Source organism: Schistocerca serialis, chromosome 6, assembly GCF_023864345.2.
Source record: "Schistocerca serialis cubense isolate TAMUIC-IGC-003099 chromosome 6, iqSchSeri2.2, whole genome shotgun sequence".
In the NCBI taxonomy this organism is placed as follows: domain Eukaryota; kingdom Metazoa; phylum Arthropoda; class Insecta; order Orthoptera; family Acrididae; genus Schistocerca; species Schistocerca serialis.
The window spans coordinates 720,314,421-720,458,599 of NC_064643.1; positions in this window are offsets into that span (position 1 = coordinate 720,314,421).

Here is a 144,179-nt window from a genome sequence, read left to right on the forward strand (position 1 = left end):
GAGAGCTCCTCGAGGATGATTTTCACATCTAATGTTGGTGGTGTGTCCTTTATGATGCGCAGGCTGTTCAATAACATAAAATAGAGTGTGTTTTCCGACCTCCAGAGCGAGTCAAGGCGATGCTGAGTTCTGTTAAAGACTACCTACGTCTAAGGAGACCAGGGATATATACAATACAGTGCCATTGTGGAAAATCATGCACTGGCCAGACGTGTCGTACCGTTAAAGATAGATGCGGCGAACATGGATGCCACACCAGATTAAGTCAGCCATAAAACTCTGCTATTGATGAACACTGTCTTGACACGGGACATAGCTTGAACTGCAGACAGGCATAGACTCTTTCGTCTGCCTCCACGCACTGGGACTCCACCATTAAAGAAGTAGTCCAAATACGTATAATTAACGATCTGATTAACAGAGACACGGGATTTCAACTTATCAAGGCGTGGGAAGAAGCATTGTCGGTACTAAGGCACTGTCGGTCGCGGACGAAGAAATTTATCGAGTCAGTACAGACAGGGGAACAAAGTCAGGACACTTAGACTGGGCGCCAGCACTCTGCCCGCGGACGCGTTGGTCAGCGACTTGCGGCCGCGCTTTTCCCGCGTCGCACATGCGAAGACGGTGCCGTGTTTCTACGTTAGGGGGCTCTGGATATCGACGTCCTCCATTATTCGTCTACGACGACTTTAGAGACCCATTCCTTGGCACCTGTGCTGTTCTAGTGAGCCAGCGTATATATTGGCGAGCCACTGGAGCAACACTTCAGTTAGAGCCTGAAGATAACGAGCAGCTGTCTTGACAAAATATTGTACAGCTTTCACATTATCCGACGCGAAGCCCATGAATCACGGAAGCAGTTATTACGTCGGAAAAGTCTCAACCAGCATAAGAGCTATGTGGTTAGTAGAACTTTTTGCCACTGTGTGGTGGATAATGAATTGCAGGTGTAGATGTAAGTGCAGGTGAAACATATTTCTTTTTCCGTCTGATGACAGAGTGCAATGCTGGTGCACGCTCAAGTATTTTGCGGTCCATTGTTCACTGTACGTTGTTGAACATGTTCCTCCACAGCGGTCAAACCCTACGTGTTCCAGTTTTGACACACTGACATCGTCAAGTAGGACAGCAGTGGGTAGGGGATCATACAGACTGGATCGGCAGTTTTGCCATAGGGGACATTGATTCGGGCTTCCAGCGGCTCTGTGGTAGTAATCGAAGGCACCATGGAGGCTACGGCCAGTGTAACATTTGGCTGACCACCTACATCGTCGAAGGCGTAGTTTCTTCCCCCGCTGTATTAGCATCTTCCAGCAGGGTAACTGTCCTTAGCCCAGCGCCAGAATCACAGATAAGTTAACTTACGGTGTGATGTCTTGGCAATAAAATTCGCCCGGTATGAACAGTATGCAATGTATAAGAAATGTTGTGGGTGCCAGCTCCACGCCCACAATCACCGGCCTGTTATTTACGGTAGTGGTGTGAACTGTGCGCAGACATTTGGTGCCACATACCGCCGGAAACCTAACCATTGCTTGTAGCATTCAGCCACGCAGAATGCTGCTGTGTTGGAAGTAGGTGTTCACAGTGCTTCGACTCATCAGGGACAATATAAACTGCTGTGTGCACAGTCGTACACGGCACACAGCTGTAACCAAAGAGGGCTACTCACCAGAGTAGCAGCACATAGCCTCGAGTAATCGTCACAGGTAGCGCACGTAAAAGGAACTTAGTTATGATTCCACCACAAGGCATTAAAATAGCTATGTCTGACGTCACAGAGACCACTGAAGGCATGGATTATTTTCCCAACCTGGCAAGGAGAACACAGATGACGCTTCACTCACCGATGGTGGGTAAAATCGTCCTCATATTTTTACTTGACCACTTGTCACAGTTGTGACAGTTACCTGGAGCTGCCATAGTTTTAGTCCGGCAGCTAACAACGAGTGATTATCAGACTGTCAGTTCCGAGTTCAAACTGCTGAATTGATGAAAGTTCCAGTGAAACATAGTATGGAGACAGCTTGCACCCTGAGGAAGAACAATGGCCGTTAAAAAAAAATCGAGTGTGAAGTGCGCAGTGGATCTTTTTAGGGCTCCGTGCCTCTATCTGCAAAAACGGAACCCTTGTCAGATGGCTTTGTTGTCCGTCTCTCTCTCTCTCTCTCTCTCTCTCTCTCTCTCTCTCTCTCTGTGTGTGTGTGTGTGTGTGTGTGTGTGTGTGTGTGTGTGTGTGTGTCAAACTGTTCAGAACCCTTTTGCTCAGGAACGGGTGGACATATCAAGTTTAAATTTACGTCACATAGATACATCAAAAATTTTTGCATCACCGCGGTTCAAGTGTGCCGGAACCAGTGCAGAAAATTGGTATAGAGGTCAACATAAACATCATTTCCGCCCTTTTTATTGCTCGTGAAAACCAAACATTGCATGTTGTACCACCATACAGCGAGATCTTCAGAGGAAATGGTCCAACCGGCCGGTGTGGCCAAGCGGTTCTAGGCGCTTCAGTCGGGATTGCTGTACACACCGGTACCCAGTAGCACGCCCTCCTGCACTGATGCATGCCTGTATTTGTCCTAGTATACTATCCACAAGTTCATTAAGGCACTGTCGATCCAGATTGTCCCACTCCTCAATGGCGATTCGGCGTAGATCCCTCAGAGTGGTTGGTGGGTCGCGTCGCCCGTAAACAGCCCTTTTCAATCTGTCCCAGGCATGTTCGATAGGGTTCATGTCTGGAGAACATGCTAGTCACTCTAGTTCAGCCATGTCGTTATCCTGAAGGAAGTCATTCACAAGATCTACACGTCAGGGGAGAGAATTGTCGTCCATGAGGACGAATACCTCGCCATTCTGCTGCCAGAATGATTGCACTATCGGTCGGAGTATGGCATTCCAGTATCATACAGCCGTTACAGCGCCTTCCATGACCACCAATGGCAAACGTCAGCCCCACATAATGCCACCCCAAAACACCATGGAAGCTCCACCTTGCTGCACTCGCTGGACAGTGTGTCTAAGGCTTGCAGCCTGACCCGGTTGCCTCCAAACACTTCTCCGGCGATTGTCTTGTTGAAGGCATATGCAACATTCATCGGTGAATAGAAGGTGAAGCCAATCCTGAGCAGACCGTATGGCATGTTGTTGGGTCCATCCCTACCGCGCTGCATGGTATATTCTGTCTGTAAACTCAAGAGCGAGCAGCGCTTTTGGTGGGGGAAGTGGCCTTTCCCGGAAGAACCCTGCCACTGGCCTACAGGGCAACCCAAAATCAATTGCCCGTTACCTATCTAGAGGTGTAGTTCGGCGTGCCACGATATACGTCGTTTCTGTTCGTGGGATCTTAGTTCCCAATCTCAGTTAGTTGACTTTGAGTACTCACTGATATACTTCAGTATCCGGAAGTGATGGATAATCGCCCTGCATTGCAAGAAAATGTACAGAATACAAAGGAGATATTTGCGCAGAACGAGCGTTCGATCGTCTCTAACGTTATTACAGCTTGTGTTAAGGAGGCAACATAAAAAGAGCTGTTGGCTAATATTACCAGTCCCAATGAAAGGGCTGCAGTTTAAGCAAACGTCAGCTTCGCCAAAATAGGACGCATAAGGAAGGAACGCGAAAACAACGCACTTGGTTTACTGGAATCGCCGCAAAGAAGAACTAATAATTTAGGTAGGAAACCCATCGTTATAGACAGTTTCACAAAATCGGTCATTCGACATACGATGGAGGACTTTTACATAAACCAAAAAATAATGCCCACATTACGGAAATTACTCACTGACGTGAAACAAAAAATACATTTTCGTTGCAGAAAGATTTTTACACAAGACATTGAGTGAAATGGGATGTACCTGGAAATACTTTTCAGACATGTTTATGAAGACAATGACAAAAAAAGCAGTGCGAATCGAAGTAATACAACACACGTAATTATAAATATCTGGTTACTTTTTAAACACTCTTCGTCCTGCAAGAATTGTTAAGCTTTAATGCAGTCTTTCAAGGAAAACTTCTACCTTTTAGTAGAAACACAAAGTAAGAGCAAGCCTTACATTCTTCAGACTGATTGCACTATATCTGGTTCGTCTTATGAATAGAGGAACATACATTCATATGGATAGGCATTCGGTTGTATGTTTGTAGTAGAATCCTGATTTCCGTTCTTATGTTAATATTATTTACTCTATAACGTTTTGTTTCGAAGAAGCTATCGTCTTTTGTTTTCCTTATACTCTTAATCCCCCCCATGAACCATGGACCTTGCCGTTGGTGGGGAGGCTTGCGTGCCTCAGCGATACAGATAGCCGTACCGTAGGTGCAACCACAACGGAGGGGTATCTGTTGAGAGGCCAGACAAACGTGTGGTTCCTGAAGAGGGGCAGCAGCCTTTTCAGTAGTTGCAAGGGCAACAGTCTGGATGATTGACTGATCTGGCCTTGTAACAATAACCAAAACGGCCTTGCTGTGCTGGTACTGCGAACGGCTGAAAGCAAGGGGAAACTACAGCCGTAATTTTTCCCGAGGGCATGCAGCTTTACTGTATGATTACATGATGATGGCGTCCTCTTGGGTAAAATATTCCGGAGGTAAAATAGTCCCCCATTCGGATCTCCGGGCGGGGACTACTCAAGAGGATGTCGTTATCAGGAGAAAGAAAACTGGCGTTCTACGGATCGGAGCGTGGAATGTCAGATCCCTTAATCGGGCAGGTAGGTTAGAAAATTTAAAAAGGGAAATGGATAGGTTGAAGTTAGATATAGTGGGAATTAGTGAAGTTCGGTGGCAGGAGGAACAAGACTTCTGGTCAGGTGACTACAGGGTTATAAACACAAAATCAAATAGGGGTAATGCAGGAGTAGGTTTAATAATGAATAGGAAAATAGGAATGCGGGTAAGCTACTACAAACAGCAGAGTGAACGCATTATTGTGGCCAAGATAGATACGAAGCCCACGCCTACTACAGTAGTACAAGTTTATATGCCAACTAGCTCTGCGGATGACGAAGAAATAGAAGAAATGTATGAGGAAATAAAAGAAATTATTCAGATTGTGAAGGGAGACGAAAATTTAATAGTCATGGGTGACTGGAATTCGAGTGTAGGAAAAGGGAGAGAAGGAAACATAGTAGGTGAATATGGATTGGGGGACAGAAATGAAAGAGGAATGGTCGAATTTTGCACAGAGCACAACATGATCATAACTAACACTTGGTTTAAGAATCATGAAAGAAGGTTGTATACATGGAAGAACCCTGGAGATACTAAAAGGTATCAGATAGATTATATAATGGTAAGACAGAGATTTAGGAACCAGGTTTTAAATTGTAAGACATTTCCAGGGGCAGATGTGGACTCTGACCACAATCTATTGGTTATGACCTGTCGATTAAAACTGAAGAAACTGCAAAAAGGTGGGAATTTAAGGAGATGGGACCTGGGTAAACTAAAAGAACCAGAGGTTGTACAGAGATTCAGGGAGAGCATAAGGGAACAATTGACAGGAATGGGGGAAATAAATACAGTAGAAGAAGAATGGGTAGCTTTGAGGGATGAAATAGTGAAGGCAGCAGAGGATCAAGTAGGTAAAAAGACGAGGGCTAGTAGAAATCCTTGGGTAACAGAAGAAATATTGAATTTAATTGATGAAAGGAGAAAATATAAAAATGCAGTAAGTGAAACAGGCAAAAAGGAATACAAACGTCTCAAAAACGAGATCGACAGGAAGTGCAAAATGGCTAAGCAGGGATGGCTACAGGACAAATGTAAGGATGTAGAGGCCTATCTCACTAGGGGTAAGATAGATACCGCCTACAGGAAAATTAAAGAGACCTTTGGAGATAAGAGAACGTCTTGTATGAATATCAAGAGCTCAGATGGAAACCCAGTTCTAAGCAAAGAAGGGAAAGCAGAAAGGTGGAAGGAGTATATAGAGGGTCTATACAAGGGCGATGTACTTGAGGACAATATTATGGAAAAGGAAGAGGATGTAGATGAAGATGAAATGGGAGATATGATACTGCGTGAAGAGTTTGACAGAGCACTGAAAGACCTGAGTCGAAACAAGGCCCCCGGAGTAGACAATATTCCATTGGAACTACTGACGGCAGTGGGGAGCCAGTCCTGACAAAACTCTACCATCTGGTGAGCAAGATGTATGAAACAGGCGAAATACCCTCAGACTTCAAGAAGAATATAATAATTCCAATCCCAAAGAAAGCAGGTGTTGACAGATGTGAAAATTACCGAACTATCAGCTTAATAAGTCACAGCTGCAAAATACTAACACGAATTCTTTACAGACGAATGGAAAAACTAGTAGAAGCCAACCTCGGGGAAGATCAGTTTGGATTCCGTAAAAACACTGGAACACGTGAGGCAATACTGACCTTACGACTTATCTTAGAAGAAAGATTAAGGAAAGGCAAACCTACGTTTCTAGCATTTGTAGACTTACAGAAAGCTTTTGACAATGTTGACTGGAATACTCTCTTTCAAATTCTAAAGGTGGCAGGGGTAAAATACAGGGAGCGAAAGGCTATTTACAATTTGTACAGAAACCAGATGGCAGTCATAAGAGTCGAGGGACGTGAAAGGGAAGCAGTGGTTGGGAAGGGGGTAAGACAGGGTTGTAGCCTCTCCCCGATGTTGTTCAATATGTATATTGAGCAAGCAGTAAAGGAAACAAAAGAAAAATTCGGAGTAGGTATTAAAATTCATGGAGAAGAAATAAAAACTTTGAGGTTCGCCGATGACATTGTAATTCTGTCAGAGACAGCAAAGGACTTGGAAGAGCAGTTGAATGGAATGGACAGTGTCTTGAAAGGAGGATATAAGATGAACATCAACAAAAGCAAAACAAGGATAATGGAATGTAGTCTAATTAAGTCGGGTGATGCTGAGGGAATTAGATTAGGAAATGAGGCACTTAAAGTAGTAAAGGAGTTTTGCTATTTGGGGAGCAAAATAACTGATGATGGTCGAAGTAGAGAGGATATAAAATGTAGACTGGCAATAGCAAGGAAAGCGTTCCTGAAGAAGAAGAATTTGTTAACATCGAGCATAGATTTAAGTCTCAGAAAGTCGTTTCTGAAAGTATTTGTATGGAGTGTAGCCATGTATGGAAGTGAAACATGGACGATAAATAGTTTGGACAGGAAGAGAAAAGAAACTTTCGAAATGTGGTGCTACAGAAGAATGCTTAAGATTAGATGGGTAGATCACGTAACTAATGAGGAGGTATTGAATAGAATAGGGGAGAGGAGGAGTTTGTGGCACAACGTGACAAGAAGAAGGGATCGGTTGGTAGGACATGTTCTGAGGCATCAAGAGATCACAAATTTAGCATTGGAGGGCAGCGTGTAGGGTAAAAATCGTATAGGGAGACCAAGAGATGAATTCATTAAGCAGATACAGAAGGATGTAGGTTGCGGTAAGTACTGGGAGGTGCAGAAGCTTGCACAAGGAAAGAGTAGCATGGAGAGCTGCATCAAACCAGTCTCAGGACTGAAGACCACAACAACAACAACATACTCTTAATGCACTTGTCTAAAAATAAACGCAGACAGGACGTATCTGTACACGGCGTCGTCACAGATTTAAAGCGCGCGCCGCGGCAGGGACTGTACTACGTTGTGGAACAGCCTGTAGAAGCGCCCCGTGACGTAGCAGGGTAGGCAGAGTGGGGACTCGCGCGCTCGCTCTTCAGTTTCCCGACAGACTATATCGTGGTTGCAAAGATGGACCTCACCATGGACGTCGGGAGTGAAGTGGCGCACCATGTAGCCTATTGCTCTCAGTTTGATCAGTTTGAGTCGTAACACGACGTCCCGTGGCTGCATGAAAAGCATTATTCAAGATGGTGGCGTTGTTTTCAGGGTTCCTCCGAGCCATAATCCGTAGGTAACGGTCATCCACTGTAGTAGCAGCCCTTGGATGGTCTGAGCGCGGCATTTCATAGACAGTTCCTGGCTCTCTGTATCTGCTCATGTCCGACCAACATCGCTTGCGTTAACTCAGAGGCGCCTGGACACTTCCCTTGCTGAGAGTTCTTCCTGGCACAAAGTAACAATGCGGATGCGCTCGAACCCCGGTATTGACCGCCTAGGCGTGGTTGAACTACAGACAACACAAGCCGTGTACCTCCTTCCTCCTGGAATGACTGAATCTGATCGGCTGTCGGACTCACTGCTCGTGTATGGTTGTTTACGTCTTTGGGCGGGTTTAGTGAGATCTCTGAACGGTCAAAGGGTCTGTGTCTGTGATACAGTACCCACAGTCAACGTCTATCTTCAGGAGTTCTGGGAACCGGTGTTACGTAAAACTATTTTTGATGTGTGTATTAAGGTTTACGATCACTTCGCAGTGTAAAAACTTTAAGCTTCTAAGCCAATGCAATCAAAAGATACGGCCTTTTTATATCACAAATTTTGGTATTTGAAAATTCGCTCATGAAATCCTGTAGAGCACTCCCCGTTGGCCTACAATTATGAAAATTTGGCAAGAAAGAAGATTCAACAGTGCAACTAAAGGAAAATATAAGAAAATTATCAATTTGTAATTGTATCGCAGTAAAATAATATTTTTTTAATATTTTTATCGATATCTATGTCTGTCCGTCTGTTGAAAACCCATTTTCTCTTCTTGAGGTTGGCGTATCAAGTTCAAATTTATGTCACGTACTAAGCAATCAAAAGATTCGGACACTGATATCATATATTTTGATTCTGACAAACTTATTCATAAAAACCTATATCGTACTTCCTGCTGACGTAGAATGATGAATTTTGTTGAGAAGAGTGAGCGGAAAGGTTTTTCAGTACAAGTAAACAAATCTGAAAATTGTTTAATTACATCACATAAAAATATATTTTTGGCATTAGGACATACATTGCGTTCATCATCCGTCAAAAGTACAATAGAGGAACAGTACTTCATGCAAACACTAAATGTAAGTGGTAGTCATGTTTTAGTAAGTAATAAAAAATATTTTATTAAATCTTCTATATCTACATGTATAAAGTCCGCTGCTCCCTTCTTTTCGTGTGTCGGCGTTAGTATGAGGAACTACTGAGGAGAGTTTGATTCGGCCTTACCAGACTGACGAAAAGAGGCAAAAATCGTTGAGATTCTCGTTTCCTAGGATGTGTGAACTATATATAAATACATGTGTACGTCCTAATCTCTTTCTGCCGATCCCCTCTCTATCCCTCTCCACCCCTCCCCTTGCCACCCCTCCTCACCCTTTGCCTATACCTTCTTCGTCACCCGGTCTCTGTCCATCTGTCCACTTTTTATTCATCTCTTGTCCCACACTCTCTCTATCCATCTTTTATTCCCTCATCTCTCTGTCCATATCTTCTTTCTTCTTTTTTATATCCATTTCCTCCCTCCTTTTCTGTCCATCTCCTCCTCTCCCATCTCTCTGGCCTTATTCATTGTTATTGCGACCGGAATCTAGAATGGGAATTGTGGTGTCCCCGCCAGACACCACACTTTCTAGGTGGTAGCGTTTAAGTCGGCCGCGGTCCGTTAGTATACGCCGGACCCGCGTGTCGCCACTATCAGTGATTGCAGACCGAGCGCCGCCACACGGCAGGTCTAGTCTAGAGACTCCCTAGCACTCGCCCCAGTTGTTCAGCCGACTTTGCTAGCGATGGTTCACTGGCTACATACGCTCTCATTTGCAGAGACGACAGTTTAGCATAGCCTTCAGCTACGTCATTTGCTACGACCTAGCAAGGCGCCATATTCAGTTACTATAATTCTGAACAGATAATATTGTGAATCACGTACCATCAAGAGCGACGTTCATCATTAATGGATTAAAGTTAAGTATCAAACTAATTACGTCCGCTTGCTGAATTCTAATTCCTTGTCATACTGACCTCACGTCAGTATAGTCCTTTCCTCCTCACGCCAGCCTGCGTGAGCTAAAACGCGTGAACACGGTGTTGGCTCTTCTGCCAACGCAACAGGAATAGAAGTCAAAATGAATGGGTAAATGGAACTATTTGTACACGGGGTATGAGAGACGTTTCCAGCTGCTGGATCTGCGGGGATAGCAACTTTAATGACAGTATTTGGTATGGTTTCACACTACGAACAGGGAGGATTATAAAGTTAACCATAAACACAACTTTCCTGTTTTATGTTAAAAATGACTGCGAAAAGGAAAGCAAAACCGCACATTGTCATAGCACAGCTTAGCATGTTCTTTCTCGCAACCGGTTTAACAGAAAGTGTTTATTGCACAACTTTTTTTGTTGAATTGGCTAGCTGAGGACCACATAAAACATTTTATTTATTCTTTCGTTTTCCCTTTGTTTCTTTCCAATAATTTTTTTATTCTTTCCTTATGTTTTTCTCTTCTTTCTTCTGTCCATATTGCACCTGTCTGTTTTTCGTTTTCTCCTGGAAGTCCTTGAAGCCTTTTACATTTGCTCTAAACCTTTTTCTTTCTCCTATTCCTTCGTCCATTATTTCCATTTCCCTCGGGTCTGCTGTAACTTCTTTTATCCACCTTATTGATGTTTTGGAGTTTCTGTCAAAGATGTCACCCAGCCTTTTTAGGTGTACATAGAATGCAAATTTCCTCTTCCTCACCGTGTCTGATACTCTATTTTTTTACTACTTCTTAATTTCCATTTCCCATTCTCATAATTTGGTCTGAAGATTTTCCTGATTACTTTCCTTTCATTCTTTTCTATTTCACCTGATTGTTTAGCTGTATTTAACGAAAGGCATTCTCATGCATAAAAGCCTTCTAGTTTAATGGCGGTATCGTAGTGCCGAAGTTTATCATTTATGGAAATAGATTTCTTGTTATACAATTCCATTTTTTTAAGTTTAAAAGTCACCTCTAAAGCATTTGGTTGTATTATTTCAGGTTGTATTATTTCACTTAGATATTCGAATTTTGCAACCTTTTTTTTTTATTCTGCCATAATCAGTTTGCATTGCTTCGGTGCCTCCTTCACATATGCCATATACTCTGTTTTTTCAAGAGATGTATGTATATATGCTTTTGAAGCTACACTCCTGGAAATTGAAATAAGAACACCGTGAATTCATTGTCCCAGGAAGGGGAAGCTTTATTGACACATTCCTGGGGTCAGATACATCACATGATCACACTGACAGAACCACAGGCACATAGACACAGGCAACAGAGCATGCACAATGTCGGCACTAGTACAGTGTATATCCACCTTTCGCAGCAATGCAGGCTGCTATTCTCCCATGGAGACGATCGTAGAGATGCTGGATGTAGTCCTGTGGAACGGCTTGCCATGCCATTTCCACCTGGCGCCTCAGTTGGACCAGCGTTCGTGCTGGACGTGCAGACCGCGTGAGACGACGCTTCATCCAGTCCCAAACATGCTCAATGGGGGACAGATCCGGAGATCTTGCTGGCCAGGGTAGTTGAATTACACCTTCTAGAGCACGTTGGGTGGCACGGGATACATGCGGACGTGCATTGTGCTGTTGGAACAGCAAGTTCCCTTGCCGGTCTAGGAATGGTAGAACGATGGGTTCGATGACGGTTTGGATGTACCGTGCACTATTCAGTGTCCCCTCGACGATCACCAGTGGTGTACGGCCAGTGTAGGAGATCGCTCCCCACACCATGATGCCGGGTGTTGGCCCTGTGTGCCTCGGTCGTATGCAGTCCTGATTGTGGCGCTCACCTGCACGGCGCCAAACACGCATACGACCATCATTGGCACCAAGGCAGAAGCGACTCTCATCGCTGAAGACGACACGTCTCCATTCGTCCCTCCATTCACGCCTGTCGCGACACCACTGGAGGCGGGCTGTGCACGATATTGGGGCGTGAGCGGAAGACGGCCTAACGGTGTGCGGGACCGTAGCCCAGCTTCATGGAGACGGTTGCGAATGGTCCTCGCCGATACCCCAGGAGCAACAGTGTCCCTAATTTGCTGGGAAGTGGCGGTGCGGTCCCCTACGGCACTGCGTAGGATCCTACGGTCTTGGCGTGCATCCGTGCGTCGCTGCGGTCCGGTCCCAGGTCGACGGGCACGTGCACCTTCCGCCGACCACTGGCGACAACATCGATGTACTGTGGAGACCTCACGCCCCACGTGTTGAGCAATTCGGCGGTACGTCCACCCAGCCTCCCGCATGCCCACTATACGCCCTCGCTCAAAGTCCGTCAACTGCACATACGGTTCACGTCCACGCTGTCGCGGCATGCTACCAGTGTTAAAGACTGCGATGGAGCTCCGTATGCCACGGCAAACTGGCTGACACTGACGGCGGCGGTGCACAAATGCTGCGCAGCTAGCGCCATTCGACGGCCAACACCGCGGTTCCTGGTGTGTCCGCTGTGCCGTGCGTGTGATCATTGCTTGTACAGCCCTCTCGCAGTGTCCGGAGCAAGTATGGTGGGTCTGACACACCGGTGTCAATGTGTTCTTTTTTCCATTTCCAGGAGTGTATTTCGTGTAGGAGGTTAAACCGCACTGTTGCATCTACTATAGACACAGCAAAAATTATAAGATCTGCAAAAGGCAGACAGTCAAAACTCAGATTATTTCCTTTTCTCCCAGTTGTGATTCTTCTAATTCCTTCTTCTTCTGTTCTTTTCCTCCATTCCCTGATTGCCTTTGTAGCACACAGCCGCGCGGAGCGGCCGCGCGTTTAGAGGCGCCACGTCACGGTCTGCGTGGCCCCTCCCGCCGGAGGTTCGAGTCCTCCCTCGGGCAAGGGTGTGTGTGTTGTTCGTAACATAAGTTAGTTTAAGTTAGGGACCGATTACCTTAGCAGTTTGGTCCCTTAGGAATTCACACGCATTTCAATATTTTTTGTCGCACGCAAATGAACAGCAGTCTATTGTCTGTCGTTATGACAATAATTTGATGGTGTTTGTTATGCGTTCATGCCTACGCTTGATGTTGAAAGGTATTTTTTGTCTTTCTGTCTGGAGAGAAAACGAATAGTGCCGATGGTTTACCGACTCCCGAGCACGCGGCGTACAGTTACCCACGGGAAAAACACGGCAGTTCAAGGTTTATTCTACAAACTTGCAACGACTAGTCTTACGATTTATTAAACGTCATTGCGAATGCACGGCGAACCGGAAACTGGACAAGCTTAAATTGAAACGGTAAGTCGGTCCGAATCAGTGATATTCTTGGAATCAGAAGATCCTCACCTTTGAATTTTCCGCCGACTGTCGTTGCTTCAATCACGTTGTCCATCAGCTTCTTAAAAACGAGTCGTGTTCCACTGCATAGTTTCGTTTGGTTCAGACTGCGAAACGTGATAATCACTGAACCGACCTTGCGTGCAAATCGTGCGGTGGTATTCCTGGCAAGTCCAGTGAACTCAGTAATTCAATTGGATAATTGACCATTTCATCGGCATCGGTAATGGAATCGATTAAATTAGATGAATACAAGTGGCCAGCGATGTGACTTTGAATTTATATGTTCAAATCGCATACGTTCTTATTTTTCGCTGCCGAAATGGCTCGTTCACGTAGCCAATTCTAATGTGGAAAAAAGCTGTCTTTACTCGCCCGAATCCACAGACATTAGACACGTTCTTTGTGTGCTGGGCAGATACTCGAATTTCGATCTTTCGCTCTTTCACGATCGGTCCGGTAAGAGGCAGTCATAAAGTATTAATTATCACCTTGACATAAGTTTCCTTCTTCATATTTCACCAATGCAGATGAGCTTCTAACTAAAACTTCTTGACTATCCCTCCTTCTATGAACTGATTCAAGACCGCATCCTGTCTCTGCTTTCTTACCATATCATTCTAGTTGTTCGTATGGCATAGATGTTAGGAGGCTCTATTCCTGGTCTGAAGTACATTCTTGACATATATTCTCATCACGATATACAGGGTGACTATTTTCCATTATGTACACACTCTATGGATTGGTCGATGAAAGGATACCTAACAAAACAAGTTTAATCATGTCCGGAAATGCATGCTTTCCACGCTAGAGACCACTTATTCAATCATACTTAGTTACAGAGACTGCAGTCTAATAGGCGGTATACCATGCAGCCACAATTACAGTATGTGTCGAAAATGGTTTTCATGTGCCTCAACGCATGCGGGTACGCGGCTTAGCATGTTCTGTCTCCCATACGTTCACATCGGCTAGTCTGAATCCGAACAGTGTCAGAGGCAGCATGAGTAGGCTTCTCCATTGTCTCCACATCTGGAATAAGCTCTGCATACGCGATACTTTTGAGATGGTCCCATAACCAGATATCGCATGGGTTGAGATCCCATCATGAATGAGCAGGCCATCCAACTGGACTCCCTTTTCCGATCCATCGACCAGGGAAGACACGACTGAGAAGTGTCCGGACGCTAACGGCTAAGTGGGCTGGAGCACCATCATGTAGCAGTCACATAACCCTTCGAATCATCAATACTACTCCATCTAGCAGTTGAGGCAATGTCACCCGCAAAAAAAGCCGATTGTTCGGGTTCGTTAGGCGACGTGGAAGGGAGACTGGTCCCAAAATACGGTCGCCAATTATCCCGACCCACATATTGCGGCTGCACCGATGCTCACGATTCTCGTCGCCATACCATGAGGATTCTACATACTATCCCACAGATGACTGTAACGGAAGTTGAGCTTACCACTTCACGCATTCTGTGAATAGGATGGATGACACAAATCTCGGAATCTTGTTTGCCTGGTGAAGAAACCAGTGACGAAACTGGTTCCGACGTGGAAATCTGAGTCTCTAGTAAGCCCGACACCCGCTATAAGTGATAAGGATAGCAACATTCCTCATGAAGAATGTTCCACACAGTCGTCTGGCCTACCCCTTACTGAATGGCCAGCTGCCTGGTACTGACACAGCGGTCGCCTTCCGCCGTGTAACTCACATTTTTCTCCAAGTCTGGTGTCCGAACATTTTGGGTACATCCTTTATGATTTCATGCTTCCTGAAACGACCCTTTCTCAGATAAAACACCATGTCAGCAAGCTCTCGATTAGAACTCGGAACCATTGTGCACAACCCTGTATCACATCCACTGCTAGGTAAGTCAGCAAGGGAAGTGAATCGGAAACAACATTACCATTTACTATGATAGGAGAGAGTGCTACGCCATGACGCATGAGGAACAGTACCACCCTCAAAGAGGAAAACAAGCAAACTGTAACTGTGGCTACATGGTTGAGCACGTATTAGACTGCAGTCTCTATAACAAGGTGTGACTGAATAAATGGTCACTAGGATGGAATACATGCATTTCCGGACATAATTTCGTTGCACCCTTGTTTGTTCCATACCCTCTCATCCATCAATCCCTAGAGTTTGTAGACGATGGAAAAAATCACCCTGTATATCCCACTAAAAAGCTGAATCGCGTAATTAAACTATAGACTTGGCTTCGGTAACTGCAAAAAGTAGTCCCCGGTTGTAAGACATCTTGGTCTTCTGAGCTTCATTGCTTAGATATTCCGCCCTCACAATCATATTCCGCACTCTTCATTCGAACCCAAACTCGATAAGATAAAGTCATTGCTGAAGATAAAGTCAATGTTATATGAATTCATGTAAACGATATGCAAATAACTAGTAAATCGGCAACGTGCACCATGGTTGAAATACTCGAGGCTGGCGTAGACACATACATTCCAGACAGGACGGTCACAGGAGCCTTTAGTTCAAGAGAGGCAGACCGCACGCCAGGGGGCCGGTCCCTTCAGAGGACGACCCAGCCTATCTATGTCGGCCGGTGACCGTCTGTAGAGCAGACAGCGTTGGCCTGAGTGAAAAGAAGGAACGACTCCATGTTCGGCTTAAAAGCAAATTCCGCTACATTTTCTGGGAGTGGCCAGCCTACGCATTCTTTACATATAGCATGCAGTTTCAGAGATTTTCACAGGGAGACAGCAAACGCCAAACGCTGATACTATAGGTTTCTGGATTGGTCGCCTTAAACGAAACGCCGTTCTCCCGTTTTAGAAGAGCAACGCTGATTGGCAGACGATATTTCTAATGTCTTGAGCTGAAGGAGTAATGGAAGATACTAAAAGATATTCCCCTTCAGGTCTGGCGTGGAGAGGGGCTGTTCCATTGTCGCTCTTGGAGCGAGAACACGTAACGAGAGCGTGCGCGCTGATACGTGTACTCAAAGAGCGAGGAACAAGTGTCTACTCAGTACTTCACTGGGAGAGCACCTCTGTCGAGAACGAATCAAAGTGCAACTCTATATTGAGTCCTTGCGATTAAGTGTTGTTCACTGTGTTGGCCGACACACTTATTGTGCGGTGTGAATGGACAGAGTTATAGTTGAACACCTGCGAGCGAATTTTTGAGAGACATCACTGTGGACTGGTTATCTGACCGGTGTACCACGCCAATAGTTAGACTAGGGGCGAATAGGAGTCCTTGACTTAATCAAGGCGTAGGGAGAGTTTGATTGGCGAAGGTCAATCGCCCGCATCTCGTGGTCGTGCGGTAGCGTTCTCGCTTCCCACGCCCGGGTTCGATTCCCGGCGGGGTCAGGGATTTTCTCTGCCTCGTGATGGCTGGGTGTTGTGTGCTGTCCTTAGGTTAGTTAGGTTTAAGTAGTTCTAAGTTCTAGGGGGCTAATGACCATAGATGTTAAGTCCCATAGCGCTCAGAGCCATTTGAACCATTTGAAGGTCAACCCAGATAGAACGAAAGTTACCTTATTTGTCAGCAGCGAGTGGCGCAGACAGAAGTCATCGCAGCTTACGGTATTGTGCGCTACAGCTCTTGCGAGCCCCATACATCCTCCACAACAGTACACTTCACTGCATTTCACACGCGACAGGCCGGCCGCTGTGGCCGAGCGGTTCTAGGCGCTTCAGTCCGGAACCACGCGGCTGCTATGGTCGCAGGTTCGAATCCTGCCTCGGGCATGGATGTGTGTGATGTCCTTAGGTTAGTTAGGTTTAAGTAGTTCTAAGTTTAGGGGACTGATGACCTCAGCTGTTAAGTCCCATAGCGCTTAGAGCCATTTGAACACGCAACAGCCTCGACCGTACCTAGCAAGATTCTAAAGGATAATTATTCAGGTGAGTAGGTGCGGCTCTCAGCCATTCTGCCAAGTCAATAACAATCTTAAACTTTGTACAGAAATTTCATTAGCGAGTCCTATCCTTGAGAGGTAACTTCACATTCCGAAAAGAACCAGGAAATAACCTGTTAAGTTCATAACTAAAAGTGCCATTGTGATTTCTCAGAATTTTAGCAAAATAAATAATAATTTTCGTTAGTTTCATGTTTTTCTTACACTAACTAGCACTACTCCAGTACCCAAGTATCCCACTAGTTACGTAAGAAATTTCGTGAATTTTTGTGTCATTCCCTTACAGCGGACGACTCGAGAAGATACTTATTGCTGAAAGTTTTTCAGGCATTTCTTTTCAGAACGTTAGGAGCGTCTGTGTGACTTCTGTAGTACTGTGGGGGTGGAAATTCCATCTTGCAGGAGCCACATGGTGAAGGGTACATCCCAGATCAATCCGTTGCGCAGAATGACAGAATAGCAATCCCACGCTCACACGGTGTACAGTTTTGTGTGAAATTGGCAGCTTTAATGCAGCCCTGTGCTTGTAACACAGCCCCGCACGCCGGGACGCCTTCTGTATTCAGGAGGCACAGCCGTGCCTGCGGGCCGCGCATCGGTCAAACACGACCTGACGCTCTACTTTTATCTCAGTGCCCTACGTTTCCCACCGGGCGCCTGCTGCCGTAATCTGGCGACTCAGCACACTGCGATCTGCAGTGCCCACACACAGACTCAGGCTCCAAAGCAACGAACAGGGCGAGCAGCAATACCTGAGCGATGTTCCGACTCCCCACCTGTCAGACTTGCTTACTTTAGGGTTGATACGCAACAGACACATTGAGTTGAATACGCTCTTTGAAATCCTGAAGATAGCAGGTTTAAAATAAGGAACATGAAATGTCATCCACAACTTCCACAGAACCCAAATAACAATTGTGAGTCAAAGGATATGAAAAAGATGCTAGAGTGTAAGACATGGTTGTAGCTTACACCACACGTTATGCCATCTGCTCACAGAGCAGGCAGTGAAGAAAAGGTAGGAGGGATTTTGAAAAGGCATAGAAGTTCAGAGAAAAGAAATGAAAGCGTTTAGGTTCGTCGATGACACTGTAAATTTATCAGCAACTGCAAATGGCTTGGAAGACCTAAAAATGGCTCTGAGCACTATGGGACTTAACTGCTGAGGTCATCAGTCCCCTAGAACTTAGAACTACTTAAACCTAACTAACCTAAGGACATCACACACATCCATGCGCGAGGCAGGATTCGAACCTGCGAGCGTAGCGGTCGCGCAGTTCCAGACTGCAGCGCCTAGAAGCCCTCGGCCACTCCGGCCGGCTTGGAAGATCACTTTGATGATGTTTTGACAAGGGGTGTAAGATGAATATCAGCAAAGTACAAAAGTGATAGTGTACTTCATTTCCCTTCTATCGAATTCCGGTCAACTACCGCAATTAAAGTTTCTCCTCCCTAAACTATCTGACTAATTTCCTTTATCTAATCATACATTCTTTCCATCTCATATGCGAAGCTAGTTGGTATCTGCACTGGCATTACTGTGGAGGGTGTTAGCTTCATATGTATCTCAGTTGCAACAAGGCCTATTTTTGCGTTATCGCTATTTCATTTTGTATTGATAATATTGTACTGTCCTGACCAGAGGTCTTGTTTTTCTTGCCGCAACACTTTAAATGGTTCAAATGGCTCTGAGCATTATGGGACTTAACACCTGAGGTCATCAGTCAGCTAGAATTTAGAACTACTTCACTAACCTAAGGACATAACACACATCCATGCCCGAGGCAGGATTCGAACCTGCGACCGTAGCGGTCATGCGGTTCCAGACCGAAGCGCCTAGAACCGACCGACGACTGGGGCCGGCACAGCACTTTACTAATACCCAATATCTAACTACAGCTTCCCTACTTCTTTTTTTTCAAATTCTCTAATCCTCTTACCTGATAGAGGTATCTGACGTTCCACGCACCGAACCGTAGAATGTCACTTTTGTTTCTCCTGATGACGACGTCCTTCTGAGTAATCACATCTCAGAGATCCGGCTGAGGACTATTCCAGCTGCGTAATATTTTACATAGCAATACCGTCATTAAGCCATGACGTAGAGCTGCATCTCCTCGAGAAGAAACTAACAGCTAGTACTTTCCCCCTTACTTTCAGCCGTTCCCAGCACCAGCACAGCATGGTTATGTTGGCTAATGTTAGAAGACTAGATAAGTCATTTACCCAGACTGTTGCTGCCCCTCTTCAGAAATCATAGGCTGGTCTGACCTCTCCACTGACGTCCTTCTATTGTGGTCGCACCTGTGGTACGGCCTCTTGTATGGTTGAGGCAAGCAAGCCATCCTGCCGAGGCTTTGTGCCTGGTCATAGAGAAATATTGAAATAATAAACGTTAAGTTAAAAGAAATAATATAATTGCGTAAACTAGTAGTTGCACTCAGCATACATCGGGCAGGTCATCGACTTTACTCCTTAACACATATGGACAATTAGACGCACTCACACTGGGCCAGCGTATTTTTAGTACTACAGAATGGTCCTAGTGAGAACTAAAAATACCCTCCTGGAAATTGAAATAAGAACACCGTGAATTCATTGTCCCAGGAAGGGGAAACTTTATTGACACATTCCTGGGGTCAGATAATCACATGATCACACTGACAGAACCACAGGCACATAGACACAGGCAACAGAGCATGCACAATGTCGGCACTAGTACAGTGTATATCCACCTTTCGCAGCAATGCAGGCTGCTATTCTCCCATGGAGACGATCGTAGAGATGCTGGATGTACTCCTGTGGAACGGCTTGCCATACCATTTCCACCTGGCGCCTCAGTTGGACCAGCGTTCGTGCTGGACGTGCAGACCGCGTGAGACGACGCTTCATCCAGACCCAAACATGCTCAATGGGGGACAGATCCGGAGATCTGGCTGGCCAGGGTAGTTGACTTACACCTTCTAGAGCACGTTGGGTGGCACGGGGATACATGCGGACGTGCATTGTCCTGTTGGAACAGCAAGTTCCCTTGCCGGTCTAGGAATGGTAGAACGATGGGTTCGATGACGGTTTGGATGTACCGTGCACTATTCAGTGTCCCCTCGACGATCACCAGTGGTGTACGGCCAGTGTAGGAGATCGCTCCCCACACCATGATGCCGGGTGTTGGCCCTGTGTGCCTCGGTCGTATGCAGTCCTGATTGTGGCGCTCACCTGCACGGCGCCAAACACGCGTACGACCATCATTGGCACCAAGGCAGAAGCGACTCTCATCGCTGAAGACGACACGTCTCCATTCGTCCCTCCATTCACGCCTGTCGCGACACCACTGGAGGCGGGCTGCACGATGTTGGGGTGTGAGCGGAAGACGGCCTAACGGTGTGCGGGACCGTAGCGCAGCTTCATGGAGACGGTTGCGAATGGTCCTCGCCGATACCCCAGGAGCAACAGTGTCCCTAATTTGCTGGGAAGTGGCGGTGCGGTCCCCTACGGCACTGCGTAGTATCCTACGGTCTTGGCGTGCATCCGTGCGTCGCTGCGGTCCGGTCCCAGGTCGACGGGCACGTGCACCTTCCGCCGACCACTGGCGACAACATCGATGTAGTGTGGAGACCTCACGCCCCACGTGTTGAGCAATTCGGCGGTACGTCCATCCGGCCTCCCGCATGCCCACTATACGCCCTCGCTCAAAGTCCGTCAGCTGCACATACGGTTCACGTCCACGCTGTCGCGGCATGCTACCAGTGTTAAAGACTGCGATGGAGCTCCGTATGCCACGGCAAACTGGCTGACACTGACGGCGGCGGTGCACAAATGCTGCGCAGCTAGCGCCATTCGACGGCCAACACCGCAGTTCCTGGTGTGTCCGCTGTGCCGTGCGTGTGATCATTGCTTGTACAGCCCTCTCGCAGTGTCCGGAGCAATTATGGTGGGTCTGACACACCGGTGTCAATGTGTTCTTTTTTCCATTTCCAGGAGTGTAGTACTTGTGCTACGCTTATGAGGTTTTTAGTGCGGTTATAAGGCAGTTGCTGGAAATAGAAATCTCTCCCAAGAATGCTTAGTTCATAATATAGCGCACTGGTCCTGGATCAGTGAAACTGGGCTGAATGTATCAAATCTTATATCTGTTAAACAGTTTCCGGAGCATTGCGCAGAGATGATCAAAAACATGGTGACCACTGCCCATCGTGAGACTGAATGCTCCCTGGTGGTGGTGCGGGCACGAGACCCAGTATAGAAAGTGTTTAAGCGTAGGGGGGAGGGGGGGGGGGGCAGGCGGGCATGGGGATTAGCCCAGCGATGACACGAACTGTACATGGGAAAATTCATTGACATAAGCGACTTCGACAGAGGACATATTGTTATGGTGCCGTGTCTGAGTAAGCGAATCTCTGAAACAGCGATGTTCGTCGGCTGTTCGCGCGCTGCTCTCACGAGTAGACACGGAAAAGACTTAAGCCCGTGAGACCACTGGTGGGCGACAAGAGGTTAGTTGTTCACGCCTCATCATAGACCGAGGAGGTCAGAGACTTTCTCGCTCTGTGAAGCAGGATAGATGACGGTCTGAGGCGGAACTGACAACGGAGTACAGTGCTGGGTGTGGGACAAGTGTTTCCGAGCGCACCGTTCACCCAGCATTGTTGAACATAGGCCCCGCCGCGGACGATCCCAACCTGTTCACGTGTTGGCCCAAACACAGCGTGAATTACGATTGCACTGGCCACAAGACTGTAGAGACAGAACCGTGGATCGATGCAAACGTGTCGCCTGTCGGTCGAATCGTTTCTTCTTATTACATCAGGTCGATGGTTGTGGCCGGACATGACGTCATTCAGACGAACGGTGCTCGAAAACGCAGCGTGGCTCGAGTGGAAGGTGATGGTGGTAGCGTTACGCTCCGGGGGATTTTCACCAGAACTTACGACACGTGTGGACTACGTGAACATTATTGCTGACCATCTGCTACCCCACATGACTTCCCCGACGATATTTGTCCCTATCAAAAGACCAAAAGAGTGTTACAGTGATTTAAGGCTCATGACTGTAAACTCTTATTAACGTCTTGCTCACCAAATTCGTGAAATCTGAATGAGGTGGGGCGTGTCTGGGACTCTATCGGGAGCCACCTTCCCGCTGCCCGAAACACCGGCCAGTAATGTACGGGAGTTGCGTGAACTGTGAGTAGATTTCTGTTGCGACATACCTCCGGAAGCCTAACATACCAAATCCAAGTCAAACAAAATCTCGACTGCATTGCGTTTCAAAGGTGGACCAAACCGCTACCAGCAGATACTCGTAACGTTATGTGCGATTGGTTAAATGAAATGTTTTTCGTCTTCTACGGTATACTTATGTTCTACGTATCACTTCTATACAGTACTATGGTTCAGGCACAAGCTTGTCTCTTCCTGATCTCCGAATCGTTATTTGATAGAGGGAGAAATCTTATGTGGTTAAATCTGTCATCACCTACGCCAACCTGCATTAGGTATCTCCCTTGCTTCGTCGCATTTGAAACATTCTATCCGGCCAGTGTGGCCGAGCGGTTCTAGGCGCTTCAGTCTGGAACCGCGCGACCGCTACGGTCGCAGGTTCGAATCCTGCCTCGGGCATGGATGTGTGTGATGTCCTTAGGTTAGTTAGGTTTAAGTAGTTCTACGTTCTAGGGGACTGATGACCTTAGATGTTAAGTCCCATAGTGCTCAGAGCCATCTGAACCATTCTTTCTCAGTTTCGTGTTAGCTTTGTTTATCATTGTGCTGCGCTGTACTGTCTGTGCTCCGCATTCGTTTCAACCTGCGTTCTGAGTTCAACCGTGGTCTGTCGTTAGTGAGCTTGATCATTCGTATCAGATACCCTGATGTTTCTACTGTTCTGAACTTTTTCACACTTCCTTCATTGACAGTTAGACACACGAATTACAGAAACATTCGCGTGAAGCTTCAACGTTGTATTATATCTTTTATAGTGCGATTAATTCACGACCTTCATGATATAGTGGAGCTATTTTTAGTAAGGGCAAGGACATAATTGCTTCCGTGGCACTTTTTATGAAAGGAAATTGATGTGATACCTTCTCTTTCTCTCTTTCGATACCGGATTACACTCAGAATTTTTATGAGTCGTGTATCACGTGTTCCATCTCTGGCAGCCGAGTTGCGCCATAGTGTAAACTATAGGTCCCTCTGTATTTGGCTGTGTAAAGCATCTCAAAGGTCTGAGGGAGATAAGCGCATACCACCTCCAGCAGAATAACGCCTTTTAAAGCAAGCTTCAGGTTGATGACAGTTTTACCTCCAGTTAAGTCTTACAGACGTAGCATTTTAGACGGATAGCAGCACAGGTTTGATGCTTGTTCACTAGCACCGTATCCACCGTATGCACTTTTATGGAATTCCGACGACCCCATATTAGTTAACCTTCTACTTGTTTTGTTTATCAACATGCCACGAACACGAAGGACTACTGAATTATTGACTCCTAGTATCACGTATGACTTAAACCATGTAATACACGCATAATAAAATTTTTGCATCACCTCGGTTCCCAGAACTCTGGAAGATGGATGTTGACTGTAGATATTGTATCACAGTCACAGTCATTTTGACCGTTCAGAGATCTCATTAAACCCGCCCAAACATGTGAACAACCATACACGAGCATCCCCTGTTAGATGGAAGGGGTCCAACAGCCGATCAGTACCAGCTATTCCACCAGGAAGGAGGTACACAGCTCGTATTGTGTGTAGTTAAACCATGCCTAGACGGTTAATACCGCGGTTAGATCGCTTCCACATTGTTACTTTGTGCCAGGAAGGGCTTTCAACAAGGGAAGTGTGCAGGTGTCTCGGAGTGAACCCAAGCGACGCTGGTCGGACATGGAGGAGACACAGACAGACAAAACTGTCGATGACATGCCTCGCTCAGACCACCCAAGGGCTACTCTTTCAGTGGATGACCCACAGATTATGGCTCGGAGGAAGCCTGACAACAACGCCATCACGGTGAATAATGGTTTTCGTGCAGCCATAGGACGTCGCGTTACGATTCAAACTGTGCACAATAGGCTGCATGATGCGCAACTTCACTCCCGACGTCAAAGGCGCGGTCCATCTTTGCAACCACGACACCATTCAGAGCGGTACAGATGGGCCCAACAACATGCCGAATGGACCGCTGAGGATTGGCATCACGTTCTCTTCATCGATGAGTGTTGCATCTGCCTTCAACCAGAAAATCGTTGGAGACGTGTTTGGAGGCAACCCGGTCAATCTGAAAGCCTTAGACACACTGTCCAGCGAGTGCAGCAAGGTGGAGCTTCCCTGCTGTTTTGGGGCGGCATTATGTAGGGTCGACGTGCGCTGCTGGTGGTCATGGAAGGCGCTTTAACGGCTGTACGATACGTGAATGCCATCCCATATCGGCAGCATATTGGCGAGGCATTCGTCTTCATGTACGACAATTCGCGCCCCCATCGTGCACATCTTGTGAATGAACCTTCAGGGTAAAGACGTCGCTCAAAAAGAGTGGCTAGCATGTTCTCCAGACATGAACCCTATCGAACATAAAAATATGGCAATTCAGTCTTTGATCGCTATTTTTTATTTTAAATAACCGGTTTCAGGCTAGCTATCCATCTTCAGATCTCATATTGCAGTTACAGAGTAACCTGTCAGTACACAAGTACTGCTTCACTGTCATAACACGGAACCAGTAGTTCTGTACTGACAGGTTACTCTGTAACTGCAATATATGATCTGAAGATGGATAGCTAGCCTGAAACCGATTCGCCGTTGAGGAGTGGGACAAGCAAGACCAACAGTGCCTTGACGAACGTGGATAGTATGCCACTACGAATACAGGCATGCATCAATGCAAGAGAACGTGCTACTGGGTATTAGAGGTACCGCTGTGTACAGCAGTCTGGACCACCAGCTCTGAAGGTATCACTATATGGTGGTACAACATGCAATGTGTGGTTTTCATGAGCAATGAAAAGGGCGAAAATGATGTTTATGTTGATCTCCATTCCAATTTTCTGTACAGGTTCCGTAACGCTCGGAACCGAGGTGATTCAAACCATTTTTTGATGTGTGTATTTCTCCAGTTCTGAATTCTTTTACACTTCCTTCACTGGCTGTTAGACACAGGATTACAAAATCATTGCTGAGTAGGTTCAACGCTGTATAACATCCTTTATACACTGAAGAGCCAAAGAAACTACTAAACCTGCCTGATATCGTGTAGAACCCCCACGAGCACGCGGAAGTGCCGCAGCATGACGTGGCATGGACTGGACTAATGTCTGAAGTAGGACTGGAGGGAACTGACACCATGAATCCTGCACGGCTGTTCATAAATCTGTAAGAGTACTTGGGGGTGTAGATCTCTGCTGACCAGCACGTTCCAGGGAATTCCCAGATATGCTCAATAATATTCATGTCTGGAGTGTTTAGTGGAAAGCGGAAGTATTTAAACTCAGAATATGTTTCTGGAGCCATTTTGTAGCAATTCTGGACGTTTGGTGTGTCGCATTATCCTGATGAAATTTCCCTAGTCCGTCGGAATGCACAATGCACATGAATTGATGCAGGTGATCAGATGGGGTGCTTACGTACGTGTCCACCTCTCAGAATCGTTTCTAGATGTATCAGGAGTTCCAAATCACTCTAACTGCACATGCCCTGCACCATAACAGCGGCTCCACCAGCTTGAACATCCCCTGCTGACTTGCAGGGCCCATGCATTCATTAGGTTGTCTCCATACCCGTACACGTCCATCCACTCGATACAATTTGAAACGAGTCTCGTCCGACCAGGCAACATGTTTCCAGTCTTCAATATTGCAATGTCGTTGATAATGATGACGATGATGATGATGTTTAGTTTGTGGGGCACTCAACTGCGTACTTATCAGCGCCTTTACATAGTCCCAACTTTTTCACAGTCCAATTTTTTTCACAGTCGCCGGCCGGAGTGGCCGAGCGGTTCCAGGCGCTACAGTCGGGAATCGCGCGACCGCTACGGTCGCAGATTCGAATCCTGCCTCGGGCATGGATGTGTGTGATGTCCTTAGTTTAGTTAGGTTTAATTAGTTCTAAGTTCTAGGGGACTGATGACCTCAGAAGTTCAGTCCCACAGTGCTCAGATCCATTTGAACCGTTTTTCACAGTCCAATCTAGCCACTGTCACGAAAGATGAGGATGATGATGAAATGATAAGGACAACACAAGCACCCAGTCCCCGGGCAGAGAAAATCCTCACACCCGCCCGGAATCGAACTTGGGGACCCGTAATGTAGAGGTAGCAACGCTAGCTACTAGCCCACGAGCTGCGGGCCAATGTCGGTGTTGATGGGCCCAGGCGAAACGTAAATCTCTCTGTCGTGTAGTCATCAAGCGTACACGAGTGGGGCTTCGGCTCTGAATGCCCATATGGATTATGTTCGTTGAATGGTTTGCAGGCTGACACTTGTTGATGGCCCAGCATTGAAATCTACAGCAATTTGCGGAAGGTCTGTACTTCTGTCACGTTGAACGATTCTCTTCAGTCGTCGTTAGTTCCGTTCTTACATGATATTTTTCCGCCAGTAACGATGTTGCAGATTTGGTATTTTCCAGAATGAGATTTTCACTCTCCAGCGGAGGGTGCGCTGATATGAAACTTTCTGGCAGATTAAAACTGTGTGCTCGACCGAGACTCGAACTCGGGACCTTTGCCTTTCGCGGGCAAGTGCTCTACCATCTGAGCTACCGAAGCACGACTCACGCCCCGTACTCACAGCTTTACTTCTCCCAGTATCTCGTCTCCTACCTTCCAAACTTGACAGAAGCTCTCTTCTAAATCGACTCCTGTTTCTTCTTCTATCACATCAGACAAATCTTCACCCTCATAGAGGCTTTCAGTGTATCCTTTCCACCTATCTGCTCTTTCCTCTGCATTTAACAGTGGAATTCCCGTTGCACTCTTAATGTTATCACCGTTGCTTTTAATGTCACCAAAGGTTGTTTTGACTTTCCTGTATGCTGAGTCTGTCCTTCCGACAATCATATCTTTTTCGATGTCTTCTCATTTTTCCTGCAGTCATTTCTTCTTAGCTTCCCTGCACTTCCTATTTATTTCATTCCTCAGCGACTTGTACTTCTGTATTCCTGATTTCCCCGGAACATGTTTGTACTTCCTCCTCTCGTCAATCAACTGAAGTATTTCTTCTGTTACCCATGGTTTCTTCGCACCTACCTTCTATGTACCTATGTTTTCCTTCCCAACTTCTGTGATGGCCCTTTTTAGAGATGTCCATTCCTCATCAACTGTATTGCCTACTGCGCTATTCCTTATTGCTGTATTTATAGCGTTAGAGAACTTGAAACGTATCTCGTCATTCCTTAGTTCTTCCGTATCCCACTTCTTTGCGTATTCATTCTTCCTGACTAATGTCTTGAACTTCAGCCTACTCTCCATCACTACTATATTGTGATCTGAGTCTATATCTGCTTCTGGGTACGCCTTACAGTCCAGTATCTGATTTCGGAATCGCTGTCTGACCATGATGTAATCTAGTTGAAATCTTCCCGTATCTCCCGGCCTTTTCCAAGTATACCTCCTCCTCTTGTGATTCTTGAACAGGGTATTCGCTATTACTAGCTGAAACTTGTTACAGAACTCAATTAGTCTTTCTCCTCTTTCATTCCTTGTCCCAAACCCATATTCTCCTGTAACCTTTTCTTCTACTCCTTCCCCTACAACTGCATTCCAGTCGCCCATGACTATTAGATTTTCGTCCCCCTTTACATACTGCATTACCCTTTCAATGTCCTCATACACTTTCTCTATCTGTTCATCTTCAACTTGCGACGTCGGCATGTATACCTGAACTATCGTTGTCGGTGTTGGTCTGCTGTCGATTCTGATTAGAACAAACCGGTCACTGAACTGTTCACAGTAACACACCCTCTGCCCTACCTTCCTATTCATAACGAATCCTACACCTGTTATACCATTTTCTGCTGCTGTTTTTATTACCCGATACTCATCTGACCAGAAATCCTTGTCTTCCTTACACTTCACTTCACTGACCCCTACTATATCTAGATTGAGCCTTTGCGTTTCCCTTTTCAGATTTTCTAGTTTCCCTACCACGTTCAAGCTTCTGACATTCCACGCCCTGACTCGTAGGACGTTATCCTTTCGTTGATTATTCAATCTTTTTCTCATGGTAACCTCCCCCTTGGCAGTCCCCTCCCGGAGATCCGAGTGGGGGACTATTCCGTAATTTTTTGCCAATGGAGAGATCATCATGACACTTCTTCAATTACAGGCCACATGTCCTGTGGATACACGTTACGTGTCTTTAATGCAGTGGTTTCCATTGCCTTCTGCATCCTCATGTCGTTGATCATTGCTGATTCTTCCGCCTTTAGGGGCAATTTCACGGTACACTCGCGAAATGGTAGTACGGTAAATTCGCCACTTCGTCGCTACCTCGGAGATGCTGTGTCCCATCGCTCGTGCGCCGCCTATAACAGCCGTTCAAACTCACTTAAATGTTGATAAGCTGCACTGTAGCAGCAGTAACCGATCTAACAACAGCACCTGACACTTGTTGTCTTATATAGGCATTGCCGACCACGAAACCGCATGGTGCCTGTTTACATAGCTGTGTATTTGAATACGCTTACCTATATCAGTTTCTTTGGCGTTTCGTTGTAGTGCAGGTAATTATCGATCTGAGAGGTACAGTGGTCCTGTTTTTTGTAACGGCAAAGACATAATTGCTTCCTTGGCAGTTTTTATGAGAAGATATTGATGCTATATCTTCTCTCTCTCTCTCTCCCTCTCTCTCTCTCTCTCTCTCTCTCTCTCTCTCTCTCTCCATCTGTCTCTGTCTGTCTCCTTTTCGATCCCCCATTATACACTCCTGGAAATGGAAAAAAGAACACATTGACACCGGTGTGTCAGACCCACCATACTTGCTCCGGACACTGCGAGAGGGCTGTACAAGCAATGATCACACGCACGGCACAGCGGACACATCAGGAACCGCGGCGTTGGCCGTCGAATGGCGCTAGCTGCGCAGCATTTGTGCACCGCCGCCGTCAGTGTCAGCCAGTTTGCCGTGGCATACGGAGCTCCATCGCAGTCTTTAACACTGGTAGCATGCCGCGACAGCGTGGACGTGAACCGTATGTGCAGTTGACGGACTTTGAGCGAGGGCGTATAGTGGGCATGCGGGAGGCCGGGTGGACGTACCGCCAAATTGCTCAACACGTGGGGCGTGAGGTCTCCACAGTACATCGATGTTGTCGCCAGTGGTCGGCGGAAGGTGCACGTGCCCGTCGACCTGGGACCGGACCACAGCGACGCACGGATGCACGCCAAGACCGTAGGATCCTACGCAGTGCCGTAGGGGACCGCACCGCCACTTCCCAGCAAATTAGGGACACTGTTGCTCCTGGGGTATCGGCGAGGACCATTCGCAACCGTCTCCATGAAGCTGGGCTACGGTCCCGCACACCGTTAGGCCGTCTTCCGCTCACGCCCCAACATCGTGCAGCCCGCCTCCAGTGGTCTCGCGACAGGCGTGAATGGAGGGACGAATGGAGACGTGTCGTCTTCAGCGATGAGAGTCGCTTCTGCCTTGGTGCCAATGATGGTCGTATGCGTGTTTGGCGCCGTGCAGGTGAGCGCCACAATCAGGACTGCATACGACCGAGGCACACAGGGCCAACACCCGGCATCATGGTGTGGGGAGCGATCTCCTACACTGGCCGTACACCACTGGTGATCGTCGAGGGGTCACTGAATAGTGCACGGTACATCGAAACCGTCATCGAACCCATCGTTCTACCATTCCTAGACCGGCAAGGGAACTTGCTGTTCCAACAGGACAATGCACGTCCGCAATATCCCGTGCCACCCAACGTGCTCTAGAAGGTGTACGTCAACTACTCTGGCCAGCAAGATCTCCGGATCTGTCCCGCATTGAGCATGTTTGGGACTGGATGAAGTGTCGTCTCACGCGGTCTGCACGTCCAGCACGAACGCTGGTCCAACTGAGGCGCCAGGTGGAAATGGCATGGCAAGCCGTTCCACAGGACTACATCCAGCATCTCTACGATCGTCTCCATGGGAGAATAGCAGCCTGCATTGCTGCGAAAGGTGGATATACACTGTACTAGTGCCGACATTGTGCATGCTCTGTTGCCTGTGTCTATGTGCCTGTGGTTCTGTCAGTGTGGTCATGTGATGTATCTGACCCCAGGAATGTGTCAATAAAGTTTCCCCTTCCTGGGACAATGAATTCACGGTGTTCTTATTTCAATTTCCAGGAGTGTATATAGTATTTTTGTGTGTAGTTTATAATTTCTTCCATCTCTGGCAGCCGAGTTGCACCGTAGTACGTAGTCAACTTTAAAGTGTAGGTCCTTCTATATTTTGCTGGGTAAGTCTGGTCAAAGGTCTGAGGAAGAGAAGTGCTACCACCCTCAAGAGAATAATACCTTTTAAATGAAACTCTGCGTTGATGACAGTTTTACTTTTAGTTAAATTTTGCAGACGCAGCATTTTAAACTGGTAGCAGGGTAGTGTTGGTGGTTGTCCGCTAGTGCCGCTCCCGTGCATCAGGGAAAAACACCTTTCTAGAATACCGACAATGATTACGGTTTTGATCCATATCAGTTAATCATATACTTGTTTTATTTATCAGTGATGCTATGAATACGAATGTTTACTAACACTGTCGACTGTTACTATCATGTACAAGTTAAATCACGTGATTTTATGTCAAACTATGACTATAATAATGGGTAAAATTTCGTCACTAACTGAATCTCTCTTCCTATAATGCTTTTAGACCCCTTCCATTTTTCGCATTGACCTTAAATGTACTAAAATCTCTACAACTTTACTGCAGTTATTTTTGCGAGCGATGTGCATAGTTAGTTCGTAATTGTGTAACTATAAATTAAACCGTGCACTAAACCAACTTTGATTATTTTCCTACATTTTTCGAAAGTTTGGGTGGAGGTGAGATACTGTTCCATTCCGTTTAATCCCTGGCTTACTCATTACCTTATTGATAAACAATTATTAACCTGTGATGAGTGTCACAGTAAATAGTAAATACAATAAATTCTGTTTAAGTAAAAATTTAAAATGCTGCGAGTAATTGACATAATTTTTTTTTACCGCAAAACCCTACCTGCCTTTATTTGAACTTTGCAACTGGATATTTTTTTCTTTTTTTCTCTCTTTTTCTTTTTAGTGTTAATGAAACCAATGTGTTGGTTGGGTACTACACTGTGACATAGCCAACACTTATATATCCAGTCACGTATTCGGAGGCCCTGTAAACAGTGATTTTCCAACTTACAGTTCGTTATTATACGTGCAGATGCAAGTGGGGTTTCCTGAGCTAGAGCTTTATTGAAAAAATATTTTGTAGAAGCAACGAGATAGCAGCAGCTGTCAACTGCTCGTTTTTATCCGTACAGTCGGAAGATAAATACATGGGTCGGTAACATTCTTTTCCGTTGAAACATTTATAAGTGTTCTGTAAACAAACCGATGCTGAGAATCGTCTAAAATTTTGCAGATACATAATGTTAACTTTTCCGCACTTCGGAAGCAAAGATCCCAGTCAGAGACTCCCTTTGTTAAAATCAATTGCTAATGAGCGAGTTATGCTAAACGGATCATTTAGACACTTCCAAAATGAAAAGAAAGGACGTCGACATTGTGCTAACTACAACAGGCCCATCATGTCCATTAAGGAGCTCATTTATCAATGTACTACAGACTATTAGATGTCCTGTCACACGTACCAGAAGTGACACAAAGTGGAATATTAATGCAGGCTACTGCTGTCACGTTAACCAGACTGTCCATTACGGAATAATAACAGGGCCGTCATAATTTTATACTGCCGTCGATGCGTAACATATTTTGACGTAGAAGCTGTCAGTACCACTGCCAGACTGGGCGATGCAATTAACGGCAGATGTTAGTCTGCCTTTTGCCACAGTGACCGCTGCAGCGGTTGTCGATTCCCTTGTTAAGTGGTAGACCCCGTGCGTGGCTGTTAAACGAGCTCGCAAAAAAAGTCTTATTGTGAAAAAAAAATAGATAAACTGTTACAACGTAAATTTTGCTATTTTGTGTCACTATTTTCATCCTTGTTTTGCTCATTTTAATCTGTGAACTGACTGTGTAATTGGTTTCAATAATGTGGGATCACAAATACAATTATTAACGGTAGCTACTGCTACTACATGTAATGGGATTTTTCTTGTTTACAGATAATTATTACGCGCTGCAATTGGTAACGGAATGGAAACAAAATTATGCGTTAATCAGCAAATCTTTGATTCACTTTGCGGTTGCGTATCAATGAATTTATGACTTCGCTAGGTAAACATAATACTGTGTGAGTGACCTACAGTGTGCTTGGAATTTCTCGAGCCAGGCTGTAGCACACACCCTGTTCTTTTCACAGTCGAAAGCTGCAATCTAACTACGAAACGCATAGTGAACGAAGTAGGCACTTCGTCACATATATGAAAATTACACTATTGGCCATTAAAATTGCTACACCAAGAAGAAATGAAGATGATAAACGGGTGTTCATTGTACAAATATATTATTCTAGAACTGACATGTGACTACGTTTTCACGCAGTTTGGGTGCATAGATCCTGAGAAATCAGTACCCAGAACAAACACCTCTGGCCGTAATAACGGCCTTGATACGCCTGGGCATTGAGTCAAACAGGGCTTGGATGGCGTGTACAGGTATAGCTCCCCATGCAGCTTCAACACGATAACACAGTTCATCACCAGGCAGCCAGGCCAGGGCAGCAATCGAACATTTTCTGTATCCAGAAAGGCCCGTACAGGACCTGCAACATGTAGTCGTGCATTATCCTGCTGAAATGTAGGGTTTCACAGAGATCAAATGAAGGGTAGAGCCGCGGGTCGTAACACATCTGAAATGTAACGTCCACTGTTCAAAGTGCCGTCAAGAGGTGACCGAGACGTGTAACCAATGGCACCCCATACCATCACGCCGGGTGATACGCCAGTATGGTGATGACGAATAAACACTTCCAATGTGCGTTCACCGCGATGTCGCCAACCACGGATGCGACCATCATGATGCTGTAAACAGAACCTGGATTCATCCGAAAAAATGTTTACCCTTTCGTGCACCCAGGTTCGTTGTTGAGTACACCATCGTAGGCGCTGCTGTCTGTGATGCAGCGTCTAGGGTAACCGCAGCCATGGTCTCCGAGCTGATAGTACATTCTGCTGCAAACGTCGTCGAACTGTTCGTGCAGATGGTTGTTGTTTTGAAAACGTCCCCATTTGTTGACTCAGGGATCGAGACGTTGCTGCACGATCCGTTACAGCCATGCGGTAAGATGCCTGTCATCCCGACTGCTAGTGATACGAGGCCGTTGGGATCCAGCACGACGTTCCGTATTACCCTCCTGGACCCACCGATTCCTTATTCTGCTAACAGTCATTCGATCTCGACCAACGCGAGCAGCAATGTCGCGATACGATAAACAGCAATCGCGATAGGCTACAATCCGACCTTTATCAAAGTCGGAAACGTGATGGTACGCATTTCTCCTCCTTACACGAGGCATCACATCAACGTTAGGGCAGGCAACGCCGGTCAACTGCCGTTTGTGTGTGAGAAATCGGTTGGAAACTTCCCTCATGTCAGCACGTTGTAGGTGTCGCCACCGGCGCCAACCTTGTGTGAATGCTCTGAAAGGTTAATCATTTGCATATCACAGAATTTCTTCCAGTCAGTTAAATTTCGCGTCTGTAGCGCGTCATCTTCATGGTGTAGCAATTTCAATGGCCAGTACCGTATATATTTCGTCATTTGAAGTATATTTTCGCCCGTCTGTTATCTAAGCGGGTTCACCTGTTTACTGCTGAATCTGTCATTTGGAGAAAATGTGTCACGACTGAATCCCAGATTGTTAGAAAGCGATAACGCACTATCAACACGAAACAACAGCGCCGTTATTGCAGACAGGTCCACAGTGATTAGTAGGGTGTTGGTTTTTTGCTCAAACTGACGGTAAGGTCACTGTTTTCCGCACAGGAAGTCTGAAATTGTCTCCTGTGACAATGGCTGATTCTGGAGCTTGTCTGAATGAAACACCTCATACCGACAGATTACGTTGCCTGCTAGGTGGGAGTGGAAGGGGTACTGACACCAGCTGCCTTTCTTCGGGTATTTGGCCGAGTTGGTATGAAACGCCAGAACCACTAAAATGTCAACTTTTTGACCTTCTTCGCAGCGGTCCTCCTCAGAGTGAGTGACTTCTGCATTCTGGTGTTGGTTTTCTCCCATTTGTCATGGAGCTGCTGGCTGGCGAACTTGGGTTCACCAGTATAAAAAAGCAGCCGGAAGAGAACTGTAGTGCACGATCAATGTTCCACGGGACTGGAAGAAGGCCCAGGTCATAGAAATCTATAAAAAGGGTAGAAAATAGGATGCGCATAATTACCGGCAAATTTCACTGACATCGATTTGTTGTAGAATCATGGACCATATTTTGTGTTCAGACATAATGACCTTTCTAGACTCTGAGAAGCTCATCTGCAGAAACCAGCACGGTTTTAGGAAACAGCGGTCATGCTAGACACAGCTGGCCCTCTTTGTGCATGATATACAGGAGGTTCTACATACCGGCTGATGCCATATTTCTCGACTTTCGAAAGGCGTTCGACTCAATTGCGTACCGTCGCTAGCTACATAAAGTGCGCGCTTAGGGTCTATCCGATGACATATGCGTTTGGATAGAAAGTTTTCTAACAGACAGGGAGCAGTATGTCGCCCTGAACGGGGTAACTTCAGGTGTGCCCCAGGGCACCGTAATAGGTCCTCTGCTTTTTACAATTTACGTAAACGATTTGGTTTGTGGTATTGACAGCGGCCATAGACTGTTTGCCGACGATGCTGTAGTCTACAGGAAAGTAGTATCACACGAAAGTTGTGAACAAACCAATGAGGATTTGCAGAAAATTAATGTGTGGTGTAATGACTGGCAGTAGTAAGTGTAAGCTACTGCGTATAACAAGGCGGATATCCCCAATAATGTACGAGTACAAAATAAATACCCAGTCTTTGTAAGCGGTAACGTCCGTCAAATATCTGGGTGTGACTATTCGAAACGATCTCAAATGGAATGATCAGATTACACAAGTAACGGGGAAGGCGAACTCTAGATTTCGGTTTATTGGTAGAATCCTGAAGGGATGCAGTCCTTCAACATAGGAAATAGCTTACAATACGTTAGTTCGTCCGGTATTATTGTTCGTCTGTATGGGACCCTTACCAGTTGCGTCTAATTCAAGAGCTTGAGAAGGTCCAAAGAGGAGCGGCAAGTGACTGGTACATTTAGCCATCGCGAGTGCGTTACAAATCTCATAGAAAGTTTGAAGTGGGACACACTTGCAGATAGACGACGCTCTAAACAGAAGGGGCTGCACACTAAATTCCGAAATTCAATCTTCACCGAGGATGTAGAGCATATATTATTACCACCAAGCGCCGGCCGGAGTGGCCGTGAGGTTCTAGGCGCTACAATCTGGAGCCGAGCGACCGCTACGTCGCAGGCTCGAATCCTGCCTCGGGCATGGATGTGTGTGATGTCCTTAGGTTAGTTAGGTTTAATTAGTTCTAAGTTCTAGGCGACTGTAAATTTTGAAGAAAGACTTTAGTTTAAATAAGGACGCTATAACTCTCACTCTGAGAGTTTCCTATCCGCGGAAGGCGGATATATTACTCTTGAACAGTGCAAACTGTGAAATAAGAACTTGATAATAGAGATGAAAATAGCAGAAGTGTGTTACTTTAATTGGTATAGTAACATCTGCTCCTACGTGTCGAACCTCTGTAACGTGTTGTAAGATTTCAGCGTTAGCGACAGTTCCACGAAGGAAGTGGCAAGGCATGCTGAAGCTGCAGGTAGATGTTTTAGAACAAGGCCGTTAAAGATAAGTCCTATTGCCTCTCTGGGCAGTACAGGAAGAAAAGACTTTTAAATGATAGCACTAGGAGAGACTTCCTCGATCTAGGCCGCTCAGATGTTTTAATATTCTGCAAGATGTGTGAGAAAAGTAATGAGACTGATTCTTTTATCGATAAAAGTTTTTATTTTTATCTAACAACAACACTTTCTTCTTTAAAGTACTTATCTTCGGCAGTTATACACAAGACAATTCGTTGTTCCCAGTCTTTGTAGCAGCGTGGAAATTCTTCAACTGGTACGGCGCTTAAAATGTCGGCCACATTCCTTTGAATGTTCTCCAGAGTCCGAAAATGACGTTTTTTAAGACATTGTTCAATTTCGGAAAAAAAAGATCGTAAGTACTCAGATCAGGTGAATAGGGGGCCCTGTGAAACAATAGGAATGCCTCTTGAGGTCGAAAATTCCGTGATGGAAGTGGCCATGTGACAGGGGGTTGGGTTGTTTTGGGGTAGGAGACCAGACAGCGAGGTCATCGGTCTCATCGGATTAGGAAAGGAAGTCGGCCGTGCCCTTTCGAAGGAACCATCCCGGCATTTGCCTGGAGCGATTTAGGGAAATCGCGGAAAACCTAAATCGGGATGGCCGGACACGGGATTGAACCGTCGTCCTCCCGAATGCGAGTCCAGTGTGCTAGCCACATGTGACAGGGCGTTTTGTCATGAAGCAGCACTGAGCTGTCTGGAGTCTCCAGTCCCACTCGATTTGACACTTTCCTGAGCGTTTCCACGTTACCCATCATCATCATTGTTTAACATCGGTCTGATCCCACAACAGGAGGCACGCGTTCGGCATTTTCTCCAGCTTTTGAAGTTGAAGGTCTCCCTGGGCGAGGTTCATCTTCACTGTGGTCTCAGCCTTCCAAAAATGATTTGTGCCAGCGAAAAACTTGTGCTCTTGATAATGAATGTTACCTACAGGCCTTTTTCAACTTTTCAAAGGTCACAGTCATGGATTACCCAAGTTTAACGCAAAAATTGGCTGTATAACGTTGCCCTAAATTCCGCTGTTCCAGTTTCGTAAAAGTCAACAAAAACACAACAGCACTGACGGGTCTCTCAAAAATCACGTGAGGTATGTATTCAGCTGAAACGCGGACCGAGAACATGGAAGCAGCGAACACACTAGAGTACACAAGCATAGCAACACAGTGTTTCAGATCGATCGTGGTGTTGCCAGTCTCATTACGTTTCTCGCACACTTCACATACTGCGACCATGTTCGTATTCTGAGCCCCCCTACTCCAGATCGCATTTGGCTATCAAACGTGATGTGGGAAATGCCAAGCAGAAGACTACAGCAACCGTAAATTCTGGTCTGAATCAAACAATGTCTATTGTTAGTACTTGTATGTCCATTCTAAAAAATGCTGCGGTTAGTGAACCCATAAAACAACCCAGCGCGTTTCACAAATCGGACTAAAAACCGACCAGACTTCTGAGCATTTAGGAGATTCTAGACGTCAGTGGAACTAGTTCTTTGCTTCACTTCTTTCTGTCATAATTAAAGCGCCTGGACATCATCTGAGAACCATTTATACGGGCAACCGGTCGCAGTGAAATTAATGTCTTTGAACACTGGCTGGGTGTCCCATATGCACGCCGATAGGGCAACAACCCCGTTTCGCAGTTTATATCGCTCCACCTGAACACTACTTTACTCGAACGATTTCCTAGTCTCAGTCAACTGTTCTTCTGAGTCTGCTGCAATGCCCCTGGCGTGCAGTTGCTGTACTGAACCTCACTTGTTACGAACTCGTTTTTGTCTCTGTGTCGGCACCACAATTCTGCGAGATCCAAGAGCTGTCTGCCGTACAGTTTACCAACCAGCATGGTGAAGGTCATGTTATGTTGGACCATCCTCCTAACGAAACGTTGAAATATAGCAACATAATTAAGGGACTACCTATGACAGGAGAGCTAATTAATTAGCAGAGTATAATTCTTGGTGGATGCAGATTGAATACAAAATGTGTCGTCCAGGCAGATTAAACATTCGTCATTTATTTACTCGAGCAAATTTATGCGTGCAAATACATCTAGTAACATTTAGAAGACAGTTGATAAAACACTTTTACCAAAGGAACATCGAAAATAGCTTTCCTCATTCACTAAAAATAACTAATTCATTGTTGAAACAATTTTGATTTTAAAAAAAGTTTATATCTGTCTACCTCCGGATTTATGTACAGTGTAGTTTCTTCCATTGTCCAGGTACTGTAAAACATAAGTACATATATATAGTGAACATATCATTTACCATTTTATACAGAAGACATTCTTATGCTATCTACATTTATCTTTCAAATGAGTAGATGTTAACTGAATTAGAATGAACCAATTTTCACGAAGTATGTGTGTCCCATCAGCGTATCATTAAAACTGCTATCATCTATGAATAGTGTCTCCACGGTAAAAAGATTCTAATAACTGTCGGACAACGAAACAATCTGTGCTGAAAGTATGTAGTATGGGAAATGTGTCTCATGTATCTGAGGGCCTGAAGATGGTGGATTGTACAGTCGAGATCGGCTGCAAATGAATAAAAACTAACACAGCATTATCATTGTTGTACATAAATAGACCGCTGCTGAAATAAAGCAGTATATGCCAGCTCGCATCTAATCTTGTTCTTTTTGTTTCAAACACCAAAAGCCCCTTCCACTTGTTGAAGTGCAAGGAGTGTGTAGAAATAAAGACTGGTATTTAATTGCATGATCCTTGAGAAAATTGTTTATCAAAGCTTATATAACACGCCAAATTGCGCACGAGCTGTCTTTCTGAATTTATTCTTCTAAAATTCGCAGTCAAAAACGTAATATAATTCTTTCCTATTTTGTAGTTCTGGATACTAACAACGGTCACCGTCTAAACCTTCCTTTCTTTCGCTGCTTTCAGGTTTGAACGATGTTTCCACTAGATGCAGGTATAGCAAGTAACCCGCAAGAAGCAACGACCTATAGTCCAGTTTTAACATTCACGAAGTAAAATGACCTGCAGGCACGAACCGTACCTATCCACGCTAGTGCTGAAGTACTCTGTAAAATCTCTCCAACATCAGATAGAAAAACTAAAAGGTGAATGCCATTTCCGTACATAAAGGCTATCTCTGGAGGTTGAACTCGGATTTATGGTGCTTTTAGGGCAGTCTGTGGAAACTCCATTACTCTCTAGTCAAGACAATTGCTTCTGAGCACACAAAGTGAGCTTGATGCGAGTTCTACCGCAGAGTACCGTCCGTTACCATTTCGTGATACAGATTTCTATGTTGGCATATATATGAGCATGAAGTTCGTATTAATGACGTTGACACCAACTAGTTTTAAGAACGTAGGCTTCCGCGGCCGGTGTCATAGTGAATAAAATTCTTTTGGGTATTATGCCGCGTCATTGCTAAAACTAATAACAATAATAAACTAAAACCCTGAAGAAGGCCGTTGCAATTCGGCCGAAACGTCGGTTTTAGTTTATTATTGTTGTTAGTTTTTAGCAATGACGCGGCATAATACCCAGAAGAGTTTTAATCACCAACTAGTTTGATAGGAAACACGAAGAGGAAAGAGAAAAACGTTCAGTGCCATACAATCTCGATATACCTACCGTTTTTTAACCATTCATTCCCTTTCGTGAGGGAGAAGGATGGGCCGACTGAGAGTTTGCGGCTATTTGCAGCCTTTGTTCTGATTTTTTTCTCTTTACTTCTTTTCTTTTTAATACATTAGGTTAACGTTACTTATCTGGTATCGACAATAGTTTCCTTTTCAATAATTATGTGTTGAAAAACATTTTTTAACCTGAGTAGCGGTTAAAAACTGTTACAGATATGAGAAAGTATACGTAGTGGTAAGTGGTAAAAGATATTTAGCTCAAAGAAAACATGTGTTCACTTAGATGTAAACGAAGATACAAAACTAGTCATTACACAAAGATAAAATACAGGAAGCTTAGTTTTAGTTTGTACATTAATGAATACATTCGTTTTGAAACTGCCATACTCTGGCTTTGCTTTCAACACGAGTCAGTGGTAACTAGCACAAAAAGAATATATGTACACAGGCAAGTAGTAGTAGGAGAATAAGTAACAATGAAAATGAGTTGCAGTGGCTGTAGTTAAAAGTGGTTGAAGCTTAACGTACTTTGCACATGCTTTTATAAGAACAGACCACTATTAGCCGTGGACGCAACGTCACATCTTTGCTTTACAGGGTACATACATGATTTATCTAATATAAATTTGGTCTAAATAGCTTCTTTTGTTTCTCGTGATTTTCTTTCTTCCTGTTCCTTTATTTAATTTGATGTTCTATGATGCTGAATGCATGGTGCATGTACATGGTGTTTCAAAAATGACCGGTATATTTGAAACGGCAATAAAAACTAAACGAGCAGCGATAGAAATACACCGTTTGTTGCAATATGCTTGGGGCAACAGTACATTTTCAGGCGGACAAACTTTCGAAATTACAGTAGTTACAATTTTCAACAACAGATGGCGCTGCAAGTGATGTGAAAGATATAGAAGACAACGCAGTCTGTGGGTGCGCCATTCTGTACGTCGTCTTTCTGCTGTAAGCGTGTGCTGTTCATAACATGCAAGTGTGCTGTAGACAACATGGTTTATTCCTTAGAACAGATGATTTTTCTGGTGTTGGAATTCCACCGCCTAGAACACAGTGTTGTTGCAACAAGACGAAGTTTTCAACGGAGGTTTAATGTAACCAAAGGACCGAAAAGCGATACAATAAAGGATCTGTTTGAAAAATTTCAACGAACTGGGAACGTGACGGATGAACGTGCTGGAAAGGTAGGGCGACCGCGTATGGCAACCACAGAGGGCAACGCGCAGCTAGTGCAGCAGGTGATCCAACAGCGGCCTCGGGTTTCCGTTCGCCGTGTTGCAGCTACGGTCCAAATGACGCCAACGTCCACGTATCGTCTCATGCGCCAGAGTTTACACCTCTATCCATACAAAATTCAAACGCGGCAACCCCTCAGCGCCGCTACCATTGCTGCACGAGAGACATTCGCTGCTGACGGCGATATGCATGTGGGCAGCATTTGGTTTGCTGACGAAGCTTATTTTTACCTGGACGGCTTCGTCAATAAACAGAACTGGCGCATATGGGGAACCGAAAAGCCCCATGTTGCAGTCCCATCGTCCCTGCATCCTCAAAAAGTACTGGTCTGGGCCGCCATTTCTTCCAAAGGAATCATTGGCCCATTTTTCAGATCCGAAACGATTACTGCATCACGCTATCTGGACATTCTTCGTGAATTTGTGGCGGTACAAACTGCCTTAGACGACACTGCGAACACCTCGTGGTTTATGCAAGATGGTGCCCGGCCACATCGCACGGCCGACGTCTTTAATTTCCTGAATGAATATTTCGATGATCGTGTGATTGCTTTGGGCTATCCGAAACATACAGGAGGCGGCGTGGATTGGCCTCCCTATTCGCCAGACATGAACCCCTGTGACTTCTTTCCGTGGGGACACTTGAAAGACCAGGTGTACCGCCAGAATCCAGAAACAATTGAACAGCTGAAGCAGTACATCTCATCTGCATGTGAAGCCATTCCGCCAGACACGTTGTCAAAGGTTTCGGGTAATTTCATTCAGAGACTACGCCATATTATTGCTTCGCATGGTGGATATGTGGAAAATATCGTACTATAGAGTTTCCCAGACCGCAGCGCCATCTATTGTTGAAAATTGTAACTACTGTAATTTCGAAAGCTTGTCTGCCTGAAAATGTACTGTTGTCCCAAGCATATTGCAACAAACGGTGTATTTCTATCGCTGCTCATTTAGTTTTTATTGCCGTTTAAAATATACCGGTCATTTTTGAAACACCCTGTAGATAGTCACCTTTCAGTCGCTGTCAACATTATCACCACGTTCATGGAGAGGAACTACGTGTTGTGAGTGTGGCGCGCCTTGTGTCAGAGTAAGCAGTTCTTCTGGGGTGTCGCCGTACTCTTTGCTGGTGTTATGCGCTATGACTGTTGCTGGGTGGATGCATTTGTGCCTGGATTTAGCTGTGCGTCTAGATCACTTCGTCAGGATGTCACTTATGACTCGTTTGTTCTGTAGGATATGTATTCTGAACCTGGCACGACGGGTTGCGACTCTCGGCTGCAGTGGGGCAGCTACGGTGTGGCACGGCAGATGGAGGCTGCTTCGCAGCCGGCGTAGTTCGGTGGCGTACAGCGATTCTGACATAGGTCTGCCAAAGGAGTGGCGTCGTGCTCCATCGCTGGCGTTACGCACGTTCTATAAGTGATTACTGACGTGGTGGGACGGCACGCATAGAATAGTCCTTGTACAAGTCTTACCAGTTTTTGTCTTTGGCGTACTACGTCAGTGCAGAGATCCTTGCAACTTAAATATTTGTCTGGATGTACGTCTAGGTATTTTGTTCAAATGGTTCAAATGGCTCTGAGCACTATGGGACTTAACATCTCAGGTCATCAGTCCCCTAGAACTTAGAACTACTTAAACCTAACTAGCCTAAGGACATCACACACATCCATGCCCGAGGCAGGATTCGAACCTGCGACCGTAGCGGAAGCGCGGTTCCAGACGGAAGCGCCTAGAACCGCTCGGCCACCAGCGGCCGGCAGGTATTTTGTATTCTCTGATAGTGTCAGTGGACTTCCCATAAGAGGAGTTGTAAGAGCCTCACATCTTGCCGTCTTCTCTGGGATAGGTTACGATGTCTAAACGGTATAGTTGTTGCCTCTTCCCGATGTTGTTCAATCTGTATATTGAGCAAGCAATGAAGGAAACAAAAGAAAAATTCGGAGTAGGTATTAAAATCCATCGAAAAGAAATAAAAACTTTGAGGTTCGCCGATGACATTGTAATTCTGTCAGTGACAACAAAGGACTTGTAGGAGCAGTTGAACGGAATGGACAGTGTCTTGAAAGAAGGATTTAAGATGAACATCAACAAAAGCAAAACGAGGATAATGGAATGTAGTAGAGTTAACTCGAGTGATGCTGAGGGAATTAGTTTAGGGAATGAGACACTTAAAGTAGTAGATGAGTTTTTCTATTTGGGGAGCAAAATAACTGATGATGGTCGAAGTAGAGAGGATATAAAATGTAGACTGGCAATGGCAAGGAAAGAGTTTCTGAAGAAGAGAAATCTGTTAACATCGAGTATAGATTTCAGTGTCAGGAAGTCATTACCGAAAGTATTTGTATGGAGTGTAGCCATGTATGGAAGTGAAACGTGGACGACAAATAGCTTGGAAAAGAAGAGAATAGAAGCTTTCGAAATATGGTGCTACAGAAGAATGCTGAAGATTAGATGGGTAGATCACATAACTAATGAGGAGATACTGAATAGAATTTGGGGAGAAGACGAGTTTATGGCACAACTTGACTTGAAGAAGGGATCGGTTGGTAGGGCATATTCTGAGGCATCAAGGGATCACCAATTTAGTATTGGAGGGCAGCGTGGAGGGTAAAAATCGTAGAGGGAGACCAAGAGATGAATACACTAGGCAGATTCAGAAGGATATAGGTTGCAGTAGTTACTGGGAGATGAAGAAGCTTGCACAGGATAGAGTAGCATGGAGAGCTGCATCAAACTAGTCTCAGGACTGAAGACCACAACAACAACAATTACTTATTAATGATATTTCGGGTATATATATATATATATACACACATATATATATATATACAGGGTGATTCAAAAAGAATACCATAACTTTAAAAATGTGTATTTAATGAAAGAAACATGATATAACCTTCTGTTATACATCATTACAAAGAGTATTTAAAAAGGTTTTTTTTCACTCAAAAACAAGTTCAGAGATGTTCAATATGGCCCCCTCCAGACACTCGAGCAATATCAACCCGGTACTCCAACTCATTCCACACTCTCTGTAGCATATCAGGCGTAACAGATTGGATAGCTGCTGTTATTTCTCGTCTCAAATCATCAATGGTGGCTGGGAGAGGTGGTCGAAACACCATATCCTTAACATACCCCCATAAGAAAAAATCGCAGGGGGTAAGATCAGGGCTTCTTGGAGGCCAGTGATGAAGTGCTCTGTCACGGGCTGCCTGGCGGCCGATCCATCGCCTCGGGTAGTTGACGTTCAGGTAGTTACGGACAGATAAGTGCCAATGATTGTGGAATTTGCAGCTCTATGCTAGCTCTGCGAGTCGATTTTCCTGGGCTGCGAACAAATGCTTGCTGGATGCGTGCTACATTTTCATCACTCGTTCTCGGCCGTCCAGAACTTTTCCCTTTGCACAAACACCCATTCTCTGTAAACTTTTTATACCAACGTTTAATACACCATCTATCAGGAGGTTTAACATCATACTTCGTTCGAAATGCACGCTGAACAACTGTCGTCGATTTACTTCTGCCGTACTCAATAACACAAAAGCTTTTTGTTGAGCGGTCGCCATCTTAGCATCAACTGACGCTGACGCCTAGTCAACAGCGCCTCAAGCGAACAAATGTACAACTAAATGAAACTTTATAGCTCCCTTAATTCGCCGACAGATAGTGGTTAGCTCTGCCTTTTGTCGTTGCAGAGTTTTAAATTCCTACAGTTGTGGTATTCTTTTTGAATCACCCTGTATATATATAAACACCAGTTACCTGTTACCAGCGTAACAATTCGTTTGATCTCAAAAATGGTTATCCCGGCTGATATTTGTCATTCTGCTAAAGAAATCTCCACTTGACGTTATGTAGAAAAGTTGTCGGTAAAGTCGTGTGAGTGGGATTAAAATGCATATCATTTATCAGATTTTACACAACTGTTACGTAAGGTGGAAAGACCTTTCTCTAGCAAAGGGAACATTTAGTAACAAAATACTACCCGCGCACGACACTGACATATATCTCCTATTAAAATATTTCATGTATATCGTCCGAAATAATTAGGCTTCATACATCAGCGAATAAGAAATTGATATTACGTAACGTGCTGTGAGCACTATTTTTGAAGATTGAATCTGAGTTGTATTCTGTCTTTTAAAGTAGATTCGGGACCACCGGTGCACATTTATTTCCATTTATTTATATCTAACAACATTTATGTTTGTTAAAATTCTAGATTCCGAACTGCCGCGGAGATAATTTTGATAAGATGGCGGCAGACAGACGATAGTCAATTTGACTATTGTTATTCTGGATTCCTTTTTATATCAAGCTAATATATTTAGATAAAATTCTTTAAGTCTTTTACTTTCTATTCTTTACCATTTAAAATTATTTACTAATAATTTTAAACGAAATTACTTCATATTTTTTATACCAGCTACTAGTAAACTTCGATGTAAGTTACTAGCGCTAATGGCTAATTAAAAACATTAATTAGATTGGATTACAATTGAAATAAATACATATCCACGTCTAGACAATAGCGACTCTATTTTTCAAATAATAATTAGCAATATCGTTACAGGTTTTCTCTTTATAGACCTCACACGTCACACGTCCAAATAGTTCATCGGTTACCACAGGAAGAACAACTGAACCACAATTATCACAGATAACAAAAACATTATAATTGTCTTTGTCCATGAATGTAGTTCTCTGATAATAGTTTTAATTCACACAGAAATTAAATTATTACAGAAATAATGAAAAAATCATCGTCATTTTTACGCGATACAGTCTCTTTTTATACGTAATATCGATAATATTTGTTGAAGTTTATACACTTAGTTCATTTGAATATCTTGTGGCTAGAACATAGTGTTACATGGTATTTTACTTGATTCGCCACTTGCTTATCCATGTCTGAAGTGAGTCTAGGTACAGGGGTGTCTGTCTCTGTGTAATACGGGTGGAGGGTACAGAGCACCAATAAGCTGTATCGTCTGCTTACATAGCCAATTTCTCGTTAGTACGAGTGGCTTCTGGCACATCAGTGGTGCACAAAGTGTAGAGCACGGGAGACACGATGCCCCCTGCACAACACTTGCTTGTGGTCTGACGTCATCTTAGGTGGCGTCGTTGCACGTACTCTGCGTAGCCTATCTTGGTGTAGTCATCCAGTTCAGTGCATTGACTTTTTATTTCTACCTTTGTCCTTCAACAGTGAGACGGTTCGGAACAACCTCCAAGCTAATTTTGTTTTTATTTTATTGCAAACACCGCTCACGACGATTACGTCAATTCCTCTAAAGTTTCTGCTTTATTGTCTTTGAGTAAACTAGTATGGTATAGACAGAAACATTCTCTTCACCTGTTGACCGCTATCAGCAATGACCCCAATCATTCGCCTTACGTGATGGTCATCTGATGATGACTCATCAGATGGCACTGTTCTTACTAATGGTACGAGCGGACTTCAAATAGTAAGTTACACATTATTGTGGTCCGCAGCTCGTGGTCGTGCGGTAGCGTTCTCGCTTCCCGCGCCTGGGTTCCCGGGTTCGATTCCCGGCGGGGTCAGGGATTTTCTCTGCCTCGTGATGACTGGGTGTTGTGTGATGTCCTTGGGTTAGTTAGGTTTATGTAGTTCTATGTTCTAGGGGACTGATGACCATATATGTTAAGTCCCATAGTGCTCAGAGCCATTTGAACCATTTGAACATTATTGTGGCAGGCCCAGTATATCATTCTGGCGATCGTTGTACAGTTGTGACAAGACAGAAAAAGACCTGAATACGTAAGTACTGAATATAGCGATTTATCCAGGAGTCATTTACGTTATAAAATCATTAAGTCTACTTGATGTAATGGCTTGCAGGTATTTGATGTCGTAGGATTTCGAACAGTGCACAGATAACTTAAGAAGTCATTGCTTATTTTCGCTAGTTACATGTTAATTAAACAACACCACACGTTCTGCTTCTGGTAACAGCCCCTACGTTCTTTATAGGGCAAACGAACCAGAGAGTGTGGTTAAAGTAAAAGTCTTAAGATTTTGGCTCCGAATAGAGTTTCACTGGTCCCAATTAGAGAGTAAAGCCACGCGGCTCCTCGCGTTCATTGGTGCATGGTGCACGAACAACAAACTCACAATAGCGACTAACAAAGCTGTTTACCTACTTCTAAGAGGCACACTGAAAAGAAATCCAATTATAAAGTTAAACAACACATCTATAAAAAGGAAAGCTATGATAAGTCCCCGCGGCATTTATGCTGACGAACATTTACATTTTAACGAACATACCAGACTAATAAAGCGACGCGGGCCAGTGTGGCCATGCGGTTCTAAGCGCTTCAGTTTGGAACCGCGTGACCGCTATGGTCGCAGGTTCGAATCCTGCCTCGGGCATGGATGTGTGTGATGTCCTTAGGTTAGTTATGTTTAAGTAGTTCTAAGTTCTAGGGGACTGATGACCTCAGAAGTTAAGTCCCATAGTGCTGAGATCCATTTGAACCAATAAAGCGACGAAATTCATGTACCAACTTGTAAGACTGAACACTATAAGACACAGACAATGAGGACATATGACACTCCACTCTGAGTCAATAACTTGTTTTGTGGCTAATACTTGGGCACATCGATAATGCTTTTGTACGCATAAAACCATTGTCAAGCGTGGCCAGAGGAGTGTTCTACTCAGATTCCCTGGGGCTTTCGGCATCGGCACAACCTCAACTGAAGCAATGTGTGTGGCACAGGGAGTTTTCCCTATAGATATTACAATTCTCCACAGAGCAACGGCCTACTGGCTGAAGATGGAAAGACGCAACAAAATGTGAGAAATAACTGGACAAGACATAACCGCCAAGAGGAAATTAAACAAGTGGAAAACTGATTCATAGCGTACAGAATATGACACGACCGATAAGGGAAGACTAGTCTACTCTTTCTTCCGCAGTATACGAGAGCAGATGAATTTGAAGTACATAAATTCAAAACACCGCATGGTGCACTGTCTCCCGAAGCACGGCCCTTATCCTGTGCATCTATACAGGTTTGCCCTAAAACAGTCTCACACATTTGCCTGTGGTGAGAATGGCACGCCTGAAGACGGTGTTCATCCGCGGTACCCTATGGCATTTAAGACCTAGTTTAGGAAGCCAGGAAATAGGACAGTTAATATGCAGACGACTGGAACTCTATAAACAATAACGCAGGCGAAATATTGCCAGCATTACATGCATAAAAGTGGGAGAGACTATACGCCAGAATAAGACAGGCCCCATATCTGACAGATCAGCAGTACATATTAAACAACACAGGTACAGAGACAGACTCTGAATCAGATTCTATATCCCACACAAGAATAGAAGACGAGATATGTATACAAACATAGCAAAGGTAACCTAAGGTTCTCCAACACTAAATTGAATCAATGTGAAAATATAACTCTGTGTGCAGTTGGTTGTTATAACAGTTCATAGCGTGTAACACTATATGAAGATGTGACATCTCTTCTTCTTTCGCTGCATCAAGTGTGATTGGCTTGAAGTTTTACCGAGGCCTCGCACGTGATGCAGCTATGACATTTTAAATCATCTCCCAATCTCCACTGTCACCTTACGTTAGCAAACATATTATAACTTAACTAATCAATACATAATTAATTATTACTACAGTCAAGCCAGCATATGTAAAAGATGTAACCATACAAAAGAAGGTATAAAGGGAAGAACTATCAAATCATATCTAAGTCAAATTGTCATCTCTTGTTTCTTCCATTAAGTACACTTTCAATTTTTAACTTAAAATACATCCACAACCTATTATGTATCTTTCTTATCATCATTATCTGAGTTAGCAACAGATTCAAACAAAATTGTTTATATATTAGTACATTCGTGCTTTACAAGGTCAATCACCTAACGTTACCGCTGGATATATTTCGTAAGCCACATCAAATACTGACGAACCGATTCCACAGACCGAACGTGAGGAGAGGGGCTAGTGTAATTGGTACAAACCATAAAAAAAAATGCACGGAAGTATGTTTTTTAACACAAACCTACGTTTTTTTTAAAATGGAACCCCGTTAGTTTTGTTAGCACATCTGAACATATAAACAAATACGTAATCAGTGCCGTTTGTTGCATTGTAAAATGTTAATTACATCCGGAGATATTGTAACCTAAAGTTGACGCATGAGTACCACTCCTCCGCTGTTCGATCGTGTGTTTCGGAGAGCACCGAATTACGTAGGGATCCAAAGTGAACGGTGATGGACCTTAGGTACAGAAGAAACTGGAACAGCACATTACGTCCACATGCTAACACCTTTTTATTGGTCTTTTTCACTGACGCACATATACATTACCATCAGGGGTGAGGTACACGTACACACGTGGTTTCCGTTTTCAATTACGGAGTGGAATAGAGTGTGTCCCAACATGTCAGGCCAATAGATGTTCAATGTGGTGGCCATCATTTGCTGCACACAATTGCAATCTCTGGCGTAATGAATGTCGTACACGCCGCAGTACATCTGGTGTAATGTCGCCCCAGGCTGCCACAATACGTTGTTTCATATCCTCTGGGGTTGTAGGCACATCACGGTACACATTCTCCTTTAACGTACCCCACAGAAAGAAGTCCAGAGATGTAAGATCAGGAGAACGGGCTGGCCAATTTATGCGTCCTCCACTTCCTATGAAACGCACGTCGAACATCCTGTGAAGGGTCAGCCTAGTGTTAATTGCGGAATGTGCAGGTGCACCATCATGCTGTTACCAGATACGTCGACGCGTTTCCAGTGGGACATTTTCGAGCAACGTTGGCAGATCATTCTGTAGAAACGCGATGTATGTTGCAGTGCTCTCTGATACACACGATCGAACAGCGGAGGAGTGGTACTCAAGCGTCAACTTTAGGTTACAATATCTCCGGATGTAATTAACATTTTACAATGCAACAAACGGCACTGATTACGTATTTGTTTATATGTTCAGATGTGTTAACAAAACTAACGTGATTCCATTTAAAAAAAACGTAGGTTTGTGTTAAGAAACATACTTCCGTGCATTTTTGTATGGTTTGTATTAAACAATTACACTAGCCCCTCTCCTCACGTTCGGTCTGTGGAATCGGTTCGTCAGTATTTGATGTGGTTTACGAAATATATCCAGCGGTAACGTTAGGTGACTCACCCTGTATATATATACAGGGTTATTATAAATGAATGAAGCGATTTCACAGCTCTACAATATCTTTATTATTTGAGATATTTTCACAATGATTTGCACACACATACAAAAACTCAAAGTTTTTTTAGGCATTCATAAATGTTCGATATGTGCCCCTTTAGTGATTCGACAGACATCAAGCTGGTAATCATGTTCCTCCCACACTCGGCGCAGCATGTCCCCATCAATGAGTTCGAAAGCATCGTTGATCCGAGCTCGCAGTTCTGGCACGTTTCTTGGTAGAGGAGGTTTAAACACTGAACCTTTCACATAACCCCACAGAAAGAAATCGCATGGGGTTAAGTCGGGAGAGCGTGGAGGCCATGACATGAATTGCTGATCATGATCTCCACCACGACCGATCCATCGGTTTTCCAATCTCCTGTTTAAGAAATGCTTCTGCTTTAGCCTTTTCCGTAAGATTTTCCAAACCGCCGGCTGTGGTACGTTTAGCTCCATGCTTGCTTTATTCGTCGACTTCCGCAGCTACGCATGAAACTTGCCCGCGCGCGTTCAACCGTTTCTTCGCTCACTGCAGGCCGACCCGTTGATTTCCCCTTACATAGGCATCCAGAAGCTTTAAACTGCGCATACCATCGCCGAATGGAGTTAGCAGTTGGTGGATCTTTGGTGATCTTCGTCCTGAAGTGTCGTTGCACTGTTATGATTGACTGATGTGACTGCATTTCAAGCACGACATACGCTTTCTCGGCTCCTGTCGCCATTTTGTCTCACTGCGTTCTCGAGCGCTCTGGCGGCAGAAGCCTGAAGTGCGGCTTCAGCCGAACAAAACTTTATGAGTTTTTCTACGTATCTGTAGTGTGTCGTGACCATATGTCAATGAATGGAGCTACAGTGAATTTATGAAATCGCTTCAATCATTTGTAATAGCCCTGTATAGTAAGATTCTTAAATAGTGTACTAGCAATAAAACTGAATCTGCGTCATATTACACGTGAAATCACACAATGTCCTACCTGCTGCATAACAACATGCAGCTGGTCTTTACTTGAGAAATAAATAAACAAAATAGTACTAGCTGACTTCAGATAGTAAGTTACACATTATTATGGCAGGCCCAGTACCTTCTATTGGATGTTGCACTACTTTTCAAAATGACACACAAAATGACACAGACACATGACACTGTTCCTCAAAATAGTCGCCCAGTCTCCGTAAACAACGATCGGACGGACGAACGAAATTTGCTCCTCGCTCACGGAGCCATTTGAGAACTGTTGTGTGAACATCCTGGAAAATCTTTTTCCGCCAGACGTTCATCCTCAGATGCCTGGACATTTTCCACTCTGGTCGATTTCGGCGGCCTTCCTTCCAGATCAGCGTCACACACGTCCGTCTGGCTTCGGTCAAATTGATGGCACTGTTTCATTAAGGCTGGACGGGACGTTACATTTGGTCTATACACCGCCAGAACTTCACAGCGAATCTGTACGCAATCTAGAAGTTTTTTCCACGAGAACCGTGCCGTCAGGCTTATTTCAACTTTGGAGTACGTTTCGTGTTGCCACACCCATTTCATTCGCACATAGTGATCCAGATGTCATCACCGTAACAGGAGTGTGTCTGCAGGAAACCTGGAACATTTCCCATCTTCTACCAATGCGCCGCTATTGTTGTGCAGTGGTCGTAGCGTGAGACGAGAAGTCTAACATACTTTCGGAAGTCCACACGAATATATCATTCTGGGGATCGTTGTGAAGCTGTGACAAGACAGGAAAAGATCTAAATAGATAAACGCTGAATGTAGCGAGATATCCTGGAATTATTTACATCATAAAATCATAAAGACCACTTGAAGGAATTGCTTGCAGGTACTTGAAGTCTTAGGATTAAGACTAGGGCACAAATAACTTCAGATAACTTTGTTTATGTTGGCTAGTTGTATGGTAATTAAGCAACACAACGCACATTAGCGTCTGGTAACAATTTCTACGTGCATTACAGGATAAACGAACCAGAGAGTGCACATGAAGCAAAGGTTTTATGATTTTGCTTCGAATAAAGGTTTTCACTGATCATCGCTTGTATTTCCAATAGTTCAAAGGGAAACAGGCAAAACTGCTAAATGTAATTTCAGTAGTGATAAATATTGTAGAAATATCTATATTTCTATATTTCTTTATACTGAAATTCATTTAGCAAGGTTACAATTGCTTGCTATACATTGGTTATGAACTAGACATCAGAGTTTATCGTTTTGATGGTTGATGGCTTCAAGTAATGAAAATGATAGGTTGTGTGTGTGTGTGGTGCTGGTGGAGAATGAGTTTGTATTTTTCTTGTTCACATTAGCAGGACAAACTTTATAGGCAATGTAAACTATGCCATGTAGTGTCCCCTTTGCTCTGTCACGTGTAACCAGTGTTGACTCAGGGGGCGGAGGATCTCTGAAGAAGTACTGAGCGGTGCCGCTTCCATGGGTTCTGATACACTCACGTTCAGAAGAAAAAACAGAACGCCTTGAACGTTCATATTCGCAGGACATGTACATTAGTTCACGGAAGCAGGAAGAACACGCGGAGATGGGTCAGGTCGCATCACCCAGACCACTCCCGAGAAGATAGACATCTCATCCAAATGGGATTGCAGGACAGAAATGGTGCAACAGTGGAACAGTGTAACACATCGTACACTATCATCGGCGACAGTGTGTCGCCGTTTACTGCGGCGTGTGTTACATACCCGCCGTCCACGTCTCCGCCTGCCTTAGACGAATGTACGGAAGCATTCTGGTAGGCAATGATATGGGGAACGACGTCACTGTGGACAGGAATGGCATCAGATAGGGTTTTCGGACGAATGCAGTTTCTGCTTGTTTGAAAATGATGGCCACATTTTCGTTCGCCGCGGACAGAGGGAGCGGCATCAGAGTGACTGCATTCGCACAAGACATACTGCCCCAATTCAAGATCTTATGGTGTGGGGTGCTGTTGGGTACAGCCACAAATCACAGTAGTTCCGTATCCAGTACACCGTGACCAGTGTGAGTTACGTGAATGGCATCTTGCAACTCGTGGCCATAACCTTTCTGCACAATACCCCAGACGCCATTTTTCAGCAAGGCAATGCACGACCATATGTTGCTGCACTAACACTTGCCTTCTTGGTGTCACAGGACGTCAGCCTTTTGCCATGGCCCTCCAGATCACCAGACTTGTCGCCAACGTAAAATGCGTGGGATACGGTGAAATGACGGGAGAAGCTCTGTGAACCATGTCGATCACCACAGATGAACTTTAGAACCTGGTGAATGCAGCATGGATGGCTATACCACAGGACGCCATTCGCGCTCTTTATACAAGTCTACATCTGCATCTACATCTACATCAATACTCCGCAAGCCACCTGACGGTGTGTGGCGGAGGGTACCCTGAGTACCTCTATCGGTTCTCCCTTCTATTCCAGTCTCGTATTGTTCGTGGAAAGAAGGATTGTTGGTATGCTTCCGTGTGGCCTCTAATCTCTCTGATTTTATCCTCATGGTCTCTTCGCGAGATATACGTAGGAGAGAGCAATATACTGCTTGACTCTTCGGTGAACGTACGTTCTCGAAACTTTAACAAAAGCCCGTACCGAGCTACTGAGCGTCTCTCCTGCAGTCTTCCACTGGAGTTTATCTGTCATCTCCGTAACGCTTTCGCGATTACTAAATGATCCTGTAACGAAGCGCGCTGCTCTCCGTTGGATCTTCTCTATCTCTTCTATCAACCCTATCTGGTACGGATCCCACGCTGCTGAGCAGTATTCAAGCAGTGGGCGAACAAGCGTACTGTAACCTACTTCCTTTGTTTTCGGATTGCATTTCCTTAGGATTCTTCCAATGAATCTGTCAGGCATCTGCTTTACCGACGATCAACTTTATATGATCATTCCATTTTAAATCACTCCTAATGCGTACTCCCAGATAATTTATGGAATTAACTGCTTCCAGTTGCTGATCTTCTGCTATTTTGTAGCTAAATAAGGGATATATCTTTCTATGTATTCGCAGCACATTACACTTGTCTACATTGAGATTCAATTGCCATTCCCTGCACCATGCGTCAATTCGCTGCAGATCCTCCTGCATTTCAGTACAATTTTCCATTGTTACAACCTCTCGATACACCACAGCTTCATCTGCAAAAAGCCTCAGTGAACTTCTGATGTCATCCACAAGGTCGATGTCATCACGCATGGAAAACGTTATCAGGGCCCATGGTGGACCCTGTGCCTACTAGGCAACAGGATACATGCTGAACCGAGGTGACTGAAATGCGAATCATTTCTGCAGAACATACTAATGTACATGTCCTATGAATATAAATGTCCTATTTCTAGTCGTTCAAGCTGTTCTGTTTCTTTTGAAGATGAGTGTTTTTGGTTGTGGGCAGCTTGGTGGGATCCGTTAACTGGTATCAATGCTTGGCACAGCCAAACACGTATTTTAAGACATATCCTTCAAGGAAATTTTTCCCTGATTCACGCTTGCATCGAAGCTTTCTCAATTGTTCCGATCCGTTCCGGAACACTTAATTAAATTCAGACGTTTGATAATGATCCTCTTAAGGATTGTTTCGACTGGAAGCAGTTGACATGTTTACTGCTATACGAACCACAAGAGTATGGATTGCCTTTGCCTTTGCACAAGTCACATACGGAACCATCATTCCTGTCTGAAGGCAGTAATTTCGTTTCCTCTTACCTAAAACGTATTAATGTTAGGGCCGCCGTATTTCATAACTTCGCGGACAAGCTATGCAAAAAAGATATTAATACTCATAAAAGCTTGCCGATTACTAAACGAGTATGCAGTAAGTAACTCTCTGGTATACACAGATTTAACATTTCTTCCGTCCATCGTCCCATAACGCTTCACGGATCAGTGATACTCTCTTTCCTACCACGCGCGTATTTCGGTGCAACAAACACAATGGTTCAAATACGGCTCCAAGGAGGTCAAAGAAACTATCTGAAGTGTATCAGCTTCACATGGAACGTTTCATTTATCGAAAGAGCTTCGGGTGAATATTACGGATGGTAGATGATTTTTATTTGTTTCGTAATGCAAGCCTCTTTTCACGAATTTCCTTTCATTCAGTTCACCTAGGCACCTGTATTAGCTCTTTTTTGTGACCGCAATGAGAAGAATTCACTTTGCGGCATAGAAAACGCCCTGAGATTCAGCAGTGACTTCGACGTTACAACGTAAATAGAGAATAAAGCTGTACCGTCTGATTAACTAATTGTAGGTTTCCCAACTCAACATGAAAATAAATTTCAGTGCTAGTTTGATTCAGTACGACGTTTATGTACATTCCTTTTTTCCACCAGCAGGCGCTGTTTTCTTTCTCACGGTGTACTGAAAGACTCTACATGTCTCTGACTAACCTCGTTCATCCGTAGAGGACATTGTCGCAATAATGTACATAACTCAAGTTCCTTGAATGAAGCGTAAGATGGTTTTCACAAAAAGTGGACTTAAGTCAGTTTTCTCGTTGTGCTGTTAATATGGGAGGAGGGAGGGTATAGTGACTAGTGCGGGCATAAGGGCCATTTGATTTTCTCATCCGTACCGGTACAGTGCTAGAGGCGGACGTAAACCGCATAAAGGTGTCGCCTCAAACCATTCGGTTGCGGATAGTCATTTGAAGAGACAGGATATCGAGTTGTTTCGCTGTCACGTTTTGTATGAATTTGAGACAATGAGATCGAAGGGGCCGTTCTCACTTCATGTTGCTGTTATAAATGACGGAACATGTTAGGTTGTAACATAACTCAGTTTAAAGGGCGGTTGCTTACTGACAAATTCTCATGTCAACAATTGTTTTATGGGAAGCCCTCGCCAACTGAAAACAGCTTTAGTGCAATGGCGTCTAGGCAGGTACAATGCCCAGCCAGTGGACAATGTACCCGCCCAGAATTTTCTTCCTTTTTCACTGTTATTTCTGTAAACAAATATTGTATATTGACATCAAGAAGGTATATGGAGGGCTTCAAAACAAGAAAAAGAATTGATTTACAAATATCTGCTGTTGCTGAAGGCTAGATTCTTCGGTCTGGCAGTTAAGGATCTGTAATGAACAGTATCTGAATAGCACGAGAAGGGAAATGTCACGTGTAATTTTAATAAGGAAAGCAGAGTGGCTGGATTGCTGGTTTCCTGAAAAGATTCCCACATTCAGGTTGTGGTCAGGTGTACAGGAGATGCAGTGTGGGCTCACGAACAAACATCGGCAACTGGTGAGGACGAAAATGGGTATTTGTGCGAAAACTGTGCGTAAAATATTTTAAACACATATTTTATGGGTAGCAGTAATGCATTTTTCTTGAAAAAAGTAAATAATAATTATATTAGATACTTAAATTTTTACTCTAAAATGTTCTATGTACTCACTTGGCCGAAAATCGTAACAAATTTTGGTCTTACGTAAAAGCAGTTGGCGGATCAAAACAAAATGTCCAGACACTCTGTGACCAAAATTGTACTGAAAAAAAGAGGATGACAGACTGGAGGCCAAAATACTAAATGTCTTTTTCCAAAGCTGTTTCACAGAGGAAGATTGCACTGTAGTTCCTTCTCTAGACTGTCGCAATGATGACAAAATGATAGATATCGAAATAGATCACAGAGGGATAGAAAAACAATTAAAATCGCTCAAAGGAGTAAAGGCTGCTGGACCTGATGTGATACCAGTTCGATTTTACACAGAGTACTCGAAGGAAATGGCCCCCCTTCTTGCAGCGGTGTACAGTAGGTCTCTAGAAGAGCGTAGCGTTCCAAAGAATTGTAAAAGGGCACAGGTCATCCCCGATTTCAAGAAGGGACGTAGACCTATATCTCTAACGTCGATCAGTTGTAGAATTTTGGAACACGTATTATGTTCGAGTATAATGACTTTTCTGGAGACTAGAAATCTACCCTGCAGGAATCAGCATGGTTTTCGAAAAAAAAAATCGTGTGAAACTCAGCTCGCGCTATTCGTCCACGAGACTCAGAGGGCCATAGACACGGGTTCACAGGTAGATGCCGTGTTTCTTGACTTCTGCAAGGTGTTCGATACAGTTCCCCACAGTCGTTTAATGAACAAAGTAAGAGCATATGGACTATCACACCAATTGTATGATTGGACTGAAGAATTCCTAGTTAACAGAACGCAGCATGTCATTCTCAGTGAAGAGAAGTCTTCCGAAGTAAGAGTGATTTCAGGTGTGCCGCAGGGGAGTGTCGTAGGACCGTTGCTATTCACAATATACATAAATCACCTTGTGGATAACATCGGAAGTTTACTGAGGCTTTTTGCGGATGATGTAGTATATCGAGAGGTTGTAACAATGGAAAATCGTAGTGAAATGCAGGAGGATCTGGAACAAATTGACGCATGGTGCAGGCAATCGCAATTAAATCTCAATATAGACAAGTATAATGTCCTGCGAATACATAGAAAGAAAGATCCTTTATCATTTAGCTACAGTATAGCAGGTCAGCAACTGGAAGCAGTTAATTCCATAAATTATCTGCGAGTAGGCATTAGGAGTGATTTAAAATGGAATGACCATATAAAATTAATCGTCGGTAAAGCAGATGCCAGACTGAGATTCATTGTAAGAATCCTAAGGAAATGCAATCCGAAAACAAAGGAAGTAGGTTACAGTACACTTGTTCGCCCACTGCTTCAATATTGCTCACCAGATAGGGCTGATATAAGAGATAGAGAAGGTCCAACGGAGAGCAGCGCGCTTCGTTACAGGATCGTTTAGTAATCGCGAAAGCGTTACGGAAGTGACAGATAAACTCCAGTGGAGGACTCTGCAAGAGAGACGCTCAGTAGCTCGGTACGGGCATTTGTTGAAGTTTCGAGAACATACCTTCACCAAGGAGTCAAGCAGTATATTGCTCCCTCCTACGTATATCTCGCGAAGAGACCATGAGGATAAAATCAGAGAGCTTAGAGTCCACACAGAAGCATACCAACAATCCTTCTTTCCACGAACAATACGAGACTGGAATAGAAGGGAGAACTGATAGAGGTACTCAAGGTACCCTCCGCCACACATCGTCAGGTGGCTTGCGGAGTATGGATGTAGATGTAGATGTAATTTATACCGTAAATAATTTTGTTTTTCTCTCAGTACTTTTTCAAAGATAAAAATCGTTTCCTCAGTTTATTTAGCTCTTTTTACCTCTGTGGCCATTATGTCCTACTCCGTCTGGCACACTTATCACGCGAGTGCTTTTAAGATTATTGGTCATATTTGTCCTCTCATTTTGTCGAACGACACTGAAAGAAATTTGTCATGTATGAGGAAAGTCTGACTCTACATCTTGTGGTTTTGGAGTACCTAGATAACCCGTAACTTAGATTTAAAAATAGAAACATCAAACCGTAAGTTGCTCGTTTTTCCCGCTCTACCCGTGCTAATTGAAACGTCCCCTTGGAAAACTTAATGAATTAATATGCAGATAAACCTCTTACATTATTTGATTTTCAAACAGCTGAGCGTACTCAGACATTTCGCTCTTTACCTATTCTGATCAACACTAAACTGACACACAATATTTTTAGCGCAACGCAATCTGACTTTCAATAATCCCTACAAATAATGTCCCTGACTGACGTTAACCTATACCTTTCACAAATCACTTACCTCACAAAAATTTTCGTTACTCGAACTACTGGCATACAGAGAGCGCCAATACTGCCAACTAAATAAAAGATTCTAATACTGCCAGCTGAATAAAAGATTCTAACAATAACCTATACCTTTCATAAGTCACTTACCTCACACAAATTTTCGTTACTCGAACTACTGCAATACAGCGAGCGCCAATACTGCCAGCTAAATAAAAGATTTAACAACTGAAGGCACTAACTACTGATAGGCATAGTTAGCAAATGAAAGATTTTGATAGAGAACAAGCAATGTATTTACTTTAATAGTGTTCAAAAGTCATAATATATGTATCAGTTCATGACATCCAGTCTTACAAATTTACTCTTTCTGATGGACACACGTCCAGATCGTCCGCTCTCAAAATTCCGCCATCTCTCTCCCCACATCCACCACTGCTGGCGGCTCACCTCCAACTGCGCAACGCTAGGCGCTGTTAACAACCAACTGCCTAACACTACAATGGCGAATATTAATCCAACAATGCAAACCAACCACAGCCTTCACACAGCACAGTCGGTGATTTTCATATAGAGCGCTACATGGCGTTACCAACATAAAAACCTAAACAGCCTACATACATAATATATCAAATAGAAATTTTTCTGGTACGAATAGCATCCCTGAGCCAAACTAGAAAATTTTCGCATTGTAATTGGCCTTTGGCCTTGTTCTTGTCCGAGGGTACGGTGAACGCAACATCAGCCGCTGTCTGACAGTTCACACTTCGGACTGCGGCAAGCTCGTGTGGCACCTAATTGCAAATTGCGGTCGTGAATCAGGCGGTCAGCGCCGGCCGCCAAAGCCGTGGCGGGCGTGATAGCGCGACGTGCAGGCGTGCGAGGCGTACATGGCCGAGGACATTGGCGGCGGGGGCGGCGGGGGCGGTAGCGGTGGCGGGACATCTGATAGCGACCGGACACTGGAGGCGGCCGAGCTGCCGCCGCCGCCCTGGAGCCGATAGGCAATCTCCAGTGTGGCTCACTGGAGCTGAGGTGGCGGTGTCGGCGCGTCAGTGCGGGGGCTTAGCTCTGCATCAGTCTCGCCTGCTGCCTGCCGCCGGTCTGATCCTCTAGCTGGCTCCAGTCTCTAATTCCGGCTAATGCAGCGGCTTCGCGTCACTGGATATCATGTACCGGGTACTCTGCTTCTGTCTCCGGAACAGATTAGCACCGATGAATATCCTGCACTGCGCAACACAATTAAAACACAACTATTTTGAAACACCGTAATTCTCTCCCATTGCGACGCAAAGCTTCAAATTTGGCTGTAAGCTAACTACAGACTTTCTATGTAACGATGTAAAAGCGTGGCGCGCTGTCACTTCACCCCCGGACTTGGCTACGCTTCAAACAGCAAGGTGTTGGCACGTGCGAAAAAAAAAAAAAAAAAAAAAGTCAGGTATCGGAAGTTCATGTGAGGTGTAAGGTGGGTTAATATTGTCATACTGGCACCAAATTTTACCGCAATTCTACTCAATCCCTCCGTGGACGCGTCATCTACATCTACAACTACGTGATTACTCTGCCTGGCAGAGGGATCAATGAACCACCTTCAAGCTGTCTCCATTCGGGAGAACGACGGTTCAATCCAGCGTCCGGCCATTCTGCTTTAGGTTTTCCGTGATTTCCCTAAATCACTCCAGGCCGGGATGGTTCCTTTGAAAGTGCACGGTCAACTTCCTTTCCCATCCTTCCCTCATCCGATGAGACCGATGACCTCGCTGTTTGGTCTCTTCCCCCCAAACAAACAACAACCTTCAAGCTGTCTCTCTGCCCTTCCACTCTCGAACGGCACACGGGAAAAACGAGCCCTCAAATTTTTCCGTGCGAGCCCTGATTTCTCTTATTTTATCGTGATGAGCATTTCTCCCTATGTAGGTGGGTGCCAACAGAATGTTTTCGCAATCGGAGGACAAAACTGTTGATTGAATTTTCATGAGAGCATCCCGTCGCAACGAAAGAGCGCCTTTATTTAAATGATTGCCGCTACAATTCACGTATCATGTCTGTGACACTATCTCCCCTACTACGAGATAATACAAAACGAGCTGTCCTTCTTTCTACTTTTTCAATGTCATCCGTCAGTCCCACCTGATGCGGATCCCACACCGCACAGCAATACTCCAGAATAGGGCGGGCAAGCGTGGTGTAAGCAGTCTCTTTAGTAGACCTGTTGCACCTTCTAAGACTTCTGCCAGTGAATCGCAGTCTTTGGTTTGTTCTACCCACAATATTATCTATGTGATCGTTCCAATTTAGGTTATTTGTAATTGTAATCCGTAAGTATTTAGTTGAAATTACAGCCCTCAGATTTGTGTGACTTATCTCGTAATATAAATTTAGCTCATTTCTTTTAGTACTCATGTGAATAACTCAACACTTTTCTTTTTTCAGGGTCAATTGCCACTTATCGTACCATACAGATATCTTATCTATCTCATTTTTGAAGTCGTTTTGATCATCTGATGAGTTTACAGGACGGTAAATGACAGCATCGTCTGCAAACAATCTAAGACTGCTACTGAGATCTTCTCCTACGTCGTTAATATACACTCCTGGATATTGAAATAAGAACACCGTGAATTCATTGTCCCAGGAAGGGGAAACTTTATTGACACATTCCTGGGGTCAGATACATCACATGATCACACTGACAGAACCACAGGCACATAGACACAGGCAACAGAGCATGCACAATGTCGGCACTAGTACAGTGTATATCCACCTTTCGCAGCAATGCAGGCTGCTATTCTCCCATGGAGACGATCGTAGAGATGCTGGATGTAGTCCTGTGGAACGGCTTGCCATGCCATTTCCACCTGGCGCCTCAGTTGGACCAGCGTTCGTGCTGGACGTGCAGACCGCGTGAGACGACGCTTCATCCAGTCCCAAACATGCTCAATGGGGGACAGATCCGGAGATCTTGCTGGCCAGGGTAGTTGACTTACACCTTCTAGAGCACGTTGGGTGGCACGGGATACATGCGGACGTGCATTATCCTGTTGGAACAGCAAGTTCCCTTGCCGGTCTAGGAATGGTAGAACGATGGGTTCGAAGACGGTTTGGATGTACCGTGCACTATTCAGTGTCCCCTCGACGATCACCAGTGGTGTACGGCCAGTGTAGGAGATCGCTCCCCACACCATGATGCCGGGTGTTGGCCCTGTGTGCCTCGGTCGTATGCAGTCCTGATTGTGGCGCTCACCTGCACGGCGCCAAACACGCATACGACCATCATTGGCACCAAGGCAGAAGCGACTCTCATCGCTGAAGACGACACGTCTCCATTCGTCCCTCCATTCACGCCTGTCGCGACACCACTGGAGGCGGGCTGCACGATGTTGGGGCGTGAGCGGAAGACGGCCTAACGGTGTGCGGGACCGTAGCCCAGCTTCATGGAGACGGTTGTGAATGGTCCTCGCCGATACCCCAGGAGCAACAGTGTCCCTAATTTGCTGGGAAGTGGCGGTGCGGTCCCCTACGGCACTGCGTAGGATCCTACGGTCTTGGCGTGCATCCGTGCGTCGCTGCGGTCCGGTCCCAGGTCGACGGGCACGTGCACCTTCCGCCGACCACTGGCGACAACATCGATGTACTGTGGAGACCTCACGCCCCACGTGTTGAGCAATTCGGCGGTACGTCCACCCGGCCTCCCGCATGCCCACTATACGCCCTCGCTCAAAGTCCGTCAACTGCACATACGGTTCACGTCCACGCTGTCGTGGCATGCTACCAGTGTTAAAGACTGCGATGGAGCTCCGTATGCCACGGCAAACTGGCTGACACTGATGGCGGCGGTGCACAAATGCTGCGCAGCTAGCGCCATTCGACGGCCAACACCGCGGTTCCTGGTGTGTCCGCTGTGCCGTGCGTGTGATCATTGCTTGTACAGCCCTCTCGCAGTGTCCGGAGCAAGTATGGTGGGTCTGACACACCGGTGTCAATGTGTTCTTTTTTCCATTTCCAGGAGTGTAGATCGGGACCAATAGAGGGCCCATAACATTTCCTTGGGGAACGCCGGATATTACTTCTGTTTAACTCGATGAATTTCCGTCTATTACAACGAACTGTGACCTTTCGGACAGGAAATCACGAATCCAGTCGCACAACTGAGGCGATACTCCGTAGGCACGCAGTTTGGTTAGAAGACGCTTGTGAGGAACGGTGTCGAAAGCCTTCTGTAAATCTAAAAATGTGGAATCAGTTTGACATCCCCTGTCGATAGCACTTATTACTTCAGGAGTACAAAGAGCTAATTGTGTTTCACAAGAACGATATTTTCTGAAACCGTGGTGACTATGTGCCAATAAATCTTTATCTTCGAGGTACTTCATACTGTTCGAATACAGTATATATCCAAAATCCTACTGCAGATCGACGTTAGTGATATAGGCCTGTAATTCATCGGATTACTCCTACTTCCCTTTTTGGGTATTGGCGTGACTTGAGCAATTTTCCAGTTTTTAGGTACGGATCTTACTGTGAGAGAGTGGTTGTATATAATTGCTAAATATGGAGCTATTGTAGCAGCATACTCTGAGAGGAGTATACAATCTGGACCGGAGGCCTTGCCTTTATTAACTGATTTAAGCTGCTTCGTTACTCCGAAGATATCTACTTCTATGTTTATCATCTTGGCAGTTGTTCTTGATTCGAATTCAGGAATATTTACTTCGTCTTCTTTGGTGAAGGAGTTTCGGAAAACCGTGTTTAATAACTCTGCTTTAGTGGCACTGTCATCAGTGACTTCACCGTTGCTATCGCGCAGTGAAGGTCGCACGACAGGTAGGTCGTCATGGCCCCTCCTACCCATGTTTCATCCCTTCTTTTGACCCCTCTCCACTGGAGGTACGATCCGCGATGCCGAGTGTTCAGAATCAAGCGGTTTATTAGTGGGTGGGAGAGTAAAACCATTTCAGACACAACGCCGCTCTGAAGTGACGCGAAAAGGCTTCTGGAACTAGTGTAAAGGTCGTCGATGAAACCAATCCGTCCCTTGGGGCATTCATTTACGCACATCTCGCGGTCGAATACAACAGTTTGCAGTGAGATATGCAATAGAATGACGTTCTTAATAATCATTGGTTGGGTGATTTGGAGGAGGAAACCAAACAGCGAGGTCATCGGTCGCATCGGATTAGGGGATGATGAGGAAGGAAGTGGACCATGCCCTGTCAAAGGAAACATCCCGGCATTTGAGTGAAGAGATTTAGGGAAAATACGGAATACCAAAATCAGAATGGCCGGATGCTAGTTTGAGAAGTCGTTCGTCCCGTAAGCAAGTCCAGTGAGCTAACCACTGCGCCACCTCGCTCTATGACACCCCTGCGCGCGTCAACCTTTCTCTAAGGACGACGTGGGTTCGCAAAACCACTGAACGTTATCTGAATCCTTTGTAGTGTTGCGCGGCCGCAATTTTTGTCTTGGTGTATGGGATGTAACCAGTAGGAACTGATCAAAGCCATTCCACGAAATCTGAACGTGGTCCAACGCAACAAAGAATGATTATGTGTTTTCCACCACCTGATTCGCGCCATTGTGTAGGAGTCAACGTGAGTTCTGACAACAATGATCGTATGTAACTGAGTGAATGTGACTATATGAGTGTTCTTACGAGAGGTTCGGGTTTCTTTTGTGGGGGGCGCTGAGTTGGTTGTCGTCTGCTAGGAGCAGGTGAAGTTTGCTTCTCGTTTGGAAGGTAGCACAGGATGACGAACTTAGCATCCCAGTACTTGGACAGAGAGGTTGGTTTATCTGTCATGTTGGTGGCGGAAGGCTAGCCCTCTGGTAGCTTCCGTTGCACCGGTAATTATGAGAAGATCGCTCTGCTGCTAGCGGTTGGCGAATACTGTTCGTAGCTCCTAGAGAAGGTATCTGCTGATAGGAAGTAGGTCGAATTAGAACTTCCATATGTTAAACTCATGGACTATTTAAGTACTTCAACTTAACTGAAGCGTGTGTAGTTATGTATTTTTGGAATGTGGCGTAATTATTTTGTTAAAAAAGTCGGCGAAGATGGTGGTTGAAATTAAAAGTGCGGAAGTTGCTTTGTTCCCTTCGGACATCATGGTGTGGAATTTCTACCAGTGAATATGTTTAGGAAAAGCTAGTCAGTATAACTTCAGGTGAACGTGAGAATAGTAGAGTTTCCGAGCGAGTGTGATTTTCATTGTTCTTATTTTCTATATTTTCGTGGAAGATGCTATTGTCTCTTTGTGTTTGTCTCGTACCTCGTTTTTGGTAACCGATGATCCTTCTGATCTACTACTACACTGCAATAGGTTTCCATATTACCAGTTTAATTGTTTCGTGTGTTATAATTTCAGTAAAATATCAGCTTTCCGTGCACATAGAGGAAATGTTTGTAGCAGTTTGTTTCTGAACGGACCACGTGTAAGTTGAAACGGTTGTGGGGGTTTCTGCCTTGCCGAGTTAATTTTATTTCGTGGTGGCAAAATCATTCTGGTATTGAACCGTTAAAATTTCTTACATTTGTGCTTGGTTTAATATCTAATTTGTGAACAGTTAACTCATAATCAGGTTTACGACGTGCTGAAGTTCGGCCGTTCGTAGGCGGCAGGGGCGGTTTCTACGTCGTATATCTAATCAACAAAACTTTGCGAATCGGATAAACCTCTTTCCAAGCTAGTGCATGAGCATAATGGTGATAGGTATCTCTCTGAACTATTTCTGTCGTGGGTATGTAGACGGAATGATTGAATTATTGTGTTCCTCTTCCCTCTTGTGTGTTTTTCAGTTTCATTGTGCTATCCTACCATTTTTTTGAGTTTTTTAGTCAAATTTTTTTATTTAGGCACCAGTCATGTGTATTCATAGGATGTGCATCAAATTCAGTCATGAAATAAATGTACTACGTAAAAGATAAATTCAGCATCCTTTGTCTTTTCCATTGATGCCAATTTTCAAATTAATATTCTATTTCCTGATTTTTTTTAAAGTTAATCTGTTTGCTTGTGATGAACAAACGTGGGAGGACTAATCAAAGTAGGCGGTGTACTGTCTCAAAATTAAGGAATTAAGATGTAATTAATCAAAGCTCATTGATGTACGACATACAATGCTGTTCATCTTGTTAGTTCTTTTGAAAAAATTTCATTCTTGTGCTTAAATTCTTAATTTAATTAAACTGATAATTTCCAGTTCGGTCTCTTCTTAACTGTTAGGAAGGGCTTGTGCTGGTGGCGACCCTGTAATTTTTAAATTTATAATTGCCCTTGCGAGGTCGTTTAACCAGAAATTGCGTAAAAGGTCTACATCTCCATTATTCTTGGAACGAAACGTATGTCGAGCCTTGGACAGGATCCGTTTACAGTTCTACATACATATTTTACATGAGCTCGATCCGTTCGTTCACGTGACCCAGAAAGCTCTAGACACCGGCACTCAGCCTGATGCCGTGTTCCTTGACTTCAGAAACGCGTTCGATATACACTGAAGAGCCAAATAAATTGGTGCACCTGCCAAATATCCTGTATATAGCTCTGAAAGCTCCTATCGATGGTGTTTCGTTCTGTGGTTCACACGCTGACACTTGTTGATGCCCCGGCATTGAAATCTGGAGCAGTTTGCGGAAGAGTTGCACTTCTGTCTAGTTAAATGCTTCTCTTCAATGTCGTTGGTCCCGTTCTTACAGGATCTTTTTCCGGCCGCAGCGATGTCGAAGATTTGATGTTTTACCGGCTTACTGATATTCACGGTACACTCCCACTTCATTGCTGAGATTCTGTGTCCCATCATTCGTGCGCCGACTATAACATCACGTTCAAACTCACTTAAACGTTCATAACCGGCTATTGTAGCAGCAGTAACCGATCTAAGCCAGACACTTGTCTACATAGGTGTTGGCGACCGCAGCGCCCTATTCTGCCTGTTTACATATCTCTGTATATGAACACACATGCCTATACCAGTTTCTTTGGCGCTTCAGTGTACTTCCGCACTGCCGTCCATTGAACAGAATCAGATCAGCTGTGTGACTGGGTTCATGACCTGCTAGGCATTAGAACACATCATGTATTCTCAACGAAGAGATATCTTCAGACGCAAAAGTAATGCACCCACGGCTGCACAGAACACTGTTCTGACCAAGACTAACATCACAACGTATTGAGGACATTGCACAGGTCCCGTTGGTGGTCAAAGGCAACAGCCCATCGTGCAGGCTTGGCTAGCATATGAATTTATGGTCAAACATGAATTTCTCGCTCTGTTTCCAAATTTTTTGTCCAACTTATGTGGATGTAGCTGTAAGGTTACATGTTGTTTTGAAAGATAAGCAAAATTTCGTGTGTAATTTTCTTCCTCCTGCCACCATGTTCGCACAACAACTACAGCCAACAAACAAATAAACTTCTATTACGAAAACAAGAAAAAATTAAAAGAATTATTTGAATAAGGAAATTTTAATGGGGAGAGTCGACATGTAACTTCATTTTATTATTATTATTATTATTCGTTACAGTCAACTTTGGACTACGCTAAGCATCAGTCATTTCTTGTGCTTTTTCTTGCGTTCTTCCCAGTACTTCTTCATTTTTTCTGAGTGGGCTTCTTTACGTTCTTGCGACCAGGTTGTTCCCGTCTTCTTTGATTGCGTTCGGTCTTTGAATCCCTGTATTTTGTTGATGGCATTCCTATATTCCATTCTGTTGTAAACTGTCTCTGGTATAATGTTCATTTCTGCAATGTCTTCTTTTACTTCTTTCAGCCAGTTAATTTGTGTCTTTCTGCTTTCCATGTATTCCAGGATTTTCTTTGCCGTTCTTTCTGGTGCCATTCTTTTGACATGCCCATAGAAACTCAGTCTTCTCTTTTTAAAGGATGTTGTCAGTTTTTCAATTTTCTCGTATAACTCTTTATTGGATCGCAATTTATAATCCTGTCCATCCTTTTTAGGTCCTAAGATCTTTCTCAGTATTTTTCTCTCTTTTATTTCCAATTTCTCCAACAGACGTTTTCTGTTCAGTGGGATGCATTCAATCGCATACAAACTTTCTGGTTTTATTACCGCATTGTAGTGCCTGAGCTTGGCATTGATGGAGATCGACTTTTTATTGTATACATTTCGGCATAGCTGGTATGCCGTTTCCATCTTTATTGCTCTTTCCTGTAGTGAAACATTTGGTAACCCTGTCGGTGTAATCCATTCCCCTAGATACTTAAATTTATGAACTCTCTTAATTATTCCATACTTAGTTTGCAATGTCTGTGTTGGGTCTGTTTTGTCCTGTATCATCAGTTCTGTCTTTTCATACGATATTTGTAGACCTGTCTTCTCAGCGATCTCATGCAGCATTTCTATCTGAATCTTTGCTGTTTCGATGTCATCTGCCAATATTGCCATGTCATCAGCAAATGCCAGACATTCAATTTTTGTTTTATTTCTTCCTAACGTTATCCCATTTTTCACTCCAGCTTCTGCCATCTTCTTTCTCCATTCTCTGACCACTTTTTCAAGGACAATGTTAAACAACAGCGGGGAGAGCCCATCCCCTTGTCTAACACCTGTTCCAATTACAAACTGTTGTGACAATCTACCCAAAAACTTCACTTGCGATTTTGTTCCCGTAAGGGTTTCCTGGATTAGAATTTTGCTTTTATCATCAATCCCAAATTCTTCTAATGTGTTAATCAGAGTTGGTCTATCAATAGAATCATATGCTTTTTTGAAGTCTATGAATGTAATTACTAGATTTTTCGATGTGCGTGCGCGAAGTTGTATTATGGAGAGTAGACTGAATATCTGTTCACTGCATGATCTTCCTTTTCTAAACCCAGCCTGATATTCACCCAGTTCTTTCTCTACCTGATTTTCAATCCTGTTTTGTAGTGCCTTGGATAGGATCTTATAGGCCACTGATAACAATGAGATACCTCTGTAGTTATTTGCATTTGTCTTGGCACCCTTCTTATGTAACGGATGAATCAATGCTGTCTTCCATTCCTCCGGAATCTTCTCTGTATTCCAAATCTCTTCAAACAGCGCCTCGAAGTTATTTATTAAGTTTTCTCCTGCGTATTTCAGTAGTTCCGCGAGTAACGAATCTTTACCAGATGCTTTATTGTTTTTCAATCCTTTCAAGATCTCATTAATTTCTTCTTTATTAGGTGGTTCAGAGTCTGGTAGCTTATTCTTAGGCTTCTCAAATGTCAAGGTTTCATCAGGTCTTTTGCAGCTTAGCAGCGTTTCAAAGTAGTTCGCTAGGTGTTGGCAATTTTGTTCCACGCTGGTGATCAGATTTCCTTTTTCATCTTTGAAGCAGAGTGTCGGTGGTTTATATCTTGTTATTGTAGTTCTGAATGTTTGAAAGAAATTGCGTGTATTATTCTTAGAAAATTCATCTTGTATTTTCTGTATTTGTTGTGTGTCATATTTCCTTCGTTCACTTTTAATGATTTTCGTCGTTTCACGTCTTTGCGTTTTGAACTGCTCCCAGTCAGTTGGCCTTTTGGTTGAGTTGTATTTCTCCCAAGTTCTGGCTCTTTTCTGTAGTGCTTTCTCACAGACCTCATTCCACCAGGGATGCTATTTCTTTTTGGTTAGTAAAATTGTTTGTTCTGCTGCGTCTCGTATTGAGGTTGCAATTTCTTCCCATTTGTGACTTTTGATTTTATCTGTCTTTTCCTTGTAGTCGTCTAAGACTTGCTGATTGAGCATTAAGTCCTGTACTCTGTATTTGGCTATTTTTGTTTCGTCACTCTTGTGACTTCTTTCTGGTGTTAATTTCATCTTAATTTTGGTCAGATAATGGTCAGAATCAAAGTTGGCCCCTTTCACCACCTGTACATCTTGAATGTCCCTTGAATTATCATAACTTATTGCCACGTGATCAATCTGGAACTCGCCAAGTAATTTGTTCGGTGATTTCCATGTTGTTTGTTTTTTGGGATTCTTCTGGAATTTAGTTGTCATAATGTTCAATTTGAATTTCTCACAAAACTCTACTAATCTCTGGCCATTCATGTTAGTTTTAGTGTGTGCTGTAAACCTCCCTGTGCTTTTTGATAATTCGTTTCTTCCAATTTGTGCATTAAAGTCTCCTAACAGAATTGTAGTGTGTTGCTCAGGGATCTTCCCTATTGTTTCTTCCAGTTCCTCCCAAAATGTCTGCACTTTCTCTGGATTTTGTTGGTTGTCTTTATTTATTGGTGCATGGGCATTTATAAGTGTGTACTTTTTATTTTTATTTCTGAATGTTATCAATGATATTCTTGGTGATTTAGATTTAAATTCTAGTACCTTAGTAGAAAATGAGTTATGTATCACAAATGCTGTGCCATATACCCGAAGACCTTTTGTATTCTTTACTATCTGTGCTGGTTTCCCTTTATAAATCCTGTACTGGTCTGCCTGTACTGTATCCTCATCTGGGTATCTTGTTTCTTGTATGGCCAGAACTTTTAGTTTGTGTTCATCCATTAGTTTTGTCAGTTCTTTTTGTTTACCTGTTCTCAGCATTGAGTTCACGTTCAGTGTTCCTATGAACGTTTGATGTCTGTTCCTATGTTTAGCGTTAGGGATCCTAGGACCCTCCGACTGGTCTGTTGCGCAATGATGCTGGGCCCCCGGATCCCAATGCCCAGCTTCGGCGGTATTACCACCACGGGGAGGAAACTTTCTCATTGCACCTTCCATTTCTGATACTTGGTTAAAGCTGTTGTTTCCAGAGGTATACACCTCCTTCCACTAAGACTTAGTTCGCTACACTAAGAAGTTAATTCAGGCCGCTCCTCTGGAGTACAGACGCCTTTCGCAGCCGCTTCTCTGAAGTACAGACGCTGCTGATTGAAGATAACTCTTCCGCTCCAAAAGCCGTTGGGACATATAGTGTCTTCTTCCGCCTTCTGGACCGTTGGTTAATCTTCACCTCTACCGCCAGTTCCGCCGTTCCGATGATCTTCATATCCGCCTTCACTGCCGTTGAGGTCTTCACCGTTACCCTGGCAAGGGACCCTTACGAGGTACTATCACCCGGGCCAGGTGAACCAAGTTTTTTTTAACGAGGTTGTTACTCCTCCCCCTCCTCCTTTTTCAACCGGGCTTGGGACCGGCTTTGGCGGAGTTGTAACTTCATTTTGCTGTATGCTTTTCCTCAAACTATCTACACTTAATTCACCTCGGGACAAGCTTCCGTCGGCCGCTGTGTTCTAGCCGCGTGTCTGGAACCACGCGACCGCTACGGTCGCAGGTTCGAATCCTGCCTCGGGCATGGATGTGTGTGATGTCCTTAGGTTAGTTAGGTTTCAGGGGGATAGGACATCAAATGGGCCGACTTGGAGCAGGAGAGGCACCACAGGACATTTTAATTTCCACTGTCTATACTTTTACAAGTAAATTCATAAAACTTGGTCAGCATGACGAGGAAGGATTCAGGATTCACACTCGTAGCAGCGGAAGTTCAAAAACATAATAAAATAATTTTTGACATGTGGAATTTCATCATTTTTTCACTTACTATTGGCTGCATTTGTTGCTATAGCTACACTTTTTTTCATAAGTAAGGGAAACTGTTCGATGAATTTTGCACAGCATACAAATCATACTTACAGGTGTCTGAAACTCTATATAATTTATGAAAAATGAATGAGTTGTTACGTTTTAAATTTTATGTTTAGAAAAGAAAATCAAATTTTGTAGTTAATTATCTCAATTTTTACCACATTTTTTAATAGATTTGGAAAATTCAAGAGTTTCATACACCTGTAAATATGGTTTGTATGTTGTGCAAAATTCATCAAAGAATCTCTCTTACTTGTGGAGAAAAATGTACAGAAAGTGAAAAAATGATGAAATTTCATACGTAAAAAAATTTATTTTGTTATGTTTCTGCACTTCCACTGCTATGAGTGTGAATCCTGAATCCTTCCTGTTCATGCAGACAAAGTTTTATGAATTTATTTGTAAAAGTATAGACAGTAGAAAATAAAATGTCCTGTGGTGCCTCTCCTGCTCCAAGTCGGCCCGTTTGACGTCCTACCCCGCCTAAGTAGTTCCAAGTTATAGGGGAGTGATGACCTTACATATTAAGTCCCATAGTGCTCAGAGCCATTTGAACCATTTTTTTGACAAGCTTCCTACCTCGCCCCTGGAAGTGTCTTCTCACACACCCATTTTTACATTGCTTCCACAACCTTGTCATACGTGTGTTGCATGTGTTCCGTGTGTTGCGTGTGTTGCGTGTATGCATGTATGTTTCTTCAAAGGACCACAAAGATGAAAATTACCTTTAGCGATGTTAAGATTGAACGGTGCGTGCTCCAGCCGCTCGAAACCAAGAATCTGAATCCGTCTGAATGTTTCCCAGCTATTTGAGTACGAGTATTATCCTGAAGCAAAAGCTGCACGTCCTTTTCGTCTAGGTCTTGGGTTTCACAAGTCGCAGTTTCTGACGGTCGCTGTCACTATTCATTGTTTGGCCCTTAGGAGTGTAACTAATCGACAGCGGACTGCTCACACCCGCAAATACTGTTTCCATTTCTTTCCTGCGTAAGCTAAGCTTTTGAATATTTTCCCTATAGGCGAAGATTGGTGTTCCCGCTTCATGCTCCAGCGGTTACTCTGTAGTACGTCATGATGAACCCATGTCGCGACAGCTGACTCTATGCGCCTCAAAAAGTCTTCTCCTTCCACTTCAAAACTCCTTACATCCAATTTCGGCATTTCCAAGCGAATCTGTCTATATTTGTTTTGTAAATAAAACCGTCTTTTCTTGCTGCAAGTGTAATTTATTTTCCCCAGGTGCGTTTCGCCTTTTCCTTACTCTAAGGCTTATTCTGTGGGATCTAGAACGATACAGTTTTGTTGTTTTTAGATTATCAAAGAGTACACGCCGTGTTTTTTACGTAAATACGTAATTACCTACCGTTTGTTGGAATCTGCGTTTCCTGTCATCTTTACAGTAAGTAATTTGTTATTTACATAAAAACGCGTCAACTGTTCGATAATCTAAAAACAACAAAACTGTATCGTTCTAGATCCCACCGAAGATGCTTTAGAGTAAGGAAAAGGTGAAACGTGTCTCGGCAAAATAAATTAGAGTTGCAGCAAGAAAAGCAGTTTTATTTACATGACAAATATTTTTGTGCTTGCTGCGGAGGACGAGCAAATAAACATGTGAATCTGTTTATGCTTGTTTATCATCTAATTTTAAAGTTATTTATCCACTCGTATTTTTTTTTTTCGTTCACCAAGGCAGCTATCACCGTACTGGAGTTCTGCGGACGTCCTCCACACCTTCAGACCATTCAAAGTACAGTAAATCAATCGCTGGCCTCGTTTCTTCCTTGATGCTTACGAATAGCGGATCGATCATAATACACTGATCTGAAATCACTGTATCATCACAGCTGAAGCACAAGCACTACAGTGAGCTCGAAACATGTTACTATTGAGCCAACGCTGTCAACAGAAAGATCAGAAATAAAAACTGCCTTTTCACTTGTTATTGTACGTACTGTATTGGATGTACAGAATTCAACGCTTATGAACATCTGTGATCTTTAAATACGTATCTAGGAAGCGTTTTTATCGAAGATAATGACATGTTGGCGGTAGTTATTAAGTTGGCGCATACGTTCGTAGCGTTTTTTTTTTTTATGTTGGTATTCTGGCTGCTGTGAGTTTATGGTCAAACAACATCAATTTTTATTTCTGGTACGTTGTAGCTGTTTGACGTAATAAATTGTCATTTTGTTGTTAGGAAATAGTGAGTGGAGCCGTGAACGCTAGAAAATCGAGAGGTAAGTGGAGAAATCGGAAATTTCCCACATATTCTTCTGTTTGAGGTCAGTAGAAGGGTGACAGCAGCAGAGGGAGCCAGAAACATTGGCGCCGTGTAAGGGGCTAATGGCATTGCACGGAGCATGGCAAGAAAATTGATTTCTTATTTTAAGGAGGGTTGTTTTTAAGGTAGCGACTTTCCATGTTCAGGAAGACCTTCAGGGTTTAATGAAGATCGTTTAAACCCATTTATCCATAGTGTAGTCGAGAAATGGCAGGTGCGATGAACTGGACCATTCCGCCATCGTGCGACATTTGCATGCAATACGGAAGGTTGAAAAATCAGGTCTCTGGGTACCGCTTCCTCTAAGACAAAATCACAAAAATCAGCCGGTGGCTATATATGCATCTCTGTTTGCTCGTCATCAATTGGCTCATGAACGAAATCGGCTGTTCCTATCCTGTATCGTTGCTGTTGACTAGAAATACTTTGTTTATGTTATGTTAACAACCTAAGTCGAAACAAGGCCACGAGAGTAGACAACATTCCATTAGACCTACTGACAGCCCTGGGAGAGCCAATCCTGACAAAACTATACCATCTGGCGAGCAAGATGTATGAGACAGGCGAAATTCCCTCAGACTTCAAGAAGAATATGGTAATTCCAATCCCAAAGAAAGCAGGTGTTGACAGATGTGAAAATTACCGAATTATCAGTTTAATAAGTCACAGCTGTAAAATACTAACGCGAATTCTTTACAAATAAATGGAAAAACTGGTAGAAGCTGACCTCGGGGAAGATCAGTTTGGATTCCGTAGAAATGTTTGAATACGTGAGGCAATACTGACCCTACGACTTATCTTAGAAGAAAGATTAAGGAAAGGCAAACCTACGTTTCTAGCATTTGTAGACTTACAGAAAGATTTTGACAATGTTGACTGGAATACACTCTTTCACATTCTGAAGGTGACAGGGGTAAAATACAGGGAGCGAAAGGCTATTTACAATCTGTACAGAAACCAGATAGCTGTTATAAGAGTCGAGGGACATGAAAGGGAAGCAGTGGTTGGGAAGGGAGTGAGACAGGGTTGTAGTCTCTCCCCGATGTTATTCAATCTGTATATTGAGCAAGCAGTGAAGGAAACGGAAGAAAAATTCGGAGTAGGTATTAAAATGCATGGAGAAGAAATAAAAACTTTGAGGTTTGCCGATGACATTGTAATTCTGTCAGAGACAGCAAAGGACTTGGAAGAGCAGTTTAACGGATTGGACAGTGACTTGAAAGTAGGATATAAGATGAACATCAACAAAAGCAAAACGAGGATAATGGAATGTAGTCGAATTAAATCGGGTGATTCTGAGGGAATTAGATTAGGAAATGAGACACTTAAAGTAGTAAAGGAGTTTTGCTATTTGGGGAGAAAAATAACTGATGATGGTCGAAGTAGAGAGGATATAAAATGTAGACTGGCAATGGCAAGGAAGGCGTTTCTGAAGAACAGAACTTTGTTAACATCGAGTATTGATTTAAGTGTCAGGAAGTCGTTTCTGAAAGTATTTGTATAGAGTGCAGCCATGTATGGAAGTGAAACATGGACGATAAATAGTTTAGACAAGAAGAGAGTAGAAATGTGGTGCTACAGAAGAATGCTGAAGATTAGATGGGTAGATCACATAACTAATGAGGAGGTATTGAATAGAATTGGGGAGAAGAGGAGCTTGTGGCGTGGCACAACTTGATTAGAAGAAGGGATCGGTTGGTAGGACATGTTCTGAGGCATCAAGGGATCACTAACTTGGTACTGGAGGGCAGCGTGGAGGGTACAAATCGTAGACGGAGAACAAGAGATGAATACACCAAGCAGATTCAGAAGGATGTAGGTTGCAGTAGGTACTGGGAGATGAAGAAGCTTGGACAGGATAGAGTAGCATGGAGAGGTGCAATAAACCAGTCAGAGTACTGAGGACCACAACAACAACATGTTAACAAAATGGAAAAAAAAAACAGAAATTGACGAGCCCAAGAAAAGCAGGAACTCCTTGTGCAAAGACCTGCGCGCATCCAGGAAAGATAATGTTATTTATCTGGTGGAACACAGACTGTGTTGTGCACTACGAATTGTTTTCCAGATGGGTGATCATCCCTGCTGACATTTATTGTCAACGACTGAGACGTCTTTCAGATGCAGTCCTGGGACAGTGACCAGGAACACTGCGTGAAGTGATTCTACTCCACGATAATGGCCGCCCACATCCTGCTAGACTGACAAAACCACTATATGGGATGGGATGGGATGGGATGTGAAGTTATTTGGCACTCACATTAATCATATGATGCTGCACCCTCTGATTTTCACGTTTTCCGTCTCTATAGAGAAACCTGTATTCCAATCAGCTTCCTTTCGGAGTATGCTGATGCATTAGCTCCATACTTAATGTGGTGTCACCGCCAGACACCACACTTGCTAGGTGGTAGCTTAAATCGGCCGCGGTCCATTTAGTACATGTCGAACCTGCGTGTCGCCACTGTGTGATCGCAGACCGAGCGCCACCACAAGGCAGGTCTCGAGATACGGACGAGCACTCGTCCCAGTTGTACGACGACTTTGCTAGCGACTACACTGACGAAGCCTTTCTCTCATTTGCCGAGAGGTAGTTAGAATTGCCTTCAGCTAAGTCCATGGCTACGACCTAGCAAGGCGCCATTAGCCTTACATAGTTTGATAGTTATCGTATGAAATGTCTCATCAAGAACGATGTATACAACAAGGACGATTAAAAGTTAAGTATTAAAACAGCTACGTACTTTTCTTGTTACCACTTATTACGTATCCTGTTTCAGACCTCTATCTAGCCTAAGAGAGATTACGCGTGCCTTTCGGCTACTTCAGTGCGGCGTAGCTGTCTTGTTACGCCACAGCACTTAACAATCATATACAACCGTTCGCTCGACGAAAGATCTGTACCCAAAGACTCGAAAGTTTCACAGGTCACACCAATATTCAAGGAAGGCAGTAGGATTAATCCACTAAATTACAAACCCATATCGTTAACGTCGATATGCAGCAGGATTTTGGAACCTATATTGCGTTCGAACATTGTGAATTACCTCGAAGAAAACGATCTATTGACACACGGTCAACATAGATTTATACAACATCGTTCCTGTGAAACACTCTTTATTCACATGAAGTGTTGGGTGCTATTGACAAGGGATTTCAGATCGATTTCGTACTTCTGGATTTCCGGAAGGTTTTTGACACTGTACCACACAAGCTACTCGTAGTGAAATTGCGTGCTTATGGAATATCGTTTCATTTATGTGACTGGATTTGTGATTTCCTGTCACAGAGGTCACAGTTCGTAGTAATTGACGGAAAGTCATCGAGTAAAACACAAGTGATTTCTGGCGTTCTCCGTGGTAGGGTTATAGTCCCTTTGCTGTTTTGGAGACAATCTGAGCAGACGTCTTCGGTTGTTTGCAGATGACGCTGTCGTTTATCTAGTAATGAAGTCATCAGAAAATCAAAACAAACTGCAAAACGATTTAGAAAAGATATCTGAATGGTGCGAAAAGTGGCAGTTGACCTTAAATAACGAAAAGTGTGAGGTCATCCACATGAGTGTTAAAAGGAACTCGTTAAACTTCTGTTACACGATAAATCAGTGTAATCTAAAAGCCGTCAATTCAACTAAATACCTAGGTATTACAATTACGAACAATTTAAATTGGAAGGAACACATAGAAAGTATTGTGGGGAAGGCTAAGCAAAGACTATGTTTTATTGGCAGGACACTTAGAAAATGTAACAGACGTACTAAGGAGACTGCCTACACTACGCTTGTCTGTTCTCTTTTAGAATACTGCTCCGCGGTGTGGGATCCTTACCAGATAGGACTGACGGAGTACATCGAAAAAGTTCAAAGAAAGGCAGCACGTTTTGTATTATGGCGAAATATGCGATAGTGTCACAGAAATGATAAATGATTTGGGCTGGAAATCATTAAAAGAAAAGCATTTTTCGTTGCGACAGAATCTCCTCACAAAATTCCAATCACAAACTTTCTCCTCCGAATGCGCAAATATTTTGTTGACGCCGACCTACATAGGGAGGAACGATCACCACGATAAAATAAGGGAGATCAGAGCTCGTACGGAAAGATATAGGTGTTCATTCTTTCCGCGCGGTATACGAGACAGGAATAATAGAGAAATGTGAAGGTGGTTCGATGAACCCTCTTCCAGGCACTTGAATGTGATTTTCAGAGTATCCATGTAGATGTAGATGTAGATGAACCTTCAACGCACTGCGTTTCCGGATGAAAAACCACTCGGAACATGGCTCGACGAGTTCAACAGTCGCCGAATCGAAAAGCTACACCAGCGTCGGCAGACTGTTGTAATTAATGAAGGAGAATACATTATTAATGACTGAAGTCTCTGTTACGTATATCTGCTGTGAGAGAAACGCTATGAAGTTATTCACCAAACCATTACAGTGGTAACAACTGCATGAAGCAGGAGAGCGCTAGGTGTTGTGCTTCTAGTACAGTGATGTTTTAATACAGCAGTTGCTTTCATTTTCTATACTTCTCCGCAAAGGAAATTTGGATCAATATTTTAGAAGAAATGCTGTAGCTAACTTAATAAGTTTAAACAAGGCATTTGATTGAAGCAACAACTGAAATTAAATAAAAAAAGAAAAAAGAAGAAAAAATTTAAAAATTTAGCCGCACGGGATTAGCCGAGCGGTCTAGGGCGCTGCAGTCATGGACTGTGCGGCTGGTCCCGGCGGAGGTTCGAGTCCTCCATCGGGCATTGGTGTGTGTCTGTGTGTTTGTCCTTAGGATAATTTAAGTTAAGTTGTGTGTAAGCTGTAAGGGACTGATGACCTTAGCAGTTAAGTCCCATAAGATTTCACACACATTTGAACATTTTTTTTAAATTTTAACCTTGAAGGTTACAGCTTGAACTAAGCAATTACAGTTATGAAAGCAGTCTTAAAACAAGTAAACGAATACAGTAACACTGGGTACTAGCGAGGTTGTTAGAAAGGCTGGTTTCAAAGAAATACAATTCATAATCATCGTCTCTTTAGCAATTTCACCCAATCAACAGACCAAATAAGCTCAGCTCCGTCCAGGTCGTTTGGGTGCCTCATGACTTAAGAATACGATTAGCGCTGATGGGCCACTTGGTTACACAAACAGAAAGGGAAATTATTCACATACAATATAGTGCCTCAAAAACGAAATACGGTGCAAGAACAACTACTACTTAATCTGCACTTGGCAGTGCACTGGATTTAGTAATTCGAAGACAGAAATGTCATCAGTTTGTGTAACATCAGATGCTTAGCTGGCTCTTACATTACGTTAACAGACGTGTGCAACTAACCAGAATACGAACTTGTCTCACCACAAAGAAGCCACTTAAAAACATAATCAACACAAACTTCTAATTTCTCTCAAGTGCGGTCAGGGACTGTGCAATCAAAACGGGTCTCCCACAGAGCAATACGCATTGCCCGACAATCAGATAAAAAAATGAAGGTTCACCAGATTTAACACAGTCATGAGGGCAGATGAGGTGGCCGTAAATCACCAGTGATATGCCTCAACGAACTGCAGCCAAGTTTAAACCTCGCCTGGCAGAAGTCTGCAATCTAAGCGACGCAACAAGCTGCCGAACGACCTGTTCTAAAACACAGTTTCTCATACTGCACCAACGCCGGTAGATAGCCGGTGCAACAGCTACAGTGCAATGGGTGGCACCTCTGCAGCCAAGAACCTCCTCCTTCCCCCCCCCCCCCCCCGCCCCCTTATCAACCGTATGACGTCAAATCTCATTTCCCCTCTTCACGCGCCTCCTATCCCCTCTCGGTGAAGACCACCTCGCCGCGGTGCACCAACAAAGTCTTTGATCGCTCCCATCGGATATCGATGGGAGCCCAAGTACGGCTCAGAGAGAAACAATAAACGTATTATGTCGTAGATATACACACATAAAAAAAGTTTTGCTTCACGCCGGGTCCCAGAACTCCGGAAGATAGACGTTCACTGTGGATGTTGTATCACAGACACAGTCCCTTTGACTGTTCAGAGCTGTCACTAAATACACCCAAAGATGTAAACGACCATGCATCAGGAACGCATATTACACGGAGGGGGACCGACAGCCGATCAGTTCCAGTCAATCCACCAGGAAGGAGGTACACGGCTCGTGTTGTCTGTAGTTCAACCATGCCTAGACGGTAAATACCGCGATTCGAACACGTTTGCATTGTTACTCTGTGCCAGGAAGGACTCTCAACAAGGGAAGTGTCCAGGCATCTTGGAGTAAATCAAACCGATGTTGCTCGGACACGACGGAGCTATAGACAGACAGGAACTGTCGATGACATGCCTCGCTCAGGTCGCCCAAGGGCTACTACTGCAGTGGATGACCACTGCCTATGGATTATGGCTCGGAGGAACCCGGACAGCAACGCCATCATGTTGAACAATGCTTTTCTTGCAGCCACAGGACGTCGTGTTACGACTGAAACTGTGGGCAGTACGCTGCATGATGCGCAACTTCACTCCCGACGTCCATGACGAGGTCCATGTTTGCAACTAAGACACCATATAGAGGGTACAGATGGGCCCAACAACGTGCCGAATGGACCGCTCAGGACTGGCATCACATTCTCTTCGCCGATGAGTGTCGCATATGCCTACAACCAGACAATTGTCGGAGACGTGTTGGGAGGAAATCCAATCGGGCTGAACGCGTTAGACACACTGTCTTGCGAGTGCAGCAAGGTGGTTGTTTCCTGCTGTTGTGGGGTGGCATTATGTGGGGCAGAAGTACGCCGCTGGTGGTCATGGAAAGCGCCGTAATGGCTGCACGATACGTGAATGCCATCCTCCGACCTATAGTACAACATATCGGCAGCTTATTGGCGAGGCATTTGTCTTCATGGACAATTCGAGCCCTCATTGTGCACATGTTGTGATTGAGTTCCTTCCGGATAACGACATCGCTCGACTATAGGGGCCAGCATATTCTCCTGAAGTGAACCGTATCGAACATGCCTAGGATAGATTGAAAACGGATGTTTATGGACGACGTGAGCCACGAACCGCTCTGAGGGATCTACGCCGATTTGCCGTTGAGGAGTGGGACAGTAAAGACCAACAGTGCCTTGATGAACTTGTGGATAGTATGCCACGACGAATACAGGCATGCATCAGTGCAAGAGTACGTACTACTGGGCATTAAAGGTACCGGTGTGTGCAGCAATCTGGACCACCACCTTTGAAGATCACGATGTATGGTTGTAGATCATGCAATGTGTGGTTTCCACGAGCAGTGAAAAGGGCGCAAATGATGTTTATGTTGATCTCTCTTCCAATTTTCTGAATTGGTTCCGGAACTCTCGGAACCGAGGTGATGAAAAACATTTTTTGGTATGTGTATTATATCTACCACACAACACGTTTATTGTGTGTAAAATAAAAAAAAAAAGAAACGTGTTTTAAGTCACTGATGATGCTTTCCAAATAAATGAAGCGAAATGCGTATGGAAACAAATAAACTTCCTTCAATTTGTTGCATAGATGGTACTTACCTGCACGAATTTAATATTAGTCACTACCGGTTAGCGAAGGCTTTATGTATCTGAGACGCTAACTCTCAAAAGAAATATGAGGAAAATCCTGCTATAATTTCAAACACACTGATGGAAATCGAAAAGGTCGCACAATGAAGCACCACTAACATGTGCATCTTCGTCGCTCAGCTGCTTTCAGAGTGAGCCGAAAGATTGACGCTCCATCCTTTTATCGTAGCGGGCCGCGCCACTGCGTATAAGGCCACAGATACTCATATGCCAGCGACGTTGATAAGCGGCAAAGATGTCGAATGTGTAGTAATTATATCTATGGTTACACAGTCGATTCACGCTAGCAAGTCAGTGTATCACTGTGAGCTGCACTGTAGCGACGTCTTTGTAAGTTTATTACAGAAAGAGCCGGATCCCATACTTATCCAACCTGAATCCGCTATCTTTATTAATTCAATTGGTCGCCAAGTGGATTTCAATCGCCTCTTTCACCACCTAGTATCAGAAAGATGACGTAGACAAATTTCGACGTTTCCGTACAGCAAAGAGTGGCCAGTACCGATACAGCGTTCTGCCACAGCCGATTCATTTGGCTGTAAGAGGCGGGTGTACAAGCATTCCATACATCTTTCATAGGCTGTACTAACCGTAGGAATCGCCTTCCCGACGCCTGAAAGACCATATTCGGAGGGGACTTTGTAAACCCCAGCCTTATAAAGCATCAAATTATGTTTAACGGAATCCAAGACTGCTGTTGTCTTCGGTGGAGGAAGAGAAGTCACTTTGTGGTTGATGAGGATCCGTCCTATTTTTGAAGATGTGCTTCACGCATATGGCTGGAAAGCCATGGGTCTAAATCTTTCTGTGCGTTTTTATGTACTCCTTATGGCTACCTTTGATTTCTTTCGTAGCGCTTTGCGAATCTGCTGTGGAAAATACCCGCTGGCTTCAAAATTCTCCTCCACCGGAGACAGCAGTGATCTTGGCTTCCGATAAAGGTGATTTGATTCTTCAGAAGGCAGGAGTTTACAAAGTCCCCTGCGAATGCGGCCTCTCGTACATCGGACAGACAATTCGTGCAGTCCACGGAAGATGTGCGGAACACCACAGGTAAACCCACCTCTTACAGCCAAATAAATCAGCTGTGGCAGAACGCTGCACTGACACTGGTCACCCGATGTTACACATAAACGTCAACATTCTGGGGTCTGCGTCATCTTTCTGGGACTCGGTGGTGAAAGAGGCAACTGAAATTCACTTGGCGAAGAGATTAATTAACAGGGGTAGCGGCTTCATCGTGGGTAAGTCATGGAACCCGGCCCTTTCCGTAACAAACTTACAAAGACGTCGCGACTCTGCAGTTCAGAGTGATACGTCGACATTACTCCTCTGCCGCCGATCAACGTCTCTGGCGCCTGTGGATCTGCGATCCACGAGCTTAAAAACACGGAGCGAGTGCTGGAACGTCAGTCTTTCGGCTCACTCTGACGATGGCTGAACAAGATACAGCCGAAATATTACAAGACGAAGCTGAATTATGCGGCTCCATATTCGAAGTATAGTGGACCACCTGCCACTTATTTGCCAAACGTTACCGAGACGGACGTCAGCTAGCGAGTATGAAATCGCTAAACTTTCATTCTATTCGTATACGATATATATTATCAGTCAGTAGGGCTTGTGCCCCAAGGGGATGCATATAATCTTGTACTAGTTGTAGCATGGAAGCAACCGTCCTCCTAGTGTCAACCTGAGGTATTTTTTCCCTCCATAGAACACATACTGGGTCGGTTCACGAATACTACTGCCTGAAGGATGCTGCACTACTGGCCATTAAAATTGCTACACCAAGAAGAAATGCAGATGATAAACGGGTATTCATTGGACAAATATAATATACTAGAATTGACATGTGATTACATTTTCACGCAATTTGGGTGTATAGATCCTGAGAAATCAGTACCCAGAACAACCACCTCTGGCCGTAATAACGGCCTTGATACGCCTCGGTATTGAGTCAAACAGAGCTTGGATGGCGTGTACAGGTACATCTGCCCATGCAGCTTCAACACGATACCACAGTTCATCAAGAGTACTGAGTGGCGTATTATGGCGAGCCAGTTGCTCGGCCACCATTGACCAGGCGTTTCCAGTTGGTGAGAGATCTGGAGAATGTGCTGGCCAGGGCAGCAGTCGAACATTTTCTGTATCCACAGAGGCCCGCACAGGACCTGCAACAGGCGGTCGTGCATTATCCTGCTGAAATGTAGGATTTCGCAGGGATCGAAAGAAGGGTAGAGCCACGGCTAGTAACACATCTGAAATGTAACGCCCTCTGTCAAATGTGCCAATACCATCACGCCGGGTGATACGCTAGTATGGCGATGACGAATACACGCTTCCAATGTGCGTTCACCGCGATGTCGCGGATGCGACCATCATGATGCTGTAAACAGAACCTTGATTCATCGGAAAAAATGACGTTTTGCCATTCGTGCACCCAGGTTCGTCGTTGAGTTCACCATCGCAGGCGCTCCTGTCTGTGATGCAGAGTCAAGGGTAACCGCAGCCATGGTCCCCGAGCTGATAACCCATGCGGCTGCAAACGTCGTCGAACTGTTCGTGCAGAAGGTTTTCTTGCAAACGTTCCCATCTGTTGACTCAGGCATATAGACGTGGCTGCACGATCCTTTACAGCCACGCGTATTAGATGCCTGTCATCTCGACTGCTAGTGATACGAGGCCGTTGGGATCCAGCACGAGGTTCCGTATTACCCTCCTGAACCCACCGATTCCAGATTCTGCTAACAGTCATTGGATCTCGACCAATGCGAGCAGCAAAGTCGCGATACGATAAACCGCAATCGCTATAGTCTACAATCCGACCTTTATCAAAGTCAGAAACGTGATGGTACGCATTTCTCCTCCTTACACGAGGCATCACAACAACGTTTCACCAGGCAACGCCGGTCAACTGCTGTTTGTGTACGAGAAATCAGTTGGAAACTTTCCTCATGTCAGCACGTTGTAGGTGTCGACACCGGCGCCAACCTTGCGTGAATGCTCTGAAAAGCTAATCATTTGCGTTTCACAACATTTTCTTCCTGTCGGTTAAATTTCTCGTCTGTAGCACGTCATCTTCGTGGTGCAGCAATTTTAATGGCCACTAGTGTATGAAAGTGCACGACCTTCCATCGCATCCCAGACACGCTCTGTGGGTGACAAGGGAAACAGGTGCTCCAGTCAGAGATCAGAACATTCCCCAAGGCATCCGTGTTGTGAACTGCTGTGTAACGTCTTTATGGTATCCCGTCGGAAAAAGCCGTTTGCTATTATGGTCATGAAGGGGATGACAGCATGGTTTACCATTCCTGCTAAGCAGTGGCGAACATTCGGCCTCCGTTCACTAAATACCATATCAGTCCTGTTGTCGTATCCAATATCTCTCCACTCAGCGTCGTCTGCGGACACGTTGGCGTCGACTTGACAACCAGAAACAGTAGCGAGATTCATCACTGATCACCGGAGAACGTCCTTTAATGTCTGAAGTGACTCTGGTTTTACAGCATGCAGATCTCTTAGGATGTGGCATCAGTGGTAAATAATGAATGCCAACCAGAGATATTAACCAGCATCCACTAACTTGTTCCTGACACATCAGGGTTACTCAGACTGTGATCTCTGCCCGAATTTCAGCTGTTGCAATGGGACTCTTCGTCAAATTAAATCGATCAGTCCTACTATCTTTTCGTGGTGTACTTCTGGAAGTACCGTGTCTACTTCTTGTCCAAAGATTGCTGTGCCACAGAGAAGTCCGTAAAGCACTTCGATACCACAGACATGTCCCACTGCAGTACGCAACGACGAATGGCTGAGTCTGAAGAAGACACGCCCCCCTCTCCGCACAGTAGTGCCCTTGCACGGAGGTAAATATAGAGCCGAGTGTGGAAGAGCTATATCCAGTTCGTGACCTCAGCTGAAGCAGTCAAGATCATCGTGTAGGACTAAAGAGTTATGTTATCCTGAGACGAAAACGTACGTTTCTAAATGTTGAACATTGTAGAAGAGCAAGATTGTAATTATATGCACCGGGTGATGCTTTATGTACTAGTCAGTGACTAGTACTCCTGTACTAAAGGTTGTATCAAGTTAACTAAATCTTTTTATTCATTCATGTAAGACAGTGAACAAATATATCATACGTTGTAGTAAGGATAAACCATCTCCTAGAGCAATCAAAGAGCCCCCTGGTACTGTTGGATGATTGTAGTTTCGTGTGGTCATAACATACATATTCTTTTTCCCACACCTTTCTCTTGAGTTTATCTCTTCATCATACGTCTTTCAGTCATCAGCACACAGCCAACAGTCAGCGCGATTTGTTAGTATGGTGCTCCCATGTCCCTCAGAGTCCGAAACATGGCGATTCGCTCCAAGTATACGTCCTTTGGACATTTTGTGATCTGATCTGCACCTGAGAAATTCCAGTAACGTTAGACTCACCAAACAGCTAACACGTGTTCATGCTAGTGTTCTTATGTAGCCACGGTTCTTTCTGCACCCGCATAATGAAGTGACGTAGAAGAATTGGGCTACTCACATAACTGTGATAATTGCGATAACTGACAACATTTTTATCACCGTAACAGGACATGTTTGCTAAGACAATAGAACACTCGGGGACCATTTCGTACGGCAGCTAATTTCGGTAAGTAACTTTCTCAAGGAGTGGTACCAGACGACGATCACACGAAGGTAGACATGTGCTTTGACTACGCTGTGTAATGTAATGAAAGAACAGTTCTACTGATTTCAGCCTGCCAGACTTGGGTGTGGGTTCAGCCTTCACTGGTAATGCAGTTAATATTTCACATCATCTTCCTGGATTTTTGAAATTCTTTCTCGATTCTCAGACTGGGAAATAATCAGTATGTACAGCGATGGCCAAACACTCTTATGTAAACGTCACCTCACCTCTTTCCGCAGTATCACAACCCAATATTGGACGGATTTATCGTCTCTAAAACTGAAAAGTTATTCTAATGAACTATAGAAAATCAGCTCTAACTGTAATTATTATTGTCATTTATAGCGTATGAGAAACCTTCTCGAGTCAGCAAACGGTACAGATTAGATGACTTCCTTAAATTTGAAAAAATGAGGAGCTGAATAGAATGCTGTTTCTAGTGGTAGTTTTACCTCTTGGCAATTTCATTAATTTGGTTTGCCATTTATTAGAATACTAATGAGAATTTATTCAGCAAAAAAGTAAAATAAACGAATTACAACACTAACAGAATCGTGCGCAACTTATCGAGATTTTTCTGCAGGCTGGTTGCCAACTCATTTATTGTAAATGGAAGCCAACTTACAATTTAGACAGCACACAAAAATGATAAGCAGCGCTGCATGACAGGCTAATTAAAGCAAATAATACAGCTTAATAAAAGGATTTGGACAGGATGCTTACAGCATAGTTGGGAAAATCTTTTCAAGGAAAGTTTCATTATATTACCTTTGGTCCACTTTTCTTCATCCTCCGGATAATGCAACAAAATGGTTCAAATGGCTCTGAGCACTATGGGACTTAACATCTGAGGTCATCAGTCCCCTAGAACATAGAACTACTTAAACCTAATCAACCTAAAGACATCACACACATCCATGCCTGAGGCAGAGTTCGAACCTGCCACCTTAGCGGTCGCGCGTTCCAGACTGAACCGCCTAGAACCTCTCGGCCCCAACAGTCGGCATAATGCAACAATTCTGTATCGAAGCAACGAGTGCTTCCAACGGAAAGACCAACTTCCCGGTGGTCGGATGACTGCAGTAACAGTCACTTTCAGTGCTACAGTTCTGATTCGATTTTTCAGTGCACAAGATACGCTACAGAAAAAAAGGCATTCAATACTTCTGAAGTCGCACAAGAAGCGATAGGAAACAGGGTTAATATAGATGCGGTACACGCAAAGATGACTGCAAGAAAGTAGCCTCTCAACCCGCCCACTGTGCAAAGATTTGCCCGTAGGTAGTGTGTACAGTGATTATGCCGATATAAAACTCTTAGTTCATAAGATCTTCATCTGTTTGCTGGGCGAGAACCTTGTTGTTGTTGTTGTTGTTGTGGTCTTCAGTCCTGAGACTGGTTTGATGTAGCTCACCATGCTACACTATCCTGTGCAAGCTTCATCTCCCAGTACCTACTGCAGCCTACATCCTTCTGAATCTGCTTAGTGTATTCATCTCTGGGTCTCTCTGTACGATTTTTACCCTCCACGCTGCCCTCCAGTACTAAATTGGTGATCCCTTGATGCCTTAGAACATGTCCTACCAACCGATCCCCTCTTCTAGTCAGGTTGTGCCATAAACTCCTCTTCTCCCCAATTCTGTTCAATACCTCCTCATTAGTTATGTGATTTACCCATCTCATCTTCACCATTCTTCTGTAGCACCACATTTCGAAAGCTTCTATTCTCTTCTTGTCTAAACTATTTATCGTCCATGTTTCACTTCCATACATGGCTACACTTCATACAAATACTTTCAGAAACGACTTCCTGACACTTAAATCAATACTCGATATTAACAAATTTCTCTTCTTCAGAAACGTTTTTCTTGCCATTGCCAGTCTACATTTTATATCCTCCCTACTTCCACCATTATCTGTTATTTTGCTCCCCAAATAGTATAAGTATTGTCTCATTTCCTAATCTAAATCCCTCAGCGTCACCCGACTTAATTCGACTACATTCCATTATTCTCGTTTTGCTTTTGTTGATGCTCATCTTATATCCTCCTTTCAAGGCACTGTCCATTCCGTTCAACTGCTCTTCCAAGTCCTTTGCTGTGTCTGACAGAATTACAATGTCATCGGCAAACCTCAAAGTTTTTATTTCTTCTCCATGAATTTTAATACCTACTCCAAATTTTTCTTTTGTTTCCTTTACTGCTTGCTCAATATACAGATTGAATATCATCGGGGAGAGGCTACAACTCTGTCTCACTCCCTTCCCAACCACTGCTTCCCTTTCATGTCCCTCGACTCTTATAACTGCCATCTTGTTTCTGTACAAATTGTAAATAGCCTTTCCCTCCCTGTATTTTACCCCTGTCACTTTCAGAATTTGAAGAAGAGTATTCCAGTCAACATTGTCAAAAGCTTTCTCCAAGTCTACAAATGCTAGAAACGTAGGTTTGCCTTTCCTTAATCTATTTCCAAGATAAGTTGTAAGATCAGAATTGCCTCACATGTTCGAACATTTTTACGGAATCCAAACTGATCTTCCCCGAGGTCGGCTTCTACCAATTTTTCCATTCGTCTGTAAAGAATTTGCGTTAGTATTTTGCAGCTGTGACTTATTAAACTGATGGTTCGATAATTTTCGCGTCTGTCAAAACCTGATTTCTTTGAGATTGGAATTATTATATTCTTCTTGAAGTCCGAGAACCTTATGTTTGCAAATTTGTACTTGCTCGTATCAATGTTTTAATGTTGTTGGTAAACTTCAGGTGTTGGTAACCGTCAGGTCTTACATCTGGTCCAAGTTTCGTTAAGTATAAATTATTGGTAACTGTCTGTCGTATTATCAGATAATCAATGAAAATTGAAAATAGCAAGTGACTTCGAAAAAAGACGAACTGTGAAGGAATTTTCGGAATAGGACAAGAATCGGCAGACGTGCTCTACACGTACATACAAACAAATGATTAAAATTTCAGATTCCGAATAACTACATGCATAACAGCAAAGGTAAACCAACGCGCTATTGACTTCGTGAATTTGTGAAGCTCTGTCTCTTGAGTAGATCATACAATGTTTTTGAAATTCTCAATTGTTTGCCTGTACATGTACATCACTGCTACCAATTTCTGTCCCGTTCAGATAATTCATTCACCGTGCGGAGTTTTTTTTTTTTTGTCATAGAATGGATGTGTGCTCCAAATTAACGTACAAGTGATATACTCCTAGTTACTTTGGAAGTGACGGAAGATTTATAGCCTGAGAATCTTTTTAGAACATCAAGATTAGGATAACGCACTTCCATAAATTTCTGAGTTTGCCAGATTGAAGAAGTCGTACAGAGGAAAAGAAACAATAGAAAAAACGAAATGATTTGAAATCCTGGAACAATAAACGGTAAACAGTCAGGTAGTTCTAAGCTTCCTCCCTTGCTTTACACTACAATCGGTACTATTCACTAGGTGTAGCTTACAGCTTTCGGTAACTGAACCGAGTGGCATCCACTAGATGCGTAAGTAAAATTCATGTCTTACAAAATTTTTTGATTGTCATCCCTTTAAAGCTAACGATAAAGACATAGTAAATAAATACACTCCTGGAAATTGAATTAAGAACACCGTGAATTCATTGTCCCAGGAAGGGGAAACTTTATTCACACATTCCTGGGGTCAGATACATCACATGATCACACTGACAGAACCACAGGCACATAGACACAGGCAACAGAGCATGCACAATGTCGGCACTAGTACAGTGTATATCCACCTTTCGCAGCAATGCAGGCTGCTATTCTCCCATGGAGACGATCGTAGAGATGCTGGATGTAGTCCTGTGGAACGGCTTGCCATGCCATTTCCACCTGGCGCCTCAGTTGGAACAGCGTTCGTGCTGGACGTGCAGACCGCGTGAGACGACGCATCATCCAGTCCCAAACATGCTCAATGGGGGACAGATCCGGAGATCTTGCTGGCCAGGGCAGTTGACTTACACCTTCTAGAGCACGTTGGGTGGCACGGGATACATGCGGACGTGCATTGTCCTGTTGGAACAGCAAGTTCCCTTGCCGGTCTAGGAATGGTAGAACGATGGGTTCGATGACGGTTTGGATGTACCGTGCACTATTCAGTGTCCCCTCCACGATCACCAGTGGTGTACGGCCAGTGTAGGAGATCGCTCCCCACACCATGATGCCGGGTGTTGGCCCTGTGTGCCTCGGTCGTATGCAGTCCTGATTGTGGCGCTCACCTGCACGGCGCCAAACACGCATACGACCATCATTGGCACCAAGGCAGAAGCGACTCTCATCGCTGAAGACGACACGTCTCCATTCGTCCCTCCATTCACGCCTGTCGCGACACCACTGGAGGCGGGCTGCACGATGTTGGGGCGTGAGCGGAAGACGGAAGACGGACTAACGGTGTGCGGGACCGTAGCCCAGCTTCATGGAGACGGTTGCGAATGGTCCTCGCCGATACCCCAGGAGCAACAGTGTCCCTAATTTGCTGGGAAGTGGCGGTGCGGTCCCCTACGGCACTGCGTAGGATCCTACGGTCTTGGCGTGCATCCGTGCGTCGCTGCGGTCCGGTCCCAGGTCGACGGGCACGTGCAGCTTCCGCCGACCACTGGCGACAACATCAATGTACTGTGGAGACCTCACGCCCCACGTGTTGAGCAATTCGGCGGTACGTCCACCCGGCCTCCCGCATGCCCACTATACGCCCTCGCTCAAAGTCCGTCAACTGCACATACGGTTCACGTCCACGCTGTCGCGGCATGCTACCAGTGTTAAAGACTGCGATGGAGCTCCGTATGCCACGGCAAACTGGCTGACACTGACGGCGGCGGTGCACAAATGCTGCGCAGCTAGCGCCATTCGACGGCCAACACCGCGGTTCCTGGTGTGTCCGCTGTGCCGTGCGTGTGATCATTGCTTGTACAGCCCTCTCGCAGTGTCCGGAGCAAGTATGGTGGGTCTGACACACCGGTGTCAATGTGTTCTTTTTTCCATTTCCAGGAGTGAAGTTAAACACCATACCTGAGTATAGTGTTCTCCAGTTCATTAAATGCCACTCCTAAAGGATTATAATTCACACTGTTCGGCGTCAAATAAATCTGTACACTCACTCGGAGAAACCAATGTTAAAGGGAAATAATAACTTACTCAAGACTTCAGTTTCAATAAGTAATACACTCCCATCTGCAGTAGTAACATGTCTGAACGACGTATTAAAAGTACTAGCTACTTTTTTCGTCACGTATGCGGAGTTTGCATTAAGTTCAGTATTAAACTTAGCACGTTAGCAGCCCTTACATCGCCAGGTTCCATTCACTGTGTTCTGCAACCACTAATTTTCCCGTCTCAGGTAATTTCTAGGCCATGTTCGCCAACTTGCGCTCTCATTAGCTGAAGGGTGGTAAGTTTGGCAGTTCTCGACTTGCCGCGATGCAGCAACTACACAGCACAATTTCCCTTAGCCGAGGCGCTGTCAATGACGATGTTATAATTGAATACAGGGTGCCGTCCTGGTAGAGCACCTTGAAAGCGGCACGTTCAGTCCGAAGAGTACACAAGCACAGTTTCGCATAGTTGAAGGTTTGTCAATGACGGTGTTATAACTGAATACTGCGTGCCGTCCTTGTAGTTCATCTTGAAAGCGCCACGTTCATCCCGAATAGTAACACAGGAAGAGATGCGGTACTCTTAGAAAACGACAGTATCGTCACATTTGTAGAATTCACTGTAGCGTAACGTCTGGTATCTGTCGCTTCACGGTGCCAAGTGATGCAGGTAACAAGATAAAAATGTATAACTACTTAGATTAAAGAAAATCAAACATTTGAGGTTAAAAATTAATTCATGAACTTCAGTAAATAATGTGTGCCCAAATTTTAAAATCCTTTTCAGGTGGTGTGTTTATTTCTTTAATCTCAGAGCTTGCTTGCAAACATACATCAATTTATTGTCCATTTTGGTTCGTGGTGACCCTCTTCTGATCTGTTTTATGATAAAAAATTGAATATAATAAATGTTCAATGTAAACTACATAAGGTGACGTTATGCTAGGCTATTCCACAATACGTGGCTAGGTACTGAACATAGGCCAGACGAACATACGTGAATGTCAGCACGTAAAGACGTGAAAACACAGGTTGGCCGTAAAGCTTAGTGTCAGTTTGGTGTGCCGACTGTTTCTCTTGGGTGCATAGGTTTTACGTAACACCCAAGGCGAGCAGTTGTTCTCACTTTCTTGACTACCTTGGAAAAGTCAACACGCGCCTGCGAAAAACGTAGACAAACAGTTTAAGCTCGATGTTGCAGCAGTGTTCCTCAGTGTTGAAGCCTCTGGACGTTAGTAAAGGCTACCAGTTAGATTAGCATTTAAGCATTTTGTTTGTCATTAGTCACAACAACTTCATTAACTGATATTACGACGATAGCTCGAAAGCACAACAGTAACAGAACCACAATGTCATCCATGGTGCCGTTGTGTTGCCATCGTGTCATCATCTTCTTTTCCTTCTATATTTCTACATTTTTTGTATGTTATTTTCTCCTGTTGACCGATCAATGATTACCGTTCCAATAACACGCAAATGTAGAACAGGGTCCGCGATTAAGTGGTTTTCTTCTATCAGTAATTGAGGCCTTTACTGAACACAGATTAAATCGACAAATATTTGTACTACCCCTACTATTACGTGAATGATTCAAGATATTGAAACAACGTTTTAAGAAAATTATAGTAGGGAAAGTACACGGAACTTTGTTGTGGTTTCGGTTGGAGGTTGTGCGGGAGTGTGCTTCTTTTCAGAAGCACCGTTGGGTGGCTTGCGGAGTGTAAGTGTAGATGTAGATGTAGATTATTATCTACCACCATGTATTATAGTATGGAAACTCTAACATCATCTGCAGATATGTCTGTAATAGTTAAAATAAAAAATAAGTGTTCCATTCTACAGTGGAACAATTGTTACTTAAACTGGGGACAGCAAAATAATAATAAAAAAACGTAAACAGATCGAAAGAATCGTAAACAGTGGCTTACTCGTCCCAGGCGACGTTAAAAGTGGCCACCAACCAAGAAACGAATATCGTAATATCAGTTGTGTAATAGATTTACAAGAGGGCACCCAGGACCGTGTTCTATAAGTCAGACTGGCAACTGACGCATAGGGAAGTACCCTCTAGAAGAATCGAACTCCACGGTCTACTCAACAAATGCTAGCGCCCAACGCAGCTACAGACAAGAGAAAGCGGCACAACATGGATAAAACTTGCGGCTTTATAGAATGACTAATTCACAATCCCTGACTGAGTACAATAATCGCACTCGAAAGAATCAGCACTGTTTCGTGCAATACAGAATGTCACTTCACACAATATAAAACGACTTCGCTGTGTCTGAAGACACCACACCAGGCTCGAGTTGACTTCAGTAGAGCCAGCACCCGCCGCACGATGGTTTACTCTGTCCGAACCTACCAGCTACCCACTAACAAATGTGGGCACCAAAAGCAGAACACATGGTGCTCTGGGCGATATTGCAGTAACAAACGCTTCACCGCTCTTCGTTAGTGGCTGCGGGGGCTTTTTTTCTCCAACTGGACGCCAGGAAAAAACTTCAACCGTTCTTAGAGCAAACGATGTCCAGTTACAGCTATGTCAAGTCCCGTGGAAACACTTGGACTCTGCAAACACGCTGCCAGACCTCACGGGTCTCAACATTCCAGTATCCTTCTGCCCCTCTATCTATCTATCTACCTACCTATCTCTCTTGCTGGCCGCCAACATTCTATTGCTCGTTCCGCCTCACCGAGCGACGTCCGTTCCAGGGGCGGCGGTATCGAAGCCCTCGCATAACAGGTGCCCTCTCGTGTAGCCCGCTGCCACATACTGCCTTAAATCTCGTGTGCCACGTCGGTATGTGCTGCGACGTTTGCGTGGATGAGGTGCAGAATATCACTTTGATACATCCATAAAAGTCAGAATATTTCAAACGCTCATTACATTACTGAGCACAACAAACATTACGTTTTGTTTTTCTCGATGAAAGCTTGTTAATTCACGGAGGTAAATCTTTAAAAAAGATTAAAACTCTTATAGCATTCAATCATAACTCAAAAGTCGTGTAGAATAACTGATTTAAGTAGAGTGGCAGTGGAGCTTCTAAGCGTATTGTCATATCGCTGGCTTAGTTGTGGAGTATCTTTGCGGGTAGCCGAGTCTGTAGAGAGCAAAGACCTTGTAAAAAATAACTAGACTCACTGATGGCGCTGCAGTTACGGGATAATTTGAACCTCCGGCTGGACGCCATTATAGTGGTTGTAATCTGATGTGTTGTGTAGTACTGTTGTTTATGAAGACCCTGATTCAACGTTGTATATTTGTTGGGACGTACATACAGTATTTGTTACTCGTAATTCTACTGTCTGTACGTTCCAATCAAAAGAAGTACAATGGTGAAGAGTCGTGCAGCGATTAATTGTACCATTAAATTCGAGAAAGGAACGAATATTACATTTCACAGGTAAGTGAATATTTTAAGTTGTTTTGTATGTCAGTGCACTTGCTTAATAAATGTTTTTATAACACGGTATTAGTATAATGTCTGTGCATCTATTTGCAGGTTTCCTTTCTCAAAACCATAGCTGTTACAAAAATGGTTACACGCTGTCAGGAGGCAACATTTCCGACCGACAGAATACCATTTTATATGTTCTGATCATTTTGAAGAAAGTTGGCTGATCTGTAGTGTTTTCATGGTCTAGGTTAGGTTGAAACTTCATAATTTGGTCGTGAGCTGCCAAAGCACTATGCCATATATAACGCACTTCTCGTCATAAAATCTAAAGCAAGGTAGGGTCAGAAAATATCTATTAATATAGTGGGCAAATCTTCGAGTATTTTGATGCATTTTGCGTACATCTATCGTAAATGAACTACGAAAAATGCTAGGGGTCCAGTACGTGACTTTTAGCTACGGCAGATTCCATGTAGTACGTAAGATAAATTCATAAACAGTGACTAGTTGCTGTTTGTTCATAAATTAAAAAGTATACTGTAGTAACGTATTTAAATGAGGCATTATGTTTGTGACCAAACTCAAGGGAAGGCATTTTACAACCAAAAGCGATGTATAAACATTTGAACTCCGCGCGTCAGTTTACCACTCTAATGGCCGCCGCCCAGCTATTCAATTTGTCCGCTCTTCACAGTCGACCACTCGTGCGGTTGTTGGGGCCTGGTGGAGAGTCGAGCGCGGGACACAGAACCGTTATGTTGTGTAGTGTGCAGCTCTGCATGTGAGAGGCATTGTTAGTATGGAAGTTGAAGTGTTGCCACAAGTGATATTACAGTAAGTGATAAAATAAGTAAATGGTTCTGAGGAAAGTGCGTCAAGATGTATTTAAAAATGAGCATTGCTGCTGATAACGGATTTGTGTAACCTCTCGTTGCCTATCGTACCGCACAGTATCAATCATCCGCGCCGTGTTCAGCCTCTCAGAATGAACTGATGTGAATCAGAAGACATTAGTTACCATAAAAGAGTGCAGTCAAGTGCCAGAGTCTTGTAGCGAGCGTGAGGACGTGCGTTCGATCATCGCGTTTCCGCATTATCAACAGTCAGCCACGCCGCGACGGTTACGCGCACGCTCGTACAAGTGAGAACTGCAAAATTAACTTTACGAACAGTGTTATGTGATTACTAGTGTCAAGGAGGACTGGTACCAAATATCTATATGCGTGGCGAGCGTAAGAACTTTCATTCGATCATTCGGCTTTCGCATCATCAACAATCACCCGCGTCGTATCGGTTCCTCGTACGCTCGTCTGAGTGATATTGTGGACAGATAATCATCAAGATTGTTAATTGGGATAAACATTTACGATTTAGAATGTAAACAGTGCAACCTGCGATTTTCTTTTATCGTCTCCGAATATAGTTGTTCATAGCAAACGTAAGACAGTGTTGTGTTTTGACGTTGAGTGGCTCCCCTAACTCGCTTGCATATTTCGATAGATAATTTCAGGCAAGCCAACAGCTGTGTGGAGCAGGACAATACGACCGCCGCCGGATTATCAGGTACGTGGAGTGGACAGGGCGCACGGTCTCGAAAAGCAGGAACGACAACCAGTAAAAGGTTCCCCCACCACCATTTGTATTCCCGGGCGTGTTACAAGCTGAAGGCCTCACTCATTTTGAAGTAAGGTAATAAAGACACAATTATTTGCAACAGATTACTAATAATAAACCGTAAATGATTAAAAATTCAGGATTTAGCCATTGAATTTAAATCGGACGTAATTTAGCTGGTAATTTATTGGAAACCCAAAACAGAACCGAATTAACCAGAAGATTAAAAAAGGGAATCAGCGGCCACCCATATCAATTAAAGTTACCTGTGACCGTATACAAATTAATTTTGCCCCATAATTCAGATCTACAAATGTTTAAGAACAAAAGTTTGACTCAGAGAGTCATTTACTTTAACCAAACAACAACTCCAGAATCATTAGATGGAAGAGCGTACATTAATAAGTGGTAATCGAATTGACATTCTGCAACAATTTAAGTAACTGGCAAAAGCATAATCCTGCAACTAAAATTAATGAAATAATAACGAACAATATATTCAACAACTTCCCAGCTCGGAGACAGTTAATACGGCGTATCGGCGTGGGCTGTGTTTATTGCCCGGTACAGGGCGACAAAGAAAGTAGCAGCGAAGAAACCATGGGTAACATAAGAAATACTTCAGTTGATTGATGAAAGGAGGAAGTACAAACATCTTCCGGGAAAATCAGGAATACAGAAATACAAGTCGCTGAGGAATGAAATAAATAGGAAGTGCAGGGAAGCTAAGAAGAAATGGCTGCAGGAAAAATGTGAAGACATTGAAAAGGATATGATTGTCGGAAGGACAGGCTCAGCATATAGGAAAGTCAAAACAACCTTTGGTGACATTAAAAGCAACGGTGGTAACATTAAGAGTGCAACGGGAATTCCACTGTTAAATGCAGAGGAGAGAGCAGATAGGTGGAAAGAATACATTGAAAGCCTCTATGTGGGTGAAGATTTGTCTGATTGTGATAGAAGAAGAAACAGGAGTCGATTTAGAAGAGATAGGGGATCCAGTATTAGAATCGGAATTTAAAAGAGCTTTGGAGGACTTATGGTCAAATAAGGCAGAAGGGATAGATAACATTCCATCAGAATTTCCAAAATCATTGGGGGAAGTGGCAACAAAACGACTATTCACATTGGTGTGTAGAATATATGAGTCTGGCGATATACCATCTGACTTTCGGAAAAGCATCAGCCACACAATTCCGAAGACGGCAAGAGCTGACAAGTGCGAGAATTATCGCACAATCAGCTTAACAGCTCATGCATCGAAGCTGATTACAAGAATAATATACAGAGGAATGGAAAAGAAAATTGAGAATGCGCTAGGTGACGATCAGTTTGGCTTTAGGAAAAGTAAAGGGACGAGAGAGGCAAATCTGACGTTACGGCTAATAATGGAAGCAAGGCTAAAGAAAAATCAGGACACTTTCATAGGATTTGTCGACCTGGAAAAAGCGTTCGACAATATAAAATGGTGCAAGCTGCTCGAGATTCTGAAAAAAGTAGGGGTAAGCTATAGGGAGAGACAGGTCATATACAATATGTACAACAACCAAGAGGGAATAATAAGAGTGGACGATCAAGAACGAAGTGCTCGTATTAAGAAGGGTGTAAGACAAGGCTGCAGCCTTTCGCCCCTACTCTTCAATCTGTACATCGAGGAAGCAATGATGGAAATAAAAGAAAGGTTCAGGAGTGGAATTAAAATACAAGGTGAAAGAATATCAATGATACGATTCGCTGATGACATTGCTATCCTGAGTGAAAGTGAAGAAGAATTAAATGATCTGCTGAGCGGAATGAACAGTCTAATGAGTACACAGTATGGTTTGAGAGTAAATCAGAGAAAGACGAAGGTAATGAGAAGTAGTAGAAATGAGAACAGCGAGAAACTTAACATCAGGATTGATGGTCACGAAGTCAACGAAGTTAAGGAATTCTGCTACCTAGGCAGTAAAATAGCCAATGACGGACGGAGCAAGGAGGACATCAAAGGCAGACTCGCTATGGCAAGAAAGGCATTTCTGGCCAAGAGAAGTCTACTAATATCAAATACCGGCCTTAATTTGAGGAAGAAATTTCGGAGGATGTACGTCTGGCGTACAGCATTGTATAGTAGTGAAACATGGACTGTGGGAAAACCGGAACAGAAGAGAATCGAAGCATTTGAGATGTGGTGCTATTGACGAATGTTGAAAATTAGGTGGACTGATAAGGTAAGGAATGAAGAGGTTCTACGCAGAATCGGAGAGGAATATGTGGAAAACACTGATAAGGAGAAGGGACAGGATGATAGGACATCTGCTAAGAATTGAGGGGATGATTTCCATGGTACTAGAGGGAGCTCTAGAGGGCAAAAACTGTAGAGGAAGACAGAGATTGGAATACGTCAAGCAAATAATTGAGGACGTAGGTTGCAATTGCTACTCTGAGATGAAGAGGTTAGCACAGCAAAGGAATTCGTGGCGGGCCGCATCAAACCAGTCAGTAGATTGATGACCAAAAAAAAAAAAAAAAACAGGACGACGCCATATTCAACTGAACTGTGTCACTGTGTCGCCATGCAAGATACTAACGCGAATTCTTACAGACGAATGGAAAAACTGGTAGATGTCGACCTCGGAGAAGATGAGTTTGGATTCCGTAGAAATGTTGGAACACGTGAGGCAATACTGACCCTACGACTTATCTTACAAAATAGATTAAGGAAAGGCAAACCTACGTTTCTAGCATTTGTAGACATAGAGAAAGCTTTTGACAATGTTGACTGGAATACTCTCTTTCAAATTTTGAAGGTGGCAGGGGTAAAGTACAGGGAGCGAAAGGCTATTTACAAATCGTACAGAAACCAAATGGCAGTTAGAAGTGGGGGGGGGGGGGGGGGCACGAAAAAGAAGCAGTGGTTGAGAAGGGAGTGAAACAGGGTTGTAGCCTATCCCCGATGTTATTCAATCTGTATATTGAGCAAGCAGTAAAGGAAACAAAAGAAAAATTCGGAGTTGGAATTAAAATCGATGGAGAAGAAATAAAAACTTTGAGGTTCGGCGATGACGTTGTAATTCTGTCAGAGACAGCAAAGGATTTGGAAGAGCAGTTGAACGGAATGGACAGTGTCTTGAAAGGAGGATATAAGATGAACATCAGCAAAAGCAAAGCAAGGATAATGGAATGTAGTCGAATTAAGTCGGGCGATGCTGCGAGAATTAGATTAGGAAATGAGACACTTAAAGTAGTAAATGAGTTTTGCTATTTGGGGAGCAAAATAACTGATGATGGTCGAAGTAGAGAGGATATAAAATGAAGACTGGCAATGACAAGGAAAGCGTTTCTGAAGAAGAGAAATTTGTTAACATCGAGTATAGATTTAAGTGTCAGGAAGTCGTTTCTGAAAGTACTTGTATGGAGTGAAGCCATGTATGGAAGTGAAACATGGACGATAACTAGTTTGGACAAGAAGAGAATAGAAGCTTTCGAAATGTGGTGCTACAGAAGAATGCTGAAGATAAGGTGGGTAGATCACGTAACTAATGATGAGGTATTGAATAGAATTGGGGAGAAGAAAAATCTGTGGTATAACATGACTAGAAGAAGGGATCGGTTGGTAGGACATGTTCTGAGGCGTCAAGGGATCACCAATTTAGCATTGGAGGGCAGCGTGGAGGGTAAAAATCGTAGAGGAAGACCAAGAGATGAATACACTAAGCAGATTCAGAAGGATGTAAGTTGCAGTAGGTACTGGGAGATGAAGAAGCTTGCACAGAATAGAGTAGCGTGGACAGCTGCATCAAACCAGTCTCTTGACTGAAGACCACAATAACAACAACAATGCCTCAGACAATTTGTAATGAAACTATTTTAGTTCTGGAGATGGTTTGCACATTAATGAGACACACTGTGATCTTAAGTTTCGCAGTTACAAGAACCTCAGACAGTGTAAGATTAATTAGTCTCAGGCTCTTCCACAAAATGTCCACTGAATACATGTGGCAACAGCTCTTAGAAGATGCCGGCCAGTGTGGCTGAGCGGTTCTAGGCGCTTCAGTCTGGAACCGCGCGACCACTACGGTCGCAGGTTCGAATCCTGCATCGGGCATGGATGTGTGTGATGTCCTTAGGTTAGTTAGGTTCAAGTAGTTCTAAGTTCTAGGGGACTGATGACCTCGAAGTTAAGTCCCATAGTGCTCAGAGCCATTTGAACCATTTTTGTTACAAGATGACTATGTACACACGCATCGGAAGCGCCGTCCGGGAGCGTCGTTTCTAACTTGCTTGAAATAACGGTTTTAACTAAGTAGCTCCGCCGAAACAGGCCATGAAGGCCCAACGGTACCGAGCAGTCGCCTTGTCATCCTCAGCCCACAGGCAGATATGGATGAGCATGTTGAAACTACTCTCCCAGCAATATGTCATTTTACGAGACCGGAGCCGGTATTTCTCACTCAAGTAGCTCCTCAGTTTGCCTCAAAAGGGCTGAGTGCATCCCTCTTGCCAACATCGCTCGGCAGACAGGATGGTCACCCATCCAAGTGATAGCCTAGCCCGACGGCGCTTAACTTTGGTGATATGACGTGAACCTATGTTACCACTGCGGCAAGGCCGTTGATCTTGAAATAACGGTTGGGTGACCATAGTAATTATCGATGCATACGACGGGAACAGAACGGGCGAATAACAGCTGGCGGTGTTTAACACAATCAACACTTTAGCTCTGAAGAACTACAGTAAAACTTACTTGCGTACCTAGATGTAACCAGAATAATCAGGAAGAAATAACGTTCCTGTTACAGGAGTTTCAGCTGCAGAATTCGTGGAATACCGCCGGATAGTCGTTTCCCATTCCGTCCAAATTAGTAGGGTCCAGCAAACGCCCATACAACAGGGTTCTGCCTCCAAACAGCAGTAGTATGCAAGCGCCCAATACGTAGCCTTCCGCTACCAGGAGGGTGTCAGACACATGGTGCGCCAAGCAAACCTTGGCTGTCTCCACTTGCCGCTCCACCGAGGACTCCCTTTCCCGGCTCCCTCGTACTCCTCATGGCCTCTCGGTGATGCCACCACCGCAAGAAAAGAATGTAGGAATTACAGATGTGCCCGATCAACGGTGTACTCTGCACTGGCGGCGGGAAAGTGTGAAGAATAAATGTGTCGTTTGGCACACAACAATATGAGGGAAAGTGTAAACACTATTATTTATAAATGATAATTAACTGAAACCCTCAACTGCCTATAGGTGATGTTGATATACATCGGTGGGGGTAGCTGAAAATGTGTGCTCCGACTGAGACTCTAACACGCGATCTTCTGCTTACATGGCAGACGCTCCATCCATCTGAGCCACCGACGACACAGATCAATAGCGCGACTGCAGGGACTTATCCCTTGCACGTTTCCCGTGAGAGCCACATTCCCAACTGTCCACAATCTACATACCTAAAGTACCTAATAGATATTTGCCCATTCACTCATTACTTGCGAACACTAAGGTGACGATTCCCGTAAGAATTCGGGCTATCTGTGCGCATTGGTACAGGCGAAGGCCAATGGCTGGGTAGCCTCTAACTATGTATAGGAAGATAGTAACTGTTCTCGAAAGAACAGATACCATTGATGACTGTGCAGCTTCTCTGGAATAAATGATAATTAATTGAAACCCTCAGCTGCCGACAGGTGTTCCTGATATACTTCGATGGAGACAGCTGAAAATGCGTGCCCCGACCGGGACTCGATCCCGGGAGTACCTGCTTACATGGCAGACGCTCTATCCATCTGAGCCTCCGAGGACACAGATGAATAGCGCGAATGCAGTGAGTTATCCCTTGCACGCTCTTACGGGAATAGTCACTTTGGTGTGCGCGAGTAATGAGTGGATGGGCAAATATCTATTAGGTGCTTTACGTATGTAGGTTGTGGACAGTTGGGAATGTGGGTCTCACGGGAAGCGTGCAAGGGATAAGTCCCTGCAGTCGCCCTATTCATCTGTGTCCTCGGTGGCTCAGATGGATAGAGCGTCTGCCATGTAAGCTGAAGATCTCGGGTTCGAGTCCCAGTCGGGGCACACATTTTCAGCTGTCCTCATTGAGGTATATCAACAACACCGGTCGGCAGATGAGGGTTTCAACTAATTATCATTTATTCTAGAAAAGATACACGGTAGTCAATGGTATCTGTTCTTTCGAGAACAGTTACTATCTTCATACATGCAATTACTTATTGATATTAATGCGTGGTGTGTCCACACTTCGCCTTTATGAGAACTTGAAGTCTTCTGAGGATACTTTTTAGCGGGGTGTCTGAATGCCTGTAGGGAAATGGTTGCCCGTTCTTCCTCAAGAGCGGAAACCAGAGATGGTAGTTATGCAAACTGTCGGTTTCGACCGCGAAATCTACATCTACATCTACATCCATACTCAGCAAGCCACCTGACGGTGTGTGGCGGAGGGTACCTTGAGTACCTCTATAGGTTTTCTTTCTATTCCAGTCTCGTATTGTTCGTGGAAAGAAAGACTGTCGGTATGCCTCTGTGTGGGCTTAAATCTCTCTGATTTTATCCTCATAGTCTCTTCGCGAGATATACGCAGGAGGGAGCAATATACTGCTTGACTCCTCGGCGAGGGTATATTCTCGAACCTTCAACAAAAGCCCGTTCCTAGCTACTGAGCCGTCTCTCTTGCAGAGTCTTCCACTGGAGTTTATCTGTCATCTCCGTAACGCTTTCGCGATTACTAAATGATCCTGTAACGAAGCGCGGTGCTCTCCGTTGGATCTTCTCTATCTCTTCTATCAACCCTATCTGGTACGGATCCCACACCAAAAACTGGTTCAAAAGGCTCTGAGCACTATGGGACTTAACATCTATGGTAATCAGTCCCCTAGAACTTAGAACTACTTATACCTAACAAACCTAAGGACATCACACAACACCCAATCATCACGAGGCAGAGAAAATCCCTGACCCCGCCGGGAATCGAACCCGCACGACCACGAGCTGCGGACCGATCCCACACCGGTGAGAAGAATTCAAGTAGTGGGCAAACAAGTGTACTGTAATCTACTTCCTTTGTTTTCGGACTGCATTTGCTTAGGATTCTTCCAATGAATCTCAGTCTGGCATGTGCTTTGCCGACGATTAATTTTATATGGTCATTACATTTTAAATCACCCCTAGTGTCAACTCTCAGATAAGTTACGAAATTAACTGCTTCCAGTTGCTGACCTTGTATATTGTAGCTAAATGATAAAGGATCTTTCTTTCTATATATTCGCAGCACATTACACTAGTCTACATTGAGATTCAATTGTCATTCCCTGCACCATTCGTCAATTAGTTGCGGATCCTCATACATTTCAGTACAATTTTCCATTGTTACAACCTCTCGATATAGCCCGCATCTCGTGGTCGTGCGGTAGCGTTCTCGCTTCCCACGCCCGGGTTCCCGGGTTCGATTCCCGGCGGGGTCAGGGATTTTCTCTGCCTCGTGATGGCTGGGTGTTGTGTGATGTCCTTAGGTTAGTTAGGTTTAAGTAGTTCTAAGTACTCGGGGACTGATGACCATAGATGTTAAGTCCCATAGTGCTCAGAGCCAGCCTCTCGATATACTACAGCATCATTTGCAGAAAGCTTCAGTGAACTTCCGATGTTATCCACAAGGTTGTGAATAGCAACGGTCCTACGACACTCCCCTGTGGCACACCTGAAATCACTCTTACTTCGGAAGACTTCTCTCCATTGAGAATGACATGCTGCGTTCTGTTATCTAGGAACTCTTCAATCCAATCACACAATTAGCATGATAGTCCATATGCTCTTACTTTGTTCATTAAACGACTGTGGGGAACTGTATCAAACGCCTTGCGGAAGTCAAGAAACACGGCATCTACCTGGGAACTCGCGTGGGAGTCAACGCCCCAAGTAAAGGGCTGGTTTCATCGACTCCCTTAGTGCCACGTACTGAGGGCTTTTAGTGCCAATTCTGAGCGGCGGTGCGTCTGAAATGTTTTCCTAGGCCACCACATCCACAAGAAAGCAGCTGATTTCAGTACTGGGTGTCGCGTTTCTAACCTCAACCTTAGAGGCGTCAAAGGAAGGAGTGAAATCTGGGTAAGACGGGGTGTGACGTCATTCTCATCGTGTGACAAGTCTGCGGTGGCATTGGGCAGAACTGTGGTGCAATTTGGTGCCAATGTGATATCACTGGCCCACCATAAAACTTACATGAACTTCAGGGCTGTGGTCTGTTTTCGCACGTGTCGACATCTTACCGTATGAAGCTCGCCGAGCCCGAGGGTAAAGTCGCAGCGGCCGACGCTTTTGCAACGTTACAGAGGAAGGTTTTAGCCACGTTTGAACTAAATTTCAAACTTCGGAAGCGTAGACAATTACGGCGTTTCTGAAACGTAAGCCTTCAGTTTTGTTGTGCTCTGCAGTAAATTTTGACAAACTCTTTGATAGCCGGCCGCTGTGGCCAAGCAGTTCTAGGCGCTGCAGTCCGGAACCGCGCGATTGCTACGGTCGCAGGTTCGAATCCTGCCTCGGGCATGGATGTGTGTGATGTCGTTAGGTTAGTTAGGTTTAAGTAGTTCTAAGTTCTAGGGGACTGATGACCTCAGATGTTAAGTCCCATAGTGGTCAGAGCAATTTCAACCATTTTGAACTCTTTGATAAAAAAAAGGAAGATTATCATTTAACGTTCTGTCGACAGTCATTGGAGATAAAGATCCAACTCGGATTAAGAAAGACTGGGGAAGGAAATCGGCTGGGCGCTTTTCAGAGGAACTATTTCGGAATTTTCCTGAAGCGATGTAGGGAAATAACCGAGAATCGAAATCTGGGTGGCCGCACGAGGATTTGAACCGTCGTCCTCCCGAATGCGAATGCAGTGTGCAAACAAACACGCCACCTCGCTATGTATCTCTGTGAGAGGAGGTTTAGTTGAGTTACTCGCCATTTCAAACGCTTCCGAATGCCGTTAAAAATATATAGTTCCATTTAGAAGAAAAAGGTCACCAATACTTGCTTCAATGCCTCGGCTGGAAAAAAATTACGTACCCTTGTTCGTTCTATCCGTTGTCAAAAATCTCATTTCCATATTTCGATTTCAGAATAAAAGAGAAGCAAATTAACCATGATTCAGCCTCTGTATATGTTTCTTTGATAGTGAGGTAATCTCCCCTACTGTCCTTAAATTCCATTGTTGTTGTTGTTGTTGTTGTGATCTTCAGTCCTGAGACTATTTTGATGGAGCTCTCCATGCTACTCCATCCTGTGTAAGCTTCTTCATCTCCCAGTACTTACTGCAACCTACATCCTTCTGAATCTGCTTAGTGTATTCATCTCTTGGTCTCCCTCTACGAATTTTACCCTCCATGCTGCGCTGCAATACTAAATTGGTGATCACTTGATGCCTCAGAACATGTCCTACCAACCGGTCCCTTCTTCTAGTCAAGTTGTGCCACAAACTCCTCTTCTCGCCAATTCTATTCAATCCCTCCTCATTAGTTATGTGATCTACCCGTCTAATTTTCAGCATTCTTCTGTAACACCTCATTTTGAAAGCATCTATTCTCTTCTTGTCCAAACTATTTATCGTCTACACTCCACACAAATACTTTCAGAAACGACTTCCTCACACTTAAATCTATACTTGATGTTAACAAATTTCTCTTCTTCAGAAAGGCTTTCCTTGCCATTGCCAGTCTACAATTTATATCATGTCTACTTCGACCATCATCAGTTATTTTGCTCCCCAAATAGCAAAACTCCTTTACTGCTTTAAGTGTCTCATGCCCTAATATAATTCCCTCCGCATCACACGACTTAATTCGACTACATTCCATTATCCTCGTTTTGCTTTTGTTGATGTTCATCTTATATCCTCCTTTCAAGACACTGTCCATTCCGTTCGACTGCTCTTCTAAGTCTTTTGCTGTCTCTGACAGAATTACAAATTCCATTAGTAGCTAGATAATTATCACAGTGATTAAGTGAGAATCCAAAAGGAATTATGCCTGCAAGTGCAAGAGGAACCTGATAACTGGGTCACATACAGGACAGGACGCTGTACAGCGGGTGCCCAGTTGCGAACAGACAGCGCCAGGAGGGGATTATCACATTTGAAAATGGAATTCAGAATGGATTTTCTTGTGGCAAAGTGGCAAATTTTGGCGACCTCTTTGAGAGGAGGAATAGTTGAGTTACTATAGTAGAGGAGAATGAAATGTGATAAAGCGACGTCTTGAAGACTGCGGACGATGCGGGCAGCTGCCAGTGAGCCCTCTGTCTGTGGCAAAGTGAGAAGGAGGGCCCGTCAGAATTAGATTGAGCCACTGAGCCGGCGGAGAGACGCCGGCGACTTGCTGCAGTCAGTCACCGCGGCTCTGCTTCGCGGTCCCCACACAAGGTACACAGATAGGCTCTCTGCTTGCTCTCCGTCTCTTCCCCTTTTACCACCAACGTTTCGTATCTATTTCCTGCCTCCAGGGGGAGGTTCGGGCGAGCGATATTGCTCCCCGACGCTGTGCGATATGAAAGGAAGTCGATATTCCAATTTTGATGTACCGTAGCAGTCCGCTCTGTGAGATACCGCCCTTATCGCTTACATTTTCTGAGGAATAAAGTCGCCTGTTCCTTTCCTTCTGCGCACGTCAGTTACGAATTACGTCCTGTCCCTCTGTCCCTGCCGCCCGCTCGTATTGGCCCACGACAGCCACACAAAGTCCTTTGGTGGAAAAACGACTGCAGTGGACTTTGACCGTATTTACTGTCTTTGGTCTACAACCATTGTAATGTCACGAAATGCATATTTTCTGTATTGACTACGATACTGTAGGTTGTTTTCAAATATAAGTTAATAGAAGAGAACTAAAAAAAGACAAACACCCAGAAGGAGAAGTATATCTTCCTGGTGAACAAATTAAGACATAATATTGCCGATTTGGGATTCAAATGGAGTACAAAAGCTTCAAGAGCAGATCATAGCAATTTTAAAATCGAAAGCGTTTGAGTTTCTAGTTCCTATTTACTCAAAATGGGGCGATACAATGTTCATTACACGTATTAAAACAATCCACCGCTTTGCGGAAGTATTATTTTGAACTTTTTTCTATCGAAGTAATGTATTTCCAATACATGCTTATTAATTTTACCATGATCGTTTCTTTTTATTAATCTGAAACATCGTCAGCAGTCTGAAATCAAGCATATTTACAATTCTGGGCCGTTTTAGATCTAAAATTAGTTACTTTCAAAAACTATTGATCTGTGATGTTTACTTACTGCATTTCTGTCTGATTTCCGCTTAAATCTGGAACTGTGCTCTACATTTACATTTTCCAGATAGTCATGCGTTTGGCGCTGTGCACCACTCTTAATTCATGCACTATATATTCCCATACGTAAAATACCGCTAAATATTGCACCATTAATTTCCATTTACGTTCTCATTGCTAAATGTATGTACAAGTAGCGTACATTGTGAGTGTGATTGTCAACTTGTAATGTTATGTGTGCCTCACTGTCTTTTTTTAAATTAATTTGTGCCTAATTTTATTCTGAGAAGCTCAGTAATGTATGTAAATACCGTAAATGTAAATGTGATTCAAAAAGTACTTGAAGTGAAGCGCAGCTGGACATCAAGAAAATCTTTAGCGCCCAATTCCCGCAACGATAGTAATTGTGAATCTTTGAGTATGGACTCTAAAAAAAGAGGCAATTGATTTATTAAAAAAAAAGAGGACTGTTAATCTGTATCTTGTTCAAAGAGGACGTGTTGCTAGGCCGTCGCTCAGAACGTATTGTTACATTTAATGAAAATTGATATTTTAGTGAGTAAAGTATGTGTAAGAGTTGCTAAGCATTTATGTATACAAATTTTCTGGAAGAGAGGAATAGAAATATCTTGTTTGTGGAAACGGAGGTGGACTTCATTGTCGTCGCCGTCTATCAATCGACAGAATTGTAAGTGTACAAAATTCACTAAAATACAGGAAAGGAAATGCATTCTCTATAATTTTCATTCAATACGTAACAACCTCTCATAATATCTTAATTACAGTAATTGGATTATGATCTTGTACAATAGTATGGTGCTGAACTCCACTGACCAATTTTGATGTAGCAGACGTGTAGTTTGAAGGAAGTTTGTGTGCCAAGCAATCTCCTTGTCTCGCGAAAAGCAGATTACTGTTTGATCTTATTTACTTACAACAGTGGTCCCTTAGGTGTGAAAAGCTACGAAAACTTGGGCTAAAAGATATCCGCAATACGGCCAAGTAACTAACGGTGTCGTATTTTAAACCTTAAAGAACAATATCTTCCTCCAAATTGTAATACGTCACCAACTGGTGCAGAAGCTGATCATTCAAGGAGGCAGCAGCCAAAATTCGGGTACCAGTTACTACTTAAAGTAAAAATCTCAATCAAAAATCAGTCTCTCTCCATATATAAATACACATATTATTAAGATAAATGTTATTTTATAAACTTATCTGTTTGTTTTGGTTTTCCGTCCATCTGTCAAACTTGGTTTTGATCTGTGATTTGCCATATATACGCTAGATTGTTTTAATTACAGGCAAATGCATTTATTTGCGTATGTGAGAAAGTAGAATAGTGGTGAAGGAGTTAATTATCTAAATGGGGTATGGAGGGGAGATAGACACGTAAAAGGGACGGTGGAGGTCTTCTTTTTTTTCATACGATGTGTCCAGTGATTTACTATTGTGTTTGGCCTCCGACATTTATCTAGTTGTTGATAAAGTATTTATTTTATGTTAATGCTTTATGAATATATGTATGTATCCCATGAACTGCGAAGATAGCTTTTCCTGATTTGCGCGATGCTTATATCCTCTTCTCTTGTGGTTGGCTTAAGATATCCCTGTTTAAGGTGGTCTGAGCTTTGTGCTCACGCACGTGAGCAATGTAATGTCTTTTTTTTTTTTTACGTTGTGTCTACATGACTTAAGTCTCGCACCTGTTCCAATGTGACAATTTTCCAGTATTCGGGGCTGGAGTGAGCGGCGCGGGGATAGGGGGGGCGGGGCGTGGGTGGAGGAGGGAGAGCACAGAGGTGTTTACATTTACTTATGCCCATTGGAAGTTAACTGACAACGAATCCATAAAAATCTCGGAGTAGCAATGCAGCTCAGCTAAATAAAAGTGACTTGGAGTTTTTACTAAATCTGTCAACATGCGTTGACAGATTTTTTCTTGAAACATAAGACACCACATAAATAGTGACTTGGTGGCTATCATTCGCTGTTCAACATAAAATCCACTAGCATGTTCATCTTGCATGAGCTATTCAGTGTTAAAACTCCATCAATATTAATTCAGAGTCAAACACAATCCAGTACAAAACCGTAATCCAAGCGACCACGAACGACTTTAAGCCCAACGACTATCGGAAATTTTCTGAGCCAAGTCAGCCAACTAGAATTTAGCATAGTCCAACAAAGCTGCAGCGATTATTAGCGCCGAATACTGGAAAACTGAGTCCCATTAGAACAGGTGCGAGACATAAGTCATGTAGACGCAACTTTTTTTTTTTTAATTGAAAAATAAGACTACATTATTCCCATGCGTGACCAGAAAGACCAGACCAAGTTAAACAGGGAGATCTTAAGCCAACCACAAGATAAGAGGATATAAGCATCGCTCAGATCAGGAAAATCTATCTTCACATGTCATGGGATGCATACATATGTTCATAAATACCACATACAGCCGCACACGTCTCACCACGCCACAGCTACAACGCAGCATACCCCACTGCCGCAGGCTGCCGGAAGACAGGTCTCCAGCAAAGATCACGTGAGGCTATTTATATTCTGGACACCGTGAAGCAGTTTCTGGGCCATCTAAACTACATTTTGCCTAGTCGTTGCAATGTTTTCCATTTTACACAGACCTGACGTACACTGCCTGACAAAAAATTGAAACAACCAGAAGGAAAGGAGGAATCGAAACGAAACTTCACAGGTTGAAAGAGTATGTGATGTTATGGGTGGAGGAGGGAGAGCACAGAGGTGTTTACATTTACTTATGCCCATTGGAAGTTAACTGACAACAAATCCATAAAAATCTCGGAGTAGCAATGCAGCACAGCTAAATAAAAGTGACTTGGATTTTTACTAAATCTGTCAACACGCGTTGACAGATTTTTTCTTGAAACATAAGACACCACATAAATAGTGACTTGGTAGCTATCATTCGCTGTTCAACATAAAATCCACTAGCATGTAAGTAAGTGGCTCGAAACAGGATATCCAGACACTACGGGATGATGATGGCATTGAAACAGAGGATGACACGCGTAAAGCTGAAATACTAAACACCTTTTTCCAAAGCTGTTTCACAGAGGAAGACCGCACTGCAGTTCCTTCTCTAAATCCTCGCACAAACGAAAAAATGGCTGACATCGAAATAAGTGTCCAAGGAATAGAAAAGCAACTCAAATCACTCAATAGAGGAAAGTCCACTGGACCTGACGGGATACCAATTCGATTCTACACAGAGTACGCGAAAGAACTTGGCCCCCTTCTAACAGCCGTGTACCGCAAGTCTCTAGAGGAACGGAGGGTTCCAAATGATTAGAAAAGAGCACAGGTAGTCCCAGTCTTCAAGAAGGGTCGTCGAGCAGATGCGCAAAACTATAGACCTATATCTCTGACGTCGATCTGTTGTAGAATTTTAGAACATGTTTTTTGCTCGAGTACCATGTCGTTTTTGGAAACCCAGAATCTACTATGTAGGAATCAACAGGGATTCCGGAAACAGCGATCGTGTGAAACCCAACTCGCTTTATTTGTTCATGAGACCCAGAAAATATTAGATACAAGCTCCCAGGTACATGCCACTTTCCTTGTCTTCCGGAAGGCGTTCGATACAGTTCCGCACTGTCGCCTGATAAACAAAGTAAGAGCCTACGGAATATCAGACCAGCTGTGTGGCTGGATTGAAGAGTTTTTAGCAAACAGAACACAGCATGTTGTTATCAATGGAGAGACGTCTACAGACGTTAAAGTAACCTCTGCGTGCCACAGGGGAGTGTTATGGGACCATTGCTTTTCACAATATATATAAATGACCTAGTAGATAGTGTCGGAAGTTCCATGCGGCTTTTCGCGGATGACGCTGTAGTACACAGAGAAGTTGCAGCATTAGAAAATTGTAGCGAAGTGCAGGAAGATCTGCAGCGGATAGGCACTTGGTGCAGGGAGTGGCAACTGACCCTTAACATAGACAAATGTAATGTATTGCAGATACATAGAAAGAAGGATCCTTTATTGTATGATTATATGATAGCGGAACAAACACTGGTAGCAGTTACTTCTGTAAAATATCTGGGAGTATGCGTGCGGAACGATTTGAAGTGGAATGATCATATAAAATTAATTGTTGGTAAGGCGGGTACCAGGTTGAGATAAATTGGGAGAGTGCTTAGAAAATGTAGTCCATCAACAAAGGAGGTGGCTTACAAAACACTCGTTCGACCTATACTTGAGTATTGCTCATCAGTGTGGGATCCGTACCAGATCGGTCTGACGGAGGAGATAGGGAAGATCCAAAGAAGAGCGGCGCGTTTCGTCACAGGGTTATTTGGTAACCGTGATAGCGTTACGGAGATGTTTAATAAACTCAAATGGCAGACTCCGCAAGAGAGGCGCTCTGCATCGCGGTGTAGCTTGCTCGCCAGGTTTCGAGAGGGTGCGTTTCTGGATGAGGTATCGAATATATTGCTTCCCCCTACTTATACCTCCAGAGGAGATCACGAATGTAAAATTAGAGAGATTAGAGCACGCACGGAGGCTTTCAGACACTCGTTCTTCCCGCGAACCATACGCGACTGGAACAGGAAAAGGAGGTAATGACAGTGGCACGTAAAGTGCCCTCCGCCACTCACCGTTGGGTGGCTTGCGGAGTATAAATGTAGATGTAGATGTAGATATTTCACTGACTACAAAACTGAGTCAAACTTACGATGATTGTGGCAGTATTGGCCCACTTGTCAGCCTGAGGTTGCACCTGCTCTAGACTGGATGCATGAACTGATTTGGTTGGAAAACGTGTATGCCCTCCAGAGGCGAGATAGCCCACAACTGCTGTAAAATGGTCTTTTATATGCTGGATGCTAGCACTCGGATGTAGTCGACGTCGGAGCTGTTGCAGTATATGTTTCATAAGGAGCATATGGAATTAAAATTCAAGGTGAAAGCATACCAATGATACGATTCACTTATGACTTTGCTATCCTGAGTGAAAGTGATGAAGTATTACATGGTCTGCTGAATGGACTGAACAATCTAACGAGTACAGAATTTGGACTGAGAGTAAATCGAAGAAAGACAAAAGTAATGAGATGGTTCAAAAGGCTCTAAGCACTGTGGGACTTAACATCTGAGGTAATCAGTCCCCTAGAACTTAGAACTACTTAAACCTAACTAACCTAAGGACATCACACACATCCATGCCCGAGGCAGGATTCGAACATGCGACTGTAGCAGCAGCGCGGTTCCGGACTGAAGTGCCTAGATCCGCTCGGTCACAGCGGCCGGCAAAGTAATGAGAAGTAGCAGAAATGAGAACAGTGAGAAACTTAACATCAGGATTGATGTTCAGGAAGTAGATAAAGTTAAGGAGTTCTGCTGCCTAGGCTGTCAAATAGTCAAATGGCGGATGTAGTAAGGTTATCTAAAGCAGACTAGCAACGGCAAAAACGGCATTCCCGGCCAAGAGAAATCTACTAGCGTCAAACACAGGCCTTAATTTGAGGAAGAAATTCTGAGAAATGTACGTCTGGCGTACAGCACAGCATGGTAGTGAAACATGGACTGTGGGAAAACCGGAACAGAAGAGAATCGAAGCATTTGAGATGTGATGCTACAGACGAATGCTGAAAATTAGTGGACTGATAAGGTAAGAAATGAGCAGGTTCTGAGCAGTATCGGAGAGGAAAGGAATATGTGGGAAACACTGTTAAGGAGAAGGGACAGAATGATAGGACAGCTGTTAACACATGAGAGAGTGAGTTCCGTTGTACTAGAGGGAGCTGCAGAGAGTAAAAACATCCAGAAAGTACTGTGGTTCAGGATGTAGGCTGCAAGTGCTAATCTGAGATGAAGTGGTTGACACATGAGAGGAATTCGTAGCGAGCCGCATCAAACCGATCAGAAGCCTGATGAGCCAAAAAAAAAAGGAGGGAGGCCAATATCTGGAGATCTTGGTGGTCACGTGAGTGACACGGCGTAACACAGACAGTTTGTAGAAACACCTACCATTTTTGGATGAATATTGTACTGTTGAAGAAAAATGGTCCCACGATACCTTAGAATGTGAGGAAATACACGAGGGCAAAGCATAAAAACTCAGTTCTTTGACTACAACATGCCCCAGTAGCTGGTTGCAACAGATCATACACGTGAGAGCTACTTTACAGTAAAGAGCACTCTGAATAGCGTCGCATTGTCTCTAGCGACGAATCATGGCTCTGCCACATCCAGATGCCCCTCAGATCTGGACATCGCTCGATTCGACCAGCCGCCCTAATGGAGATAAAAAATAAGCGTCCTTTTACTCTCTGTCACGCATTGGCAACGCTCTGTCACACGAGCGTGCGGCATCTGCATGTCCTTAACCGAGATCACTCAACATCTAAGGCTGTTCACGCCCCTTACATGCCCCACCGTCTGGTAAAAACACTCAACAGGAATCATTCTGGTTGCCGTTCTACTTGTCGTAGAGAATTACAACTCTGATAATTGACATACTCGCCCATGGTGCGTACGTTTGCGAAGCTACATTGACATACTATGATGTCTATTGAGTGCTTCACTTGGTTTGCAGGCAGTGTTAAGTGACGGAGAAGTCGAGAAGTAACAGGAGTTCCATATTTTACCAAAGATGCTGATGCTTACAATGGATGAACTTTGATAGTGATGTCGATGTCGATAATTTCTGTATGACTCAGCTTTTAGCATTCATCCCAAAAGAAATCAGTCTTACATACGCTGATACATAGAACTGAATCTGTTACTGGCAGGGACGATCATGTTTCCGACATCAGATATTCAAGAAACTGTTTCCTGAAGAACGGCTGTAGGTGTCTGATTATTAAGTTAACTATCTCTAAGAAACGGAAACACAGAGATACTTAAGAGGTCAGACTACAGTGGACCTGCCTTGCTTTGGAGCTACAAGAAACATAGTAGGAAGAGCCCTGGGCGACAAGTTATTCGTTCCATTTTTCGATAACCCAATAAAATTACAGGGATGTAGCACTGACCTGAGTGTTCCTGGGGTTTACAAAATTCCTTGTGAATATGGTAGCAGTTACATTGGACAAGCCTTACGAACGATTTGAGAACGCAGTACAGAGCACAAACACCACATAAAACATACAGGTTTCAAAACTTCGTTTGCCGAACACAGCGTTACCAACAAACAGTGGATTATGTTTGATGAAACTGGGGTTCTGCCATTAAAGAAGCCACTGACAACAGAACCTGTAACAACTTTAACTGTAACAGTGAAAAGGGGAGCTTGATACTGAAAGATAATGGATATATCAGATGAGCCAGCCTCCATCTAACGAAATGAACATCGCTATCAGTGGTCCTCCGTGACAGAGATCAACGTAATATGAGGTATCATTTCGAAGTTCAGTGATTTCATGACGTCTTCTTGAGATACACCGTTCCGAGACTGATTTAATTCCAAAGGCTTCAAAGTAGTAAATACGGAGACAGCTTCTACTAACAAGCGTAAACAACAGATGTGCATTCGGCCAGTCAGTTATAAGTGAGCAGTGTTTGAGTAGTAGTCGGGGCAATGTTGTTGTCATAAACCGCAGTGAAACACCGTCTACAAATCAGGAGTTCAAGAATTTTCCAGACTCTTCTGAAGTGCGGAAAAGTGTGTGCGAAGTTTGTCTTTTATACCTTCACTGCCAAACCATATCAACGACACGTAACGTAAACAAAAAAAAAAAAAAAAAAAATAGTCATCATACGTGACGAGACTTCGTGTTAGGAGTACAGATGTACCACAAAATGAAAAACTGCAGAGATTCACACGAAAAGCCAAAATTTTGATGACATAACCGATATTGAAGCCTGTGTGATGAGTGAGGTGAACATCATCCTAAAGACAGACTTTCCTGACAGTTTCACATGATTGTAGGAGCGTTCTGTCCATTGTAGTCAAGTGGGAGAGACTGTGCAGAATACCTGAAGCATTAAAATCATCTTAATCGGTCTACATTTATTTATTAATGCAGGGCGCAAACATTTTGGACTGACATGGTGATACAGCTGCGTAAATAAAGTACCGTGTCTTCTGTAGATCAAATGATGACGATGAAGGAAATCGTTGAGAGCTTGGGACTCCATAAAACTCAGACAGCAAGAAATAAGTAAAGCATTTATTAAAGAACTTGCTGTTACCCATGGCTGCACTGGCATGTCAGTGGTTTCTTGTCATGAGTAAGGCTGAGTATGTGAGCTACTGTGCGTAATAGCGTCGCAGTGCGTACAGAGGGCACGAGCAAGAGCATGTATCCACGCATCATGCTACTGAAGTAGCTACACTTTTTTCCTAACGTGTTGAGAAAAATATGTGCACTTGTGCATTCTATTAATAGTGGAGCGGAAGAAGGCATGCTCTTGTTTCTCAGGATGCCAAGAGTTGGATTTTATTATATTATCTGTGGTGGTTGGTTTCATGTACATGTCAAATGTCTGGCGGTTTTGTCTCTGCTAATTTCCAGGTCAATGGCAATGGTTAAAAGATCGCCTACTACTATACAGGGTGAAAAGTGTTTAAACCGACAAACTGTGGGAGGTTGTAGGGGACATCAAAACAAATACTTTTCCCTAATGTCATTTTTTCCTAGGAGGATTACTTAAACCGGTGGAGGCCATATTACGCTCTTCAGTTGTAGGCAACTGCTGTCCACCAGTGTACTAGTGCATTGTCTGTTTACTAATGGAGCGATACACCTGAAGTGAGTACACTTATACGGTTGGTGCGTACTACGTAGCGCACCACAACAGACGAGATGCACAGCGGGGTTATCAACAATATCCTAATCGCCGTATCCCGCATCATACGACCTTTGCTGCTGTGTACCAATGTCTGCGTGAGACCGCGTCATTCAGCAGATTACCTGGACAGGGACACCGTCGCACGGTAAGAACGCTGCAATTTGAGGAAGCTGTCTTGCAGCATGTGGAGCGGGATCCTTCAATCAGCACTCGTGCAATTGCACCTAACATCGGGACGAATCGAACGAATGTAACAACAATCCTTTGAAAGCAATTATTACTTCCATTTCACTTGCAGTGTGTCCACTACCTGTAACCAGTTGATTATCCACCCAGAACACAATTTTCGCAGTGGTACCTGGAACAGTGTGAAATGCATCCTACATTTCCATCGTCTGTGTTGTTTACCGAAGAAACAACGTTCGGGCGTGATGCAGTCTTCAAAATGCACAATTCGCATGTTTGGAGCGAAGATAACCCACATCCCACAGTTACTAGCACTCATCAAGTGCAGTTCTTCGTTAATGTGTGGGATGGTGTCGTTGGGGACTGTTTAATTGGGCCGTATCTGCTACCTAGGCAATTATATAGAAAGGCGCTATTACAATTTTGTCTCCAGAGCATTGCCAGAATTGCTGGAAGACGTCCCGCTCCCTACAAGACAACGTATGTGGTTCCAACATGACGGGGCGCCGGCACATATCAGTCATCGTGTGCGTCGATTTCTGGACCGACGGTTACGAGAAACGTGGATTGGTAGAGGTGGTCCTGTACCATGTACTGCTCGATACCCAGATATGTCCCCTCTGGACTTTTTTGTGTGGGGAGAGATGTCCAACCTTGTTTACACAACCCCTGTTGCATCAGAAGAGGAGCTGTTTGCCCGGATAGTAGCAGCAGCAGGAACAATTCAGCATACGGGTTTTTGCCCGTGTCAAACAGAACATGATCCAACAGTGTAATCTTTGTTTAGGTGTCACTGCAGGTATTTTTGAAAATTTACTGTAATTGAAATTGGGGTGTTAATGTGTTGTCTCTTAGTCATAAAAATGGAAAAGTGTTTGTTGGTTTAATTAATTTGCCGCCAGAGAAATCTTCCTCTACCGGTTTAAATACTCCTCATATGAAAAAATGACATCAGGGGAAAAATATTTGATGTCCCCTACAACCTCTCAGAGTTTGTCGGTTTAAATACTTTTCATCCAGTAGACATACTGATGGCACGCTAATGCTGGTTGATGGAAACAATACACACATCAATAATACCCACCAAGCACTGAACAACCTCCATCCTAATATCAAATTTACTCTGGAATTGGAAATAGACAATCTAATAAACTACATTGACCTCAAAATTAGCAAAGACATCAATCGCCACACATTTGAGATATACAGAAAACCAACCAACACAGATAATGCAATAAATGCCAACTCGTGCCATCCTAAAAGACAACAGCAAGCCTTCTTCCTCTCCATGATTAATTGAATGCTGAATTGCAGATATAAGAACGTAGGCTCCCGCGACCGGTGTCGCAGTGATTAAAATTCTTCTGGTTATTATGCCGCGTCATTGCTAAAAACTAACAACAATAATAAACTAAAACAGACGTTTCGGCCGAATTGCAACGGTGTTCCTCATGGCACAACTGGTTTGGCATGGGGATGGGTGCTCCAATTTATTACAGACTATCGATGTCTGACGTCACTGTTGTAAAGCTTTTAATTGGCCCCCTAATACGATTGGCTAGTCATGACGTAAGGGAAGATGGAAGGAAAGAGGCTATTCGTGGATGTCCATTTCGTAAACGATTGGTATCTGTCCGCCAATCACCGTTCGGCTTTTGGTCGGCAAGTTTTCCTGGCTGACGGCCATTCCAGTCCAACGGGCCGCGAGTGGCCGCGGGGCAGAAGCTACAAGGGACACAGACGTATTTGCACAAACTGCTGTAGAACAACTGTCAGTCCACCTCCGCGCACACCAGGAGGAAAACTTGCCGACCAGAAGCCGAACGCTGATTGGCGGACAGCTACCAATCGTTGACGACATGGACAGCCACGTATAGCCTCTTTCCTTCCATCTTCACTTACGTCATGACTAGCCAATTAAAAGCTTTACAACAGTACGTCAGACATCGATAGTATGTAATAAATAGAAGCACCTATCCCCATGCAAAACCAGTCATGCCCTGAGGAAGGCCGTTGCAATTCGGCCGAAACGTCGGTATTAGTTCATTATTGTTGTTAGTTTTTAGCAATGACGCGGCGTAATACCCAGAAGAGTTTTGATCACAATTGCAGATATTTCTATAAACACATTAGAAGAATCCTTTTTCCACTCACGGTGGACAATACTTAATAAGAGCGTCTGCTATTACAGATATGTTGATGACGCGCAGCAGATACTGATAGGTAGCTACATTTATACAACATGTACATTAAGCAATGAATAATGGGAAGTACGGATGAAACACATTCAATACTGCATAAGCGTGGAATTCATTAATTTGAATTGTATCCACCAATAAAGGCAGTTTCACAAACGCAGTAAAGTTCAAACGTCCAAGAGTAAATAGATTTTTCAGCAGAGTAAACATTTTTCCTTAATTCGCGTAAGATTCTTCAAATCAGTGAGTATATTGTACTACACATTTTGCAAAGTAGTCCATCTGCTTCCTCAGGGTGCAAACTATCTCCATACCAAATTTCATCGAAATCAGACCAGCGAGTTAGCCATGAAAACGTAACAGAGAGAGCTACATTCGCGTTTATAGTACACTCCAAGGCAAAAAAAATTCATGCACTTCGACGGAATTATTAGAATGGGACGAAAATCATAGATTGTGGTGTATATGAACAGACAAATTAATCCAGTATCGAAAAGTGCGGAGATTTAATTTAAAAATGGTTCAAATGGCTCTGAGCACTATGGGACTTAACATCTGAGGTCATCAGTCACCTAGAACTTAGAACTACTTAAACCTAACTAACCTACGGACATCACACACATTCATGCCCGAGGCGGGATTCGAACCTGCGACCGTAGCGGTCATGCGGTTCCAGACGTGATTTAATCAACAGGAAGTGCTTCAAGAACTGAGCGAGTCAATAAGACGTTCGTCCATCGTCCCTTATGCAAGAATTTATTCGACTTTGCATTGACTGACAGAGTTGTTGGGTGTCCTCCGAAGGGTAATATGAAAAATTCTGTTCATTTGGCGCGTTAGCTCGTCAAAATCGATTGTTGGAAGGCCCCGCTCACTATGCTCCAAACGTTCCCAGTTGGGGAGGCATATGGCGATCTTGCTGGGGAAAGTCGGGTTTGGCATGCACTAAGACAAGCAGTCGAAATTCTCGCCGTGTGCGGGCGGAGGTTATCTTGCTGAAATGTAAGCCCAGCATGGCTCGCCACGAAGGGCAACAAAATGGAGCATATGATATCTTCGGCACACCAGTGTGTTGGAAAGTTGTCGCGGATGAAAACCAAATGGATCCTGCCATGCAAAAAAGAAATTATGTCCCAGCGGGCCATATGACGGGCGACAATTAGGATACCGCCCCAATGGCGACCGCGGAGTGTCCGGACACTTCTTCGGCCTGGACTCCCATTGACTGGGGTAGAATTGTCTTCAGTGATGAGTTTCGCTTCGAACTGATCCCTGTGAGCAGCGAAGACGTGACTCGAGACACCTAGTACCTTTCACTTTATTTTTGAAGCTATTACTGCCGTCTGTTAGACACCTTATTTCGTCTGGTAATTTGTCGAAAATTTTTATAGCAGCATATTTTACCCCTTTCTGTGCCGAAGTTAGGTTGAGGAAAGGATAGTGTTTGTCTTTCTCTTTTCTTGTATTACAGTCATGAATATCACTGTTGTTTTTAAAATGGTCAATGTTGTTGAGAACAGATTTCATTAGTGAGTAGATGTATTGTGAGGCTGTTGTAAGAATTCCCAATCTTTTAAAAAGATGACTGCAAGATGTGCGACCATGAACCCCACACTTTATTCTAACCACTTTCTTTTGAGCAGTGAATACTTTTTGTCTAAACGTTGAGTTACCCCAAAATATTATTCCATATCACATCAGAGAGTGAAAGTACGCAAAGTATGTTAGCTCACTAATTTCTATATCCTCAAAATTGGTAATTATTCTGATCGCAATAGTTGCTGAACCTAGTCGCTTTAGGACATCCAAAATATGAATTTTTCAATTAAGATTCTCATCTACACTCCTGGAAATGGAAAAAAGAACACATTGACACCGGTGTGTCAGACCCACCATACTTGCTCCGGACACTGCGAGAGGGCTGTACAAGCAATGATCACACGCACGGCACAGCGGACACACCAGGAACCGCGGTGTTGGCCGTCGAATGGCGCTAGCTGCGCAGCATTTGTGCACCGCCGCCGTCAGTGTCAGCCAGTTTGCCGTGGCATACGGAGCTCCATCGCAGTCTTTAACACTGGTAGCATGCCGCGACAGCGTGGACGTGAACCGTATGTGCAGTTGACGGACTTCGAGCGAGGGCGTATAGTGGGCATGCGGGAGGCCGGGTGGACGTACCGCCGAATTGCTCAACACTTGGGGCGTGAGGTCTCCACAGTACATCGATGTTGTCGCCAGTGGTCGGCGGAAGGTGCACGTGCCCGTCGACCTGGGACCGGACCGCAGCGACGCACGGATGCACGCCAAGACCGTAGGATCCTACGCAGTGCCGTAGGGGACCGCACCGCCACTTCCCAGCAAATTAGGGACACTGTTGCTCCTGGGGCATCGGCGAGGACCATTCGCAGCCGTCTCCATGAAGCTGGGCTACGGTCCCGCACACCGTTAGGCCGTCTTCCGCTCACGCCCCAACATCGTGCAGCCCGCCTCCAGTGGTGTCGCGACAGGCGTGAATGGAGGGACGAATGGAGACGTGTCGTCTTCAGCGACGAGAGTCGCTTCTGCCTTGCTGCCAATGATGGTCGTATGCGTGTTTGGCGCCGTGCAGGTGAGCGCCACAATCAGGACTGCATACGACCAAGGCACACAGGGCCAACACCCGGCATCATGGTGTGGGGAGGATCTCCTACACTGGCCGTACAACATTGGTGATCGTCGAGGGGACACTGAATAGTGCACGGTACATCCAAACCGTCATCGAACCCATCGTTCTACCATTCCTAGACCGGCAGGGGAACTTGCTGTTCCAACAGGACAATGCACGTCCGCATGTATCCGGTGCCACCCAACGTGCTCTAGAAGGTGTAAGTCAACTACCCTGGCCAGCAAGATCTCCGGATCTGTCCCCCATTGAGCATGTTTGGGACTGGATGAAGCGTCGTCTCACGCGGTCTGCACGTCCAGCACGAACGCTGGTCCAACTGAGTCGCCAGGTGGAAATGGCATGGCAAGCCGTTCCACAGGACTACATCCAGCATCTCTACGATCGTCTCCATGGGAGAATAGCAGCCTGCATTGCTGCGAAAGGTGGATATACACTGTACTAGTGCCGACATTGTGCATGCTCTGTTGCCTGTGTCTATGTGCCTGTGGTTCTGTCAGTGTGATCATGTGATGTATCTGACCCCAGGAATGTGTCAATAAAGTTTCCTCTTCCTGGGACAATGAATTCACGGTGTTCTTATTTCAATTTCCAGGAGTGTATATGTAGACCCAGAAACTTAGTATGCTCTACCCTGTCTACTGACTTATGTTGATGTGTTATTTATTGAAGGAACTGTACTTTTTGCAGCAGAAAATTGGATCTACTGTGTTTTTTCAAAGTTTAAAGCAAGCCCATTTGCAGAAAGTTAATGACTTTTCCAAAGACGTTATTTGTATCATTTTCAATTGGACTTTCTTTTACTAAGTTAATAATGAAGCTTGGATCATCAGCAAACAGTGTGAGCTCAGCTTCCTGTTTCAGGTAGGAAGGGAGGTCGTTCACATTTATCAAGAACAGAAGGGGACCCATGATTGAACCCTGTGGAACACCTAATGTAATTTCACCCCAGTTAGATAAAGTGGCAAACTTCAGACAGATACGACGGTAGCAGATAAAACTTTAAAACACGATATCTATTCTTTTTTTTCGTGATCAGACTTTGGAGAAAGGAAGCCTGTATGACTCCCCAAGCTTTTCTCAAGTTACCCTCGAATATCCCATGGAGATTAACTGTTTTGGAGATCAGCTTCCCCAAACAGGGAGATACGAAATTTTTACAGATCTATTATTAATGAACATGTGACTACGAAACTATCATACTATTTAAGAAGCTAAATAGTTGTGCTTTACTGTTTTGCATAAAGAACACGCGTTTCGTCGCCTTCTTGGCGACAAAATAAACCTCAACAAATTCCAACACGCCCGATGTTGCCCCTTGCGACAAGCGTACGCGGTTAATAATAAATTTTCCAGCAACATTCGAGGAGCGGCGAGAGACCGTGGGAAGTTTGCCAGGCGTGCGAAGAGCGGCAAGGCGGTTGGCGGCGGCAGCAGAGGAAAGGGTGCGTCAAGGGGCGAGCCGGAAAGCGCCGTAAGGGATAAAAAGGGAGAGCAGCGGCGGCACGGCGGAGGCGTGCGCCCGGGGCGGAAGCCGCGCTGCCGAGGGGGCGGTCGAGTGCGGGCGTGTCTCAGCCGACTCCGCTGTGAGCGCAGGGGAAGCACGCAGGCCCGCGTGCCCAGCTGTGGCGGCAAGGATGTAGTAGTAGTAGTAGTAGTAGTAGGTGGACAGGCTGACCCTACTAGTACAAACTTTAGAAATTGAACTCTCATAAGTAAACGTCAGGTAGCAAGGATTTATATGTCACAAGCATACATCAACAAAGTGGGGAAATAATAAAAGGAAAATTGCCAGGACAAGAGACTGGGCCTCTGTGCCAATAATTCCAAATTGATTTTCTGTTCTTTCAAGTCAATACATTGGAGGAAATAGAACCGCTTCGCTTGCCCTTGTAAGATGGCAAGAACTATGCCCCTTACATGAAGTCATTAAAGATCACCTAACTCACATTGAGCGAACAGTAGGGCTGAACAAAAATGACTGACAAGGCACATTGCATCTTGTAGGGGGTATAGTATGGATCTATTGGTATAATTAATGTCAGGTGATGGTTTTAAAGTAATTCACACGACGTGAAAACTTTGTGGAAATGTGACAATTTACTGGAGGCTAGTATATCCCAGGGAAGTATTCAGAGTTGACCGTGGCCGGCTGGGGAACGGCGAAGGGAAGCGGCAATAGGCAGCTTAGGGCGGCTCAAGCTCTGAGAAAGCGGTAACGGGGTGCAGCCTCTAACTGCCTTAAGGTGAGTGACAGTGAGTGGGTGGTTGACCCCATGCTGGTGTACTGGGAAGCAGACAGAGAACTTGTATGCCTGTTGATAAATGTCCGTCATCCTGTTTTCAGTGAAACATGCGAGAAAGCCACGCAAAGCTACAGTGGAGCAGTCAACAGAGGCCAAAATATGCGTGTTCGTGACTATAGCAACTTCACACTGAATTCACACTCTGCAGAGTCTGAAGTAAATCAGGTGAAGAGTGACAGAATGAAATATGCCGGCCTCTGATGGGAACGTAGGACCAAGGAATTTGAAGTACTCTCCTGGGAGTCAGAACTCCGGAAAAATTGGTATTTTGTGCAGATGCTAACCTTGATGGGTGGCCTGGGAGGAGCTAAATAGCAGAAGGTGAGAGAAAGGGAAATTTTGGCGAATTTGTTCACTTTCCAGAGCAGGCATTGGTCGGCGCTGGGAAGTGACGCATAATTAACGCGACTTGCACTGCAATTGGCGTAAGTGATTTTGCTGGAGGGGAAACCAAGGTGAACAGCGGACTGAGTGCTGACGTGGCGTTCTTTACTCAGCTTGCCTGACAGAGAGTGAGCATCTCTGCAGTTTAGGACTTAGAAAACGGAATGATCGAGCTTGGAGATAGATAGGTTTGGTTCAGCTATGTACTGAGTAAGAAAGCTAGGAGTGAATAGATGAGTGCAGCCTTGCAGCACCACGAGGCCAGCTGACGTCCGCACAATGACGACGCCCCACCATGCTGAATTCAGTGATATTGCACCCGCTCCGGCTTGAGTTAGGCACTGATTAATTTGTTGGATCACGTCGGCAAAGTTTCCACGAGGGTTTCATGGGCCGTGAATTGTGGAATTCTTCTCCCACTTCGCATTACACATGGGTCAGGCAACTGGAATTAATTTTGGTTTATCGCGCTTTACTCAACATAGCCGCAATTTATTGCCATTGCCTGTTAGGAGAGTCATGTAAAGTGATGATTGAAGGTCGGGAGTTAAAATAAATTTGTGCTAATCGACTGCATCTGTTTTCAATCCAGTAGTTGATATTCCAAGTCACTTTCTTAATTAATTTTATGTTCAACATTTGCATCTGGTGTTCAATAGCTGTATATAACACCAATGTGCACTACTTTTTAATTAAAAGTGAGAAATTCTGAATCATTTAATGTCAACACTGCCCTGCAGTTCAACCAGGAGTCACAGGGCCTTATTACTTTCTTTGCGTTATCCAATATTGCAGCAGTTTGCACTCTCTGTTGATCTGTTAGTCGATTAGCTGGGATGAACACACATCAAAACCAGATAAGTGATGGGTGGGGTGTTACACCCTTTATTTCCATTTGTTTTCTGAGAACATTATAGATTCATCGATAAAACTCGAGATACTTGTAAAAGTGAACAGTCGAAAAAAGTCATAAAAAAGTTAGTATATCGAGCTCAAAAATACTCTCTAACGCCTCAAAAGTACTCTTAAGGGGTCTTAAATCCTCTTTAGTACTTTTTTCGCTTGAAATATACTTTGATCCGAAAGAGGTGGAAGGTGTGTTAGTAAACACCATAACGTAATAGACACTACTTAAAACACTCCACAACCACAACAGCTATTATCGCACAACCACAAACGCTGTGGAGCACGACAGGAGAACCAAGTGCAGCATCAGACAGACAAACCAGTGATTGTCGGTACACTGTCCGAGAAGAAAATGTGAATCTCCCACAACGGGAGTAGGAAACGAAATGAAACGTCACGGGTTGAGGAGGTTAGTGATGTTATTTCAGTGATTACAAAATGGCATCAAATTTACAGAGAACTTGGCAGTATGAAACCACTCAGAAGAATGATTTCCAACCCAACCTATCCTGAATGCATGCAATGATTCGGTTACCAAGAGAGTCATAAAACCCTTGTATTCTATCGTGACACAATCTGGCCTACAATTACAGTAAACGGGTCCTTGTTATCATGCATACTGGGACTGGAATGGACTCAACATCTGAGCTGGTCCCACACATGTTTAACGAGGGTCACTCCAAAAGAAAGGCACACTATTTTTTTAAAAATCTATCTTTTATTCTACATGTTTGAAACTTTCACAGTGTGTAAGTACAATATTTTCATTTCTCCACATAATTTCTATCTCTCTCAACTGCCTCACGCTATCTTGGAACCAGCGCCTGTATACCAGCACGGTAAAATTCTGGACCAACCTGTTGGAGCCACTGTTTGGTAGCGTGCACAAGGGAGTCGTCATCTTCAAACATTGTTCCACGAAGAGAGCCTTTCAGTTTCCCAAAGAGATGTTAGTCACATGGAGCCAGGTCAGGACTGTAATGCGGGTGTTCCAGTGTTGTCCATCCGAGTTTTGTGATCGCTTCAGTTGTTTTTTGACTGACATGTGGCCGTGTAATAGCAAAACATCCTGCTTTTGCCGATGTGGTCGAACACGACTCAGTCGAGCTTAAAGTTTCTTCAGTATCGTCAGAATTTATGGTGGTTCCACTTGGCATGATGTCCTTCCAGCAGAAAGTGTGGTTTTGAATTTATTTCTTGCATGAATTTCCATGATGTCACTCCATTGATTGCCTCTTCGTCTCTGGTGAAAAATGGTGGAGCCATGTTTCATCACCTGTCACAATTCTTCCAAGAAATTCATCTCCACCATTCTCGTACTGTTCCAAAAGTTCGCTGCATACCGTTTTCTTATTTCTTTGTGAGCCACTGTCAACATCCTGGGAACCCACCTGGTACAAACGTTTTTTAACGCCAACACTTTCAGTTTTCTGCAAACACTTCTTTCCCCTATCCCAGCGTAGCGTGACAATTCGTTCACTGTGATGCATCTGTCAGCAGTCACCAATTCGTTAACTCTCTGCACCTTGTCTGGAGTGTGTGCAGTACGAGGCCTGCCGCTGCGAGGACAATCCTCAATTCATCACGTAACCTGCGTGCCCACCGACTAACTGTACTGCGATCGACAGCAGCATCCCCATACACCTTTTTCAACCTCTTGTGGATGTTTCCCGCTGTCTCGTTTTCACATCACAGGAATTCTATGACAGCACGTTGCTTCTGACGAACGCCAAGTATAGCAGCCATCTTGAAGACATGCTGTGACGGCGCCACTCACGGGAACAGGTTGAACTAAGTTTGAAAACAAGCAGGAAGGATGTATCTACATACTGTAAAACTTTCATACATGCATAATGAAAACTGTATTTTTACAAAAATAATGTGCATTTCTTTAAGAGTGACCCTCGTATTTGGGCAGATCTTGGGATCTTGTTGGTCGTGTGAGTACCTCAACATCACGCATACGGTTCATAGACAAATCGACGAGCATTCTCCTATTGTAGACGGTACCGCGATGCTGTGGCGTGAGAGGAGGACGCAGGACGTACTTGATGTACCATCAGAGTTCCCTCGACCACTACCAGCCGTGACCTCAAGTCATAAACGATGGTTACCCACACCACGACGCCATGCGTGACACAGCTGCACCTCTTCGAAACATTAGAAGAGTGGGATCTCCCCACAGTATCCCACCATGCTTGCTGGTGCTCAAGATAGTGCAAAAACACGATCCACCCCCGAACACAATACGACACCATTCATCATCAGTCCTCGCATCCCGGCCACGGCACCTCTCTAAACGGATCCGTTTGTGTTGTGGTGTTAATGGCATCCTACGCATGGGATTTCTTTTTATTTTATGGAAACTATTAGTCCCCAACTAATGGTGCGGGATAACACGGATTGTTGCAGGGAGTCCATTGATCTCGTTCTCGGACGGCAGCTGCTGACGTGAAAGTGCTACGATGTGGTTGGTGCGATCCTGTTTTGTGATACTCAGACGTGGTCGAATGGAACCTTGAGGGCGAGTATGTCTACCTTGATGTTCCCATGCAGTACAACATGGGCGCACCGTCACATACGAATGGCCCGCAAATTTGCATACTGCTCAGTTCTACAAGTTGTGCAAATGGGGACCCACCGTAACGCCTATTTCAAATTTTGATATTGTCGTTACACAAGAGTATACGACTCCTTCGAGTCCTTACACTGATGACCCATCATCTGACGCTGGCCTGTAACAACACTAAACACAAACATCCACATCTACATCTACCTCTGCATGAATATCCCGCAAATCACACTTCAGTGCCTGGCAGAAGATTCATCGAACCACCTTCACAATAATTGTCTATTATACCAATCTTGAAAAGAGCGGAATAAACGAATACTTAGATCTCCACGACCAAGCTCTGATATCCCTTATTTTACTTTTAATGATAGTTTCTTACTATGTGGGTCGGCGTCAATAAAATACTTTCGCATTTGGAGGAGAAAGTTGGTGATTAAAATTTCCTGAGAAGATTTCGCTGCAACGAAAAATATCTTTGTTTTAATTATGTCTGCCCCAAATCATGTATCGTATCAGTATCACTATCTGCCCCTATTTCACGATAATACAAGACGTGCTGCTCTTCCTTGAACTTTCTCGATGCACTCCGTTAATGCTTTCTGGTAAGAATCCCAGACCGTGCAGCAGTACTCATACAGAGGACGAACAAGCGTAGTCTCTTTAGTAGCTCTCTTGAATTTCCTAATAAATGAAACGCAGTCTTTGGTTCGCCTCCCCACATCATTTTCTGGGTGTTCTTCCGAATTTATGCTGTTCGTGACTGTAATTCCTAGGTATTTAGCTGAATTTAGATTGGACTGATTTATCGTGTAACCGAAGTTTAACGACTCCTTTCAGCTCTCATGTGAATGACCTCACCCTTCTCATTATTTAGGATCAACAGCCGATTTTCGCGCCATACAGATATCTTTTCTAAAGCATTTTGGAATTTGTTTTGATCTTCTGATAACTTTACTACACGATAAACGACAGCATCATTTGCAAACAACCCAAGACGGCTGCTCACATTGTCTCCTAAATCGTGGATATAGAAAAGGAACGGCAGAGGGCCGTCAGTTACTACGTCTGTGACCTCTCTGGCAGGAAACTACAAATCCAGTCACATAACTGAGACGATACTTCAAAAGCACGTAATTTCACTACAAGCTGCTTGTGTGGTACAGTGCCAAAAGCCTTCTGTAAATCTAGAAATACAGAATCAGTTCGAAATCCCTACGCTAATGGTCCTGATGGCTGTTCTAGCTGTCACACAGAATTGCTACAACATGTACAAAGTTAGACTGACAACCGGCCATGTTAAAACTGTGAATTAAAAACAAATTAACACTTCAAACACTGAAGTTACAAAAGTAAAGTAAATCGTCATATACTCAATACAGTTGTATGTATTTTAATGGAAGAAAGTTCTACTTTTGCTTTTAATTTAATTCATAGTTAATTACCTTATTCTTTTACAACACTTCTTTATGAACTTCATTTGTCATCTTTTACTATTATTAGTTAGTGAGTAGATACATAAATTCAATGAGTTTCCCACTCTAAGCGCCAACGGCCTTCCCAGAGGGTACACCGGTTCCCGTGAGATCACCGAAGTTAAGCGCTGTTGGGCGTGGCCGGCACTTGGATGGGTGACCATCCAGCCGCCATGCGCTGTTGCCATTTTTCGAGGTGCACTCAGCCTTTTGATGCCAATTGAGGAGCTACTCGACCGAATAGTAGCGGCTTCGGTCAAGAATACCATCATAACAACCAGGAGAGCAGTGTGCTGACCCCATGCCCCTCCTATCCACATCCTCCACTGAGGATGACACGGCGGTCGGATGGTCCCGGTAGGTCATTCGTGGCCTGAAGACGGAGTGCTTCCCACTCTAGGGCAAGCTAAATATAAGTGACCATGAGAAAAGCATGACTTAATTTATTGAAAATTACAATATTTTAATTTTTGTGTTTGTGCCTTATTTACAGTGACACTAAACACTGCTCTTATCAGAATCGTTCTCTTCTTGTTCCATTACATAATCTCGGTGAATCTAAATCTCTCAGTAAATAATTGATGACTCAATTTTTAATTTGAAACCACGTAACGACATTCGGCGTTCCTGATACTTGCATCTAATTCAAAAATTCGGTGGGAAAATTAACACTTTCGTTTGCATCAACAAATGAATAAATCGATTCATTTATATACTCATCCCGGTGGGGTCAGGAATTTTCACCTGGCTCGAGATGACTGGGTGTTTGTGTTGTCCCCATCATTTCATCATCATCCAGGAAAGTGGCGAAATTGGGCTGAGCAAAGGTTGGGAAATTGTACGGGCGCTGATAACCGCGCCGTTGAGCGCCCTACAAACCAAACATCATCATCATCATCACATATATACTCATCGCAAGGAATCTTTTTTTAAATTGTCGAATTAATTTCTTCAACTACCTGATATCTTTTTTCTACAGTGGCTTCTTCTACATGTACATCTACATGACTACTCTGCAATTCACATTTAAGCGCTTGGCACTTAAGTTTGTGTGATTTTGAAAAACTCGTGGCAGAATTTATCTGTTAAATCACCTTGACGTTCACAGTGATACGCAAATCATTTGTACGTTCAGTTTTTGCACTTACACAATCAATTGTCTCAGTACCTTCACCAGTTCTAAGAGTTTATTTACTATAGATTTGTTATGTTTCTATATCTTTTGATAGTACCAGTGTCAGCTACGACTTTCTTATGTTTTATGTACAACTTCAGGAAACAGACATATCTGAAGGTTATACAGATTGGAATCTTTAATAAAATACAGCGACAAATGTTGCAGTTAAGGACTTTTAAATTCTATAGATTTTAGGAATTGGGCTTTTAACTGTGGTTATGTCACTTTGCAAACTCACTCCTACTTGCTTGTTTCATTTCACCGTCTGCTGTTGTCGAGTCTGAGTTTTATTCATACTACAATGGGTGCTTGGCTGCCTCATTCGGTAACAGTTTTGAAGGTTAGAGCTCAGCTTGAAGCCACCTCTCACTGCTTGATTTGGCTATTGACAATATGTTATATTTCCAATTACGGGCGAGTAATTAAATGAATAATATTAATTAATTTTTATCTCTGAGATTAACTGAAATAATGCCCAACAGATAACGATCCCTGAAACTGTCATCAGCCAGCACAATCAGTGTAGTGGGGAGGGGGACGGGGGGGGGGGGGGGGGGGGTAGAGATTCGCTTAATTTAATTTCCTTCAGTTACATAAGTATCCTCCTGAAACAAATCCAATTGATTATTGGGAATTTACTTTGACTGGGAGTAAACAAAGGTTCCTTTTCATGTCAAGAGCTACACAGAGATCCTGCTATACAGATTTTATTTCTGAAACTGACCACCGTGTTACAGTTTCTTCTCCCCTAAGGAATAGAACTATTACATGTGCAAGGCTACATGTAATAAGTACCAGTTGGGATTAATATTGCGGTCGTAGGGCTACTAATAGGTAGCAGGAAGGTTTTATGTAATGGAAATAAATTCGTCTCACAACACACAGTCCTCACTGGAATACTAGATACCCTCTATATTAACTGCTGGGGCCTGAATACCGCTGGCAGTGTGAAGGCTTAGTGGCGAACATCAGCAGAATACAGTTCATACTATCAGATCTCATAACAACGTAACTGCACCCAAAAGCTATCGTGCTACTTGAATGATTACGGACCGTATCAATCAATGAAAAACTTCTCTTGATTGCATTAGCAAAGAGCTGAAGGCAATTTAAGATTAGTAATCACTTCAGAGAGAGTATTTAAATATGAACTGGCAATAAGACCACTTTCATGATTTTTACTAAATATAGCTAACTCATATGGTCAAAATTACGTTAGGTGTGGGTGATGTGCTTGGAGAATTTACTGCGGCAGTCCACCGAATTTAACTGACGCAACCACTAAAAAATCTTAGATGAACTACCACAACAATTTTGAAATTAAATTAAAATAGAAGCACTCAAAATTCAAGCACAATTCACCACACACAGTAATGACTGCTTAGCCAAGCTATAATAATTCTGACATTTACTGAAGTAGTATTGCATGCTGAATCTCTGTACAGTGCACAAAACATACGTAGCGACAAGCTTCAGACCATGTGATATCGCCACCAGCCCCAAATATATGAAGAATAATCATCTTCAAACAAGAAAGTATACTTACTGGGCCACTGTTTTCCTTAACAATGACTGTACATTAGTAAAGAATACGCACTGATGATTAATGACCGCTGAGAAGTGGCTACCGAACTTAATGAGAAAAAAGTGGCTGCAAAATAAATACAAAGAAAACGATCCCAAATTCGCAAATGATATCTGAAAATTATCCCACGTCATTATAAATCCCATCCAATAACTATTCAAGGGAAATATTCTTACTAAATACAGCAATTTCTCACAGTTGGTCTTCATTACCAATAGGGATACAGATCGTTAGTCCGCTCTTTTTTTTTTTTTTTTTTAAAAAAAAAGCACGATATGTGATAATTGTTCCCGTTAAACTGTTTCGATTAACCTTCTAACATATATAACAATTTTTAGCGTTTGGTAATAGCCCGTAAGACTTCGAAATTTTGACTTTAGGCTCTTGAGCTTGAAGTGCATTCAACACTATCACACAAATAAAACATCATCAGAACAAAATAAAATTTATTAACCCGTACACAGAAATGAATCTTTTATCCGCTCTCTTAACTGACGAAGTTTTAACGCCGCGGTTCTAGGCGCTCAGCCCGGAACCGCGCGACTGCTACGGTCGCAGGTTCGAATCCTGCCTCGGGCATGGATGTGTGTGATGTCCTTAGGTTAGTTAGGTTTAAGTAGTTCTAAGTTCTAGGGGACTGGTGACCCCAAATTGAGTCCCATAGTGCTCAGAGCCATTTGAACCATTTGAAGTTTTATCTTCTGATTTCCAAACAGAAAGGTGCCACGGTGAGAGCCAGTAGCACACACAGTTGTAGCTACACTGCTACAATCATCCAAATGGTAGAAAATACAAAAACGAAAACTGCTATGTCTTCGAGCATTTCCCTATCTATGTGGACTTAAACTACTGCGTTCCGAGCATGATCCAAGATAATATAGCTTTTTTCTAGCCTACTTTTCTTACCTTGTCAGTTCACCCTACATGGGGACATCCACACTCTAGGCCGTCCAAGTACACAGTGCATTTATCGGCGCAACCTGGCGCCAACATCTTCCAGTTTCAACCAATGGGTGGAACAAGTCTCCCATTGGCGGAGCTATCTGACGTCATCTAAACTACAGGTACCTTGTGAAAACCTATGCACATTTCTTTGCTCAACCTAGGCCACAGGTTTCTCTTAGCAAACAAACCACGCTCTACTCATCTCTGGTTAGTTGTATCTTTGCCACAACCCAAAACATCACCCTTTTCTTCCCTCATTTTCATGAGAGGTAAGGAGAGGGCTAAGGAAATGCATGCATGTATGTATTGAACCGGGGACCTACAAACGGTGGAGAGGCTTCGTCCCTGCCGTAGCCCTCAGTAGTACACAACCCTACAAGGGGCTACAGCAGTCCACTCGCCTCACTGTCACCCCTCACCGGACCCAGGGTTATTGTGCGGTTCGGCCCCCAGCGGACACCTCCGTCCCTCCCGGGATCTGCTCATTCGAGTGTAACCCCAATGTTTGCCTGGTAGAGGAATGGTGGTGTACGCGTTACGGAAAAAGGAATAAAAGTGAGATAGTGTTAATACCTTCAACCTTCGTTACCTCCTCTGCATTACTGCAGACGACGTGTCACTGAGCACATTTGTACTGTGCATGCAGTACACGTGAGGTGCCTAGTTGTTTCCACTGCCTGTGTGGAATACATGATAATGATGTCCCCAGCGCAGAAAACAGCACGCAGATCGTGGATTCTTTTTCGTGAGGCTGAAATTAACTTCGCAAGGAACTGCTGCTACGAATAAACTATAACTCATTTGGGATGCCACTCGCGTTTTTATTGATATAGACACGAGAAACTATTCTTTATCACAACGTATTGAACGTATCTTTCCACAGTCATTATATCTGGCTGAAATAACATGAAATACATCCTGCCACAGACTACATGTCTGTCTACTGGAACCGTCAGAACTGGAGAATAAAATTACATGAATCAAATACTACTATTACAGACAACATGTCTGTACCTAGCGACGGTCGGAACTGTAGTGAATAAAATTGCATGAAACAAATACTGCTATAACAGACAACATGTCTGTCTACTGGAACAGTCAGAACTGGAGAGCCGGACTGCCCGAGACACTTCGCGCGCCAAGTCAGCAAGGCGTGACCCGAACGCCACCGAAATGCATCGGCAGTAATATCGTCAGTCTTTTGTTTTAGTAATACTCTGATTTTAATAATTTTGAAATGACTGATTGATAGCTGGCTGTTGAGAGATGTTTATTTAAAAAAATGAAGTAATTTGGATGACAGGTGTAATTAATAATAGCAAGTAAAGTTTAACATTTTGGCGCCCTACCGCCGCACACAGCAGCCAATCACAGAGCAGCAGCATCATACAAGCGGTCTTTCTCACGGGAATGATACTGTATCTAATATCTGTCACCGGTACCTCATCCCACATTGCGTCATCTCTATGCTTCTTGCATCTCCACTGCCCTGGGAATAGCTTCCTGGAGCCTAATGTGATGGCTGAATAAGCCAGAAATATTACAGCGTACTTAGAGTGTTCACCACACAGAGCAATCGCCGACATAGTGTAACTGAGTCTGAATAAGGGGAACCAGCCAACATTCGCCGAGGCAGAAAAATGGAACATAGTTTAAATGCATTTTCAGTTTGAGATGGACATTGTGTGAGCGACCTGTTTCGAGTAGCTTTTCTTTGGCTACCACAAACTCCGGTCATCGATATAACGACTTCTTAAGTTACCGCCGGGAAGGACTTAAATGGAGCGAACGAGCAATACCGCTTTAACTTCATCAATTTGAATATTAATGTTGTCACAGCTTCGTTCTTACGTCAAGCTCGACAAAACTGCATATACACTGAAGCGCCCTAGAAACAGGTATAGGCCTGCTTATTAAAATACGGACATATGTAAAAAGGCAGAACACGGCGCTGCGGTCGACAACGCCTATATAATACAAGTGCGTGGCGCTACTACAACGGCAGGTTATCAAGATTTAAGTCAGCTTGAACGTGATGTTATAGTCGGCGCACGGGCGATAGGACACAGCATCTCCGAGGTAGCGATGAAGTGGGGATTTTCCCGTACGACCATTGCCGGCCGGTGTGGCCGAGCGGCTCTAGGCGCTTCAGTCTGGAACCGCGCGACCGCTAAGGTCGCAGGTTTGAATCCTACCTCGGGCATGGATGTGTGTGATGTCCTCAGGTTAGTTAGGTTTTAGTAGTTCTATGTTCTAGGGGACTGATGTCCTCAGATGTTAAGTCCTATAGTGCTCAGAGCCGAAGAGCTGTACGACCATTTCACGAGTGTACCAGGAATATCAGGAATAAGGTAAAACATCAAATCTCCACATCGCTGCGACTGGAAAAAGATCCTTCAAGAACGGGAGCAACGACGACTGAAGAGAATCGTTCAACGTGACAGACGTGCAACCCTTCCGCAGATTGCTGCACATTTAAATGCTAGGCCGTCAACAAGTGTCAGCGTGCAACCATTCAACGAAACGTCATCGATATGAGCTTTCGGAGCCGAAGGCCTACTCGTGTACCCTTGATGACTGCACGACACAATACCCTTACACCTCGCCTGGGTCCGTCAACACCGAAATTGGACTGCTGATGACTGAAACATGTTGCCTGGTCGGACGATTCTCGTTTTAAATTGTATCGAGTGGATGGTCGTGTACGGGTATGGAGAGAACTTCGTGAATCCATGGACCGTGCATGTCAGCAGGGGACTGTTAAAGCTGGTAAGAGGTTTGTAATGGCGTGGTGCGTGTGCAGTTATAGTGCAGTTATAGATACGACTCTGACCGGTGACGCGTATGTAAGCGTCCTGTCTCATCACCTGCATCCATACATGTCCATTGTGCGATCCAACGGACTAGGGCAATTCCAGCAGGACAATGCGACACCCCACACTTCGAGAATTGCAACAGATGGTGTCAGTTCCCTCCAGAACTACTTCAGACTGCAGTCGAGTCCTGTTGCAACACTTCTGCCTGCTCGACTGGGCCCTACACGATATTAGGCAGGTGTACCAGTTTCTTTGGCTCTTCAGTGTACATTATTAAACACAGAAAAGGTATTTTTGAATTTCAGTAGGCTACAAAAATTATTTTGCGGAACAGAAGAGTAGATTGAAAAGACTGTCTTCGCCACACGTCATCAAATAAGCATTCTTTCCCCGAGGTCACGTATGCTGCTCGCAGAGCAAAACAGGAGAACAGACGAGGGAATAAGTCGTCATTTTGTTGGCTGGTCGTGTGCGCAGCTAGGGGAGTGGGGCCATTTCCCGGCTAAACGAAGCGCTTTGTCCTGTCGATACAACGTGCGGCGAGCCGAGCTTAGTCAGTCACGTCACGTAGCGGACGGCCCGGTGCCGTGGTGAGCCAGAGGCGCCAGCTAGCTACTGCCTTCTGCCGGCACTGCGGAGGCAGCGAGAGGCTGGATTCGCCTTGCGCTACCCGCAAAACCTCGTTTAATGACGCGACTCTGTACACGCAGGGCGTGGGACTGCAACACTGCTAATGTATGGTTCCAGGTGGTCAGTCTTGGTACGGTCGAAGAACAAACACTGATACTTCATTGCAGAGACAGAAAATACAGGACACAGTATGACGAGTAGGACGCGGGTTATGAACAATTGAAACAAATTTTAATTGTACTACCTCCCCAAAAGTAAATAAATTAAGCATCCAGAGGACATGGTCGGATTGTAGCATCTGGGGCTTATGTGGAAGTTGTAGAGAAAATGGTTCTCTACTTGTAAAAAAAAAAAAAAAACCTTTTAAATAATAAAAATGACCTATACAAGGAATCTGATTACCCATTTCAGTCATGTATCAAAAAAAAAAAAAAAGAAGAAAAAGGAATTGGCATAGTCTTTGTCAGAACGTGCAGAATCTTATGTGAGGCCAATAAGACGTTAATTTTAATCTAAATGTGCTTTGCAAATGTTTACGTAATAAAAAAATTAGGTAATTCAGTACAATTATTTAATAGATGCGATGAATCACATTAACGGGAGCCAAATGAACAATTAGTCAATGTAATTCCACTAAACCTGCAAAAGTAAAAACCAATTATTTTAAGGGCCTACATAGACATCGCGCATCTGTTAGATGCCCACGATATACCTAACTTTGTTTTGAAGCTGACAGCCAATGAGAAAATAGGTGCAGTTTTCAAGCAGTAATGGCGGACCGCATCAGCTGGTAATATACGTAATTTTATGGTAGCTAATTTTACTACACAAAAAATAAAATATGTACTCCCTCCAAAAGAAGTTACAAACAAACATTAAAATAAAATTATAATGAGCATCAAAATGTCTGATAAGAATTTTGAAAGAAAATTGTTAATTGAACTTTAATTTGGCGGTTTTCCAACACTGTCAACAAGACGAAATAATGGAAAGAATATTTATTGGAACCAAACAAAATTGCGGTATTGTGACAGTATTTTTAAAATAGTTAATTTAACTGCATTTGTCTTTAATTTTGAAATGAGAGGGAACGTAATAATTTTCTTTTAATGTCTCAACTGTTGCTGCAGGCAGTGCGATGACGTCAGCGGTGGTCCGCGCGGACGATGTGTGAAGTGAATTTTGGTTCGTGGCGTGAAGAGAATGATGGATCCTCCTGTTTCATTAATATTCCAGTTGCGGCGGTGGTCCACGTCTCCGTTGTAGTCGAATCAGCTGGCAGCACTGGCGCGGTAATAATAGTTCCAGTGTGTGCGTTGACGTTACGCGCACGACGTTTTATTATTAAAAGTTTATTAATCACGCGGTGCGGGTAGGTCGGAATTATGCAATGTCTTTAGTATTTACGATATATATCCGGTTAACGCCAATACTTCGCACAGTTCTTTCACCGTGTTGCCACAGGGAAAACAGTTATATGTGTTTATCACTGTAACAGTCCGTTAAACATCAGTTCAATTTATGTCGTCGTCTTTAAGACAGTTTGGACGATATAATAAATGTTCCTTGATCAAATCACATCACTGTTCTTTTACTTAACATTTTGGTTTGTTCAGCTTTCGCGCAATTCTAACAGTTAGTGTCTCCACACGACAATGGTGTCTGATTCATTGCTAATTGTCACTAGTTTACACAGTTTGTAAAATCGTCACCGCAAACACTCGATATACTTTTCAGGTTTTACCGTTCACTTAATAATGCACGATCTCCTATTAACACAGCGGATGCACTGTAATTCATTGTTCCTCGGCGTATCACCGTCTTTCACGCCGAACTTTGCCACGTTTTTCCACTCGCGAACCGGCCATATACCACAACAATTCGAAGGCTCTCTATCGATAGTCGTTCACTCTCTCTCTCTCTCTCTCTCTCTCTCTCTCTCTCTCTCTCTCTCTCTCTCTGACACAGTACTTCTCCTAGCCTAACCAAAGATTTACAAAGCATATAGACCCAGAACATTCATATTCGTACAATATAAAATATAAAACAGTAGCAAAACGAATGAAGAAACAATGTGACGTATTAACAAATAAAGAATAGTTGAAATAAATGATACATACGTACTATGACAAGATAATGCACAAAAGAAGAAAAAATTACCGACTTAAGGGGAAAGCAAAGTCTTTACAAAGTAACTGTAGCAGATTAGCAATAAGATTCGATTGACGGACTGTTCCCTAGCAGCCACTCATCTGCGGATCTTCTGTCCCAGGCGTCGGTCTTCGTCTCTTCTGCAGGTGTTTCGCAGCCTAGTAAGATACTAGTTTACAAAAGGGACAGTAGGGAAGCCACAGACAGTGAAAGTCGGGGTAATCTGCCGAAGCATATATTCAGAAACGAAAACACACATATTGAGACGTACCCTCTCTCAAGTATTCATATATTGTTACACACGGAATGCAGATGCTGGGCGAGCAAACTTGCTGTAGGACAAGTTGAAACTACGCAGTATCACTCACAAACCTGTTTTCAGTGTGAAGACTAGTCCCCCGATAGAGCACAGAAATGAAATAGCGGGCATCATTATTACTAGAGAAACTACCCACGGGTCGCGCTGACAGCAACAGGGGTCGGCCAAAACAGCTTACTACGCCACCTGCCGGCCAGCAGCGCTAGTATCTTATTGTACAGGTGTAGCACTAACGCAGTCACAACCTTAGTAATGAGAAAAAATCGTTACTTATTGAACGACCAACGTAATCACAATTAGATTGAGACGCTCTGAAATTTTCATTGTACGAATATTTTCGGCTCAAAGTTCATCGAGTTGAAACGAGTATCGTGCTATTTTCGACAAGTATCAGAAGCTGATAAAGAACCATTAAAACAATTTGCCTATTTAGCGCTACATATCACCGAAGCCCGTTGGGTTCCGATACTTAACGTCTGATCACAGAGCTGTGTGAAATTCTGTGTTACCGTTTCAGAGCGATGTTGAAGACAGACGAGCACAGTTGGCAAAATAGTGCACGACCTTGACTCAGCTGAGTCGACAAATGAAGATTGCATGAGGGCCTCTCGGGATCGCCTGATGCGCGGGCTACAGTAACTGCGCTAAACGCCGACAGAGGGAATACGAGATGGCAGGTGACGCAGAACGGACTCGGCGAAGGAGAGTCTGATTTCCCCAGGGCCGACGGATCGGCGGCCGCTGCACTGGCGGAATTTTAATTTACTCTGGCATTTCTTTTTTCCTTCTGCAGCAAAGTGAGACTTCGTTGTGAATTCTGCGGTAATCGGAATTGGAATAGAGCTTGAGTACTGCCAAAATCTGATTATTACTTGAAAACTTTTGTCGCAAGCGGCCAGTGACTTATCGGAACTGCCGCCTTGCCATCGACCAGAGCAAGTAGTAAGTTTATAGGTTTGGTGGTCCTATCTTTAAAGCACTTAAACCTATCATCTTTATAAATATTACTTCATTATTGTAGTACTGTACATTGCGATTTCAGTATAACCATAAAACGAAGACATTCTGGTTATAAAAGGATTCATATGTAATGTGTCGCCGTCAAACGTAAGACGTGAAGTGAAAATTTTAAGAGACTGGAAAAATTCCTATCGTACGGTAGAGTCTGTATTATCTGACCTTATTTGGGTCTCAACTGCGTCGGATATCTTGAAGTGTCAGATAATATAGAATAATTTTTAAAGGAAGAAGAAACTGGCCACGTTCGAACAGGACTTTAGCGTTGCGTGTTCTGTACATAGGCAATTTACGCATTCTAAGATTCCAGGATTTCGATGATTTTCTCCTATTGTCGACATTGTGGCTGATCTCACTAGGGGTAAGATAGATACCGCCTACAGGAAAATTAAAGAGACCTTTGGAGAAAAGAGAACCACTTGTATGAATATCCAGAGCTCAAATGGAAACCCAGTTCTAAGCAAAGAAGGGAAGGCAGAAATTTGGAAGGAGTATATAGAGGGTCTATACAAGGGCGATGTACTTGTAGACAATATTATGGAAATGGAAGAGGATGTAGATGAAGATGAAATGGGAGATACGATACTGCGTGAAGAGTTTGACAGAGCACTGAAAGACCTGAGTCGAAACAAGGCCCCGGGAGTAGACAAAATTCCATTAGAACTACTGACGACCTTGGAAGAGCCCGTCCTGACAAAACTCTACCATTTGGTTGGTTGGTTGGTTGGTTTGGGGTAGACCAGACAGTGTGGTCATCGGTCTCATCGGATTAGGGAAGGATGGGGAAGGAAGTCGGCCGTGCCCTTTCAGAGGAACCATCCCGGCATTTGCCTGGAGTGATTTAGGGAAATCACGGAAAACCTAAATCAGGATGGCCGGACGCGGGATTGAACTGTCGTCCTTCCGAATGCGAGTCCAGTGTCTAACCACTGCGCCGCCTCGCACCATTTGGTGACCAAGATATATGAGACAGGGGAAATACCATCAGACTTCAAGAAGAATGTAAAAATTCCAATCCCAAAGAAAGTAGGTGTTGACAGATGTGAAAATTACCGAACTATCAGTTTAATAAGTCACAGCTGCAAAATATTAACTCGAGTTCTTTACAGACGAATGGGAAAACTCGTAGAAGCGGATCCTAGGGAAGATCAGTTTGGATTCCGTAGAAATATTGGAACACGTGAGGCAATACTGACCCTACGACTTATCTTAGAAGTAAGACTAAGGAAAGGGAAAACTACGTTTCTAGCATTTGCAGACTTAAAGAAAGCTTTTGACAATGTTGACTAGAATACTCTCTTTCAAATTCTGATGGTAGCAGGGGTAAAATACAGGGAGCGAAAGGCTATTTACAATTTCTGCAGAAACCAGACGGCAGTTATAAGAGTCGAGGGGCACGTAAGGGAAGCAGTGGTTGGCAAGGGAGTGAGATAAGGTTGTAGTTTCTCCCCGATGTTATTCAATCTGTATATTGAGCAAGCAGTAAAGGTGAAAAAGAAAAAAAAAGAAATTCGGACAAGGTACTAAAACCCACGAAGAAGAAATAAAACCTTTGAAGTTCGCCGATGACATTGTAATTCTGTGACAGACAGCAAAGGACTTGGAAGGTCAGTTGAACGGAATGGACAGTGTCTTGAAAGGAGAATATAAGATGAACATCAACAAAAGCGAAACGAGGATAATGGAGTTTACTGGAATTAAGTCGGGTGATGCTGAGAGAATTAGATTAGGAAATGAGACACTTAAAGTAGTAAAGGAGTTTTGCTATTTGGGGAGCAAAATAACTGATGATGGTCGAAGTAGAGAGGATATCAAATGTAGACTGGCAATGGCAAGGAAAGCGTTTCTGGAGAAGAGAAATTTGTTAACATTGAGTATAGATTTAATTGTCAGGAAGTCGTTTCTGAAAGTATTTGTATGGAGTGTAGCCATGTATGGAAGTGAAACATGGACGATAAATAGTTTAGACAAGAAGGGGATAGAAGCTTTCGAAATGTGGTGCTGCAGAAGAATGCTGATGATTAGATGGGTAGACCACATAACTAATGAGGATGTATTAAATAGAATTGGAGAGAAGAGAAATTTGTGGCGCAACTTGACTAGGAGAAGGGATCGGTTGGTGGGGCATATTCTGAGGCATCAAGGGATCACCATTTTTTTATTGGAGGGCGATGTGGAGGGTAAAAATCGTAGAGAGAGACCAAGAGATGAATACACTAAGCAGATTCAGAAGGATGTAGGTTGTAGTAGGCACTGGGAGATGAAGAAGATTGCACACGATAGAGTAGCATGGAGAGCTGCATCAAGCCAGTCTCAGGACTGAAGGCTAGAACAACAACAAAACAATCGACATCGATACTGGCAAGAAATAGGTTCGAGGGCTTCCAAGACTTCAGAGAAAGTTTTAATTTCAGGTTCGAATTCGTATAACAAATGACAAAAGAAAAATTTTTCGTGTGATAAATTACAGATTAAGAATTTTCTGTTTTTTTTTTTTCGTTTACTTCTACTTTGGAACCGTTCTTCTTGCCAAAATTCGTGACTATACATGAAGGGAAAGTACCCTATAGGTTTAATTGAGTGACTCTGTGAGTATCAAAATACGTAACATAAATGGCCGTATTCTTTGACTGTTCTGACTTTGAAGCTAAAGTTTATTAAACCGCCAAGGGGCCACAAACTTTAGTACGTGACAAATGTCATCTTCATACGTGTAACCGTTACTAAGAAAAAGAAAGACGGACGGACAAACGGTCAGATAAAAAAAAAACTTTGTGATTTTAATACAAACTTGCAGCTTTTGCATTTGTTCCTGTGGTTGTACTTTGAAGCCTTGCTTCTTGCCAAATAGCACGGCTCTAGAGGAACGGGAAGAAACCCAAAGATTTTGATCAGAGAGTTTGCGAGTGTAAAAATATGTCACATAAACATCCGTGTCTTTTGATGGCAGGGACTTAGAACCTAACATTTATTATGTCGCCAAAGATTCATAGTGTAGTGACGTAACAAGACTGTTACGCCACACGGTAGTCGAAAGAAAGGCACGCGTACACACACGCCGACTGGCGTCAATTCTGGAACAGGATAACTATTGAATGGTAGCAAGAAAAGTACGTAGCTGCTTTATACTTAACTTTTATTATGTGATGAATACAGCGTTCTTCTTGAGACATTTATACTATAACTCTCAAAGTAGGTAAGGCTAATGGCGCCTTGCTAGGTCGTAGCCATGGACTTAGCAGAAGGCTATTCTAACTGTCTCTCGGCAAATGAGAGGAAGGCTTCGTCCGTATGGTCGCTAGCAATGTTCTCCGTACAACTGGGGCGAGTGCTCTATCGTATATCGAGACCTGCCTTGTGGTGGCGCTAGGTCTGCGATCACACAGTGGCGACACCCGGGTCCGACATGTACTAAATGGACCGCGGCCGATTTAATGTACCACCTAGCAAGTGTGGTGTCTGGCGGTGACACCACACATAGACCTTAATATGTGACATAAATTTCATTTTTATACGTCTACCCGTTCCTGACAAATGGGGTCTTAACAGACGGACGGAAAGACAGACTGATAACAAATGGCAAAAAATCTTTTTGCGAGTGACACACATACGTATTAACAATTTCGGATATTACTTTTTGATTGCCGAGTGAAACCCCGCTCCATCGCATGATTCTAGGGCAACGCGAAGCACCATGCAGATTTCGATGAGTGGCAGTATCAAAATATGTAATACATATGGCCGTATCTTTTGATGGCATTGACTTAGAAGCTTCACTTTTTTACGTCCCAAAGGGACCGTAGACCTTAATATATGACAGGTTTCAACGTGATACATTGTTGAGAAGAAAAGGTTTCGAACACTTGGGCAGGCAGAAACACGGACGTGCAACAAAGTGATATTATAACGCTTCCGTTTTCACCGAAAGAGGTGCGGAACACTAAAAATGATGTAAAACAAGTTATTTACTTTATTCTGTGTAACAAAAGAATGACAAGTTTTATATTTTTTGAACTACCAGTGCAAATGTAGGTGCAATATCAAGAAACAGGGCGCATCATATGTCATAAGAAGGGAGTCTTCTGAAAGATGTTCTTATGTGATGAATGATGTTTTCTTCCTACGACATTTCTCCATCGATGAAACGTTAATACTTCCATTGTTCTTACCTCTCTCTGTTGTCATCTGTGGTATACTTTATCTGTTAATGTCGGTCATCTCTTTGCTTCTTTGTTCTACAATAAATAATGCTTCGTCTCGCTCACCAACCCAGTATATCACGACCAGTAGGTTGAAGTTGCTGCTCAAGGGTACACAACGGTATGTTTAGCTGGAGAAGAGTCCTGATCGTAAAAAGTGGGATAACTTGGCAATGTCGGGCGTCTGTCACCACCAATCACGTAACGCGATTCTTTTAACGTTTCTATGGCAACCAGTCGGTGTTGGCGCAGTGTTTGACACTTATGGCTTGCAGTCAATGTTGCGACAGCAGTTTGCACTACGTCGTTCGAGCTGCAGACTGGTATACTAGCTGCCACACATCTTGTTTGTTCATGAGTGTTACAGTCACGTCGCAACACTGTCCAGCCTTCCTGTGTCGTTTCGTCTTGATCTTTATTTTCACTTACCAACGTGTAGCAAGGCTTTGCTGACGACTTTGTTTACATTTCTTCTTACGTCTGAGCTACC